General features: G+C 33.6%; 11 protein-coding genes and 3 pseudogenes across 26 annotated transcripts; 3 read left to right on the top strand and 11 right to left on the bottom strand.

Annotated features, from left to right (window-relative positions):
- The first annotated feature begins 3,632 nt into the window (after positions 1 to 3,632).
- Positions 3,633 to 4,587, top strand: LOC112726592 (uncharacterized). The gene has a single exon (XM_025776034.3). The coding sequence runs from the start codon at positions 3,845 to 3,847 to the stop codon at positions 4,460 to 4,462; it is 618 nt and encodes a 205-aa protein (XP_025631819.1). The 5' UTR covers positions 3,633 to 3,844; the 3' UTR covers positions 4,463 to 4,587.
- Positions 4,588 to 17,100: 12,513 nt separating this feature from the next.
- LOC112726591 (uncharacterized) lies at positions 17,101 to 25,686 on the bottom strand. 16 transcript variants are annotated; one of them, XM_025776027.3, is made up of 8 exons: positions 24,434 to 24,977; positions 22,487 to 23,324; positions 22,235 to 22,384; positions 19,983 to 20,000; positions 19,597 to 19,896; positions 17,995 to 18,100; positions 17,790 to 17,897; positions 17,101 to 17,720 (listed from the first exon to the last, which is right to left on the bottom strand). In XM_025776027.3, the coding sequence occupies exons 5-8, from the start codon at positions 19,740 to 19,742 to the stop codon at positions 17,211 to 17,213; spliced, it is 870 nt and encodes a 289-aa protein (XP_025631812.1). In that variant the 5' UTR covers positions 19,743 to 19,896; positions 19,983 to 20,000; positions 22,235 to 22,384; positions 22,487 to 23,324; positions 24,434 to 24,977; the 3' UTR covers positions 17,101 to 17,210. The 16 variants fall into 16 exon arrangements, 15 of the variants coding, with proteins under 15 accessions (XP_025631812.1, XP_025631815.1, XP_072064712.1 ...); XM_025776030.3 differs by having other exon boundaries at positions 19,597 to 19,784; XM_072208611.1 differs by adding an exon at positions 25,503 to 25,677 and having other exon boundaries at positions 19,597 to 22,384; positions 24,434 to 24,928.
- An 8,801-nt stretch (positions 25,687 to 34,487) lies between these two features.
- Positions 34,488 to 36,326, bottom strand: LOC112729574 (uncharacterized). Its single transcript, XM_025779746.2, has 3 exons — positions 35,262 to 36,326; positions 34,928 to 35,074; positions 34,488 to 34,718 (listed from the first exon to the last, which is right to left on the bottom strand). Exons 1-3 carry the CDS (start codon positions 36,120 to 36,122, stop codon positions 34,488 to 34,490), a joined length of 1,239 nt encoding a protein of 412 aa, XP_025635531.2. The 5' UTR covers positions 36,123 to 36,326.
- A 14,239-nt stretch (positions 36,327 to 50,565) lies between these two features.
- LOC140176592 (protein STRUBBELIG-like) lies at positions 50,566 to 51,337 on the bottom strand. The gene is made up of 3 exons (XM_072208115.1): positions 51,235 to 51,337; positions 50,817 to 50,946; positions 50,566 to 50,638 (listed from the first exon to the last, which is right to left on the bottom strand). The coding sequence occupies exons 1-3, from the start codon at positions 51,335 to 51,337 to the stop codon at positions 50,566 to 50,568; spliced, it is 306 nt and encodes a 101-aa protein (XP_072064216.1).
- Positions 51,338 to 53,119: 1,782 nt separating this feature from the next.
- LOC140176591 (uncharacterized) lies at positions 53,120 to 54,684 on the bottom strand (annotated as a pseudogene).
- Positions 54,685 to 55,153: 469 nt separating this feature from the next.
- On the bottom strand, positions 55,154 to 57,230 carry LOC112729573 (uncharacterized). Its single transcript, XM_025779745.2, has 3 exons — positions 55,932 to 57,230; positions 55,596 to 55,742; positions 55,154 to 55,384 (listed from the first exon to the last, which is right to left on the bottom strand). The coding sequence occupies exons 1-3, from the start codon at positions 56,790 to 56,792 to the stop codon at positions 55,154 to 55,156; spliced, it is 1,239 nt and encodes a 412-aa protein (XP_025635530.1). The 5' UTR covers positions 56,793 to 57,230.
- A 13,931-nt stretch (positions 57,231 to 71,161) lies between these two features.
- On the bottom strand, positions 71,162 to 72,007 carry LOC140177266 (protein STRUBBELIG-like). The gene is made up of 3 exons (XM_072210428.1): positions 71,908 to 72,007; positions 71,490 to 71,619; positions 71,162 to 71,311 (listed from the first exon to the last, which is right to left on the bottom strand). Exons 1-3 carry the CDS (start codon positions 71,960 to 71,962, stop codon positions 71,239 to 71,241), a joined length of 258 nt encoding a protein of 85 aa, XP_072066529.1. The 5' UTR covers positions 71,963 to 72,007; the 3' UTR covers positions 71,162 to 71,238.
- Positions 72,008 to 73,792: 1,785 nt separating this feature from the next.
- On the bottom strand, positions 73,793 to 75,355 carry LOC140176590 (uncharacterized; annotated as a pseudogene).
- A 469-nt stretch (positions 75,356 to 75,824) lies between these two features.
- Positions 75,825 to 77,666, bottom strand: LOC112729572 (uncharacterized). Its single transcript, XM_025779744.3, has 3 exons — positions 76,603 to 77,666; positions 76,267 to 76,413; positions 75,825 to 76,055 (listed from the first exon to the last, which is right to left on the bottom strand). Exons 1-3 carry the CDS (start codon positions 77,461 to 77,463, stop codon positions 75,825 to 75,827), a joined length of 1,239 nt encoding a protein of 412 aa, XP_025635529.3. The 5' UTR covers positions 77,464 to 77,666.
- Positions 77,667 to 84,314: 6,648 nt separating this feature from the next.
- LOC140177265 (protein STRUBBELIG-like) lies at positions 84,315 to 85,751 on the bottom strand. Its single transcript, XM_072210427.1, has 4 exons — positions 85,652 to 85,751; positions 85,234 to 85,363; positions 84,528 to 85,055; positions 84,315 to 84,435 (listed from the first exon to the last, which is right to left on the bottom strand). The coding sequence occupies exons 1-3, from the start codon at positions 85,704 to 85,706 to the stop codon at positions 84,983 to 84,985; spliced, it is 258 nt and encodes an 85-aa protein (XP_072066528.1). The 5' UTR covers positions 85,707 to 85,751; the 3' UTR covers positions 84,315 to 84,435; positions 84,528 to 84,982.
- A 1,784-nt stretch (positions 85,752 to 87,535) lies between these two features.
- On the bottom strand, positions 87,536 to 89,098 carry LOC140176589 (uncharacterized; annotated as a pseudogene).
- A 468-nt stretch (positions 89,099 to 89,566) lies between these two features.
- On the bottom strand, positions 89,567 to 91,205 carry LOC140177264 (uncharacterized). The gene is made up of 3 exons (XM_072210426.1): positions 90,345 to 91,205; positions 90,009 to 90,155; positions 89,567 to 89,797 (listed from the first exon to the last, which is right to left on the bottom strand). Exons 1-3 carry the CDS (start codon positions 91,203 to 91,205, stop codon positions 89,567 to 89,569), a joined length of 1,239 nt encoding a protein of 412 aa, XP_072066527.1.
- Positions 91,206 to 104,653: 13,448 nt separating this feature from the next.
- LOC114924884 (uncharacterized) lies at positions 104,654 to 105,436 on the top strand. The gene has a single exon (XM_029291011.1). The coding sequence runs from the start codon at positions 104,654 to 104,656 to the stop codon at positions 105,434 to 105,436; it is 783 nt and encodes a 260-aa protein (XP_029146844.1).
- A 3,824-nt stretch (positions 105,437 to 109,260) lies between these two features.
- Positions 109,261 to 113,496, top strand: LOC112726589 (subtilisin-like protease SBT3). The gene is made up of 3 exons (XM_025776023.2): positions 109,261 to 110,207; positions 111,046 to 112,081; positions 112,714 to 113,496. Exons 1-3 carry the CDS (start codon positions 109,562 to 109,564, stop codon positions 113,312 to 113,314), a joined length of 2,283 nt encoding a protein of 760 aa, XP_025631808.1. The 5' UTR covers positions 109,261 to 109,561; the 3' UTR covers positions 113,315 to 113,496.
- Positions 113,497 to 119,579: the final 6,083 nt, after the last annotated feature.

The raw sequence follows: 119,579 nt of genomic DNA, 5'->3' as shown, positions 1-119,579 counted from the left end.
ATTAGTATAGCATATGCCATTAATTATGCAATATCAATCAATCATTATCAATATATCCTTCATTCATAAAAATTTCGACATTCTGCACTTTCCCAATCAATCAACATTAGTTTTATCATCATTCATACTATATTCAACTTCATTTAAAATTCTCAATTTAAGTTCTTCTTTTCACAACCTTTTTCTATAGGTCCACTCTTCTCTCTATGCTTAGAAACTAGGAATTGGACTCCTTGAATATTCAATATTTAAATCCGATACTCCTGTAGTAAAGAGTCAACATCAATTTGAAGCTTAACCACTCATCTTATAGATTTAAGTTGTGATCTTATGCTCTAAATTCTAGTAGCAGCAGATGAGGTTGTGAAGTATTTGTTGATGATCTTTCAAACTTCATAAGATTTCAATTCCAACAATGCACAACTTATTTGTTCTTCAATGTTAAACCAGTATTGGTGTATGAACTATATGTGCATAGAAGAACAGAGTTTCTAGGTTCAGTAACTTGTGAAAGAAGAAAGCATAATTCCCATTAGAAGATTGAGAAGTACAGCACAATTTTTTGTGTAACAGAAAGTGGTTGCATAATAATAATAGAAAGTGTAACAGAAAGTAATAAAAAATAATTAATTCGAAAACTAACTATATCCAACCACCCTTAACCTACTTAACAATATTTTGTGTTAAACGGTGTAATTAAACACAAAAATGCTATTTGTACACTAAAATCAGCCACTAAAATCAACTACCAATGTATTTGTGTATAAATACATGTGTGATTTAATTTATTTTCAATATGTATTTTATACTGGTGGCTGACTTTGATAGCTGATTTTAGTATACATGTAACATTACTTAATTAAACATAGGCTAATTTCATCGTGAGAAAGTATAGAGAACAAATGTTTAGTTAGTCAAATATTAAGCAATTTTAGAGTTTATGTTTATAATTTAGAATATAAAATTAAGATTTTATAATTATAATCTAAAATTTAAGATAAATAAAATAATTTTTAAAAAATTAACCGATATTAACTAAACAAATTAACTCTCTAACATTACTCTTTTACCATTTATAATATATGACAATGCACAAATCATCATCACCGACATCGTTGCCTTGATTATTATTTGATAAAACAAATTAAATACTATTTCATGCACCATAAGATGCTTCTATTTTTTGACTTAATTACCGGAAACCAATATTATTGTTTTTATGTTCAACTCTCACCATCATTAGGATTCCATATCCCACCATACCTCCATGCATGACCCTACCCTCACCAACCTTCCTCTTTGCAAACCATGCACCATGAAATAATAATCAATAATGTATGTTTGTTGGATCAAATATATATAACTAGCAATCTTGTCCAATTATATGTTTTAGGTTATGTTTATGTTTTGTCTCTGACATCAAAATATCTGAGAAAATATAGGGAGCCAATGGAATATCTATACAATGTGTACAATTGAGGTTTAGGGATATCCGATTCAGTATTAGAGATATAACTATTAGTGTTACCTTTTTCTATCAGCTTAAATTTTTGGGATGAGTGGTTTCATGATATAGTATCAGAGCTTTAGATCCGAAAGGTTAAGAGTTCGATCCTTGGTGACATGAGATGTTTATTATCCCTGATATCGGATGGTTATTCTGGATAGTATGGGTGATGTTCATTTTTTAACTCATAACCCATTGTACACATTATACAAATATTCCATTGATTTCTTAGCGGAATTCAAAATATCTAAACAAAATATGAATAATTTTTTATTTCTATTTTCTAAAAGTATTTTTTTATTATAGAGAGTTATAGTAACATTTTATATTTACTGTCCTTATATTTTTATCTCGAAAACACAATATTGATCTTGACTAATTTAGGTGTTTGTACGTTTTAAAATTATTATAAACACTTTATTTTGTATATGATAAATTAAAAATATTATACTTGTACCTTTTAAAAATAATTAAAAAAATACTTTTTAAAGTTAACTTGTGCTTAGTAAAATAAAAAAATTTAATATAATTTTATATATTAATAAATATTCAAAATTATTATTATTTTCTATTATTGTTTATTTAAATTTTAAAAATTATTTTACTAAATATATTCATTATCGCTTATGTTTATTAGAAATTAGTTTTAATTTAATTTACCATTTATAAATTTTATAATTTTAAAAAATCATCTTGTAAAAATAAATTTTTATAAATTACTTGAAAAAAAATTAAATATTTAATCAAAGAATTTGGTTAAAACGAACAATGTTTACCAAATCAAAACCAAACTTTTCTTTTTCTTTTTTTTTTTTTAAATATTGAAACCTTTTACTTTTTGCAACACCTCACTCATCTTGTTTTTTTGTCTGTCGGTGAAAAGTGGGTCCTCTTTCTAAAGCAAAGGTAAACAATGGATACAAGTACCCCGCCCCATGAATGAATAGAAAACAAGTTCAGCATTATTAGCGTAATGAGACATGTTGACCGTGAATCATGATCCCCCTATATCATCGTTGACCAAAATCTAATTAATTTGTATCTTATAATTGCCATTTGCCTTCACAAAATAAAGGATGATCATAATGCATGCTATAAGACAAATGCTAAGATGCTCCCAATCAAGAAAAAAGGTGCTCTCAAATATTTTATTTATATCTTATTAGCACCTTAATATTAGATGCTAAGAATATAATAAAACAGAAGAAATATTTAAAAAATAATAAAATCAGCCTAAATTAATCTAAACTTGTCTATTTTATATTTATTAATTACTTCTAAAATAAATGTATAATATCAGATATAATAAATATATAAAATTATAGATATTAAATTTAATAAAATAATTTAGATTATTATCTCCTTAATATTACTGTAACAAAAATACAATAATAACTAAACAAAATAATTAATGACATGTTAGTTATAAATAACATACAATAACGCGTTTTCTCAGTCCAAAATCATTTAAAAAGATCTATAACTTATTAGGAGCTATTAATATTCAGAGTTAAGACATTATATTATTATTTAGAAAATATTGAGACATCATAAAGAATCACATATACATATGAATAGTTAAAAAATTATTTTATCATTAATAAAATTATTTAAAATTTTAAAAGTAATTATCTTAGTATTTAAACATAAAATTATTATAAGATATGAACAATGTAAACAACAGATTGTATTTCAGACGCATTAACCATTCAAAATAAAAATTATATCTAATTAATTCAAAATTTAATTTTTAAAATTAAAATTAATTTTTTTTAACCAATCATTTAAGTTATTCAAAAAAAAAATATTGTTCCCTATATTTTCTCTTATATCTAACAGATAAATGTAATGAAAATATATCATACTTTATCATACAATATCTAACAAAATTGCATCAAAAGCATATCTAAAAAATCTTAGTTATTTGACATCAATGATCTTCAAGCTAAGAATGTTTTTCTCATATATAATAATTAACTCCTAATATAAACAATGGTGCTAAAGAAACAATTGCCATAAATTACTTCCTTAATGATGCAAGTGGGGCCACCCCACTATAAAAGCCAACTTATTGTCACCATATACATCCAATTTCCTTCATATAAGTAATCTAGTTCTTGATCACAAACAAGAAAAGTATTTGATCCCTTTTTGTGTCGGTTAGTCAAACAAGAAAGAAACCCTCAAGAAACCTCCTTCAATAGTTCAATTCCTTCTCTCCCTCACCATTCCAAATCCTTTATTTAATCAAAACCTCATATTAAGATCACATCAACAAATATCCACCATCTCAAAAAAAAAAAAAAAATTGATCTTCTCCCAAAAAAAAAAAAGAAAATGGGGAATTGTGTGTTCAAAGGGTTGCAAAATGGTGTATTGGAGGACATGAAGGTGAAAGTAGTGACTTCAAATGGTGGAATCATGGAGCTATACTCTCCCATCACAGTTGAATGCATAACAAACGAGTTTCCGGGCCATGGCATTTTTCGCAGGTATCATAACATGATATCAGAGCCTCTATCAAACGGCGAAGAACTCCATGGCGGCCAAATCTACTACCTCCTACCTCTAAACCCAACATTATTATCTTCATCAAGCAAAAGGGTACCTATAACCGAAACCAATAATCCCAACATAACACCATATAGAATGTCCACGTGTGAAAAGAACACAAACCCTAACCCTAACAATAACAAGAACACATGGTGGGAACCTCATGAGGTTCTTCCTAGGTACAACAACACGGGTGTGTGGAAGGTGAAGCTTGTAATAAGCCCCGAGAAGCTGTCGGAGATTCTTGCACAAGATTCTAGGACCGAGGCGTTGATTGAGAGTGTGAGGACGGTGGCAAAGTGCGGCAGCGGCGTTGCGCCGTCGTCGTCGATGACTAACTCCGATCAATGGAGCGTGTGTAGTAGCAGTTGTAAAGGTTCTACGTTTGGTGTGGATAGTTAAAATTTAGCTTTACCTTTTTCAGTTTTTTTTTTTAATTATTGTTATTATTGTTTAATAACCCTAATTATTGTCTACTTTATTTGCTTCTGTAGATGATAAATATTAGCTTTTGATTTTTTTCTTCATTTCTTTTTTAGGTAAAAAAATTTTTGTTTGTAGTATCTAAATATGTAGTGGACTCTTATTATTAATTTGATTTTAAAAATATAAAAATATTTAATAACAAAAAATTAACCAAATTTATTTTATTTAATATTTATTAATTTAAAAATTAATAAATATTAAATAAAATAAATTTAGACTGTATTAATTGATTTTTTATGATTTTTTTAAATTAAAAATAATTCCCATTTCTTGTTCAATATAATCACTTGGTGTAAACAAAACAAACTATCGTGTATGTGCTCTGTTATTCACTTATTCGTATTTAATTCGAATATTATTGGTGAATCATAATTATATTTATCTAGTTATTTAATTTATTAGGTCTTATATATTCAATAAGGGAAATAATAATGTACAGATGCAAGTATTTAAAGATTTACAGATATTCTCATTAGAAGAAAGTAGTGGCAACACGTGTCTATGAGGCATGAGAGTGGGAGCAGCGTGAAATTATGCAAAACCTACCAGAGAGCCGAGAGCTTCTTAGCTGGAATGGTATATGGCTCCGTTTGGTTTTAAATTTTTTTTTGGACAATGCCCAAATAGATATTTGGACCACTGCATGCCATTACCTTTGCAATGAATGGGCCCGAGAATAAAAAAGTAATCAAATGAAGGCCTAGGGTGATGTATCCGGTTTTATGGACAGGAAAAAGGATGCTTTATGAAGAATATATAGTTGAAGAGCTTATGACCAAATGGACCAAAATATGTGGGTGGAAACTCGGATGACGTCGACTTTCACGTGAAGTTGATATTTGAGAATCATTAGATGATTTGATTAATTTGACTAAATTTTCATCCAACGGCTCTTAAGTATCAACTTCACATAAAGTCGACTTCACCTGAGTTTTCACCAAATATGTATATATATGAGGCAAAAAAAATATTATTAATTTAATATGATAAATGTGATTTAACAAATATTTAATATGTGATTAGACACGGTTTTATTAATAATAGAGGTATGACCAGTCTATATTGTCAAAAAATTGTAATGAAAAATTCTTTTAAAGGTAATATATTTTAGAGTTTAGAATTTAGAGTTTAGAGTTTGAATTTTGAGATTTAAGGTCTAAGAAATAGAAGTTAAGATTGGGAATTTAGGGTTTAGAAACATAAATTATTTTAATATTTTCATATACTACTTTTTATTTCGGAGTCTAAATTTTTCGGTGCCCATCACTGATTGACGCTATAATTACTGAATGCAAAACCTTTAGTCCAATGTGTTGTGTTTTGGTGACTTATTTTTTTTCTAAATTTTACTGTTAATTAAAAGAAGGCAAAAAGAAAAAGTTACCTTGGCTAGAGTGGATGTAGATACGCCTCTGATGTGAAAATAGAATTGTTGATGCGTAGAGTAAAATAAGAAAACAGTTGGTCTTCAATGTACTCTAAGTGGAAGTTATGAAACAGTGGAAGAAATAAGGATAAGGACGAGACAAAATGAAGATGAGATTCATGAATAATGTAAATGAGTTGTTAATTCGTAGTGTTGAAATTAAATTGTCACACTAAACCGTAACATTATAACCGTAAACACGAAAGCGTAAACGCTGAAACCTAAACTTGAGCCAAGAAACATGAACCATGAACCCTGAATCCCAAACCTGGAAGACCCAAAGAACGAAAATCATAACCCTAATTCACAAAACACAATTCGTATACTCGCGAAAGATTAAACGATATAGACAAATTTCTAGAAGACAAATCCTGAATCGTAAAAAGTCAGTTGATTTGGTTATTCCTTTTTGGGATAGTACACAGCAACATTAATTCTAGAACCTGAACCTTGCAAGCCGAACCCAGAAACTCGCAACCGTAAAAACGGTGAACCGTGGTCCAGGAGCTGGAGAACCAAATTTCGTAAACACTATACCCGAAATTGTAAATCGTAGTTGATGTGTTTATCTCTTTTGGTGGAAGGACATTGTAACAATGTACGCTGAACTGTGAACCTGAACCATGGAGGATGAGATGTGAATGTTAAATCCAAATATAAGAACGATAATAACTAAGATAATAACCAACTCAAACAATAGATTAAAATAATTTTTGTGTGATAAATTTTCTTTATCTTTCTCAATATAAGAACGAAACAATCTAATTATTTGTCAAAAGTATTATAAAATAAAATAAAATAATTTTATATTTTATAATTTACATATGTAACTAAAAATTATATTATAATTGATCTCAATAAAGAAAAAAATTATATTCTTATGTAGTAATATGATTTATCTTTATTTATTTCAAAAAAAAAGTTACACTTGTCTTTGTAAAATATTGTATATCAAAAGATATTTATTTATTTATATATTGATATCTTTTATATTTATTGAAGTCCATTAATACTTTTTTTATAGCATTCTTTGATTTTTATTTAATGAATCTAACGGTTTATTAAAAATGGTACATCTACACTCACAAGTTATTTGGATTTATTTTAGAGAATAAATTATATCACACTCTATAATAAGTTGTTTCTATTTAAGATTTTAAGATTTAGTGTTTATAGCACATGACTTAGGATTTAGTATTTAGTATTTAGTATTTAAAGTTTAAAATTTTGAGTTTATTAAATTTAAGGTTTAGAGTTTATGATTTAAAGTTTAAAATCTAGAATTTAGGTTTATTTAAGGTCAATTTTAATGTTGTGTTTGTAATTTAAAATTTGATTATGATGTTTTTGTAATTTGAAATTTGTTTGGGTTGTTACTCTAAATGTTGAATTTAGTTTTAGACAAACAAGATTTTTAGAATTTTTGAATATAAATATCGAAAAGATAATGCATGAAGCATTAAATTATGTATGTTTTGTTGCAATTATTTTTTAATTTATTTAAAAATAATTTTAAAAAATATTACATTTGAAAAATATCTAGTTGAAATGAAAAAATAATTTATTGAAAGCGGTTCTGGTATTCCGCCGTACAGAAGCAGAACTTTGTGCTTCCGTTCAATCTAACTATTAAGATTTATTATAAATTATTCATACGGTGGAGATATATGGAAATTTTCATTGAGTGAAAATAATGAGAAAGAAATTTACGGAGTTAAAAAAGAGTATTAGGGATTAGTAATTTTTGTATTTTTTAACTATTAATTGGTCATTAATAATATTTTTAATGGTGTGAGATTACATTCAATAGTGAGAGATTATTTACTTTTTTTTTTTTATGGTTAAGTGTTGATTATAAAATATAAAAATTACGGGCCCTAGATTTTCTCGTTAAAAAGTTAGTAAGTACACACAGATGAAAAATGACTTTTGTATCCAAATGTACAGGAAGTTGGCTCGCGCCTTTGTAGGCACAGTTGTTTACGGATATGTCTAAATTAAAAAAGCAAAACAATTTTATACTTATTAAATATGCTATATTTTTATAAATGATTTAATTTTATTAGATATAAATTAAAAATTATTATAAAAAAATATTGATAGACTATAATAAATATAAAATATAATAAACATCACTAATAATTGTGAAGGTTAATTGTGAGATTTTTTTCTAAATAAATTTAACCTATTTTGAGTAATTAATGAGTTAATTTTGTTATAATTACATTAGTTATGTGTTAATGTGTAGAAATATTTAGTCTATTTAAAATAATTAATATACATATTAGTTAGTCGTAGTGTTAATTAATAAATAAATGTTATTGTTGTTGAATATTATATAATTTTTAATTTTTGGATATATAATTAATTAGTTATTTAAGTCATTAATTATTATTATAAAAATAATATTACTATATTATTTATATTAGCCGTGCAGTGCATGTAAGAATAGCAGTTATTACTTATTAGTGTGTGAGTGTTAGGGACGGCCGTGACCTAGGAATTTCGTTCCCTGTTAGCACACTATCGAAGTGAAGAACCAAGTGATAGGTTCCATCCTTTTTTTTTTCGGCCCAAACAAGGTCTATGACGAGAGCCTCCAAACAACGGAACGCGTAACCTTTAGAATCCCGTTCAACTTCACCCCACCAGGCCGGTTCCGTCACACCTCCCATCAGCTCCCACCATCCCCTCTGAGCCAGCTGCAGCTGCAATATGGGACCAAAACGTGTCATTACGTGAAATAAAATAAAAAAAATCTGTATATCTGTACAACTTTGATCTGTACACTAGTGCGACCCATTCAATAATTATCTCATCAATTATAAAGTATAAAAAATTAAAAGACATAATCTTCACACGTTGCTGAATGATTGCGCAAAAGAAAAAAAAGTAATGGGTTTGCTCCGCAATCGTCTTGGCGCTTTTTAATTTACATATGGTGGCAAAAATGGAGGTGGACGCTGATATGGAAGAGGTGTGTGCTAAACATTTTTGTGGTGTCAGTGACAAAACTAATCGGACCATACGAGTTGGCTAGGAGGAGCTACTCGGACCCTGCGAGTAGGGGAGGAGCAGCTACTTGGACCCTGCGATATGCGACTCCCACACGGACCGTTCGATTTGCGTGTAACCAAACGCACGGTCCGATTTCTTCTCTTGTCTGGACACGCGTCGCGCAGGATTGGCTCGCAGAAGCGGTGCCCTGAAACCAAACGAAGTCAACTTACCTACTCTCACCATCCGAATTAACTCATTGTGACATTTCACTCTCAACTTCACTCCCAGCTCCTTCTTCTTCCTCTCCTTTCACCATAGTTCTGAAAGCAACTTGCTTGAAGAAAGAAGAACATGCCGAAAAAAAATAAATTTAAAGATGTTGATCGACCTGAGCTTCATATTATTCATTATCTTAGTTATTCTGATTATGTAAGTGTTATTTTTAAATTTTGTAAATTTTTTATATTTATAATTATTATTGTTAGAAATATAATTATTATGATTATTGTTAGAAATGCAAGTTAGAAATATAAATAGAATGATTATTAGGATATCTCCGTAATTGTTAGATATTTTTAAAAATTTGTCTGGAATTTTTTTTTCTAATTTTTTATTATAAATATTATTATTAGGAAATTTGTTTTTACTATTATGCTTGCTGGTTTGTTGGTTGTTATTACAAAAATTTAAATAGAACCGCGGTAGTTAATTTTTAAGAGAGAATGTAACATTTTTTGTAATTTTTTATTAAATTTTATTAATATCTGATTTTTTTTTAAATTTTATAAATTTTTTATATTTATAATTATTATAATTATTATGATTATTGTTAGAAATGCAAGTTAGAAATATAAATAGAATGATTATTAGGATATCTTCGTATTTGTTAGATATTTATAAAAATTTGTCTGAATTTTTTTTCTTATTTTTTATTATAAATATTATTATTAGGAAATTTGTTATTACTATTATGATGCTTGCTGGTTTGTTGTTATTACAAAAATGTAAACAGAACCGAACGGTAATATTGTGAGAAATTGTTAGTGCTTACTGAATGATTAGTGGAATTATTTTTATTAAAGCACGTTAGGTTTTATCATGAGGATATTTAAATTTTGTTAGTTCTAATCATCATTATTAGCAAGTTAATTGTTCTTATCGTTGTTAGAAAACTGAAGGATACCGGTTAGTAATATTTTTTGATAGTTGAGAAAATAATGTTTCAATGATAGTAAATTAGTAATTACTATAAGATATTATGGTAGATGTTGTAACTTCAGAATTTTGATTAGGAATTTTTGCATTGATAATTATTTTCATTAGTTGTTAGTTGTGAATAAAATTAAGGCTTAATAATTAATTTTTAGAAGTAAGAATAATTAGAGTTAAAAGGATTTAGTAAAATGATTCATGATAGTCATATAGTAATTGTTAATGAGCTGACTATGAATTTGTTATCTTTTTTGTAGAAATTAAGAATGTTGACTTGTAATCACCCAGTTCCTCCGGATCGGTACAACGATAGGGCGGAGGACCTTTTACGACTTACCGGTTTCTATCATGCATCGCAGATTGGGGTAGTGCAGTGTCAGAAAGCATTGGTGAATGCTCTGGTTGAACGTTGGCACCCGAAAACACATACGTTTCACCTTCCCATTGGTGAATGTGCCATGACTCTTGAAGATGTCACTCTAATTCTTGGTCTTCCCACGGATGGTCTTCCAGTCACAGGGATGACAATGAGCAGTTTTGAAGCGTTGGAGGCGGAGTGTTTGATTCAATTTGGAGTTGCACCGCGTAAGTCGGATTGTAGAGATAGTTGCATAAAACTTACCTGGCTGCGGGATCTAAAAGAAAATTTAGAGTTGACTGATGATATCAGTATACAGAGGTATGTCAGGTGCCATATTATGTTGCTGATCGGGACGATCTTGTTTGGGGATAAGTCTGGGGCAGGTGTGTATTAGAAATTTCTACCCTTGCTACATGATTTTGTTAGTATTGGTCAGTATAGTTGGGGAGCGGCATGCCTAGCACACCTCTACAGGACATTATGCCGGGCATCTCGTTTTAACTGCAAGGAAATAGATGGTCCACTAACACTTCTACTCTGTTGGGCTTGGATCAGGCTGCCATATCTATCGCCGCTACCTAGGGAACCCCGAAGTTTTCCGCTAGCAAACAGATAATAATTTGTTACAATGTGCCCGTATCTTGATATTTAAGATTCAGTTAATGCTAGTTGAGCTAATTGAATATATCATATTAGGTGGCGGAACTGGGAGCGTGGTGACCGACGATATAGATATATGAAGTTAGCTCACTTTAGGAAGGCATTTGACGAACTTCAGGAAGGGCAGGTGTGTTTTAATTAAAGAAGTATTAGTTTTCGGTTTAGGGTCTGAGACATAATTATAAAGCATTGTTATTGTAATTGGCATTGTGGATTGTGATCATGAGGTTCCTTTATTTTTTTCCAGTTTGTTTGGGTTGCTTATGCTGTGGATCGCGTGGATCCGAACATCATTCCTCCTGAAATCTACATGCAGTCGGTTGTCTGGAGTGCTACAGTTCCGTTGGTATCATTTGAATGTATCGAGTGGCATGCTACCGATAGGTTTAGGCGACAGTTTGGTTTTGTTCAGGGACTACCTACTCAGGAGCGGAATCTAGACAAAGCGCATGGAGAAGTCCTGACTGGTCCCAAGAATCTTAATTGGGCCACAGCACCAAGTCATTCAATTTGGGTGATGCATTGGTCAAACAGGTATAACTACGTTCTATCTGAGCTTCCCATGCCTTCACATCATCTACTAGATAGTTACATGCATTGGTACCGATCAAAATATGGGGACCACTTGAACTTGTCAAATCTTGTGGGTCAAGATAATGATGAAGGTGATCAGGATATGGATGAGGGTGATCAGGATACCGATGAGGGTAGTCAGGATATGGATGATGACAATGAAGGACAAGAGCCACATTCGCCGCATATATTACCTCCAAACCCGATTCCAGAAGAACAACCCCAGTCCTCAAGCCAGTATGTACCTCAGACACAGTTCCCCCCATCAGTTCCAATAAGTCAACAATATTGGGGAACCTCACAGTTTGAAACAGGAGAAGGAGGTTCTTTTAGCCAGTTGCTTGGATTGATGTCTACAGATCCTGGACTATCACAATATGGCCATCAGCCTGAGTTCATGGCAGGTAGGTATTCATTGGATGCGAGGTACCCGGGCCATACCTCATCTGTTGCTTCTGGGGGGTTTGTGTTGGTTGACTCTAGTAGGAGTGACGGTGGACGCGGAGCTTTTTTTAGTCAGAACCCTAACCGTGTTTCCATGGGACTCATTGAGGAAAATGCTAACACACTCGAGAAAGAGACCAATGCGTATCTAGTAGATGACCCGGATGAGGAGGACGATCATGAGGATGATGAAATAGAGGAGTTCGATGAGGATGAGGAATCTCGTAATGATGGTATTATGTTGTGTATTTTACTTTACATGTTCGATTACTTATTTATTTTTTGTTCATAATTGGCATCTCTGTTTGATTTTTACTAAATGATACGTGGTATATGTGTTGCTTTGATTACCTGATGTACTACATTTAATTGTTTTTTATAAATTGTTTACAGGTCAGGCACGCACTCCGGATGAAACCTCCAAAGGTTACAATCTGAGGATTGATCCACCACGTCGCAGCACTAGTCGCTACACTCCATCTGTCTTCAAAAAGGCGGCCAAGAAATGCAAGAATTTTGTCAAGGATGTGAAGTGGGCCATCAAAAAGTAGTTGTGGTGTAAATTATTTATTTAAGTATTAATCACGTGGACTATGTTTAGACTAATTTGTATCTGTTGGACATTATGAATTACTGAGCTGGACTATGCTAAGATTTCTACTGTATGTTTAGAGTATTTATGCATTAATGACACTATTCAGGTATTATTGATTTGGACTATGTATTAAGGTTTCATAAAATCTGAGTATATTGCTATAGATATCATGTCAATATACCTCAGTTGGACAATTGAGATCATATTATAACAAGCTACAGGTATCCTATATGTAGTGTTATAAAAATTGGACCGGACCGGCCGGTTCAATTAGAAAACCTATGAACCGGACCGGCCAGTTCAATCAGAAAACCTATTAACCGGACCGGCCGGTTCAATCATAAAACCTGTGAACCGGACCGGCCAGTTCAATCAGAAAACCTGTTAACCAGACTGGCCGGTTCAATTAGAAAACCTGTGAACCAGACCAGCCGGTTCTAATAGAAAACATGTGAACCGGACCGGCCGGTTCAATCATAAAACATGTTAATCGGACTGGCCGGTTCAATCGTAAAACCTGTTAACATGATTAGGTTAACATGATTAACCGGACCGGCCCTTCGACTAGGTTAACATGATTAAAATAATCTTAAGAAATGCAATCGGACCATGCGATTTGAGCTCGCAGTTCACCAAAACAATTTCGATATGCACTCAAAACGGAGGGTCCGAGTTTTTCTCAAAATTATAGCATGGAACTCGGACCATGCGGATTCTACTATACTGAGGGTCCGATTTAGTGCACCCAAAATTTTAATTCCCATTAGCATACAAATCGGACCATGAGATTTCGTATGCAAAATTCAGAAACAAAGAAAACCCACGGTCCAAGTTCTTCTCTGTGACACTGCCAAAAAGCTGTCCCACATATACGTCTAGTACGCCATGCTTCCATATCCAAGAAAAGCACACATATAGTTTCCATTTCGATAAAATTGAGCCTCGTCTTGGGTGCAACTTTTTTTTTCTTTCACAAAAGTGATAATAAGTTTAGTATCACAATATATATTATATCATGGCTGCTACACATTCATATAACCATATAATTAAGTTGGCCAAATCGTAAATTGAGTCACGCGCATTAATGAAAGTGAAAATACGCGCTCAAAAACGTACTTCTTCTTCTTCTTCTTCTTCTTGTTTACGCACGGAGCGTCTTCTTCTTCTTCTTTGCATTCCTCCTTCTCCTCCTTTTTCGCGTTCCTTTTTCTTCACGTGTTTTCTCCTTATCGTCATTCTTTTGTTGTTGTTGCTGCTGTATTTTTTTGTCTTTTTCTCCTTCTCTCTCTGGTGAAGAAGCAGTAGAAGGTGAGGAAGAAGAGTTTTGAATAATGTAGAATGAACCGAACACAGTACTCATCGTGAACCGAACACAATATAATTGTATAGTACTGAGTGAACGAAACATAAACCCTACACTCTAAAATCTAAATCCTAAACCCTAAACCCTAAACCCAAACCCTGAACTTTGAACCCGAACCCTAAACACTGAACCCTGAACCCTGAATGCTAAACCCTGAACCCTACCGTAAACCCTAAACCCCTAAAACCATGAACCCTGAACCCTAAACCCTAAACCCTCAACCATGAACACGGTGAATCGAAATTAATACACGGGGCGAATCAAAAGTTTGAAACACACTGAACCCTGTACACTTAACCCTGAACCCATAAACCCTAAACCCTAAACCTTGAAATCCTAAACCCTAAACTCTAAACTTTGAACCATGAACCAAAAAACAAATTCTAATTATTCAACTTAGAAATTAATATACTAGACGAATCGAAAAACTACATATATCAATATAGAATTTCACAAAAAAATTGACTATTCATTAAAGACTATCAACATTCAGAAATTAAACCTGCTATAACCATGGTGAACGAAACATAATCCATTATATAAAATTAAATTCAAACAGCTTTCTACAGAATGAACCGAACACAGTACTCATGGTGAACCGAACACAATACAATTGTATGTACTGAGTGAACGAAACATAATCCATTATATAAATTCAAATTCAAACAGGTTTTTGCAGAATGAACCAAACACAGTACTCATGATGAACCGAACACAGTACTCATGGTGAAACAATTGTATAGTACTGAATAGTGAACGAAACATAATCCATTATATAAAATCAAATTCAAATAACTCTGCCTATAGTTTACATATTATCAATTCAATTCAATTCAATTCAGTACACATCCGTCCATTTAATTCAATTCAAATTAGCAATTGCATTCCATTCAATTCGATTCAAAATTGAATAATCTAAACTTTGTCAGTTTGATTCGTTTCAGAAGAGTAATCCAAATCGCTCTCCTGATTTGAAGTTGAGTCATTTATTGTTTCGATTCAAAAGTGTAGATCGAAGAAGAAAACGAAGAAGAATAGGAAGAAGATAAATGCAACGTAACCAGATCGAAATAAGAAAACGAGAAGATGAACGCGACCAGAGGAGAACGACGAAGGCAATGCAGATCAATAAGGAAGAACGCGAGCAGAGAAGAACGCGAGCAGAGAAGAACGCGAAAAAGGTTTACGTTGATATGGAAAGGTTTACGTTGAGAAAGGTTGATCGCGCAAAATAAGAATTACGTTATATGAGGCACGTGTAAAACAAACGAACATGTGGGTGGGAGACACGCGTGGAGTGGATTCTACTTAGATACCATCCATGTAATTTTTATATGAATGTAGAGCTTTTCCCATATTATATATTATTATAAATTATTTAAACACGTATACTCATTTTTGAAAAGTAATAAATTCTTTTTTGTAATAAATAATTTTTATAAAAGTATATTCTTTTATTATATTTTTTAATATCTTATTAAATAAAACTTACATAAGTACAATATAATAAGTACCTCAATGCGTTATTTTTAATGACAAACAAGTTACTTAATTCTATCGATTAGATCCAATCAAGAAGTCTGTATAAGCTTTTCTTATATCTTTGTCTGAGATCTTTTGCTATTTTCTCAAATTGAAAAAAACAGAGGAAATAAACAAACATTAGTAGACAGGAAAAAACAAACAAACATTAGTAGTGTTTAATAATTTTAAAAGGATTTTAGCAAGTTTTATGCTAAATAAACATAAAAATTCCCCATAAATTCAGTGACGTATTTGTTTTCATAAATAAATTCTGCAGTTAAATTTTTCACCATCTTTATTTTTTAGAATGTGATTTTAAATAGCAACCAGACGTTCTAACAAAAAACTCTTTTTTATTTTCCGTCTCTTTTCCGTTTTATATATTGACTTGATTTCATCACATAATATTCTTTCATTCTAAATTAAAAATAAAAAACAATATATATATATATATATATATATATATATATATATATATATATATATATATATATATATATATCTTAATGGTAACAGTATTTTAAAAACTTAACTTCTCCTATGATGGTGATGAATCAGAAAATAATTTTATTGTTTTTAAGAAAAAAATTTGGGATACATGCATAGTTAAATAAATACATATAATTGTTTACTATTAATAATTAATTATAGATAATGTATGAGAGTGATGGTAAATATTGAACGTTTCTCTTCATATAATGTATGTTGTATTAACGATTTTTGAATGTATATGAGCTGTAGTATAGATGAGACTACCACTTTTTTCATTGGAATATTTTTTTTTTTTTAATATGGTAGTGTCCATCATCAGACTTTTCTAAAATTACAGAATACTCTACCTATAGTAAATTAAGAATTTTTTTTGAATATTTACTAGATATGTTGATAAATGAACCAGTTATCAATACTCAATTTATTTCACAAAAACTATTGCTTGACTAATTGAAATACATATCATACATTGCAATAAAAACGTTGTGTATTATCAAATTTATTAATAGAAAAACAAAAATAATCTACCATAAATTATTTATCATTAGATTTTTCATGGAATCTAATATGATAGTATAAATTTTATCAATAACTATTTATCGTCAGATTTTATTATCCGTTGATAACTTGCAGCAGATTTAACGGCAAAATTAGTTTTTTATGTTACGAATATTTAATGTTACTTACTAATGGATTTTTTTTAATAATAACTTTGAAGTCAAACTATTTTGTTCCCGCATTATTACTGTCAGATTTTTTTCTTGGAAAATCCGACAGCAAGTTCATCAACTTATTTTTTTTATGAAATTAGTGGTCAAATTCTAAATTTTTATTTAAATTTATTTTTTACATAATTAGTAGTCAAATTCTAAATAGTAGAAGCCAAATATATCAAATTATCAAGTGTACAAATAAAATAAAAAGTCAAATAATAGATGATATAATACAATCAAATAGTGTATAAAAATCCTGATAGTCATTGTCATAATCGTCGTCATCGTCCCACTGGTCCTACTACTGAGGCGGCGGCCAAGGCGGTAATATTTGTGTGCCTCCAGCAGCGTCGCTGCCACTAGCAGTGCCGCTACTACCATTGCGCATCTGATATTCGTATGGCGCCATGTGGTGTTCCATTCGCTGAAACTGCTCTATCTCCTGCCTCCACTCCAGCCTGAGGTCATTTGTGTTTGTCATGTGTGAGAGGATCGCCTGAAACCTCTCTTCAGACTCTCGCAGCTGCGGAGCCTGTTGGTGAAGGCTCTGGGTGAGGAGCAGCACCTGCTCCCTCAAATCGGCGATATACTCGTGATTGACAAGCCCACTGGTAGCAGAGGAGGATAAATGTCTCAATGTGGATGTGCTGAGGTTGTCAGCGAAGAATGATCCCAGTCCGTAAACGCGATTTTTGTACGGCACAGATGCAGCCTCGTTCCTAACCATGTCAGGATCGACGACTGATGCAGCGGAGTTATTACCATCGTCTCCAGTAGGCTGAGATTGATCCAATCTTTGCGTGTAGAGCTCCTGCATAACACATTTTATGATTAGGGTTGCAGTTAATTGAAAACTTTTTATCGCATGATGTTTACTCACATAATGATCCGTGGCCCGCTGATCAGCAAATCTCTCCATGTTCTCCTTCAGGGTATGAATATACTTGAAGGTCTCTGCCATCGTCGCATCATGATCCAACGACTTAGACTATACATTTTGAAACCACAAGTTAAGTTAAGTAAGAATAACATTATATTGAGACTAAACGAACTTAACTTAATTCTTAATGAAACAAGTCACATACCAGCCTGGCCTTTGTCTTCATGAAAGTCGCTGGCCTACCGATATATTTCGACGACCTGGCCGTTGTCCTGCTAGTTCTGTTTGTGAGACGGCAATGCTTGAACCCACTACAAGGGAACCAGGAAATAGAGGTGGTTTTTTGGGGAATTGCGGCAATTTAATCACTACAAGAAAAAGTAATATTTGTAACAAAAAATTTGTTACAGAAAACTGAAATTTTGAAACAAAAGGAATTTGTAACAAAAGAAGGGCCGTTGCAGTATGTCCCGTTACAAAAAGTTTTTGTAACAAAAAATGGAATTGTTACAATTCAAAGTAATATTTTGTAACAATTTTTTTATACAAAAATCGAAATTCGTTACAAAAGTGATAACAAATTTTGATCTTCAAAATATTTTTGGTAACAATATATTTTTTCTATCATAAAATTTTGTTATAAAATATAACTTGATTTTGCAACATTTTTTTCTTTAGTTACAAAAGCACAATATTATTTTGTAATATTTTTTTAATACAAATTGCATGCATAATTTACTAAATTAATTTTTTAATTAACTAATATATTAACTACTTTACTGAGCAAGTCAACATTTATATAATATGTAAAAACATAGATAATTCAAACATACTTCATTTAACTAAAATTGTTCTAAAACAAAATAACATTAGTGTCTACATTGATTAGTTCTATAAGTTATATTTCTTACACAAGTTCAACCAAAAGTTAAAAGTCTAACATAGATTAGTGTCTCTATGAATTAAAATATTCTTGAGTCCTTTAGGTAGCATGTTGTCACCATTTTAGCACTTCTGTAAACGAGAAAAATCGAAACAAAAAATTAGAAACAAGATATAACACCAATTATAATTTTTTCCATTAACTTTTATCCAAAATTTTTAGAAAAATTTTGACAAAACCTCCCCTAAAACTTGGATATTTTCACCGCCTACGGTTCCATCATAAACAACTAATTCATTACTTATTTCTTAGCAATTACACAACCAAATTTATCAAACCAAATAATAGGACATTTGTCATTTCTCAACCGTGACACAAGTAAAATGTAATAAATATATCTATATACAATTAAAACCATAAACAATTTTAGAGGTACCTTTAATTGTCTAGTTTCTTTCATTGTCAAAACGCGCTATGAAAGTGATAAGAAATAAGAAGGACGAAGAATGAAAAACACAACGGAAAATAAAAAGATAGTTTCCTACTAGACCTCTAATGAACCTGTATTAAAAAAAACACTCGAAAATTCCTTTTTTCTGTTAGTTACTATTAGTTCTATTTTTCGCTATTAATTTCTATCATTTCATTTTTGCTGTTCTATTTCTTATCAAAAAGTATATCTTCTTTTACAAATAAGTTAGCTAACAGTAATTTAAAAACCTTATTATGTGTGACATTCATGAAAAAGGTAAAGAAATGAAAAATAGATTCATATGCAAGCACAGGCACATACAAGCCCTACGTATTCTGATATATCAATAATACTTGTAAAGTACAAGCACATAATTGACGTTATATAATTTTAGCATGATAATATATCAATTCAAAATAACTGATAACTTGGTGAGTAAAACTGTAATGCACCTTTCCACGGCAAACACCAAGTAAAGCAGCTCCTCCTTTCTCAAAAACCTCTTGGGAATCAATCGGATGGAAGTGATTTGAATCAACTTCTTTAATCCTTCTTTTCCTTCGCAAACCAGGCTTTTTTCCATGATGAATTGAATCATAATACCCTTTTATGGTAGTCTCAAAATCATTTTGCCCTCCAACTCGTGGTTTTGCATGTCAAGTACCAATAAAATACAAATTATTCAAGCAACCAAAATAATTGGCAAGAGACAAGAAAATCAACTTCACATATAAATCATCTCAACTTCAATGCTGTGGAGAAAAATAAAATGAATCAACAAAAACTAACAAATCTAAAACATATTCTGAAAGCACTTGGAAGAAGATAGATAGCTCACCAACATAAAGGGAATTTCCTGCATTTAGTTAAGACCATTGACTTGTGTCAGACCAACGGTTGCATAATTTCTCCATGTTTGCAATATAAAAGTCCTTTCAGGTAAACAAATAATGTAAATTGTAACAACCCAACCTTCAATACGTTATGATCGTACCAAAAGTAAGGCGTTACTAACCTGTTTTCCTTACTAACCATTTAATATTGAGCCTTTAGTTCGAACTCGCATTTCAATCTTTAATAAAATGCTAGAAAGTTGTTTATAACTCATTAAAAATCATATATCATATATCACCAATTAACAATAATTACATAATTACTAATAATAATAAATCTTATACAAGTAAGTCAAAATAAAACTCAGGTACAATACCTATCCCTCTGTATAAAATAAAAATCTTAAGCAACAAGCGAGGGAACTCTATGATGGTAACACAACGCATAGATAAAGTCAATAATTGTCCGCAGCTTCAAACTGAGTCTTCGAACGTATCACTGAAAGGGTGGAAGATTTTGGGGTGAGAACAAAACCACACGTTCTCAGTAGGGGAAGGAATACCATCAAAACATAGAAATACTTGCAAATAGAATTAGTTTCATCATAAAGCAGTTTATCCTTGAAATAACCTTTTAGAAAAGTTTGGTACAAAGCTTATTTTTGAAAGGTGTTTAAAGAAATCCCTTTAATTTACAAATCAGTAAGATGAATAGTTTAAAGAAGCAAAAGGATCAAAGACGTGCCTAGTGACTTCCTACCTAACTTACCTTGCTCACTCCTATCCATATAATACATACATTAGAATACTCAGGAAACACCTAGTCCACCTGCTTCAACTTTCATTACCACAAACAAAAGAAACCACCCTCATCACATCTCCTCCAAAAAGGGTCTCTCAGATGAACATACACATACAGGACAAACAAGAAAATCACAGATAAGATTCAAGTACAGCAAGTAAGACAAGTAGCATATAAACATGGCTAAGCAGTTAGACAAACCAAAACAACTATACATTCAATCAAAACATACAAATGCATATGATGCATGCTTGTCCTATGGCTGATGAGTCTGATCTGTCGGTTATCCAGTCAACCCGACAAGTCTGAATTGTCTTTAGACTGTCCCCCGACGTGCATCCCCAAGAGTCTATGCATAGCTTTTTCTCAAATAATCAATATTGCTCAATGGGGGTAACATTCCTGGGAATTTATATAGTGCCCGGTTATACTTACGTCGTAGGGTCAACAGAGTATCAAATCTCAACTTGGTACACGTGGTGGCAAGCCACGGTACTTTACCCAGAGAAACTCGTATCTCAGATAATTCAAATAAATAAGCCATATGAATATTTCAATCATAATTCATCAAGATCCACATCATTCTCAATCATGTTTCATTCATCACAAATCTTGTCATCAATATCATAACCAACGTCATCAACCTCAATCATCACCCCACAACACTATAATTAACCAGAATCATCATCAGATCTCAAACAACCTAATTGTCACTAAATTCCACCTTAATAATTTCAAGGACAACCCTCAAACAACTCACTAAATTCACCTCCAACTCAATACCACACATTCTCCATCATATTTCTTAAATTAACTTTCTTCCTCTTAACCGTTATGATCAGTTTCATTAAAAAAACTATAAACTTACTCTCTTATTCCCAATCCCTTAATCTTATACTCAGTTTACTATATTAAAGCATTCTACTAGTTAATCAAATCTCATTTCATCGCTAAAAGAAATCAAATAAATTTAAAACCACAAATTAACAAAATTATAAGAATTCAATTCTCTTTAATTATCTTTAAAAATATTCAAAACATACTTCTTTTATTAAAATTACTTAAATCAGAATCATTTACCAAGTCAAAACTAGAACTTCTTCAAATTTCTTAGAAAATTTCCGGCAGCACCTCCCCTAAAAACCGGAATATGCCACCCATTACGGGTCCCCTCTTTTCAATCCTCAACACAATAAAAAGCAGCTTTTCAGTTTAACAATTTCAAATCCATTATTCAAGACCATTTATTATCAATTTCTATTTAGAATCCAAAATCAGCGCGTTCAATCAATTTTACCATACATTTAGAAAAATCAACCAATAACCAACAAACCTAACCTTTCAGTTACAACAGAAAATCATTTTCAACACAGACATCCATCTATTTGCATTAACTTACTAAGCTTGTCAGGTATTCAAAGCCTAGGATATTTTTAATTTAAAATAAACCCCTACCTCAATTTAGTTGAACCCGCGTAGATTAAACGTGACAACTCCCTTCCCTTTTTGTTTCATGGCAGCAGCGGCAACAATTCCACGACGATAATGGTAGTTACAGCAGAATAGAGAATCCAAATTAAATAGGTATCGAAAGTGAACACAGCCCTGAGAATTTCAAAACAGGGCATATACTAGAATTAAATCAAAACAAGCATGGGAATGACAATAAAATGTGCAAATGGAACGTAATCAAGGAGAAGAGCAAACCAGAATTGAAGTAGCAATATCAAACTTATCAACAGCAGCTCTAACAGTTTCCTGATGGCCTCAACACCACCATAATGGTCCTAACAACAAACAGGAAAACAGAGTAGCAGTACTAAACAAAGACATAGGTTTCCTTAGCTAGAACAGGAGAAAGACAGAGGAACATGATGGAACCAAGACAATGATTAAAGCTTACAGTCTCAACAATTGAGGGAATTGGGACCGAATCAGCCACTTCCATGATAGCTTTGGGAACACAGCAACAATTTTGATCCTAATTGACGGCAGTGGCGTCTTCGACGGCGATGGCTAGGGTTTCGATCGGCGGCAGGATTGGCGGCGGCTCGGCAGGAGCGGCGCGTGGAGCTGCCACGAAGCCCCCTGCTCTCTCTCCTATACGCGTTTCCATTCCCTCAGCTCAAACCGGCGGCGGATTCAACCCCATCGACGATGGTAAGGGCTCGCGCCGAGGATGACAACGGCGAGGCTCGAGGCACAATGGTGGCTTCGCACAGCACGGCGACGGAACGTAGCTCCGACACCCTCGCGAGTGCTCTCTCTCTTTCTCCACCGCGGTCCTTCTCTTCCTCCGACGCATCTCTCCTCATCCGTGGCGGCACAGCCGTGCTGACGCGACGGTGCTAGCTCGGCGACCCTTCCCTTTCTCAACACTAGCTTTCTCTCCCCTCTGTTCGACCTTCTCAGCAACGATCGGTAGGGCGCGGCAACGGCGACGGCGGAGTTGACCAACGCTGGCACACCCCCTTCCTCTTTTCCCTCTCCTATGCCTCCTGTTCTTTCTTCCTTTCTCTCTTTTTTCTTTTTCCTATTGCCGCCGCTGTGTTTAGTAACAAGGAAAACAAGGCGGCTAGGGTTGAGTTAGAAGGGGTTAGGATTAGTGTGCTTGATTTTAGGATTATGGTTTAATTTGGGGCAAATGTGAAATCAGGGATTTTTAGATAAATTAGAATTTGGTAATTTTAATTAAATTAGAGTATAGAGTATCATTTAAAAATCTAATTTAATCCATTAAAATTACATTGAAAAATATTATTTGATTATCAACTTACTGATTAGCATTTAATCATGTATTCTAATTTAAATTAAAAATAATATAATTAATTTTCTTTGTTTATAAAAATTAAAGTATGAAATTCCAAAATCTCAATTATTTAACTAAATCGTATAAAATTCTTATTCTTTTACAACTGTTAAGCTGTATAATTTAAATATAAAAAATTATTCAATAATTGTAAAATTAAGTAAAGTTTTTAATTTAATTATCAAAACTTAATTTAATTACTTTTAATAAAAAATAAAGTCTTTAATAAATAAATAAATTGAAATTAACTCATAATAAGGCTTTTCAAAAGTTTTGGGTCTTACATAAATCATCCCCCTCCCTCAAACAAAAACTCTTTATCACTTGGTGCAAAGCTAATATCAGATCATCTATCTTCAGAATTAGGACAGAAGAAAAAGAAAAACTCTGACAACAAGATAATAGCTCACTTTCTACACGTACAGATGCACTAGGCCATATCAGATCAAGCTAAACACAACACTGAATAATTAAATAAACACAATACTAAATAAACACAACAAGAACAGTTCCATAATAAAATAAAAGAATACAACATCTGAACAACAAGAACAATTTCATAATTACTGTACAACCAAATAATCTAAATTACTCATAACAGAGAAATCTAAGAAAATTATTACTCAGAATAATAACATTTCAATAATCTTTAATAATGTTCACTACTCATAATCAGTAATAAACTAATTCTTCAGAATGACATGAATTAGAGCTTGCAGCCAAAAAGTTTAGTAGAAATCAAAGTTAGGATCTTTAAATCACAAAAAAAAAAAATTGTCCCCAAAAATTAAAAACAATGAGAAACTTGATATTAAAATGGGAAAGGAAGGGTTATCGGGGTTTACACACTGAAAGGATGCTTCCTCCTGCTGGCGCAGAGACGACATCATGGCTTCGGCAACAGCGACTGGGCGGCGGCGGAGCCTCGGTGACAACGGTCTCATCCTTCACGGTGTGGTTTCTCTGTCACGGTGTCTCCTCTCTCAACGGCGCTCTCTCCCCTGGCGCAACAAGAAGGCGGCGAAAAGGGAAGCTCCTTGCATGCAGCAGTCCGGCGGCTTAAGCAGCGATGATGGTGGCTGGGCACGACGACGACTCCTCCGACAACAGGCTCATGGTAGGCGTGACACGCTCTCTCTCCTTAGCCCTTGCCCGACGGCGCCCTCTCTCCTCTGGGTGTGACACGACAGCGCGGCGGCAGTGATGCCTGCCGGCGTCGTACTCCCCTCCTCCCCCTCTCATTCTCTTCTTCCTCTTTCTCCTATTTCTGTTTGCTTTCTCTTACTTTCTTTCTTTTCTTTCCACTGGCCAAGTGTTTTGGGAAAGGGGAGGGCTGGCGGCTAGGTTTAGGGGGTGGGGTGAGTATGAGTTGTATTAGGATTAAGGTTTGGATAATTTAAATATTTTTAATAAAAATAATGGTAGTATAGTAATTAAAAATTAATTTTAATCTAATAATAATTATATAAAGATATTATTTAACTATAAATTTTTAAAGTATTTTTAAATAAATACACTAATTTTAAGAATTAGATAAAATTAAATTAATTATTTTTAAAATATTATTTTTTATTAATTTATAAATTATTTTTAAATAAACACTAATTAAGATAAAATTAGAGATAATCAAATTAATTTTTTTATTTATAAAAGTTAAAGTATTGAATTCAAAAGTTAAATGTAAATACAGAGAGAAAACAAAATTAGAAACACAGACACAAAACTCAAAGCATAGAACTCAGATAAATCTCAAAGAAAATAATGATTTTGGTTACTTGGTTAAATTCCACACTCTAAGAGGCACCAACTAACAAGTGAGATTTCATAGTACCGGTTTCCTTCAACTTTTCTCGAGAAACAAATGAAGAAATAAAATAAAATTTGAAAATGGAGGAAGAAGAAAACTGATAGTACCAAAGAGTGAAAGCAGTGTCATCGATGAATCAGCAACGACGGTGGTAACCGACTGTGGCGGTGCATGGAATCGACGGCTGAACTCATTGAACAAATGGCTTCTAAAGTTACTCCTGCTATTAAATCACCAACACTCACGCAAATACCAGTTTAACTCTTTAATCACTTCCTAATATATGTATATAGCTCATCTAGCAGTGTTATTGGTCCAGGATATACCTCTAGTATAGTTTGACTCTAAAATTCTCATATTCCAAATCCTAGAAATCAAATTTAGCAACCCAAACCTATACCATTATCAACCAAGAAAACAAATTTTAACGTTCAAGAATACTCAATCTCTTATCATCATTTATTATCCTCAAAAGCATATTACAGAATCAAAATTCAATCAGTAACAATAAACCTCGTTCTAGCTCAAGCATTCCTCTAATAATCAAAGAATTACTTTTTTTTACTACTCTACTGATTATCAAACATTGTTGAAACTAAATCAATCAAAGACCCAACAAAGATAAACAAACCATCAAATAATCATTAACTATTTGTATTTATTTACTCAAACTAAAAACTCAATACAAATCACATAATAAATCAAAATAGTAGTACCTTCAAATTCTTTAACTCTAAACAACCATAATTAACTTGAATTAATAGAAGATATAGAAAAAATCTAAATCAAATTAACCTGAAAGCATAATCTGAACCAACAAAATATAGAAAATTTTGATGAAAATATGATTCAAATTTTGATGGAAGAACGAACCAGTGACAGGAGGAGGCCACAATAGCTCAGATCGCGCACGGTAGTGGAGGGAGTAAGGGTTTCACACACAATGGAGGAGAGGGGAATGGACGATGACGGTGAGAGGAGGATGTATGGGCAGCCACACGACTTCACGATGACACAAAGGCCCACGGTGGAACAGAGAATAGGAGATGGGTTTCGCAAACCGTGAAGGAGGGATTAGGGGTTCCACGCAGTGTGGAGTAGAGGGGAAAGGTCGACGTCGGTGAAAAAAGGATGAGTCGGTAGCCACACGACTCCATGGTGACACAGTAGCACGTGGTAGAGCAGAGAATAGGGGTTTAAGCGCTTCCACTCTCCTTTTGCGGGTTTTTTGCTTTTCCTTGATTTTGGGTTCTCTAATGTTAGTAACACAACCATCAAGTATATGATAAAGGATTGGGGTCAGTGGTGATGCTTCATGGATCGACGCCAATCCGTTCGATTCTGCATCACATTGAAGAGCTCGAATGACAATCACAGCTATCTTGGCAAATTATAGCAGATGGAGAAATAGCAGGCAATTTACCGCCGTTAATATCTGTGTGTCTTGTAGTGACCCATCATCAGTCTCCTAATGGGCGTACACTACTTTCTTAATGTCCGGACAGGGCCAAATGATGAGATGGTTGCGGTGCTCACGTACGTCCTCCAGCATCTGCTAAAGCCATGTAGCCATTCGATGGTCGAAGATCTTCCCGATCATGAGATCGTAAGTCTTGTCCTATATAAATTTCTCCTGAAGAAATAATATTAAGCATGAGTTAATCAAAATTAAATACATAATTAAACAAAATAGAAGATATAAACTAACTAAGGCTTGAATATGTTGAGTTTTTACCACCCACTTCTGAAACCATTGCTCTCTAGTCTCAGTTAGGATCTTCTTGAAGCTCGACCATAGTGGTCGTATATAAGCTTGATGACATTAGTACACTCATGTGTACATGCATTGTTTTTTAGCGCAAACCTATCAATGGAAAATATAAGATTAGTAGTTTACTAAAAAGTTATTTGAAGTAATCTATAAACTTCAATTATATTTATATTTTTTAGAAATTTTGGTAGAGATTCATCTATGACCAGAATGCGCCAAAAACTCTATCCATCAACAATTTACTTAAACAACAACATCTATGAACAATCAACAAATAATAATCAAGAATCAAGCAGTAACATCCGTCAATCAACAATAAGCAATTCAATTAATTAAGATTTGTAGTTTCATTTATATCGCGTTATATGACTTAAGCAGCAACATCCATCAATAATCAAGAATTCTCAAACACTTTCAACAGTTCAAAGATACTAACCTAAAACGAACCTATCTTAATAACCTAAATCCATTAAAACCAGAAAATTGACTGTAACTAAATTAATCAAACTAACTAAAATGGTTGCATGTAAAATACTTAAAATAGTACTCACGCCGTCAAACCATCAAGTCAAATCATCATCCGTACGATGGAAGGTGGTGGAGAGGCATCTGGCTTGGATCCGTGAGAGGATTCCGGCACTGCAGTGTCTGTCACTGGAGTCATCATCGTCGAGATAGTGTGCTACTGAGCAGTGGAGGTGGTGGAGGATTCCACTTTAATGAAGCAGACGGATGACTTCTTGGTTGTGGGGATGGCGCAGTAGTAGGAGCCACGTAGTTGGGGTTAGGGACCATGATGAACGGCTATACCCATTTCTTGTGACGTCACAGTGGTAGTTAGAGTAGAGGAGGAGGACGACTGAGAAGTCCCAAGGGTACCACTAGAACCCCTCCCTTTACCACAACCACGAGATCGATCTATGACACGTCTACCTCTCGTCATGTCTGCAAAGAACATATTAATTAACACTAATCACAAAAACAATGTAATAGCAAAGATAAAATTCATAGACACTTTAAATCACATAAATTAACAAATACAACACAAATCTTGTGTACATTTATATTATTTTAAAAAATTTTGGCATAACTTCTCCTAAAGTTGGACATATATCCACCTTTACTATTTTCACAAATTCAACCAACCTCAGTCATAAATTAAAACTTAAAAATAGCCACAACATATCAAAAATAACTTAATCAGTTAACTAATTAGTTGAGTTCCTAACTACTTAGGTGTTTTAATTTGTTCATCATCAAACCAATAACTTAATCAACAATACCTCAAAACATATTTTAATTAGAATCAGAACCAAATAACAAACACAAAATTATAATAATAAATCAGAACCAAAATAATGAACACAAAATTATAATAACAAATTAGAACTAAAATTATAATAACAAATCAGACCTTATTTCTATTTTAAAAAAGGGAAGTTCAGCAGCATTACTTGAAGAAGAGCGCCAGCACCGAGAAGAAGGGTGCGGCAGAAGCGGCGACAGCAACAATGGCAAAGGTAATGACATCAGCAACGGTGACGATAAAAATGACGAACAACGTCGAAGAAGGAAGGGCTGTCGGCATCAGAGGGGGCTTCCAGAAAGGAGAGGGCTGCCGGAGAGATGAGAGGGGTAGAGAGAAAGTGGGAGGCGAGAGGGTTAGAGAGATAGAGATAAATTCAAATGAGGGAGAAGAGGGTACGCGGTTCGAATTTTGAGTATAATTACCGTCGAATTTATCGGCTGATAAATCCGAGATAATATATTGCGGGTTACCAAAACACATCATTCTACTAAGTGGGTTTATTGTCAAATTTTTCTACCAGTAAATCCGACCCTAAATGTCGCGCCTTTTTTCTGTTTTTCTCCAATTATTTTCGGTGAATTTACCGTCGAAAATAAAAATCCATTGTTAATATTTTGACATAACGACTTTGATGCCTAAATTAACTACTAGTAAATTCACCGGTAAAGATGCCGTTATTCTGCAACGCTAAATTCACGGTAAATCCGATGGTATTCAACACAAAATTCCATCAATGCTTGTTGCATTTCTCAAATCTTCACTTTTGACGTTGTAAAGGTCATGTTTGCATTGGGAGCAATCTTTCTCATCTTTTGCACCACGTATGGTAATGACTAAAATATTAATGAACAAAAATCTCTTCATCGTACTCTTTTGGAACATCTTCAGGATGCATACCTACTTCCACTTTAAATGGATTTGGTAGTTCTGTGCTAGTTCTTTGTGCGTCAATTCCAAGTCCCCAAGAAAATGAATTAACATAAGCCTGATATACACCATCATTTCTCTTAAAATTCTTACCGTACAAGTTGACTTTTATTAGCATGCTGTGACATGTAGATATTTTCAAAATATCTTAAAACAAAATAATGATGCAAGTAAACCTCATATAGTGGCATAAAGTTTCTATGTTAATAAACTAATTTGGCTTGTAAATTCTTGATTCTAATGTGGCTTCTTAGAAATTTAACATCGTAAAAAGACCTTTTGCTAATCTTTCCTGGTTTCACTACGATCTTTTTAGTATAAAAAGTAGATGTCTTGATATGATTTGGACTCCCAAGTTATCCTGAGAATGTGATGCCCGATTGTGTTATTATAATTGTAGATAAAAAATATTAGCTTTTAATTACTTTTTTTATGGTAACTTAACATGTTGTCTCTTATTTTAATAATCAATGGAGTTAAAGTTTAGAAAACATAGTTATACAGAAACTAGAGGTGGCAAATGAACCGAAATCCGCTGGGCTGGCCCGCGTAACTCGCCAAAAAAGACGGGTCAGGCTAAAAATTTGAGACCGCCATAATAAAAAATCCGCTTAACCTGCACTGCCTAATTCGTGGGCTTTGACAAGTTTCGGCAGGGCGGAGCAGGCTTGCCTGTCAGGCCCATCATGTTTTTATTTAACTTTCTACAAGAAGATGAAGATGATAATTGAATTTAAAATATTCTTTTTTATTTAAGTTATAGTTTCAATTTTGTTCTATATTTGATTGATTAGAGACTTGTCGATATTTAATTATATATTTTTGATACTGTTGGTTTCATTATTTTGTTTTAAAAGATTTGGTTGACGATTATGTTTATTAGATATTTAGAATCATAAATATTTAAATATTTGTGAATTTAGAAATTATAATTTTTTTATGTCTTTAGAAATTATAAATTTATTGAAATGGTTGTGAAATTATATATATTGTTTAAATATTTAATGGTTTAAAAAAAAAGAATAGGTGGGCTTTGGCTGCCAACCTGCCGTTAGGTAGACGGGGTAGAATTTCAGGACCGCCTCATTAAACGGGGTAGGGGCTTTTGGTAAGACAAAATAGGTTAGCCCATTTGCCACCTCTAACAAAAACTATTTTAGGAAAAGATAACCCGTAGCTAGCATCATCAAAAAATCAAAAGAGAAATCATACTAGGAAGTGAATCATAAACAAATAAGTAAGGAATTAAAAAAGCATTACCTTCCTTGAGCACATGAATAAAGCATGTAGTTGCCTCTTTTTCTTAATTGAATTTTAAAAATAGTTTTATGTATCTTACTCAATATAATCATTTGATGTAAATGTAGGCTAAAACAATTTACTACCGGATTTATCATTCACTTATATGTATTTAATTTGAATATTGGTGAATAAAAATTACATTTATCTAGTTATTTGTATGGTCATATTTGGGGTGTAACACCCTACCACACAAAACCTTATGCTGCAGTCGTAAGTCAAAGATAGTGAGACATTACGACCTCTAAAAATAAAGTACATATGTATAAATTGAAGAAATATAATATAGCTAGGAGCATGTGAAGAAAGATGACAGAATAATAATTGCATCGCACTTGAAATGCCAACGATATACAGAACGACAGAAATATATATATGATTCAAAAGGAAATACATAACAATTACTAGTCACAACTTGCAAAGACAAGACCGGCTAGAAAGTATAATACAAACTAAAATTAAACGAAATACAACCTGTTTTCTCCATAAATTAACCTCTAAGAGGGATATACATATACATATACAAAAGTGAAAAAATAACAACATCTAATGCAATAATGAAAACCCGAAAGGCAGTCTTCGTTTTCGAGAGAAAACCAGCACGCTCAACGAGGTGCACCACGTCCTGCATCTAAAAATAAAATCTGACAACGGGTGAGAACCCGAAGGTTCCCAGTAGGGTAATAATTCCAAATAGAGATAATATAAAAAGCCATGACAATCTTAATTCTTAAACTCCAATCATTCAAGGTTCAAGCCTAGTGTCCTTTTTAATCCAAAAAGGGTAAACAGACTAAGTCTTAGCCCTTGGTAACTATGTCTAATCTCGATTCTTTCTAACTCTAAGCTATTAACTCTCTCAATATCACTATTATTCATTTTAGTATTAAACCCTTCCAGTTTTATAGTCTCTAACAATTATTATTAACGACATTCAGCCTCAACATAAGTTATCAATTTTACTAGTACTCTTAATTTCTCAACCCAAAGTAAGTGGGGCAAACCACGACCCTTGCATCTACCCAGGAAGTTTCAATCTCGACTAATTCTCAATTCCATCATCCAATCATTCAATTTTTATTATCTCATAAAAAACAGCCCTCAGCGTCACCATCGCCAGCATAAGGGACCTCTCAGTTGTTCAAACACATATAAAGCAATACAAAAAATACATAAGTAGAGAGAATAGATAAAGAAATTAGATCAAATAGCATATAAATACAATTAATCAAATAAGGCAATCCAGATACAAGATGCACACCCAATCAAGTCACACAAATGCAAATGATGCATGCCTGTCCTATTGGCCATGAGCTCACTTGTTAGGTATAATGCCAAATCTGACACATATTCGATAGCTAACCCGGATATGGAACACCACAACACAAAGCAGGTATTACTCATCTACCCATGCCGGTGTTTTCACCACAATCCGGATAGGAATTACTTATCCACCCAGGCAGGTGCCTCAAACCATAACCCGGATTGGAATTACTCATCTACCCTCAAACCATAACTCGGATAGGAATTACTCATCTACCCAAGAAGGACTTCTCCACAATCTGGAGTAGGTATTACTCGTCTACTCAAACATGTGCTTCTCCACCACAACTCGAAGTAGGCATTACTCATCCACCCAGGCGGGTGTCATACCAATTCACGCAAGCGGGATATCACCCATACCTTGCCATATCCAGCCAATTTGGCCATATTTAGTCATTATCAGTGTCTTTTAGTAATTTTATACTTCATTAAACTCATTAACCCCATCTCTTTATCAATTTATAAAATAATCGACTCATTAATCTCAATTTTTTTATCAAGAAATCAATTATGTTTTCTCGTGAGTGGGATAACACCATCGTCCTCATTGTGGGCAGGACGAAGCCACCATCTCCACTTAACCTGGAGCAAGTGAGACAAGCTCAATCCTTGCATCTTACCCAAGCAGATATTCGTTAATCAGTAATTGATTTCTAATTAGAATAACCATAATCACAATCAAAACTCACGTTAGTCATGACCACAGTCTCAAACAGTATCATGATTCATCATAATCCCAAAACTCCACTTTGTTATTAAGATAGTTTAACCTCAATTCGTTATTAATCCATCAAGCCTGTGTTCATTAACCCCAGTCTTTTATCAATTTCTCACTCTAATTAACCCGTGAGCGGGATGACACCACCGTCCTCACCGCGGGTAGGACGAAACACCATCTCTGCAATAATGTCATCCAGTTTAACCAATCGTTATTTGAGAATATTTTAATTCAATCCATTTCATACACTCATACTCATTTCAGAGTCCAAAAACTAGGTATCAGACCTTAATTAGGGGTACAAAAGTTTACAAGCTTGTTGAAAAAACCAAACAGTTGAAAACAGAGTTTAAGTGTGAAAACAGGACTTGTGCATATGCATCACCCTTGTGCGTACGCATGCACCCAAAGTAATTCCCAGCTTTTGCGTGCGCACAGTATCGTGCGTATGCACAACTTGTAAAACTCCTTTGTTGTGCGTACGCACGAATACTTCCCTTGCTTTTGTTCCGTGTGTGGGTACGCATATCAGAAATTCTAGGTTTTTGCATAATCTCATAATTCAGTTTTTTATATCGATTTTCAATCGTCCATATCTTTCTCTATAAAATTTGATTTTCCATCATTCTTAAATAATTTTAAAGATCTTTTAACAAACTTTGATTTAAGAAAAATTTCGAACGAATCCAAACTCCAAACGCCAAGTTAAAGTGCATCAAAGTTGGTCAAATTTAGTTTTTACCAATTTTATCAATTTGCCAACTTTTACCAAAATTCCATTCAATCCAATTTCAAACCATTCTACACTTATTTAAACCAACCACTCCAATATAATCCATCCAAATTCCCAAGTTTACCTCAACAAATCAAACTATCAAGCCATTCATATAATCAATTCCTCATTAATTCAATAATAATCCATTCATAGTACATTCATCACTTACCGTGACTTACCATTCATTTGAATTTATTATTTTATTAATTTTGTATACTTTATTTACAACATCATCTTCCACCATTTTAGAACAATACTAATCATTGGATATTGCTACCGATTTGCCAGGTTGTTGTGCTGCCATACCTCCACCACCTATTCACCTCTCGAAATCCTTCTCTTTTATATTAATTTCTAAAAGATGAAAATGACTTCTGTATTTTTTATACACCAAATTATTTCAGCTACAACAAAATCCTCTAGACAAAAAAAGGATAAAATAAATTCTCATTTTGCATATATTTCAAAGAAAGAATTTTATTTAAAAATCAAATCAGTTTCAATTTTATTATATTCCATATACTCTCACTCATTTTTTGGACATTTTTCCAATGTTTTGATTGTGTTTTCAAAGTTTGAAAAAGAATTAACTTTTATCCAAATGTTTTCAAAGAGTTATAATTTTATCTCTATCCTGAAGTCATTACGATCAATAAATAATCAACATTTTATTTTTAACTTTTTTTGACCTATTTATGCATATACCTTCTTCCAACCACCATGGGTAATGACGGGATTGCAGTTATGGCCTCATATTGAAAAACAATAAACACTTTTTTGTAACAACATACTCCTTGATCATACTTTTTCATACCTTATTGAATGAAAATTACATATGTACAATAACTACGTCAATGTGTTTTATTGCGATAATTTTTTATGACAAACAAGCTACTTAGATTTTTTTTGCTTTTTTATTAAATTATAAAACATAAAGGGGATAAACTAACATTAGTAGTGCTCAATAATTTTAGAAAGATTTTGGTAAGTCTTCTGCCAAATAGACATAGAAATGCCCCATAAGTCCAGTGGTATATTTGTTTTCATGTATAAATTCTGCAGTTAAATTTTCACCATCTTTAATCTTCATAGAGCCCGGTTTTGGATAGCAACCAGACGCTCCAACAGCATAACCTTCTTCATTGCCTGCCTCTTTTCCCGTTCCATATATTGGCTTAATTTCACATAATCTTCTTCCATCCTGAATTAAAAATAAAAAGGCATATATATCTTAATGGTGACGGTATTTTGAAAATTTAACTTCCTACGATGATGATGATGAATCAGAAAATAATCTTATTGTTTTTAAGAAACAAATTTAGGTACATAGTTAAATAAATGTAACTGTTTACGATTAGTAATTAATAGTAAATACTATGCATGAGAATTATGGTAAATATTGAACGTTACCTCTCCATATAATGTTGCATTAACAATTCCTGAATGTACATGAGCAGTAATATAGATGAGACTACCACCTTTTTTCATTGGAATATTTGTTTTCTTAATATGGTAATGTCCTTCATCAGTCTTTTCTGGATTTATAGAATACTCTACCTACAGCAAATTAATTTTTTTTAGATATTTACTAGATAAGTAGATAAATGAACCAATTATTAATACTCATTTTATTTCAAAATAAATATTGCTTGACTAATCGAATACATATCATAATATATCGCTATAGGAAATATATGAAGTATAAGTCTTAGCATTTAGTTAAAACAAAATAATTGTCACTTACCGCGCAATGATGAATTGGTTCGGATCCATTATATGTGACTTGATCAGTAACATCAAGAATATAAAACTTAAGAGGCACTTGCTGTTGATCCCATTCAACCCATGATATTGTATATTTAATAGCAACTTTTCTCTTTTGTTTTTCATTGTATCCCTTTTGTAATTTGCATTGAGACTTCTTCTCGCAACAAAAGATTCCTCCTTTGTAATCACTAGACAATGGTGTTCCATCAACGCCTGTTGTGTTTCTCAAATCTTCACTTTTGACGTTTAAAAGGTCACATCTGCATTGGGAGCAACCTTTCTTGTCTTCTGCACCACGTGTGTCAATGACCAAAATATTGATTAACCATTTCTCTTCATCATACTCCTTTGGAACATCCTCAGGATGCGTACCTACTTCTACTCTAAATGGATCTGGTAGTTCTGTGTTAGTTCTTCGTGCGTCAACTCCAAGACCCCAAGAAATTGAATTAACGAAAGTTTGACATGCACCATCATTTCTCTTAAAATACTTACCGTAATTAGGTTGACTTTCATTAGCATGTTGTGACATGGTGATATTTTCAAAATATCTTAAAACAAAATAATGGTGCAGGTAAGCCTCATATAGTGGTATAGAGTTTCCGTGTTCATCAACTAGTTCGGCTTGTAAATTCTTGATTCCAATGTGGCCTCTTGGAAACTCAACATCGAAAAAAGTTTTTCTACTAACCTTTCCTGGTTCTAGTACGAACGTTTTGGTATAAAAAGTAGTTGTCTTGATATGATTTGGACCTTCAAGTTCTCGTGAGAATGTGATGCTCGATTGTATTACTATAATTGAAAATGATAATATCACCACTTCGCAAATAAACTTCATGTTGACCTGGAAATAATTATGCTTATATGATTAGTAGTGAACAATAATGTTTGTAATGAGATTTATATTATATATGTTTAACATATTCATAAAAACTACGTAAACACATATAGCTTTGAGGAACTCAAATTAAACATTCAAGAAATAAAACATGAATTCAAGAAAAAAACGGAAAAAAAATAATATAACATGCCAGCAAGAGAAAAGGGAAACTACCATATTAGAAAAGGGTCTTTGATATTCAAAAAAATAGAAGATAAATATTTATGGATATAAAGTTCTTGCATTGCCTGCTGCTTTTATAGTAGAGTAATGATCTAAGTTGTACATCAAACTGAATACCAACTCTGATGAATTTTTGCTGTTGAATGCTATTTTTGGTGGAATTTTCAACCATTAGAGCATATTCAACTAATCAAAAACTGTGTTGGTTTTACAAAAAAAAAAAATTGTGTCAATCCAATCTTAATTAGGAATTTATCTTATGAAAAAAGAAAAAAGTTTAGTTAACATTTTCGTTATTGTAATCTAGTTTGTTATGTATTCTTTTTTTTTTATTGTTAGCTAGATACTTTTAACTAAAATCACAAAACACAAATAAATATAAGTAATATTTTTAACTACAATGAGGATAATACCTAAATAGGGTTTACAATATTATACAATACCAAACTTTTTATGATAATTTTTGCTTAATTTATTATTATTATTTTTTTGCATGTTTTCTTGAATAGCTAAAATTATATATGTGTGTCCAGAGAATTTGTTTTTGTAGATCATATATTTTAGCTTTTAATTATTTTTCTTTATTTCTATTTTAGGTAAAATAATTTTTGTTTATGTTATCTTAGAATGTTGTCTATTTTTTTATAATCAATAGAGTTAAAGCTTAGAAAACAAAGCTATACAGAAAACTATTCTAGGGAAAGATAACCCCTAGCTACCATCAGCAGAAAATTAAAGAGAAATCACACTAGAAAGTGAATTATAAACAATTAAGTAAGGGATTTGAGTGTATTTTTAATTTAGCTATAACTCATCCGCATAACCATTTCCTTCTTTGAGCACATGAATAAAGTATGTAGTTGTCTCTTTTTTTTAATTGGATTTTAAAAACAATTCCATATATCTTATTCAATATAACCACTTGATGTAAGTGGAAGCTAGCTAAAATAATTTACTGCGGGCTTTATTATTCACTTATATGTGTTTAATCCGAATATTGACGAATAATAATTATATTTATCTAATTTGTTTGGTCATATTTGGTGATTATTTTATCAATAATGAAATATTAAAAAAAGTAAAAAAGACAAAAAATTTCACAAGTTGGTGAATGATTATGCGCCCCTTTAGGAAAAAAAGCTTTGAGTTTACTCAACACACATTTTGTTGTAAATTTTTTATAAATATAGAAAAATTAAATTTTAATAATCAAATTCATTTGCCTTTTAACCCATTAGGCTTTTAATTTGATTTTTCTTAACAACATGGATAAGGATGAAATGAAAAAATATTTATGTTTTTTTTTTGTTTAATTACTCTGTTGGTCCTATAATTTGACCAAATTTACAATTAGGTTCCTATACTTGTTTTCCTTTTAATTAGGTTCCTATACTAAAATTTTTATTTTAATTTAGTCTCTACGATGACAAAAACATTTAGTTCAACAGAACATTCTGTTTTCAAATTGAATATACTATAGTTAAAATATTTGGGTTATTATTCACTCTAATTTTTTTTATATTGACAAAATAACCCTTATCCCCTCTCCTTCCTCTTTCCCTCGGGCAAAAAATCCTTTCTCTTCCTCCCTACTCCATTTGGCATTATGTGGTGCCATTAACGCATCTCAATCCATCATTGTGTGATCCAAGCCCGCTCTTTTCTATCATGACCTTCGCCATTGAAGGAGCTCCAGTATCAATTCAACAAGCCATTATCAATTCATCATTAAGAATCAGTATCAAATTATCATCAAGTAGTAAGCCAATAACAAAGTTAATCATCAATCAAGAGTCCAAAAACAAGCAAGAACAAATACTGAGCACTGACTAGGCATTGGAGGCATTACCTTCGGCGAGGGCAGTGTGCAAAGATTTGAGGGAGAGCGACAGACAACGAGAAGCTAGTGATAAACACTAGCAAGCTGGCAACGAACATGATGGATGGACGACGGGCAAAGAGCTGCTGAGCATGACCTAGCTAGAGACGCTGATGTTGGGCGAACAAGGAAAGGCCTTCGAGCACGATGAACCATGAGGATTGGTGAATGACCATGACGAACCAAGTGGTGCTATAGATGCTAGGGTTTTCAAGGAAGAGTTGAGATGGAAGAGACTGGTTTCTACTTCTGTCATTCTATGTGAGTGAAAGGGGAGAGAGAGAGAGAGTAGTTTGACTGGTTTTTGCATTCCTCAATTCAGAAACCCTTTTTTCTTTTTTTTTTAATGAAACACAAAAATGGCGTCATTTGGAGTAAACCGACCAACTTCTGGTTCGGTCCATGGCTGGTCCAGTCTAGTTTTCAGAACCATGCGATTATGTAGAGTTAGAGACATGGGTACTTTAGTAAATTCAACACATGTGAATGTTTTTTTTAATGTCTATTGTGACTAGAGACCAAATTAAAATAAAAAAATTAGCATAGAGACCTAATTAAAAAGAAAAACGTATAAGAACCTAATTAAAAATTTGGTAAAATTATAGGGACTAATAGAGTAATTAAACTTTTTTTTGCTCGGTATTAAATTCTTAATATAGGTGTTTCTGGTCAACATCTTAGTGTAATTATTTTGTGTCAGAATTTTAGTGGGATTTAAATAGAGTTTAGAAGCTATATTACACGAAAAATTTAAATTACCCTTGTAGCCCCTAACTAAATGAGAAACATGGTTTATAGAGCTCCACAAAATTAACAGGTCTCCATTGTGAAGGTGATTCTTATGTTAATAAAAAGAAAAATATATATACTAAATTTGTGTTTAAAACTAAATATCTTTTAAATTAAGTTAATGAAATTGAAATGAACTGAACTAGATATTAAAAAAATATGTTTGGAATCCTTTAAATAAAATAGAAATTAAATTCATTTACAGATCAATATTTATATTTGAAATGAACTTTAATGAGAATTAATTTAATTAACTTGAATTGATTATTTTATTAATTAATTTTGGATACTTTATTTACAACATCAACTTCCACCATTTCAAACAATACTAATAGTTGGATATTCTTACCGATTGCCAGATTGTTATACTGCCGCACTTGAACCACTTATTCACCTCTCGAAATCCTTCTCTTTTATATTAATTTCTAAAAGATAAAAATGACATTTATATTTTTGATGCACCAAATTATTTCAGCTACAATAAAATCCTCTAAATAAATAAAGGATCACATAAAAATTCTCATTTTCCATACATTTCAAAGAACGAATTTTGTTTAAAAATAAAATCAATTTCAATTTTATTATATTCCAAATACTCTCACCCATTTTTTTCTTTGACGTTTCTTCAAAGTTTTGATTGTGCTTTCAAAGTTTGAAAAAAATTAACTTTGACCCAAATGTCTATAGAGAATTATAATTTTACCTTTGTATTAAAGTTATTTACGATCAATAAATGATCAACATTTTGTTTTTAATTTTTTCTAACTTTTTTATGCATACCCCTTCTTCCAACCCATCACCGGTAGCGATGGGATTCCGGTGGCACTACAAAAAATTCTGGTTAAAACGGCGGTTTTTTTTTGTATTTATGGCGGTTTGAACCGTCATTATTACCAAGAACGGCGGTTTTAGAAAACGACGTAATTCTGGGCGCCATTATGATTATTACGGCGGTTTTCAAAAAACCGCCACAATTTCCTGGGTTAAAACGGCGGTTTTTTGATAGGTTAAAACGTCGGGTTTTTGGTTGGTTAAAACAGCGGTTCAAACCGCCATTATTTCTAGGATAAAACAGCGTTTTTTGTTGGTTAAAATGGCGGTTTGAACCGCCATTTTTACCTTGAATGAGTGGCATTTTTCGTTGGTTAAAATGGCATTTGAAACCGCCGTTTTTACCGGGTTAAAACGGCATTTTTAGTTGGTTAATACGGCATTTTGAACCGCTGTTTTTACCCTGATAGTGGCATTTTTATTGGTTAAAACGGCGTTTAAAACCGCCATTTTTACCGAGTTAAAATGGTGTTTCACTTTTAAAATGGCAGTTACAAGCCGCCATTTTTACCGACTAAAAGTGATATTTTATCGTTTAAAAAAGTAGTTTTAACCGTCGTTTTTACCATGTTAAACATAATTTTTTTGTTTAAAAGTTCACAATAACAAGAAATCATAACCCAAAAACAAAATATTACGTAATTCATAAATAAAGTATTACACATAATATATAATTTTTTAGTATTGAAAATAAAAAATAATAACTCCAATACAAATAAAGTATTCAATATAATATTTTTTATTTCTAAATAAAGTATTAAATAGAAATAAAGTATTAAATATCAAGACACTCCTTGTCTTCAAACCATTCCTTCCTCAAGAGTTCCAAACGTGGATCTTCTTTAGGACCCTCTTCATTCTGAAATCATCAAAAACAAATGGGCATTGCCAAGTCAGAACACTTCTACTTTTGATGTATTGCTACTAAATATATGGTAAAATAATTTAAAAAAATTAATTAATATTAACCGAAAAAACTGCTTCTTTAACATTACTTAGCAAGAATTTATGGGCTTAATTACCTTCATCTTGTGACAAAGCCTGTCCAAAAGCCGAAGAGTAAAAGCAAAAGGCAGATAAGAGTAATAGGAAGAAGAAAATGTATAGTGGAGCTTTCTTCATGTTTGCTTGCTGATTTAGTTTGATCGATGACTAAATAAACTAATCTCCAGAGATAATTGAATTGAAAGCAACTAATATTAATAAAATATGAAAATATAGCTTGGCACAGAAAGCGCAGAGAAGAGGAAATTAGTTAAGTTAAAATGTTAAAATCTAAATTACTAGAAACATGTGAACTTACATAAATTCTTCGTTCGTTGGTTCCATCATTGATAGGAATTAGGGAACACTGATGGTATTGAGAAATTGTTGATATTCTTGATTGTGAGAAACCATGGCATGGTTTAGATAAAAATAGATACATAAATAAAGTATCAAAAGTAAAATGTAAGTTATGCAATTGATATATTTCTATGTAAAATCAAGGTTAAACAAATCTATGTAAGTTATGCAATTGATATATTTCTATGTAAAAGTGGTATCCAATTGAGAAATGTTTATAATTTTACAGTTTTACCTTTGGCAGATTCTGCTATTGCACACAGACCGGAGTAATTTTTTACCATGGTCCTATTTAGATTCAGCTTCCACATTTGTTAATAGAATCTATATATATCAATCAACTTGTGAATTTGTAATGTATCATCAAATCTAAAGTAAGAATACTTCCATAATATTATAATATCCATATAAATTTATTAACCCAAATGCACATTTATCACTTTACTTTGCCAGTCACAAACGCTCACTATGTGCAACTCATCAACAAAGCTATCCTCTCTTTCAAAGCTATCTCAATCTATTTCATTTCATTAGATGGTCTATTGAACAAATTGTCAAGTACAAATTGTAAGGCCCACATCGGTTGGGGAGAGGAACGAAGCATGCCTTATAAGGGTGTGGATACCTCTCCCTAGCATGACGCGTTTTGACGAGTGAGTGTGGGGGGCTTTGGCCATCATCCCTATCGTCAAAGGCAAAACCGTGAGGCCTTGTGTGCCAAAGCGGACAATATCGTGCTAGCGGGTGGTCTGGGCTGTTACAGATGGTATCAGAGCTAGAACCCGGATCGATGTGCCAGCGAGGGCGCTGGACTCCCTTAGGGGGTGGATTGTAAAGCCCACATCGGTTGGAGAGGGGAACGAAGCATGCCTTATAAGGGTGTGGATACCTCTCCCTAGCATGACGCGTTTTGACGAGTGAGTGTGGGGGGCTTCGGCTAGCATCCCTATCGTCAAAGGCAAAACCGTGAGGCCTTGTGTGCTAAAGCGGACAATATCGTGCTAGCGGGTGGTCTGGGCTGTTACAGATGGTATCAGAGCCAGAACCCGGATCGATGTGCCAGCGAGGGCGCTGAACTCCCTTAGGGGGGTAGATTGTAAGGTCCCACATCGGTTGGGGAGGGGAACGAAGCATGCCTTATAAGGGTGTGGATACCTCTCCCTAGCATGACGCGTTTTGACGAGTGAGTGTGGGGGGCTTCGGCTAGCATCCCTATCGTCAAAGGCAAAACCGTGAGGCCTTGTGTGCTAAAGCGGACAATATCGTGCTAGCGGGTGGTCTGGGCTGTTACAGATGGTATCAGAGCCAGAACCCGGATCGATGTGCCAGCGAGGGCGCTGGGCTCCCTTAGGGGAGTGGATTGTAAGGCCCACATCGGTTGGAGAGGGGAACGAAGCATGCCTTATAAGGGTGTGGATACCTCTCCCTAGCATGACGCGTTTTGACGAGTGAGTGTGGGGGGCTTCGGCTAGCATCCCTATCGTCAAAGGCAAAACCGTGAGGCCTTGTGTGCTAAAGCGGACAATATCGTGCTAGCGGGTGGTCTGGGCTGTTACAGATGGTATCAGAGCCAGAGCCCGGATCGATGTGCCAGCGAGGGCGCTGGACTCCCTTAGGGGGTGGATTGTAAGACCCACATCGGTTGGGGAGGGGAACGAAGCATGCCTTATAAGGGTGTGGATACCTCTCCCTAGCATGACGCGTTTTGACGAGTGAGTGTGGGGGGTTTCGGCTATCATCCCTATCGTCAAAGGCAAAACCGTGAGGCCTTGTGTGCCAAAGCGGACAATATCGTGCTAGCGGGTGGTCTGGGCTGTTACAGATGGTATCAGAGCCAGAACCCGGATCGATGTGCCAGCGAGGGCGCTGGACTCCCTTAGGGGGGTAGATTGTAAGGTCCCACATCGGTTGGGGAGGGGAACGAAGCATGCCTTATAAGGGTGTGGATACCTCTCCCTAGCATGACGCGTTTTGACGAGTGAGTGTGGGGGGGCTTCGGCTAGCATCCCTATCGTCAAAGGCAAAACCGTGAGGCCTTGTGTGCCAAAGCGGACAATATCGTGCTAGCGGGTGGTCTGCGCTGTTACAGATGGTATCAGAGCCAGAGCCCGGATCGATGTGCCAGCGAGGGCGCTGATGTTGGCACTTTGAGGCAAGATATCTTAAAGGAGGCACACAAAAGTGGATTCTCCATTCACCCGGGAAGTACTAAGATGTACCATGATTTAAAGGCGATGTTTTGGTGGCCGGGTATGAAGAATGATGTGGCGGAATATGTTTCAAAGTACTTAACTTGTCAAAAGGTAAAGATTGAACATCAAAGACCTTCCGGGATGTTGCAACCTTTAGAGGTTCCGCAATGGAAGTGGGAAAGTATTGCAATGGACTTTGTGTCGGGATTGCCAAGGATTAGGACTGGTTTTGATGCTATCTGGGTGATTGTGGACCGACTGACGAAGTCAGCTCACTTTTTGCCCATTCGAATGACTTACACCCTTGAGGATCTAGCTCGGTTATACATAAAGGAGATTGTAAGACTCCATGGTGTACTTGCTACTATAATCTCTGATAGAGATCCTCGTTTCACTTCGAGGTTCTGGGGTGCATTTCAGAAAGCTTTTGGAACCCGATTAAGCTTGAGTACAGCTTACCATCCTCAAACAGATGGTCAATCCGAGAGGACGATCCAAACACTAGAGGATATGTTGAGAGCTTGTGTTTTGGACCAACCGGCGAGTTGGGATCGGTATATGCGTTAGTGGAGTTTGCATACAATAATAGTTACCATGCGAACATCGGAATGGCTCCGTATGAGGCATTGTATGGGAGGAAATGTCAATCTCCGCTATGTTGGTATGAAGTTGGAGAGAAAGGCTTGTTGGGGCCGGAAATGATAGCTGAGACCACTGAACAAGTCAAGAAAATCCGAGATAGGATGCTTACGGCGCAGAGTCGTTAGAAGAGTTACGCCGATCAGAGGCGGAAGCCCTTGGAATTTGAGGCAGGAGATCATGTTTTCCTTAAGGTTACTCCGACCACAGGAGTAGGTAGAGCGATTAAAGCAAAGAAGTTGAATCCTCGATACATTGGTCCATTTCAGATCCTGGAGAGGATTGGGCCGGTGGCGTATCGGGTGGCTCTACCACCTCATCTTTCGAACCTGCACGACGTATTTCACGTGTCGCAGCTTTGGAAGTACACTCCTGATGCTAGCCATGTGTTAGAACCCGAATCGGTTCAGTTAAGGGAAGATATGACGCTTCCAGTGGCTCCAGTCAGAATCGATGATACTAGTATCAAACGGTTGCGTGGAAAAGAGGTTTCATTAGTCAAAGTGGCATGGAGTCGAGGCGGTGTTGAGGAACACACTTGGGAACTTGAGTCGGAGATGCGTACGGATTATCCGCACTTATTCTCAGGTAATTTGATTTGAATTTTGTGGGCAAAATTCCCAATTAGGTGGGTAGAATGTAAGACCCGGTTAATTAACGGCTAATTAACCCATAAATGAGAATTTATTCTAGAAAGCCAAAAATGTTATTTTTATGGCTAAATGTGATAGAGGAGATTGAGACGAGAATTTCGGTACCAATTTTATAGAAATCGGACCAAGATTGGACCGAACGGGCCAAACCGGGCCAACCGGACCCAAAGTGGGCCCTTGGCCCAACATAACTAAACCAAAACCCTAGTTTTCAACATTCTCTCTCCTCATTAAACACACACACACGCTGAAATGGAGTGAGGGAGGAGAAGAACACTCTCTCAAGTTCTATCTCTCACTTGATCTTCAAACCACCATAACTTTTGATCTAGAGCTCCGATTGTCGCTCCGTTTGCGGCCACGCGTTCACCGCGGAGAGCTCTACAAAACCCATACAATTAATCTTGAGGTAAGCCACGTTTTACTGTTCGAAATTCCAGCCCTTGATTTCGAGTTTCATGAGCAAAAATGTTGAGATTTTGGGTTCTTTGATGTTATAGGACCCAACTCTCTTGAAGGAGAAGGTTAATCTTGTCTCCTTGGACCTTGGGTGTGGTAAGATTCTCAACCCTAGTGTAAATTGTTGTTCTATGATGTTTGGGTATTGAGATGTTGTGTATGGATATAATGATTATGGCTTAGGTTGTGTATATGTGAATATTGGAGCTTGATTGGTGATTTTGGAAAGCTTGGAAGAGGGTTTTGTGTGATAAAATCTGTTCTTGGAAGTGTTGATACCTTGAGAGCTTGTGGACAAGTGGTTTGGAAGTGCTCCGGTTGAGCTTGAGAAATCGGCTAAGGTATGGTTTCGGTTTCCTGTATCTAATATGTAATGTGGTAGGAAATACTTAGGCTAGAGGCCCCAAGATAGGCATTGAATTGTTGGTGTTGTTGAATGGTTGAGATATATGATGTGTTCATATATGTGATTATGAATATTGATGCCTTGATTGTGTGATATATGAGAAATGCATGTTGTGATATATGCTTGATGGATGATTGAGGTTGAATTGATGGGTGGTATCATGTTGATGGTGAGTATGATGTTGATCATGTATAATGATGGTTGATTTGGAAATTGATATTATTGGAAATTGGGATGAGAAGGATGTATGACATGAGATTGTGTTTGTCCTTTAGCCATTGATTGAGAAGTGTTAAAATGGTTGGAGGTAGTTTTGGAAATTTTGGTAAAATGTCAATGTGTGAGTTGAGGATGGCTTGTTGTTGATTTTGGTACATTTTGAATGATTTCAAAGAGAAGGGTTGAAATTGGCATGTTTTGAAAATGGCACTTTGTGGTTTTGAATGAAAATATGGTTTTTGGGCATACTTTGATGGGACATAACTTGGACTACGGATCTTTGATTTGTGCCAAATCTGTTTAGAAATGAAATTGGATCCGGGATGTCCATGCCGTTCGAAGAACGGGTGAAAAATGATTTAAAATGAGAGAGTTATGACCGTCGGAAGATTGGGGGTTGAATCTGTGAATTCTGCAGCTTTTAACTTAGAAAAATTTTAGCAGAATGACCCCTCGCGCGTAGGCGCACTTGGCGCGTACGCGCCGTTCTTCGAGAAAGCATCATCCACGCGTGCGCGTGGTATGCGCGGGCGCGTTGATGCGCTGCATCAAATGCCCAGCCATTTTCCAGAGAGTTGTGCCAGAGTTGTGCCAGTTTTGTGCCTGGGGCACAATGTATTCGCGCGTATGCGTGGCGGACGCGTGCGCGTCGTTTGGCTAATTTTCAACTCACGCGTTTGCGCGTATGACGCTTGCGCGTCGATGAGTTTTAAGGCCATCCACACGTGCGCGTGGAGTGCGCGTACGCGTGGCCCTGATTTCATCCCAAAGTTGATTTTTGAGTTTTAAAAGCCAAATTTCATACTTCTAAGCCTCCGATCTCACCACTTATGTCTTAAATCATTATGATATGCCTAGCATGAGAAAGAGGGCTAGTGAATGTGGTAACTTGCGAGTGAAGCAAGGGGAAAAATGAATGATCATTGATGATCAAAGATGATTATGTGAGATGCGGAGAATGGCGGTGGAAGTGCTTGTTATGCCATGGGCTGAAGGGCCATAATTGTTAATGAATTGGCTGGTTATGGATTTAACTGTAAGCCGGATGGCTGGATTATGCCGTGTGACGGCGGAGCCATGTTTATGGCTAAGTATAAATGCATATATGCTGTTGAATGAATTGTGAATGTTTGCACTTCCACCATCGGAGATGAGGGTTTCCCTGGGTAGTAGCAGTGGCTAGCCACCACGTGCTCCAGGTTGAGACTTGAAGCTCTTTTGACCCTATGTCGTAAGTGTGGCCGGGCACTGTGAAAGGCCCGGATGAGCTCGCCCCCGTAAATATTCACCAGTGATGGTGATGGATAAATATTCACCAGTGAGGGTGATGGATATGGATCATGATTATGATCAAGTTTATGATGAGTATAACTCGAGTTGGGGATGCACGACAGAGGGACAGTCCAATGGTTAGCTACCAGGACTTGTCGGGTTGGCTCTATAACCGACAGATGATATCATCAGCCACTAGGGACAGGCATGCATCATAAGCATACTACATGAATTGTTTGAGATTGCCTATTTGACTGCATATTACTTGCTATTTGTCTAAATGCCTTAATTGTTCTTATTTGTATATCTCCTGTCTGATATAACTGTGTTTGCTATATTATACTCTTGCTGGTGGTTGGGAGGTCTGAAGGAATTGGAAAGGGAAGTATTAGTTAGACTGAAGAATCTTTAGTCAGTTGCCACTTACGGTTTAGCTTGTTTATAAGCTTTGATATTATCTGGAGGAAGTTCTAGGATTGCCTTCGGCTTTCCTCTATTATTATGTATTATATATGTGGAAGCTGTTACCGTGCTGGGGACCTCTGGTTCTCACCCATGCGGATTTTGTGGTTTTCAGATGCAGGGCGTGAGGTTTCTCGTTGAGGCATGCTGGAGACTTCTGGATTAGCGAAGATCCTTTGTTCTCGGGACTCTGTTTTGGTTCATATATCTTGTTTAGATACTTTTATCTCCATTAAATAATACAAACTGTGATGACTCCTTCTAGAGGAGATTTTTGGAGGATAGGTTTTCTGTATTTGTGTCCCTTTGGGTTTCCTTTGGGGTTTCCCTTATTTTATCATATGTATATATTGCTATGCTCGGACCGGTTCTCTTCGCAGCCGGATTTTGAGTCTTGATATTCCTGTTTTTGACACTCCTTTATATATATGATCTCGCGTTCGCTTATCCTTTACTCGTTACGTTATCGATCGGAGTGTTGCGCTTTCGAGTTACGGTTTTTGTTTACCCCTTTTTCTACAAAGGCTCCTAGTTATAATCAATTATTCATACTACTATACGTACTAAATTTTTGTTTTAGAGGTCGTAATACCTTGCCATCTCTGAATTATGACTTAAGCATAAGACTCTGTATGGTAGGGTGTTACATTATGGTATCAGAGCCAGAACCCGGATCGATGTGCCAGCGAGGGCGCTGGGCTCCCTTAGGGGGGTGGATTGTAAGGCCCACATCGGTTGGGGAGAGGAACGAAGCATGCCTTATAAGGGTGTGGATACCTCTCCCTAGCATGACGCGTTTTGACGAGTGAGTGTGGGGGCTTCGGCTAGCATCCCTATCGTCAAAGGCAAAACCGTGAGGCCTTGTGTGCCAAAGTGGACAATATCGTGCTAGCGGGTGGTCTGGGCTGTTACAGATGGTATCAGAGCCAGAACCCGGATCGATGTGCCAGCGAGGGCGCTGGGCTCCCTTAAGGGGGTGGATTGTAAGGCCCACATCGGTTGGAGAGGGGAACGAAGCATGCCTTATAAGGGTGTGGATACCTCTCCCTAGCATGACGCGTTTTGACGAGTGAGTGTGGGGGGCTTTGGCCATCATCCCTATCGTCAAAGGCAAAACCGTGAGGCCTTGTGTGCCAAAGCGGACAATATCGTGCTAGCGGGTGGTCTGGGCTGTTACACAAATAATGTTCCACTAAACCCATTAAAGTGTCAGCGAATCAGCACTATCCACTAAGTTGAAGCTTCAGTATGGTAAAAAAAATATGCAAAAAATAGAATACAACGACTTAAAAGTGGGAAAAAAACATACATCGGTTCCTTCTTAGTCTTTTCTATCAAATCTCCATCGATTAAGAAGAGAACGCCAATATAAACCAAATGGACAGTCACCAAGACCAACTTCACCCACAGCGCAGACCTCCGAGCTGAAATTCAGTGACAAAATTCCAAAATGCATAAATAAATAAAAAAATTCGCATAATTTTGGTTAGGAAGACACGTAAATAAACGAAAGTCAGAACAGTTCAGCAATAGCATTCACCATTCAGCACACAAATTCAGATAAAACAAAAACTAAGCTAATTTAAACAAAAAAAAAAGGAATTGCAGCAAACGCACCAGGGTCAATGAGGCATGGAAAGAATCTGAGGCAGCGATCCATGGGTTGATCCCAAGGGGAACGCATAGGGCGGCATATACCAATGATCGGCATATTGTTAATGATGAAAAACAAATAATAGAATAAGTAATATATATAACAGAGAAGGATAAAGTGTGATTATAATCTGAACTGAAATTCTCTCTCGTGTACACAGTAAGGAGGCTGAAGCTGGTTTGCAGACCAAGCTTATTCCTGGAACATACTTCAGCCAAACAGGAAATCATCTATATACAACTAAAAAATGATAAATTAAATTGTAGAGATCAACTTTCTGTATTATCTTCATGAATCTGACCAGATCATATCTTCCTTCAAAATTGTACTGAGTTGAGTAGAAGGCAGAAAACATAATAAACAAAGATCAAATGAGAGAAAGAAACACAGAAGAAAAAATAGAACATGATAATAATTCAGAAGAGAGTGGTGAGGTACAGTAAAAAACTCAGGGCATGGCACTCGACAGTAACTGATTGCAGCTTAACCACGTATACAAAATTAGACACAAGAGAATGATTTTTTTTCAACCTTTTAACATCAAACAATGTGATTTTCTTTAATACCAACATTTTTTTCTCTCGATATATTGTTAACTATGACAAATTTTTGCAGCTAATAAATCCAAAGAGAGTAAGATACATACCTGAACCTGATTTATATAAACTAAGCATGCCATTACTTTGTCCTTTCGCCTACCTTCCGTGGTAAAAATAAATCATTGAATAAGAACCAAAAAAAATAAGTACACTAGTAGTTCTTGTCTAACTAAGGCCTTACACAAAATCACAACTTACCATCATTTGGCTCTAAGACCAGTGCATTTTTAAAGCTTTCAACTGCAGCATCTATGTTATGGAGTGCCATATGTGCCTAGTAAGTCCAAAGCCACACAGTTATCATAAAGGAAAGTGGGATAGATTTAATAAATACAGTAAAAAAACCTCCTCAATTCAGATATCAACCTTTCCTTGCCGGAATAATGCTTTGACATTGTTATAAGGTTTCCTGATAATTGAGTTAGTAATGATAAAGCATCTGGAATGCTTCCATTTAACCGATTTCATGAGAGAGACCTAAAATATCAGAACAAAAGAAAAACTTCTTTAAGTACATTTGTAGTTATGCATATGGAAAAAAGATGACTAATTACTATGTCCATGATAAAAAAAAAAAAACAAATTCAGATGTGAAAAAGATAACATACAAGCTCGTAATAGTAGGGGGCAAAGTGAATGGAATGGGCCTCCAATGTGGTTGTGGCTAAGATCATTGCACAAGAAACAGAAAGCTTCATTTCTAGTTCAAACAATTACACAATTGGTGCTTAAGAGGTACTAAACTCTCTCGATTAATCAAACAGAACCACGTTTAACATGTCACTCATCAGTAAACACAATATTGAAATTGAAACAACACTTACATTTCTAAGATGGATGGAAAATTCAAATTACTACCAAGCTCTCCACCCAAATTCAGGCCATCAAGTCTTCTGTCAACCCAAAATACAAGTTTTACTTAGTCTTATTGCACGTAATTAAACTCTATCAATCAAACAACTAATGAAACATTGAAAATAATAACATTATCATTTCCAACCAATTATATAGAGCATGCAAACAATAACACAATATTAACCAAAAATAGTTTAAAAAGAGAACTTCACATACATGGAAGTGATGTTGGAAAATACACAGCCAACACCTTGCCACATTTCAAAACATGGATCTCCTCCAACAGGCTTCCACCCTAGAAGAGGTGGTGAGCCAAGAGCAACATATAGACTACTGATTGCTGCAACTGTGACCATAGCACATATTGAGTTTAGACAAATTCTGCACTTATATGGTACTTGTTACTTAATTAGGTGAGCTTCCCAATTAAATTTATAACCATCATCTTTCAAATTGCAAACAAGTTATCATCAACTCTTTGATGATAATATAGTGCAATGAAGCAAAACAATAACACTTGAAAGCTAAATGAGTTTTGTCGTCTTCCTTTTTTTTTCAAAGGGAAACAACAGATTATTCTGCTATTTCTTATTTCAAAAATAGAAATAAAACTATGGAAAGGGAAAGTATCTACCATCAACTATGTCAGTGTCACCAACTGCACAGAAAGTTCCAGCAAGAATCACCATCAGAGTAACAAAGAGTTGAACATGCAACACCAAATTCGTACATCCCATTTCCTCAAAAGTAAAAGCAAAAAGAGAGCATTTAACGACAATAAGGTTCTAAGTTCTAAGTCTATATATTATTCATTAGAATGAGAGAAAGTTCTTATAACAGATTGGATTGATCCATGGAACAGATGAACTGTATTTACCAAATGACCCCCACCAACTCAATCAATGAATGAATTAACACGAATTGGTTCCCTCATGGACCATATAATGCATAGTTTTTATTTTGGTAATAATCGACTCATCTTTCTAAACAAGATAAACAAAGAGAAAAGAAAAATGAAGATGATGTCAACAAAAAGAATGGAACAATAACACAAACCTGAAGTATTTCACTCAGAGCCTCTTCAGGTGTCATTCTAAGACCCCCTTTTCCTAAACCAAGCCGCTGAGATAGCACTGCTCAGCTTTAAAGCAACAAGTAACTCATGAATACACATCAAAGTAAGGCAAAAGCAAAGCAAGTGAACCATTTCCTCTCAAATTTATAAAGTCATATATACCTTTAAGATCTACCTTGGTATCAGCTAAAGCAGAAACGATATAAAATCTGTTTTTCTTGTCCTGTTTGATAAGTATACTAGTTAGGAGAGTGCAATCAAATTGTAAATAAATTAATTGTTTGCTCATGTAGGTTCACAAAAACCACAAATAAATTAATTCATATTATGCAATAAATATGCATAATAACAAGTTATCCATGTTTGCTTCAACCATTTTTGCCTCTTTAGGCCACTAACAAAATTACCACAACTTCATTCTCTGCAGCATCGAGCACTTCATCATCATCATTGTGAAATGTTTCAACGATTCTTTCCTCAGAAACCCTAGCTCCTGCAGTTTTAGTAGTTGTAGTTGCCATTTCACAAAATCTATCATGTATTCTGAAATTTTGGATCAATAATTAAGAGATCGAAGAAATTAGAGTAAAATATTTTCAAGGGAACAAAGGAAAAGAGGGAGAAGAACCTACCTCGCGAGCTTGTGGGAGGAGAATCTCACAGGACAGTAGCTTGATGGACGAGATTGCCGGCGTAGGAAAATGCCACCGGAGGAGATCATCTTAGTAGGAGATGTCGCTGGAGTAGACCGTCGCAGCAGGAGATTGTAATTGGAGGAGAGATCACCAGGGAAGATCGCTGTTGAGGAAGACATCGCCGAATGAGGTTGTCGTGGGAGGAGGTCATCGCCGGAGGAGATCGGTCAGAGAAGATCGTCGCCGGAGGAGATCGGTCAGAGAAGATCGTCACAGAGAAGATCACTGTGGCAGCGATTCAACCTTTGCGTTTCAACGGAAAATGAGAATTGGATTAGGGTTAGGCTTTTTTATATAGCAGTGATAATGGTATTTTAAAACCTCCAGAATCAACAAAAACCGCCATTGAATGCAACTCAATTGTGGCAACAAGAGAAAACGCCATAGCAACCTGATATTACGGCAGTCTTACAAAACCGCCGTAATATTAATGCCATTTTATGTCTCTTTTTTTGTAGTGTGGAGGCCTCATCCTTGAAAAACAATAAACATTTATTTGTAATGACATACTTCTCGATCATATTTTTTAATATCTTATTGAATAAAAATTATATATGCACAATAACTATGTCAATATGTTTTAATGCGATAAGTTTTTATGACAAACAAGCTACTTAATTACATAGATCAGATCCAATCATGCACTCTATAAGCTTCTCTTATATCTTTGTTTGAGATTTTTTTCCCTACTTTTATTAAATTGTAAAAACATGGAGGGAATAAACTAATATTAATAGTGCTCAATAATTTTAAAAAGATTGTAGTAAGTGTTCTGCCAAATAGATATAGAAATGCCCCATAAATCCAGTGGTATATTTGTTTTCATGTATAAATTCTACGGTTAAATTTTCACCGTCTTTAATCTTCATAGAGCTCGATTTTGGAAAGCAACTAGACACTCCAACAGCATAACCTTCTTCGTTTCCTGCCTCTTTTTCCGTTCCAAATATCGGCTTAATTTCACATAATATTCTTCCATCCTAAATTAAAAATAAAAAGGCATATATATTAATGGTGACAATATTTTGAAAATTAACTTCCTACGATTATGATGAATCAGAAAATAATCTTATTATTTTTTAAAAAACAAATTTAGGATACATAGTTAAATAAATGTAATTGTTTACGATTAGTAATTAATTGTAAATACTATGTATGAGAGTGATGGTAAATATTGAACGTTACCTCTCTATATAATGTTGCATTAACAGTTCCTGAATGTACATGAGCACTAATATAGATGAGATTACTACCTTTTTTATTGGAATATTTATTTTCTTAATAAGGTAATGTCCTTTATCAGTATTTTCTGAATTGATAGAATCCTCTATCTACAGTAAATATAAGATTTTTTTTTAGATATTTATTAAGTAAGTAGATAAATGAACCAGTTATTAATACTCAATTGATTTCATAGAAAATATTGCTTGACTAATCAAAATAGATATCATAATATATATCACTATAAGAAATATATGAAGTGTATGTCTTAGTATTCAAATAAAACAAAATATTTGTCACTGGATCAGTAACATCAAGAATATAAAACTTAAGAGTTATTTGGTGTTGATCCCATTCAACCCATGATATTGATATTTGATAGCAACTTTTCTCTTTTGTTTTTTATTGTATTCCTTTTGTAATTTGCATTGAGATTTCTTCTCGCAATAAAAAATTCCTCCTTTGTAATCACTAGATAATGGGTTTCTATCGATGCTTTTTGTGTTTCTCAAATCTTTACTTTTGATGTTGTAAAGATCACATCTGCATTGGGAGCAATCTTTCTTATCTTTTGCATGTTGTGTGGTAATGACCAAAATATTAATAAATTATTTCTCTTCATGGTATTCCTTTGGAACATCCACAGGATGCATACCTACTTCCACTTTAAATGGATCTGGTAGTTTTGTGCTAGTTCTTCGTACGTCAACTCTAAAATCCCAAGAAAATGAATTAACGTAAGTCTGATATGCACCATCATTACTCTTAAAATGCCTATTGTACATAATTTGACTTTTATTATCATGCTGTGTGACATGGTGTTATTTTTAAAATATCTTAAAACAAAATAATGATGCAAGTAAACCTCATATAGTGGCATAAAGTTTCTGTGTTAATCAATTAGTTCAGCTTGTAAATTCTTGATTCCAATGTGGCCTCTTGAAAACTTAACATCATAAAAAGACTTTTTGCTAAACTTCCCTGGTTTCAGCACGATCTTTTTAGTATAAAAAATAAATGTCTTGATATGATTTGAACTCCTAAGTTCTCCTAAGAATGTGATGTCCAATTGTATACTATAATTGTAGATCATAAATATTAGCTTTTAATTACTTTTTTCTTTATTTCAAATTTAAATAAAAGAAATTTTGTTTATGGTATCTTAGCATGTTGTTGTCTTTTTTTTTTGTTAATCAATGAAGTTAAAGTTTAGAAAACAAAGTTATACAGTAACTACTACCGGTAAAGACGGGATTGGAGTTGCATTGTGGCCTCATATTGAACAACAATGAACACGTCAATAAACCCCTTTGCAGTTGTAATAACATACTTCTTGATCATACTTTTTAATATCTTATTGAATAAAAACTACATATGTACAATAACTACGTCAATGTGTTTTATTGTGATACTTTTTTATGACAAACAAGCTACTTAATTACCTAGATAAATCATGCACTCTATAAACTTCTCCTATATCTTTGTTTGAGAATTTTTTTGCTTTTTTTACTAAATTATAAAACATAGAGGGGATAAACTAACATTAGTAGTTCTCAATAATTTTACAAAGATTTTGGTAAGTCTTCTGCCAAATAGACATAGAAATGCCCCATAAGTCCAGTGGTATATTTGTTTTCATGTATAAATTCTGCAGTTAAATTTTCACCATCTTTAATCTTCATAGAATCCGGTTTTGGATAGCAACCAGACGCTCCAACAGCATAACCTTCTTCATTGCCTGCCTCTTTTCCCGTTCCATATATTGGCTTAATTTCACATAATCTTCTTCCATCCTAAATTAAAAATAAAAGGCATATATATCTTAATGGTGACGGTATTTTAAAAATTTAACTTCCTACGATGATGATGATGATGAATCAGAAAATAATCTTATTGTTTTAAAGAAACAAATTTAGGTACATAGTTAAATAAATGTAACTGTTTACGATTAGTAATTAATGGTAAATACTATGCATAAGAATTATGGTAAATATTGAACGTTACCTCTCCATATAATGTTGCATTAACAATTCCTGAATGTACATGAGCAGTAATATAGATGAGACTACCACCTTTTTTCATTGGAATATTTGTTTTCTTAATATGGTAATGTCCTTCATCAGTCTTTTCTGGATTTATAGAATACTCTACCTACAGCAAATTAAATTTTTTTTTAGATATTTACTAAATAAGTAGATAAATGAACAAATTATTAATACTCATTTTATTTCAAAATAGATATTGCTTGACTAATAGAATACATATCATAATATATCGCTATAGGAAATATATGAAGTATAAGTCTTAGCATTTAGTTAAAACAAAATAATTGTCACTTACCGCGCAATGATGAATTGGTTCGGATCCATTATATGTGACTTGATCAGTAACATCAAGAATATAAAACTTAAGAGGCACTTGCTGTTGATCCCATTCAACCCATGATATTGTATATTTAATAGCAACTTTTCTCTTTTGTTTTTCATTGTATCCCTGTTGTAATTTGCATTGAGACTTCTTCTCGCAACAAAAAATTCCTCCTTTATAATCACTAGATAATGGTGTTCCATCAACGCCTGTTGTGTTTCTCAAATCTTCACTTTTGACGTTTAAAAGGTCACATCTGCATTGGGAGCAACCTTTCTTGTCTTCTGCACCACGTGTGTCAATGACCAAAATATTGATTAACCATTTCTCTTCATCATACTCCTTTGGAACATCCTCAGGATGCGTACCTACTTCTACTCTAAATGGATCTGGTAGTTCTGTGCTAGTTCTTCGTGCGTCAACTCCAAGACCCCAAGAAATTGAATTAACGAAAGTTTGACATGCACCATCATTTCTCTTAAAATACTTACCGTAATTAGGTTGATTTTCATTAGCATGTTGTGACATGGTGATATTTTCAAAATATCTTAAAACAAAATAATGGTGCAGGTAAGCCTCATACAGTGGTATCGAGTTTCCGTGTTCATCAACTAGTTCGGCTTGTAAATTCTTGATTCCAATGTGGCCTCTTGGAAACTCAACATCGAAAAAAGTTTTTCTGCTAACCTTTCCTGGTTCTAGTACGAACGTTTTGGTATAAAAAGTAGTTGTCTTGATATGATTTGGACCTTCAAGTTCTCGTGAGAATGTGATGCTCGATTGTATTACTATAATTGAAAATGATAATATCACCACTTCGCAAATAAACTTCATGTTGACCTGGAAATAATTATGCTTATATGATTAGTAGTGAACAATAATGTTTGTAATGAGATTTATATTATATATGTTTAACATATTCATAAAAACTACGTAAACACATATAGCTTTGAGGAACTCAAATTAAACATTCAAGAAATAAAACATGAATTCAAGAAAAAAACGGAAAAAAAATAATATAACATGCCAGCAAGAGAAAAGGGAAACTACCATATTAGAAAAGGGTCTTTGATATTCAAAAAAATAGAAGATAAATATTTATGGATATAAAGTTCTTGCATTGCCTGCTGCTTTTATAGTAGAGTAATGATCTAAGTTGTACATCAAACTGAATACCAACTCTGATGAATTTTTGCTGTTGAATGCTATTTTTGGTGGAATTTTCAACCATTAGAGCATATTCAACTAATCAAAAACTGTGTTGGTTTTACAAAAAAAAAAAAATTGTGTCAATCCAATCTTAATTAGGAATTTATCTTATGAAAAAAGAAAAAAGTTTAGTTAACATTTTCGTTATTGTAATCTAGTTTGTTATGTATTCTTTTTTTTTTATTGTTAGCTAGATACTTTTAACTAAAATCACAAAACACAAATAAATATAAGTAATATTTTTAACTACAATGAGGATAATACCTAAATAGGGTTTACAATATTATACAATACCAAACTTTTTATGATAATTTTTGCTTAATTTATTATTATTATTTTTTTGCATGTTTTCTTGAATAGCTAAAATTATATATGTGTGTCCAGAGAATTTGTTTTTGTAGATCATATATTTTAGCTTTTAATTATTTTTCTTTATTTCTATTTTAGGTAAAATAATTTTTGTTTATGTTATCTTAGAATGTTGTCTATTTTTTTATAATCAATAGAGTTAAAGCTTAGAAAACAAAGCTATACAGAAAACTATTCTAGGGAAAGATAACCCCTAGCTACCATCAGCAGAAAATTAAAGAGAAATCACACTAGAAAGTGAATTATAAACAATTAAGTAAGGGATTTGAGTGTATTTTTAATTTAGCTATAACTCATCCGCATAACCATTTCCTTCTTTGAGCACATGAATAAAGTATGTAGTTGTCTCTTTTTTTTAATTGGATTTTAAAAACAATTCCATATATCTTATTCAATATAACCACTTGATGTAAGTGGAAGCTAGCTAAAATAATTTACTGCGGGCTTTATTATTCACTTATATGTGTTTAATCCGAATATTGACGAATAATAATTATATTTATCTAATTTGTTTGGTCATATTTGGTGATTATTTTATCAATAATGAAATATTAAAAAAAGTAAAAAAGACAAAAAATTTCACAAGTTGGTGAATGATTATGCGCCCCTTTAGGAAAAAAAGCTTTGAGTTTACTCAACACACATTTTGTTGTAAATTTTTTATAAATATAGAAAAATTAAATTTTAATAATCAAATTCATTTGCCTTTTAACCCATTAGGCTTTTAATTTGATTTTTCTTAACAACATGGATAAGGATGAAATGAAAAAATATTTATGTTTTTTTTTTGTTTAATTACTCTGTTGGTCCTATAATTTGACCAAATTTACAATTAGGTTCCTATACTTGTTTTCCTTTTAATTAGGTTCCTATACTAAAATTTTTATTTTAATTTAGTCTCTACGATGACAAAAACATTTAGTTCAACAGAACATTCTGTTTTCAAATTGAATATACTATAGTTAAAATATTTGGGTTATTATTCACTCTAATTTTTTTTATATTGACAAAATAACCCTTATCCCCTCTCCTTCCTCTTTCCCTCGGGCAAAAAATCCTTTCTCTTCCTCCCTACTCCATTTGGCATTATGTGGTGCCATTAACGCATCTCAATCCATCATTGTGTGATCCAAGCCCGCTCTTTTCTATCATGACCTTCGCCATTGAAGGAGCTCCAGTATCAATTCAACAAGCCATTATCAATTCATCATTAAGAATCAGTATCAAATTATCATCAAGTAGTAAGCCAATAACAAAGTTAATCATCAATCAAGAGTCCAAAAACAAGCAAGAACAAATACTGAGCACTGACTAGGCATTGGAGGCATTACCTTCGGCGAGGGCAGTGTGCAAAGATTTGAGGGAGAGCGACAGACAACGAGAAGCTAGTGATAAACACTAGCAAGCTGGCAACGAACATGATGGATGGACGACGGGCAAAGAGCTGCTGAGCATGACCTAGCTAGAGACGCTGATGTTGGGCGAACAAGGAAAGGCCTTCGAGCACGATGAACCATGAGGATTGGTGAATGACCATGACGAACCAAGTGGTGCTATAGATGCTAGGGTTTTCAAGGAAGAGTTGAGATGGAAGAGACTGGTTTCTACTTCTGTCATTCTATGTGAGTGAAAGGGGAGAGAGAGAGAGAGTAGTTTGACTGGTTTTTGCATTCCTCAATTCAGAAACCCTTTTTTCTTTTTTTTTTAATGAAACACAAAAATGGCGTCATTTGGAGTAAACCGACCAACTTCTGGTTCGGTCCATGGCTGGTCCAGTCTAGTTTTCAGAACCATGCGATTATGTAGAGTTAGAGACATGGGTACTTTAGTAAATTCAACACATGTGAATGTTTTTTTTAATGTCTATTGTGACTAGAGACCAAATTAAAATAAAAAAATTAGCATAGAGACCTAATTAAAAAGAAAAACGTATAAGAACCTAATTAAAAATTTGGTAAAATTATAGGGACTAATAGAGTAATTAAACTTTTTTTTGCTCGGTATTAAATTCTTAATATAGGTGTTTCTGGTCAACATCTTAGTGTAATTATTTTGTGTCAGAATTTTAGTGGGATTTAAATAGAGTTTAGAAGCTATATTACACGAAAAATTTAAATTACCCTTGTAGCCCCTAACTAAATGAGAAACATGGTTTATAGAGCTCCACAAAATTAACAGGTCTCCATTGTGAAGGTGATTCTTATGTTAATAAAAAGAAAAATATATATACTAAATTTGTGTTTAAAACTAAATATCTTTTAAATTAAGTTAATGAAATTGAAATGAACTGAACTAGATATTAAAAAAATATGTTTGGAATCCTTTAAATAAAATAGAAATTAAATTCATTTACAGATCAATATTTATATTTGAAATGAACTTTAATGAGAATTAATTTAATTAACTTGAATTGATTATTTTATTAATTAATTTTGGATACTTTATTTACAACATCAACTTCCACCATTTCAAACAATACTAATAGTTGGATATTCTTACCGATTGCCAGATTGTTATACTGCCGCACTTGAACCACTTATTCACCTCTCGAAATCCTTCTCTTTTATATTAATTTCTAAAAGATAAAAATGACATTTATATTTTTGATGCACCAAATTATTTCAGCTACAATAAAATCCTCTAAATAAATAAAGGATCACATAAAAATTCTCATTTTCCATACATTTCAAAGAACGAATTTTGTTTAAAAATAAAATCAATTTCAATTTTATTATATTCCAAATACTCTCACCCATTTTTTTCTTTGACGTTTCTTCAAAGTTTTGATTGTGCTTTCAAAGTTTGAAAAAAATTAACTTTGACCCAAATGTCTATAGAGAATTATAATTTTACCTTTGTATTAAAGTTATTTACGATCAATAAATGATCAACATTTTGTTTTTAATTTTTTCTAACTTTTTTATGCATACCCCTTCTTCCAACCCATCACCGGTAGCGATGGGATTCCGGTGGCACTACAAAAAATTCTGGTTAAAACGGCGGTTTTTTTTTGTATTTATGGCGGTTTGAACCGTCATTATTACCAAGAACGGCGGTTTTAGAAAACGACGTAATTCTGGGCGCCATTATGATTATTACGGCGGTTTTCAAAAAACCGCCACAATTTCCTGGGTTAAAACGGCGGTTTTTTGATAGGTTAAAACGTCGGGTTTTTGGTTGGTTAAAACAGCGGTTCAAACCGCCATTATTTCTAGGATAAAACAGCGTTTTTTGTTGGTTAAAATGGCGGTTTGAACCGCCATTTTTACCTTGAATGAGTGGCATTTTTCGTTGGTTAAAATGGCATTTGAAACCGCCGTTTTTACCGGGTTAAAACGGCATTTTTAGTTGGTTAATACGGCATTTTGAACCGCTGTTTTTACCCTGATAGTGGCATTTTTATTGGTTAAAACGGCGTTTAAAACCGCCATTTTTACCGAGTTAAAATGGTGTTTCACTTTTAAAATGGCAGTTACAAGCCGCCATTTTTACCGACTAAAAGTGATATTTTATCGTTTAAAAAAGTAGTTTTAACCGTCGTTTTTACCATGTTAAACATAATTTTTTTGTTTAAAAGTTCACAATAACAAGAAATCATAACCCAAAAACAAAATATTACGTAATTCATAAATAAAGTATTACACATAATATATAATTTTTTAGTATTGAAAATAAAAAATAATAACTCCAATACAAATAAAGTATTCAATATAATATTTTTTATTTCTAAATAAAGTATTAAATAGAAATAAAGTATTAAATATCAAGACACTCCTTGTCTTCAAACCATTCCTTCCTCAAGAGTTCCAAACGTGGATCTTCTTTAGGACCCTCTTCATTCTGAAATCATCAAAAACAAATGGGCATTGCCAAGTCAGAACACTTCTACTTTTGATGTATTGCTACTAAATATATGGTAAAATAATTTAAAAAAATTAATTAATATTAACCGAAAAAACTGCTTCTTTAACATTACTTAGCAAGAATTTATGGGCTTAATTACCTTCATCTTGTGACAAAGCCTGTCCAAAAGCCGAAGAGTAAAAGCAAAAGGCAGATAAGAGTAATAGGAAGAAGAAAATGTATAGTGGAGCTTTCTTCATGTTTGCTTGCTGATTTAGTTTGATCGATGACTAAATAAACTAATCTCCAGAGATAATTGAATTGAAAGCAACTAATATTAATAAAATATGAAAATATAGCTTGGCACAGAAAGCGCAGAGAAGAGGAAATTAGTTAAGTTAAAATGTTAAAATCTAAATTACTAGAAACATGTGAACTTACATAAATTCTTCGTTCGTTGGTTCCATCATTGATAGGAATTAGGGAACACTGATGGTATTGAGAAATTGTTGATATTCTTGATTGTGAGAAACCATGGCATGGTTTAGATAAAAATAGATACATAAATAAAGTATCAAAAGTAAAATGTAAGTTATGCAATTGATATATTTCTATGTAAAATCAAGGTTAAACAAATCTATGTAAGTTATGCAATTGATATATTTCTATGTAAAAGTGGTATCCAATTGAGAAATGTTTATAATTTTACAGTTTTACCTTTGGCAGATTCTGCTATTGCACACAGACCGGAGTAATTTTTTACCATGGTCCTATTTAGATTCAGCTTCCACATTTGTTAATAGAATCTATATATATCAATCAACTTGTGAATTTGTAATGTATCATCAAATCTAAAGTAAGAATACTTCCATAATATTATAATATCCATATAAATTTATTAACCCAAATGCACATTTATCACTTTACTTTGCCAGTCACAAACGCTCACTATGTGCAACTCATCAACAAAGCTATCCTCTCTTTCAAAGCTATCTCAATCTATTTCATTTCATTAGATGGTCTATTGAACAAATTGTCAAGTACAAATTGTAAGGCCCACATCGGTTGGGGAGAGGAACGAAGCATGCCTTATAAGGGTGTGGATACCTCTCCCTAGCATGACGCGTTTTGACGAGTGAGTGTGGGGGGCTTTGGCCATCATCCCTATCGTCAAAGGCAAAACCGTGAGGCCTTGTGTGCCAAAGCGGACAATATCGTGCTAGCGGGTGGTCTGGGCTGTTACAGATGGTATCAGAGCTAGAACCCGGATCGATGTGCCAGCGAGGGCGCTGGACTCCCTTAGGGGGTGGATTGTAAAGCCCACATCGGTTGGAGAGGGGAACGAAGCATGCCTTATAAGGGTGTGGATACCTCTCCCTAGCATGACGCGTTTTGACGAGTGAGTGTGGGGGGCTTCGGCTAGCATCCCTATCGTCAAAGGCAAAACCGTGAGGCCTTGTGTGCTAAAGCGGACAATATCGTGCTAGCGGGTGGTCTGGGCTGTTACAGATGGTATCAGAGCCAGAACCCGGATCGATGTGCCAGCGAGGGCGCTGAACTCCCTTAGGGGGGTAGATTGTAAGGTCCCACATCGGTTGGGGAGGGGAACGAAGCATGCCTTATAAGGGTGTGGATACCTCTCCCTAGCATGACGCGTTTTGACGAGTGAGTGTGGGGGGCTTCGGCTAGCATCCCTATCGTCAAAGGCAAAACCGTGAGGCCTTGTGTGCTAAAGCGGACAATATCGTGCTAGCGGGTGGTCTGGGCTGTTACAGATGGTATCAGAGCCAGAACCCGGATCGATGTGCCAGCGAGGGCGCTGGGCTCCCTTAGGGGAGTGGATTGTAAGGCCCACATCGGTTGGAGAGGGGAACGAAGCATGCCTTATAAGGGTGTGGATACCTCTCCCTAGCATGACGCGTTTTGACGAGTGAGTGTGGGGGGCTTCGGCTAGCATCCCTATCGTCAAAGGCAAAACCGTGAGGCCTTGTGTGCTAAAGCGGACAATATCGTGCTAGCGGGTGGTCTGGGCTGTTACAGATGGTATCAGAGCCAGAGCCCGGATCGATGTGCCAGCGAGGGCGCTGGACTCCCTTAGGGGGTGGATTGTAAGACCCACATCGGTTGGGGAGGGGAACGAAGCATGCCTTATAAGGGTGTGGATACCTCTCCCTAGCATGACGCGTTTTGACGAGTGAGTGTGGGGGGTTTCGGCTATCATCCCTATCGTCAAAGGCAAAACCGTGAGGCCTTGTGTGCCAAAGCGGACAATATCGTGCTAGCGGGTGGTCTGGGCTGTTACAGATGGTATCAGAGCCAGAACCCGGATCGATGTGCCAGCGAGGGCGCTGGACTCCCTTAGGGGGGTAGATTGTAAGGTCCCACATCGGTTGGGGAGGGGAACGAAGCATGCCTTATAAGGGTGTGGATACCTCTCCCTAGCATGACGCGTTTTGACGAGTGAGTGTGGGGGGGCTTCGGCTAGCATCCCTATCGTCAAAGGCAAAACCGTGAGGCCTTGTGTGCCAAAGCGGACAATATCGTGCTAGCGGGTGGTCTGCGCTGTTACAGATGGTATCAGAGCCAGAGCCCGGATCGATGTGCCAGCGAGGGCGCTGATGTTGGCACTTTGAGGCAAGATATCTTAAAGGAGGCACACAAAAGTGGATTCTCCATTCACCCGGGAAGTACTAAGATGTACCATGATTTAAAGGCGATGTTTTGGTGGCCGGGTATGAAGAATGATGTGGCGGAATATGTTTCAAAGTACTTAACTTGTCAAAAGGTAAAGATTGAACATCAAAGACCTTCCGGGATGTTGCAACCTTTAGAGGTTCCGCAATGGAAGTGGGAAAGTATTGCAATGGACTTTGTGTCGGGATTGCCAAGGATTAGGACTGGTTTTGATGCTATCTGGGTGATTGTGGACCGACTGACGAAGTCAGCTCACTTTTTGCCCATTCGAATGACTTACACCCTTGAGGATCTAGCTCGGTTATACATAAAGGAGATTGTAAGACTCCATGGTGTACTTGCTACTATAATCTCTGATAGAGATCCTCGTTTCACTTCGAGGTTCTGGGGTGCATTTCAGAAAGCTTTTGGAACCCGATTAAGCTTGAGTACAGCTTACCATCCTCAAACAGATGGTCAATCCGAGAGGACGATCCAAACACTAGAGGATATGTTGAGAGCTTGTGTTTTGGACCAACCGGCGAGTTGGGATCGGTATATGCGTTAGTGGAGTTTGCATACAATAATAGTTACCATGCGAACATCGGAATGGCTCCGTATGAGGCATTGTATGGGAGGAAATGTCAATCTCCGCTATGTTGGTATGAAGTTGGAGAGAAAGGCTTGTTGGGGCCGGAAATGATAGCTGAGACCACTGAACAAGTCAAGAAAATCCGAGATAGGATGCTTACGGCGCAGAGTCGTTAGAAGAGTTACGCCGATCAGAGGCGGAAGCCCTTGGAATTTGAGGCAGGAGATCATGTTTTCCTTAAGGTTACTCCGACCACAGGAGTAGGTAGAGCGATTAAAGCAAAGAAGTTGAATCCTCGATACATTGGTCCATTTCAGATCCTGGAGAGGATTGGGCCGGTGGCGTATCGGGTGGCTCTACCACCTCATCTTTCGAACCTGCACGACGTATTTCACGTGTCGCAGCTTTGGAAGTACACTCCTGATGCTAGCCATGTGTTAGAACCCGAATCGGTTCAGTTAAGGGAAGATATGACGCTTCCAGTGGCTCCAGTCAGAATCGATGATACTAGTATCAAACGGTTGCGTGGAAAAGAGGTTTCATTAGTCAAAGTGGCATGGAGTCGAGGCGGTATTGAGGAACACACTTGGGAACTTGAGTCGGAGATGCGTACGGATTATCCGCACTTATTCTCAGGTAATTTGATTTGAATTTTGTGGGCAAAATTCCCAATTAGGTGGGTAGAATGTAAGACCCGGTTAATTAACGGCTAATTAACCCATAAATGAGAATTTATTCTAGAAAGCCAAAAATGTTATTTTTATGGCTAAATGTGATAGAGGAGATTGAGACGAGAATTTCGGTACCAATTTTATAGAAATCGGACCAAGATTGGACCGAACGGGCCAAACCGGGCCAACCGGACCCAAAGTGGGCCCTTGGCCCAACATAACTAAACCAAAACCCTAGTTTTCAACATTCTCTCTCCTCATTAAACACACACACACGCTGAAATGGAGTGAGGGAGGAGAAGAACACTCTCTCAAGTTCTATCTCTCACTTGATCTTCAAACCACCATAACTTTTGATCTAGAGCTCCGATTGTCGCTCCGTTTGCGGCCACGCGTTCACCGCGGAGAGCTCTACAAAACCCATACAATTAATCTTGAGGTAAGCCACGTTTTACTGTTCGAAATTCCAGCCCTTGATTTCGAGTTTCATGAGCAAAAATGTTGAGATTTTGGGTTCTTTGATGTTATAGGACCCAACTCTCTTGAAGGAGAAGGTTAATCTTGTCTCCTTGGACCTTGGGTGTGGTAAGATTCTCAACCCTAGTGTAAATTGTTGTTCTATGATGTTTGGGTATTGAGATGTTGTGTATGGATATAATGATTGTGGCTTAGGTTGTGTATATGTGAATATTGGAGCTTGATTGGTGATTTTGGAAAGCTTGGAAGAGGGTTTTGTGTGATAAAATCTGTTCTTGGAAGTGTTGATACCTTGAGAGCTTGTGGACAAGTGGTTTGGAAGTGCTCCGGTTGAGCTTGAGAAATCGGCTAAGGTATGGTTTCGGTTTCCTGTATCTAATATGTAATGTGGTAGGAAATACTTAGGCTAGAGGCCCCAAGATAGGCATTGAATTGTTGGTGTTGTTGAATGGTTGAGATATATGATGTGTTCATATATGTGATTATGAATATTGATGCCTTGATTGTGTGATATATGAGAAATGCATGTTGTGATATATGCTTGATGGATGATTGAGGTTGAATTGATGGGTGGTATCATGTTGATGGTGAGTATGATGTTGATCATGTATAATGATGGTTGATTTGGAAATTGATATTATTGGAAATTGGGATGAGAAGGATGTATGACATGAGATTGTGTTTGTCCTTTAGCCATTGATTGAGAAGTGTTAAAATGGTTGGAGGTAGTTTTGGAAATTTTGGTAAAATGTCAATGTGTGAGTTGAGGATGGCTTGTTGTTGATTTTGGTACATTTTGAATGATTTCAAAGAGAAGGGTTGAAATTGGCATGTTTTGAAAATGGCACTTTGTGGTTTTGAATGAAAATATGGTTTTTGGGCATACTTTGATGGGACATAACTTGGACTACGGATCTTTGATTTGTGCCAAATCTGTTTAGAAATGAAATTGGATCCGGGATGTCCATGCCGTTCGAAGAACGGGTGAAAAATGATTTAAAATGAGAGAGTTATGACCGTCGGAAGATTGGGGGTTGAATCTGTGAATTCTGCAGCTTTTAACTTAGAAAAATTTTAGCAGAATGACCCCTCGCGCGTAGGCGCACTTGGCGCGTACGCGCCGTTCTTCGAGAAAGCATCATCCACGCGTGCGCGTGGTATGCGCGGGCGCGTTGATGCGCTGCATCAAATGCCCAGCCATTTTCCAGAGAGTTGTGCCAGAGTTGTGCCAGTTTTGTGCCTGGGGCACAATGTATTCGCGCGTATGCGTGGCGGACGCGTGCGCGTCGTTTGGCTAATTTTCAACTCACGCGTTTGCGCGTATGACGCTTGCGCGTCGATGAGTTTTAAGGCCATCCACACGTGCGCGTGGAGTGCGCGTACGCGTGGCCCTGATTTCATCCCAAAGTTGATTTTTGAGTTTTAAAAGCCAAATTTCATACTTCTAAGCCTCCGATCTCACCACTTATGTCTTAAATCATTATGATATGCCTAGCATGAGAAAGAGGGCTAGTGAATGTGGTAACTTGCGAGTGAAGCAAGGGGAAAAATGAATGATCATTGATGATCAAAGATGATTATGTGAGATGCGGAGAATGGCGGTGGAAGTGCTTGTTATGCCATGGGCTGAAGGGCCATAATTGTTAATGAATTGGCTGGTTATGGATTTAACTGTAAGCCGGATGGCTGGATTATGCCGTGTGACGGCGGAGCCATGTTTATGGCTAAGTATAAATGCATATATGCTGTTGAATGAATTGTGAATGTTTGCACTTCCACCATCGGAGATGAGGGTTTCCCTGGGTAGTAGCAGTGGCTAGCCACCACGTGCTCCAGGTTGAGACTTGAAGCTCTTTTGACCCTATGTCGTAAGTGTGGCCGGGCACTGTGAAAGGCCCGGATGAGCTCGCCCCCGTAAATATTCACCAGTGATGGTGATGGATAAATATTCACCAGTGAGGGTGATGGATATGGATCATGATTATGATCAAGTTTATGATGAGTATAACTCGAGTTGGGGATGCACGACAGAGGGACAGTCCAATGGTTAGCTACCAGGACTTGTCGGGTTGGCTCTATAACCGACAGATGATATCATCAGCCACTAGGGACAGGCATGCATCATAAGCATACTACATGAATTGTTTGAGATTGCCTATTTGACTGCATATTACTTGCTATTTGTCTAAATGCCTTAATTGTTCTTATTTGTATATCTCCTGTCTGATATAACTGTGTTTGCTATATTATACTCTTGCTGGTGGTTGGGAGGTCTGAAGGAATTGGAAAGGGAAGTATTAGTTAGACTGAAGAATCTTTAGTCAGTTGCCACTTACGGTTTAGCTTGTTTATAAGCTTTGATATTATCTGGAGGAAGTTCTAGGATTGCCTTCGGCTTTCCTCTATTATTATGTATTATATATGTGGAAGCTGTTACCGTGCTGGGGACCTCTGGTTCTCACCCATGCGGATTTTGTGGTTTTCAGATGCAGGGCGTGAGGTTTCTCGTTGAGGCATGCTGGAGACTTCTGGATTAGCGAAGATCCTTTGTTCTCGGGACTCTGTTTTGGTTCATATATCTTGTTTAGATACTTTTATCTCCATTAAATAATACAAACTGTGATGACTCCTTCTAGAGGAGATTTTTGGAGGATAGGTTTTCTGTATTTGTGTCCCTTTGGGTTTCCTTTGGGGTTTCCCTTATTTTATCATATGTATATATTGCTATGCTCGGACCGGTTCTCTTCGCAGCCGGATTTTGAGTCTTGATATTCCTGTTTTTGACACTCCTTTATATATATGATCTCGCGTTCGCTTATCCTTTACTCGTTACGTTATCGATCGGAGTGTTGCGCTTTCGAGTTACGGTTTTTGTTTACCCCTTTTTCTACAAAGGCTCCTAGTTATAATCAATTATTCATACTACTATACGTACTAAATTTTTGTTTTAGAGGTCGTAATACCTTGCCATCTCTGAATTATGACTTAAGCATAAGACTCTGTATGGTAGGGTGTTACATTATGGTATCAGAGCCAGAACCCGGATCGATGTGCCAGCGAGGGCGCTGGGCTCCCTTAGGGGGGTGGATTGTAAGGCCCACATCGGTTGGGGAGAGGAACGAAGCATGCCTTATAAGGGTGTGGATACCTCTCCCTAGCATGACGCGTTTTGACGAGTGAGTGTGGGGGCTTCGGCTAGCATCCCTATCGTCAAAGGCAAAACCGTGAGGCCTTGTGTGCCAAAGTGGACAATATCGTGCTAGCGGGTGGTCTGGGCTGTTACAGATGGTATCAGAGCCAGAACCCGGATCGATGTGCCAGCGAGGGCGCTGGGCTCCCTTAAGGGGGTGGATTGTAAGGCCCACATCGGTTGGAGAGGGGAACGAAGCATGCCTTATAAGGGTGTGGATACCTCTCCCTAGCATGACGCGTTTTGACGAGTGAGTGTGGGGGGCTTTGGCCATCATCCCTATCGTCAAAGGCAAAACCGTGAGGCCTTGTGTGCCAAAGCGGACAATATCGTGCTAGCGGGTGGTCTGGGCTGTTACACAAATAATGTTCCACTAAACCCATTAAAGTGTCAGCGAATCAGCACTATCCACTAAGTTGAAGCTTCAGTATGGTAAAAAAAATATGCAAAAAATAGAATACAACGACTTAAAAGTGGGAAAAAAACATACATCGGTTCCTTCTTAGTCTTTTCTATCAAATCTCCATCGATTAAGAAGAGAACGCCAATATAAACCAAATGGACAGTCACCAAGACCAACTTCACCCACAGCGCAGACCTCCGAGCTGAAATTCAGTGACAAAATTCCAAAATGCATAAATAAATAAAAAAATTCGCATAATTTTGGTTAGGAAGACACGTAAATAAACGAAAGTCAGAACAGTTCAGCAATAGCATTCACCATTCAGCACACAAATTCAGATAAAACAAAAACTAAGCTAATTTAAACAAAAAAAAAAGGAATTGCAGCAAACGCACCAGGGTCAATGAGGCATGGAAAGAATCTGAGGCAGCGATCCATGGGTTGATCCCAAGGGGAACGCATAGGGCGGCATATACCAATGATCGGCATATTGTTAATGATGAAAAACAAATAATAGAATAAGTAATATATATAACAGAGAAGGATAAAGTGTGATTATAATCTGAACTGAAATTCTCTCTCGTGTACACAGTAAGGAGGCTGAAGCTGGTTTGCAGACCAAGCTTATTCCTGGAACATACTTCAGCCAAACAGGAAATCATCTATATACAACTAAAAAATGATAAATTAAATTGTAGAGATCAACTTTCTGTATTATCTTCATGAATCTGACCAGATCATATCTTCCTTCAAAATTGTACTGAGTTGAGTAGAAGGCAGAAAACATAATAAACAAAGATCAAATGAGAGAAAGAAACACAGAAGAAAAAATAGAACATGATAATAATTCAGAAGAGAGTGGTGAGGTACAGTAAAAAACTCAGGGCATGGCACTCGACAGTAACTGATTGCAGCTTAACCACGTATACAAAATTAGACACAAGAGAATGATTTTTTTTCAACCTTTTAACATCAAACAATGTGATTTTCTTTAATACCAACATTTTTTTCTCTCGATATATTGTTAACTATGACAAATTTTTGCAGCTAATAAATCCAAAGAGAGTAAGATACATACCTGAACCTGATTTATATAAACTAAGCATGCCATTACTTTGTCCTTTCGCCTACCTTCCGTGGTAAAAATAAATCATTGAATAAGAACCAAAAAAAATAAGTACACTAGTAGTTCTTGTCTAACTAAGGCCTTACACAAAATCACAACTTACCATCATTTGGCTCTAAGACCAGTGCATTTTTAAAGCTTTCAACTGCAGCATCTATGTTATGGAGTGCCATATGTGCCTAGTAAGTCCAAAGCCACACAGTTATCATAAAGGAAAGTGGGATAGATTTAATAAATACAGTAAAAAAACCTCCTCAATTCAGATATCAACCTTTCCTTGCCGGAATAATGCTTTGACATTGTTATAAGGTTTCCTGATAATTGAGTTAGTAATGATAAAGCATCTGGAATGCTTCCATTTAACCGATTTCCTGAGAGAGACCTAAAATATCAGAACAAAAGAAAAACTTCTTTAAGTACATTTGTAGTTATGCATATGGAAAAAAGATGACTAATTACTATGTCCATGATAAAAAAAAAAAAAAACAAATTCAGATGTGAAAAAGATAACATACAAGCTCGTAATAGTAGGGGGCAAAGTGAATGGAATGGGCCTCCAATGTGGTTGTGGCTAAGATCATTGCACAAGAAACAGAAAGCTTCATTTCTAGTTCAAACAATTACACAATTGGTGCTTAAGAGGTACTAAACTCTCTCGATTAATCAAACAGAACCACGTTTAACATGTCACTCATCAGTAAACACAATATTGAAATTGAAACAACACTTACATTTCTAAGATGGATGGAAAATTCAAATTACTACCAAGCTCTCCACCCAAATTCAGGCCATCAAGTCTTCTGTCAACCCAAAATACAAGTTTTACTTAGTCTTATTGCACGTAATTAAACTCTATCAATCAAACAACTAATGAAACATTGAAAATAATAACATTATCATTTCCAACCAATTATATAGAGCATGCAAACAATAACACAATATTAACCAAAAATAGTTTAAAAAGAGAACTTCACATACATGGAAGTGATGTTGGAAAATACACAGCCAACACCTTGCCACATTTCAAAACATGGATCTCCTCCAACAGGCTTCCACCCTAGAAGAGGTGGTGAGCCAAGAGCAACATATAGACTACTGATTGCTGCAACTGTGACCATAGCACATATTGAGTTTAGACAAATTCTGCACTTATATGGTACTTGTTACTTAATTAGGTGAGCTTCCCAATTAAATTTATAACCATCATCTTTCAAATTGCAAACAAGTTATCATCAACTCTTTGATGATAATATAGTGCAATGAAGCAAAACAATAACACTTGAAAGCTAAATGAGTTTTGTCGTCTTCCTTTTTTTTTCAAAGGGAAACAACAGATTATTCTGCTATTTCTTATTTCAAAAATAGAAATAAAACTATGGAAAGGGAAAGTATCTACCATCAACTATGTCAGTGTCACCAACTGCACAGAAAGTTCCAGCAAGAATCACCATCAGAGTAACAAAGAGTTGAACATGCAACACCAAATTCGTACATCCCATTTCCTCAAAAGTAAAAGCAAAAAGAGAGCATTTAACGACAATAAGGTTCTAAGTTCTAAGTCTATATATTATTCATTAGAATGAGAGAAAGTTCTTATAACAGATTGGATTGATCCATGGAACAGATGAACTGTATTTACCAAATGACCCCCACCAACTCAATCAATGAATGAATTAACACGAATTGGTTCCCTCATGGACCATATAATGCATAGTTTTTATTTTGGTAATAATCGACTCATCTTTCTAAACAAGATAAACAAAGAGAAAAGAAAAATGAAGATGATGTCAACAAAAAGAATGGAACAATAACACAAACCTGAAGTATTTCACTCAGAGCCTCTTCAGGTGTCATTCTAAGACCCCCTTTTCCTAAACCAAGCCGCTGAGATAGCACTGCTCAGCTTTAAAGCAACAAGTAACTCATGAATACACATCAAAGTAAGGCAAAAGCAAAGCAAGTGAACCATTTCCTCTCAAATTTATAAAGTCATATATACCTTTAAGATCTACCTTGGTATCAGCTAAAGCAGAAACGATATAAAATCTGTTTTTCTTGTCCTGTTTGATAAGTATACTAGTTAGGAGAGTGCAATCAAATTGTAAATAAATTAATTGTTTGCTCATGTAGGTTCACAAAAACCACAAATAAATTAATTCATATTATGCAATAAATATGCATAATAACAAGTTATCCATGTTTGCTTCAACCATTTTTGCCTCTTTAGGCCACTAACAAAATTACCACAACTTCATTCTCTGCAGCATCGAGCACTTCATCATCATCATTGTGAAATGTTTCAACGATTCTTTCCTCAGAAACCCTAGCTCCTGCAGTTTTAGTAGTTGTAGTTGCCATTTCACAAAATCTATCATGTATTCTGAAATTTTGGATCAATAATTAAGAGATCGAAGAAATTAGAGTAAAATATTTTCAAGGGAACAAAGGAAAAGAGGGAGAAGAACCTACCTCGCGAGCTTGTGGGAGGAGAATCTCACAGGACAGTAGCTTGATGGACGAGATTGCCGGCGTAGGAAAATGCCACCGGAGGAGATCATCTTAGTAGGAGATGTCGCTGGAGTAGACCGTCGCAGCAGGAGATTGTAATTGGAGGAGAGATCACCAGGGAAGATCGCTGTTGAGGAAGACATCGCCGAATGAGGTTGTCGTGGGAGGAGGTCATCGCCGGAGGAGATCGGTCAGAGAAGATCGTCGCCGGAGGAGATCGGTCAGAGAAGATCGTCACAGAGAAGATCACTGTGGCAGCGATTCAACCTTTGCGTTTCAACGGAAAATGAGAATTGGATTAGGGTTAGGCTTTTTTATATAGCAGTGATAATGGTATTTTAAAACCTCCAGAATCAACAAAAACCGCCATTGAATGCAACTCAATTGTGGCAACAAGAGAAAACGCCATAGCAACCTGATATTACGGCAGTCTTACAAAACCGCCGTAATATTAATGCCATTTTATGTCTCTTTTTTTGTAGTGTGGAGGCCTCATCCTTGAAAAACAATAAACATTTATTTGTAATGACATACTTCTCGATCATATTTTTTAATATCTTATTGAATAAAAATTATATATGCACAATAACTATGTCAATATGTTTTAATGCGATAAGTTTTTATGACAAACAAGCTACTTAATTACATAGATCAGATCCAATCATGCACTCTATAAGCTTCTCTTATATCTTTGTTTGAGATTTTTTTCCCTACTTTTATTAAATTGTAAAAACATGGAGGGAATAAACTAATATTAATAGTGCTCAATAATTTTAAAAAGATTGTAGTAAGTGTTCTGCCAAATAGATATAGAAATGCCCCATAAATCCAGTGGTATATTTGTTTTCATGTATAAATTCTACGGTTAAATTTTCACCGTCTTTAATCTTCATAGAGCTCGATTTTGGAAAGCAACTAGACACTCCAACAGCATAACCTTCTTCGTTTCCTGCCTCTTTTTCCGTTCCAAATATCGGCTTAATTTCACATAATATTCTTCCATCCTAAATTAAAAATAAAAAGGCATATATATTAATGGTGACAATATTTTGAAAATTAACTTCCTACGATTATGATGAATCAGAAAATAATCTTATTATTTTTAAAAAACAAATTTAGGATACATAGTTAAATAAATGTAATTGTTTACGATTAGTAATTAATTGTAAATACTATGTATGAGAGTGATGGTAAATATTGAACGTTACCTCTCTATATAATGTTGCATTAACAGTTCCTGAATGTACATGAGCACTAATATAGATGAGATTACTACCTTTTTTATTGGAATATTTATTTTCTTAATAAGGTAATGTCCTTTATCAGTATTTTCTGAATTGATAGAATCCTCTATCTACAGTAAATATAAGATTTTTTTTTAGATATTTATTAAGTAAGTAGATAAATGAACCAGTTATTAATACTCAATTGATTTCATAGAAAATATTGCTTGACTAATCAAAATAGATATCATAATATATATCACTATAAGAAATATATGAAGTGTATGTCTTAGTATTCAAATAAAACAAAATATTTGTCACTGGATCAGTAACATCAAGAATATAAAACTTAAGAGTTATTTGGTGTTGATCCCATTCAACCCATGATATTGATATTTGATAGCAACTTTTCTCTTTTGTTTTTTATTGTATTCCTTTTGTAATTTGCATTGAGATTTCTTCTCGCAATAAAAAATTCCTCCTTTGTAATCACTAGATAATGGGTTTCTATCGATGCTTTTTGTGTTTCTCAAATCTTTACTTTTGATGTTGTAAAGATCACATCTGCATTGGGAGCAATCTTTCTTATCTTTTGCATGTTGTGTGGTAATGACCAAAATATTAATAAATTATTTCTCTTCATGGTATTCCTTTGGAACATCCACAGGATGCATACCTACTTCCACTTTAAATGGATCTGGTAGTTTTGTGCTAGTTCTCGTACGTCAACTCTAAAATCCCAAGAAAATGAATTAACGTAAGTCTGATATGCACCATCATTACTCTTAAAATGCCTATTGTACATAATTTGACTTTTATTATCATGCTGTGTGACATGGTGTTATTTTTAAAATATCTTAAAACAAAATAATGATGCAAGTAAACCTCATATAGTGGCATAAAGTTTCTGTGTTAATCAATTAGTTCAGCTTGTAAATTCTTGATTCCAATGTGGCCTCTTGAAAACTTAACATCATAAAAAGACTTTTTGCTAAACTTCCCTGGTTTCAGCACGATCTTTTTAGTATAAAAAATAAATGTCTTGATATGATTTGAACTCCTAAGTTCTCCTAAGAATGTGATGTCCAATTGTATACTATAATTGTAGATCATAAATATTAGCTTTTAATTACTTTTTTCTTTATTTCAAATTTAAATAAAAGAAATTTTGTTTATGGTATCTTAGCATGTTGTTGTCTTTTTTTTTTGTTAATCAATGAAGTTAAAGTTTAGAAAACAAAGTTATACAGTAACTACTACCGGTAAAGACGAGATTGGAGTTGCATTGTGGCCTCATATTGAACAACAATGAACACGTCAATAAACCCCTTTGCAGTTGTAATAACATACTTCTTGATCATACTTTTTAATATCTTATTGAATAAAAACTACATATGTACAATAACTACGTCAATGTGTTTTATTGTGATACTTTTTTATGACAAACAAGCTACTTAATTACCTAGATAAATCATGCACTCTATAAACTTCTCCTATATCTTTGTTTGAGAATTTTTTTGCTTTTTTTACTAAATTATAAAACATAGAGGGGATAAACTAACATTAGTAGTTCTCAATAATTTTACAAAGATTTTGGTAAGTCTTCTGCCAAATAGACATAGAAATGCCCCATAAGTCCAGTGGTATATTTGTTTTCATGTATAAATTCTGCAGTTAAATTTTCACCATCTTTAATCTTCATAGAATCCGGTTTTGGATAGCAACCAGACGCTCCAACAGCATAACCTTCTTCATTGCCTGCCTCTTTTCCCGTTCCATATATTGGCTTAATTTCACATAATCTTCTTCCATCCTAAATTAAAAATAAAAGGCATATATATCTTAATGGTGACGGTATTTTAAAAATTTAACTTCCTACGATGATGATGATGATGAATCAGAAAATAATCTTATTGTTTTAAAGAAACAAATTTAGGTACATAGTTAAATAAATGTAACTGTTTACGATTAGTAATTAATGGTAAATACTATGCATAAGAATTATGGTAAATATTGAACGTTACCTCTCCATATAATGTTGCATTAACAATTCCTGAATGTACATGAGCAGTAATATAGATGAGACTACCACCTTTTTTCATTGGAATATTTGTTTTCTTAATATGGTAATGTCCTTCATCAGTCTTTTCTGGATTTATAGAATACTCTACCTACAGCAAATTAAATTTTTTTTTAGATATTTACTAAATAAGTAGATAAATGAACAAATTATTAATACTCATTTTATTTCAAAATAGATATTGCTTGACTAATAGAATACATATCATAATATATCGCTATAGGAAATATATGAAGTATAAGTCTTAGCATTTAGTTAAAACAAAATAATTGTCACTTACCGCGCAATGATGAATTGGTTCGGATCCATTATATGTGACTTGATCAGTAACATCAAGAATATAAAACTTAAGAGGCACTTGCTGTTGATCCCATTCAACCCATGATATTGTATATTTAATAGCAACTTTTCTCTTTTGTTTTTCATTGTATCCCTGTTGTAATTTGCATTGAGACTTCTTCTCGCAACAAAAAATTCCTCCTTTATAATCACTAGATAATGGTGTTCCATCAACGCCTGTTGTGTTTCTCAAATCTTCACTTTTGACGTTTAAAAGGTCACATCTGCATTGGGAGCAACCTTTCTTGTCTTCTGCACCACGTGTGTCAATGACCAAAATATTGATTAACCATTTCTCTTCATCATACTCCTTTGGAACATCCTCAGGATGCGTACCTACTTCTACTCTAAATGGATCTGGTAGTTCTGTGCTAGTTCTTCGTGCGTCAACTCCAAGACCCCAAGAAATTGAATTAACGAAAGTTTGACATGCACCATCATTTCTCTTAAAATACTTACCGTAATTAGGTTGATTTTCATTAGCATGTTGTGACATGGTGATATTTTCAAAATATCTTAAAACAAAATAATGGTGCAGGTAAGCCTCATACAGTGGTATCGAGTTTCCGTGTTCATCAACTAGTTCGGCTTGTAAATTCTTGATTCCAATGTGGCCTCTTGGAAACTCAACATCGAAAAAAGTTTTTCTGCTAACCTTTCCTGGTTCTAGTACGAACGTTTTGGTATAAAAAGTAGTTGTCTTGATATGATTTGGACCTTCAAGTTCTCGTGAGAATGTGATGCTCGATTGTATTACTATAATTGAAAATGATAATATCACCACTTCGCAAATAAACTTCATGTTGACCTGGAAATAATTATGCTTATATGATTAGTAGTGAACAATAATGTTTGTAATGAGATTTATATTATATATGTTTAACATATTCATAAAAACTACGTAAACACATAGCTTTGAGGAACTCAAATTAAACATTCAAGAAATAAAACATGAATTCAAGAAAAAAACGGAAAAAAAATAATATAACATGCCAGCAAGAGAAAAGGGAAACTACCATATTAGAAAAGGGTCTTTGATATTCAAAAAAATAGAAGATAAATATTTATGGATATAAAGTTCTTGCATTGCCTGCTGCTTTTATAGTAGAGTAATGATCTAAGTTGTACATCAAACTGAATACCAACTCTGATGAATTTTTGCTGTTGAATGCTATTTTTGGTGGAATTTTCAACCATTAGAGCATATTCAACTAATCAAAAACTGTGTTGGTTTTACAAAAAAAAAAAATTGTGTCAATCCAATCTTAATTAGGAATTTATCTTATGAAAAAAGAAAAAAGTTTAGTTAACATTTTCGTTATTGTAATCTAGTTTGTTATGTATTCTTTTTTTTTTATTGTTAGCTAGATACTTTTAACTAAAATCACAAAACACAAATAAATATAAGTAATATTTTTAACTACAATGAGGATAATACCTAAATAGGGTTTACAATATTATACAATACCAAACTTTTTATGATAATTTTTGCTTAATTTATTATTATTATTTTTTTGCATGTTTTCTTGAATAGCTAAAATTATATATGTGTGTCCAGAGAATTTGTTTTTGTAGATCATATATTTTAGCTTTTAATTATTTTTCTTTATTTCTATTTTAGGTAAAATAATTTTTGTTTATGTTATCTTAGAATGTTGTCTATTTTTTTATAATCAATAGAGTTAAAGCTTAGAAAACAAAGCTATACAGAAAACTATTCTAGGGAAAGATAACCCCTAGCTACCATCAGCAGAAAATTAAAGAGAAATCACACTAGAAAGTGAATTATAAACAATTAAGTAAGGGATTTGAGTGTATTTTTAATTTAGCTATAACTCATCCGCATAACCATTTCCTTCTTTGAGCACATGAATAAAGTATGTAGTTGTCTCTTTTTTTTAATTGGATTTTAAAAACAATTCCATATATCTTATTCAATATAACCACTTGATGTAAGTGGAAGCTAGCTAAAATAATTTACTGCGGGCTTTATTATTCACTTATATGTGTTTAATCCGAATATTGACGAATAATAATTATATTTATCTAATTTGTTTGGTCATATTTGGTGATTATTTTATCAATAATGAAATATTAAAAAAAGTAAAAAAGACAAAAAATTTCACAAGTTGGTGAATGATTATGCGCCCCTTTAGGAAAAAAAGCTTTGAGTTTACTCAACACACATTTTGTTGTAAATTTTTTATAAATATAGAAAAATTAAATTTTAATAATCAAATTCATTTGCCTTTTAACCCATTAGGCTTTTAATTTGATTTTTCTTAACAACATGGATAAGGATGAAATGAAAAAATATTTATGTTTTTTTTTGTTTAATTACTCTGTTGGTCCTATAATTTGACCAAATTTACAATTAGGTTCCTATACTTGTTTTCCTTTTAATTAGGTTCCTATACTAAAATTTTTATTTTAATTTAGTCTCTACGATGACAAAAACATTTAGTTCAACAGAACATTCTGTTTTCAAATTGAATATACTATAGTTAAAATATTTGGGTTATTATTCACTCTAATTTTTTTTATATTGACAAAATAACCCTTATCCCCTCTCCTTCCTCTTTCCCTCGGGCAAAAAATCCTTTCTCTTCCTCCCTACTCCATTTGGCATTATGTGGTGCCATTAACGCATCTCAATCCATCATTGTGTGATCCAAGCCCGCTCTTTTCTATCATGACCTTCGCCATTGAAGGAGCTCCAGTATCAATTCAACAAGCCATTATCAATTCATCATTAAGAATCAGTATCAAATTATCATCAAGTAGTAAGCCAATAACAAAGTTAATCATCAATCAAGAGTCCAAAAACAAGCAAGAACAAATACTGAGCACTGACTAGGCATTGGAGGCATTACCTTCGGCGAGGGCAGTGTGCAAAGATTTGAGGGAGAGCGACAGACAACGAGAAGCTAGTGATAAACACTAGCAAGCTGGCAACGAACATGATGGATGGACGACGGGCAAAGAGCTGCTGAGCATGACCTAGCTAGAGACGCTGATGTTGGGCGAACAAGGAAAGGCCTTCGAGCACGATGAACCATGAGGATTGGTGAATGACCATGACGAACCAAGTGGTGCTATAGATGCTAGGGTTTTCAAGGAAGAGTTGAGATGGAAGAGACTGGTTTCTACTTCTGTCATTCTATGTGAGTGAAAGGGGAGAGAGAGAGAGAGTAGTTTGACTGGTTTTTGCATTCCTCAATTCAGAAACCCTTTTTTCTTTTTTTTTAATGAAACACAAAAATGGCGTCATTTGGAGTAAACCGACCAACTTCTGGTTCGGTCCATGGCTGGTCCAGTCTAGTTTTCAGAACCATGCGATTATGTAGAGTTAGAGACATGGGTACTTTAGTAAATTCAACACATGTGAATGTTTTTTTTAATGTCTATTGTGACTAGAGACCAAATTAAAATAAAAAAATTAGCATAGAGACCTAATTAAAAAGAAAAACGTATAAGAACCTAATTAAAAATTTGGTAAAATTATAGGGACTAATAGAGTAATTAAACTTTTTTTTGCTCGGTATTAAATTCTTAATATAGGTGTTTCTGGTCAACATCTTAGTGTAATTATTTTGTGTCAGAATTTTAGTGGGATTTAAATAGAGTTTAGAAGCTATATTACACGAAAAATTTAAATTACCCTTGTAGCCCCTAACTAAATGAGAAACATGGTTTATAGAGCTCCACAAAATTAACAGGTCTCCATTGTGAAGGTGATTCTTATGTTAATAAAAAGAAAAATATATATACTAAATTTGTGTTTAAAACTAAATATCTTTTAAATTAAGTTAATGAAATTGAAATGAACTGAACTAGATATTAAAAAAATATGTTTGGAATCCTTTAAATAAAATAGAAATTAAATTCATTTACAGATCAATATTTATATTTGAAATGAACTTTAATGAGAATTAATTTAATTAACTTGAATTGATTATTTTATTAATTAATTTTGGATACTTTATTTACAACATCAACTTCCACCATTTCAAACAATACTAATAGTTGGATATTCTTACCGATTGCCAGATTGTTATACTGCCGCACTTGAACCACTTATTCACCTCTCGAAATCCTTCTCTTTTATATTAATTTCTAAAAGATAAAAATGACATTTATATTTTTGATGCACCAAATTATTTCAGCTACAATAAAATCCTCTAAATAAATAAAGGATCACATAAAAATTCTCATTTTCCATACATTTCAAAGAACGAATTTTGTTTAAAAATAAAATCAATTTCAATTTTATTATATTCCAAATACTCTCACCCATTTTTTTCTTTGACGTTTCTTCAAAGTTTTGATTGTGCTTTCAAAGTTTGAAAAAAATTAACTTTGACCCAAATGTCTATAGAGAATTATAATTTTACCTTTGTATTAAAGTTATTTACGATCAATAAATGATCAACATTTTGTTTTTAATTTTTTCTAACTTTTTTATGCATACCCCTTCTTCCAACCCATCACCGGTAGCGATGGGATTCCGGTGGCACTACAAAAAATTCTGGTTAAAACGGCGGTTTTTTTTTGTATTTATGGCGGTTTGAACCGTCATTATTACCAAGAACGGCGGTTTTAGAAAACGACGTAATTCTGGGCGCCATTATGATTATTACGGCGGTTTTCAAAAAACCGCCACAATTTCCTGGGTTAAAACGGCGGTTTTTTGATAGGTTAAAACGTCGGGTTTTTGGTTGGTTAAAACAGCGGTTCAAACCGCCATTATTTCTAGGATAAAACAGCGTTTTTTGTTGGTTAAAATGGCGGTTTGAACCGCCATTTTTACCTTGAATGAGTGGCATTTTTCGTTGGTTAAAATGGCATTTGAAACCGCCGTTTTTACCGGGTTAAAACGGCATTTTTAGTTGGTTAATACGGCATTTTGAACCGCTGTTTTTACCCTGATAGTGGCATTTTTATTGGTTAAAACGGCGTTTAAAACCGCCATTTTTACCGAGTTAAAATGGTGTTTCACTTTTAAAATGGCAGTTACAAGCCGCCATTTTTACCGACTAAAAGTGATATTTTATCGTTTAAAAAAGTAGTTTTAACCGTCGTTTTTACCATGTTAAACATAATTTTTTTGTTTAAAAGTTCACAATAACAAGAAATCATAACCCAAAAACAAAATATTACGTAATTCATAAATAAAGTATTACACATAATATATAATTTTTTAGTATTGAAAATAAAAAATAATAACTCCAATACAAATAAAGTATTCAATATAATATTTTTTATTTCTAAATAAAGTATTAAATAGAAATAAAGTATTAAATATCAAGACACTCCTTGTCTTCAAACCATTCCTTCCTCAAGAGTTCCAAACGTGGATCTTCTTTAGGACCCTCTTCATTCTGAAATCATCAAAAACAAATGGGCATTGCCAAGTCAGAACACTTCTACTTTTGATGTATTGCTACTAAATATATGGTAAAATAATTTAAAAAAATTAATTAATATTAACCGAAAAAACTGCTTCTTTAACATTACTTAGCAAGAATTTATGGGCTTAATTACCTTCATCTTGTGACAAAGCCTGTCCAAAAGCCGAAGAGTAAAAGCAAAAGGCAGATAAGAGTAATAGGAAGAAGAAAATGTATAGTGGAGCTTTCTTCATGTTTGCTTGCTGATTTAGTTTGATCGATGACTAAATAAACTAATCTCCAGAGATAATTGAATTGAAAGCAACTAATATTAATAAAATATGAAAATATAGCTTGGCACAGAAAGCGCAGAGAAGAGGAAATTAGTTAAGTTAAAATGTTAAAATCTAAATTACTAGAAACATGTGAACTTACATAAATTCTTCGTTCGTTGGTTCCATCATTGATAGGAATTAGGGAACACTGATGGTATTGAGAAATTGTTGATATTCTTGATTGTGAGAAACCATGGCATGGTTTAGATAAAAATAGATACATAAATAAAGTATCAAAAGTAAAATGTAAGTTATGCAATTGATATATTTCTATGTAAAATCAAGGTTAAACAAATCTATGTAAGTTATGCAATTGATATATTTCTATGTAAAAGTGGTATCCAATTGAGAAATGTTTATAATTTTACAGTTTTACCTTTGGCAGATTCTGCTATTGCACACAGACCGGAGTAATTTTTTACCATGGTCCTATTTAGATTCAGCTTCCACATTTGTTAATAGAATCTATATATATCAATCAACTTGTGAATTTGTAATGTATCATCAAATCTAAAGTAAGAATACTTCCATAATATTATAATATCCATATAAATTTATTAACCCAAATGCACATTTATCACTTTACTTTGCCAGTCACAAACGCTCACTATGTGCAACTCATCAACAAAGCTATCCTCTCTTTCAAAGCTATCTCAATCTATTTCATTTCATTAGATGGTCTATTGAACAAATTGTCAAGTACAAATAATGTTCCACTAAACCCATTAAAGTGTCAGCGAATCAGCACTATCCACTAAGTTGAAGCTTCAGTATGGTAAAAAAAATATGCAAAAAATAGAATACAACGACTTAAAAGTGGGAAAAAAACATACATCGGTTCCTTCTTAGTCTTTTCTATCAAATCTCCATCGATTAAGAAGAGAACGCCAATATAAACCAAATGGACAGTCACCAAGACCAACTTCACCCACAGCGCAGACCTCCGAGCTGAAATTCAGTGACAAAATTCCAAAATGCATAAATAAATAAAAAAATTCGCATAATTTTGGTTAGGAAGACACGTAAATAAACGAAAGTCAGAACAGTTCAGCAATAGCATTCACCATTCAGCACACAAATTCAGATAAAACAAAAACTAAGCTAATTTAAACAAAAAAAAAGGAATTGCAGCAAACGCACCAGGGTCAATGAGGCATGGAAAGAATCTGAGGCAGCGATCCATGGGTTGATCCTAAGGGGAACGCATAGGGCGGCATATACCAATGATCGGCATATTGTTAATGATGAAAAACAAATAATAGAATAAGTAATATATATAACAGAGAAGGATAAAGTGTGATTATAATCTGAACTGAAATTCTCTCTCGTGTACACAGTAAGGAGGCTGAAGCTGGTTTGCAGACCAAGCTTATTCCTGGAACATACTTCAGCCAAACAGGAAATCATCTATATACAACTAAAAAATGATAAATTAAATTGTAGAGATCAACTTTCTGTATTATCTTCATGAATCTGACCAGATCATATCTTCCTTCAAAATTGTACTGAGTTGAGTAGAAGGCAGAAAACATAATAAACAAAGATCAAATGAGAGAAAGAAACACAGAAGAAAAAATAGAACATGATAATAATTCAGAAGAGAGTGGTGAGGTACAGTAAAAAACTCAGGGCATGGCACTCGACAGTAACTGATTGCAGCTTAACCACGTATACAAAATTAGACACAAGAGAATGATTTTTTTTCAACCTTTTAACATCAAACAATGTGATTTTCTTTAATACCAACATTTTTTTCTCTCGATATATTGTTAACTATGACAAATTTTTGCAGCTAATAAATCCAAAGAGAGTAAGATACATACCTGAACCTGATTTATATAAACTAAGCATGCCATTACTTTGTCCTTTCGCCTACCTTCCGTGGTAAAAATAAATCATTGAATAAGAACAAAAAAAATAAGTACACTAGTAGTTCTTGTCTAACTAAGGCCTTACACAAAATCACAACTTACCATCATTTGGCTCTAAGACCAGTGCATTTTTAAAGCTTTCAACTGCAGCATCTATGTTATGGAGTGCCATATGTGCCTAGTAAGTCCAAAGCCACACAGTTATCATAAAGGAAAGTGGGATAGATTTAATAAATACAGTAAAAAAACCTCCTCAATTCAGATATCAACCTTTCCTTGCCGGAATAATGCTTTGACATTGTTATAAGGTTTCCTGATAATTGAGTTAGTAATGATAAAGCATCTGGAATGCTTCCATTTAACCGATTTCCTGAGAGAGACCTAAAATATCAGAACAAAAGAAAAACTTCTTTAAGTACATTTGTAGTTATGCATATGGAAAAAAGATGACTAATTACTATGTCCATGATAAAAAAAAAAAAAACAAATTCAGATGTGAAAAAGATAACATACAAGCTCGTAATAGTAGGGGGCAAAGTGAATGGAATGGGCCTCCAATGTGGTTGTGGCTAAGATCATTGCACAAGAAACAGAAAGCTTCATTTCTAGTTCAAACAATTACACAATTGGTGCTTAAGAGGTACTAAACTCTCTCGATTAATCAAACAGAACCACGTTTAACGTGTCACTCATCAGTAAACACAATATTGAAATTGAAACAACACTTACATTTCTAAGATGGATGGAAAATTCAAATTACTACCAAGCTCTCCACCCAAATTCAGGCCATCAAGTCTTCTGTCAACCCAAAATACAAGTTTTACTTAGTCTTATTGCACGTAATTAAACTCTATCAATCAAACAACTAATGAAACATTGAAAATAATAACATTATCATTTCCAACCAATTATATAGAGCATGCAAACAATAACACAATATTAACCAAAAATAGTTTAAAAAGAGAACTTCACATACATGGAAGTGATGTTGGAAAATACACAGCCAACACCTTGCCACATTTCAAAACATGGATCTCCTCCAACAGGCTTCCACCCTAGAAGAGGTGGTGAGCCAAGAGCAACATATAGACTACTGATTGCTGCAACTGTGACCATAGCACATATTGAGTTTAGACAAATTCTGCACTTATATGGTACTTGTTACTTAATTAGGTGAGCTTCCCAATTAAATTTATAACCATCATCTTTCAAATTGCAAACAAGTTATCATCAACTCTTTGATGATAATATAGTGCAATGAAGCAAAACAATAACACTTGAAAGCTAAATGAGTTTTGTCGTCTTCCTTTTTTTTTCAAAGGGAAACAACAGATTATTCTGCTATTTCTTATTTCAAAAATAGAAATAAAACTATGGAAAGGGAAAGTATCTACCATCAACTATGTCAGTGTCACCAACTGCACAGAAAGTTCCAGCAAGAATCACCATCAGAGTAACAAAGAGTTGAACATGCAACACCAAATTCGTACATCCCATTTCCTCAAAAGTAAAAGCAAAAAGAGAGCATTTAACGACAATAAGGTTCTAAGTTCTAAGTCTATATATTATTCATTAGAATGAGAGAAAGTTCTTATAACAGATTGGATTGATCCATGGAACAGATGAACTGTATTTACCAAATGACCCCCACCAACTCAATCAATGAATGAATTAACACGAATTGGTTCCCTCATGGACCATATAATGCATAGTTTTTATTTTGGTAATAATCGACTCATCTTTCTAAACAAGATAAACAAAGAGAAAAGAAAAATGAAGATGATGTCAACAAAAAGAATGGAACAATAACACAAACCTGAAGTATTTCACTCAGAGCCTCTTCAGGTGTCATTCTAAGACCCCCTTTTCCTAAACCAAGCCGCTGAGATAGCACTGCTCAGCTTTAAAGCAACAAGTAACTCATGAATACACATCAAAGTAAGGCAAAAGCAAAGCAAGTGAACCATTTCCTCTCAAATTTATAAAGTCATATATACCTTTAAGATCTACCTTGGTATCAGCTAAAGCAGAAACGATATAAAATCTGTTTTTCTTGTCCTGTTTGATAAGTATACTAGTTAGGAGAGTGCAATCAAATTGTAAATAAATTAATTGTTTGCTCATGTAGGTTCACAAAAACCACAAATAAATTAATTCATATTATGCAATAAATATGCATAATAACAAGTTATCCATGTTTGCTTCAACCATTTTTGCCTCTTTAGGCCACTAACAAAATTACCACAACTTCATTCTCTGCAGCATCGAGCACTTCATCATCATCATTGTGAAATGTTTCAACGATTCTTTCCTCAGAAACCCTAGCTCCTGCAGTTTTAGTAGTTGTAGTTGCCATTTCACAAAATCTATCATGTATTCTGAAATTTTGGATCAATAATTAAGAGATCGAAGAAATTAGAGTAAAATATTTTCAAGGGAACAAAGGAAAAGAGGGAGAAGAACCTACCTCGCGAGCTTGTGGGAGGAGAATCTCACAGGACAGTAGCTTGATGGACGAGATTGCCGGCGTAGGAAAATGCCACCGGAGGAGATCATCTTAGTAGGAGATGTCGCTGGAGTAGACCGTCGCAGCAGGAGATTGTAATTGGAGGAGAGATCACCAGGGAAGATCGCTGTTGAGGAAGACATCGCCGAATGAGGTTGTCGTGGGAGGAGGTCATCGCCGGAGGAGATCGGTCAGAGAAGATCGTCGCCGGAGGAGATCGGTCAGAGAAGATCGTCACAGAGAAGATCACTGTGGCAGCGATTCAACCTTTGCGTTTCAACGGAAAATGAGAATTGGATTAGGGTTAGGCTTTTTTATATAGCAATGATAATGGTATTTTAAAACCTCCAGAATCAACAAAAACCGCCATTGAATGCAACTCAATTGTGGCAACAAGAGAAAACGCCATAGCAACCTGATATTACGGCAGTCTTACAAAACCGCCGTAATATTAATGCCATTTTATGTCTCTTTTTTTGTAGTGTGGAGGCCTCATCCTTGAAAAATAATAAACATTTATTTGTAATGACATACTTCTCGATCATATTTTTAATATCTTATTGAATAAAAATTATATATGCACAATAACTATGTCAATATGTTTTAATGCGATAAGTTTTTATGACAAACAAGCTACTTAATTACATAGATCAGATCCAATCATGCACTCTATAAGCTTCTCTTATATCTTTGTTTGAGATTTTTTTCCCTACTTTTATTAAATTGTAAAAACATGGAGGGAATAAACTAATATTAATAGTGCTCAATAATTTTAAAAAGATTGTAGTAAGTGTTCTGCCAAATAGATATAGAAATGCCCCATAAATCCAGTGGTATATTTGTTTTCATGTATAAATTCTACGGTTAAATTTTCACCGTCTTTAATCTTCATAGAGCTCGATTTTGGAAAGCAACTAGACACTCCAACAGCATAACCTTCTTCGTTTCCTGCCTCTTTTTCCGTTCCAAATATCGGCTTAATTTCACATAATATTCTTCCATCCTAAATTAAAAATAAAAAGGCATATATATTAATGGTGACAATATTTTGAAAATTAACTTCCTACGATTATGATGAATCAGAAAATAATCTTATTATTTTTAAAAAACAAATTTAGGATACATAGTTAAATAAATGTAATTGTTTACGATTAGTAATTAATTGTAAATACTATGTATGAGAGTGATGGTAAATATTGAACGTTACCTCTCTATATAATGTTGCATTAACAGTTCCTGAATGTACATGAGCACTAATATAGATGAGATTACTACCTTTTTTATTGGAATATTTATTTTCTTAATAAGGTAATGTCCTTTATCAGTATTTTCTGAATTGATAGAATCCTCTATCTACAGTAAATATAAGATTTTTTTTAGATATTTATTAAGTAAGTAGATAAATGAACCAGTTATTAATACTCAATTGATTTCATAGAAAATATTGCTTGACTAATCAAAATAGATATCATAATATATATCACTATAAGAAATATATGAAGTGTATGTCTTAGTATTCAAATAAAACAAAATATTTGTCACTGGATCAGTAACATCAAGAATATAAAACTTAAGAGTTATTTGGTGTTGATCCCATTCAACCCATGATATTGATATTTGATAGCAACTTTTCTCTTTTGTTTTTTATTGTATTCCTTTTGTAATTTGCATTGAGATTTCTTCTCGCAATAAAAAATTCCTCCTTTGTAATCACTAGATAATGGGTTTCTATCGATGCTTTTTGTGTTTCTCAAATCTTTACTTTTGATGTTGTAAAGATCACATCTGCATTGGGAGCAATCTTTCTTATCTTTTGCATGTTGTGTGGTAATGACCAAAATATTAATAAATTATTTCTCTTCATGGTATTCCTTTGGAACATCCACAGGATGCATACCTACTTCCACTTTAAATGGATCTGGTAGTTTTGTGCTAGTTCTTCGTACGTCAACTCTAAAATCCCAAGAAAATGAATTAACGTAAGTCTGATATGCACCATCATTACTCTTAAAATGCCTATTGTACATAATTTGACTTTTATTATCATGCTGTGTGACATGGTGTTATTTTTAAAATATCTTAAAACAAAATAATGATGCAAGTAAACCTCATATAGTGGCATAAAGTTTCTGTGTTAATCAATTAGTTCAGCTTGTAAATTCTTGATTCCAATGTGGCCTCTTGAAAACTTAACATCATAAAAAGACTTTTTGCTAAACTTCCCTGGTTTCAGCACGATCTTTTTAGTATAAAAAATAAATGTCTTGATATGATTTGAACTCCTAAGTTCTCCTAAGAATGTGATGTCCAATTGTATACTATAATTGTAGATCATAAATATTAGCTTTTAATTACTTTTTTCTTTATTTCAAATTTAAATAAAAGAAATTTTGTTTATGGTATCTTAGCATGTTGTTGTCTTTTTTTTTGTTAATCAATGAAGTTAAAGTTTAGAAAACAAAGTTATACAGTAACTACTACCGGTAAAGACGGGATTGGAGTTGCATTGTGGCCTCATATTGAACAACAATGAACACGTCAATAAACCCCTTTGCAGTTGTAATAACATACTTCTTGATCATACTTTTTAATATCTTATTGAATAAAAACTACATATGTACAATAACTACGTCAATGTGTTTTATTGTGATACTTTTTTATGACAAACAAGCTACTTAATTACCTAGATAAATCATGCACTCTATAAACTTCTCCTATATCTTTGTTTGAGAATTTTTTTGCTTTTTTTACTAAATTATAAAACATAGAGGGGATAAACTAACATTAGTAGTTCTCAATAATTTTACAAAGATTTTGGTAAGTCTTCTGCCAAATAGACATAGAAATGCCCCATAAGTCCAGTGGTATATTTGTTTTCATGTATAAATTCTGCAGTTAAATTTTCACCATCTTTAATCTTCATAGAATCCGGTTTTGGATAGCAACCAGACGCTCCAACAGCATAACCTTCTTCATTGCCTGCCTCTTTTCCCGTTCCATATATTGGCTTAATTTCACATAATCTTCTTCCATCCTAAATTAAAAATAAAAGGCATATATATCTTAATGGTGACGGTATTTTAAAAATTTAACTTCCTACGATGATGATGATGATGAATCAGAAAATAATCTTATTGTTTTAAAGAAACAAATTTAGGTACATAGTTAAATAAATGTAACTGTTTACGATTAGTAATTAATGGTAAATACTATGCATAAGAATTATGGTAAATATTGAACGTTACCTCTCCATATAATGTTGCATTAACAATTCCTGAATGTACATGAGCAGTAATATAGATGAGACTACCACCTTTTTTCATTGGAATATTTGTTTTCTTAATATGGTAATGTCCTTCATCAGTCTTTTCTGGATTTATAGAATACTCTACCTACAGCAAATTAAATTTTTTTTTAGATATTTACTAAATAAGTAGATAAATGAACCAATTATTAATACTCATTTTATTTCAAAATAGATATTGCTTGACTAATAGAATACATATCATAATATATCGCTATAGGAAATATATGAAGTATAAGTCTTAGCATTTAGTTAAAACAAAATAATTGTCACTTACCGCGCAATGATGAATTGGTTCGGATCCATTATATGTGACTTGATCAGTAACATCAAGAATATAAAACTTAAGAGGCACTTGCTGTTGATCCCATTCAACCCATGATATTGTATATTTAATAGCAACTTTTCTCTTTTGTTTTTCATTGTATCCCTGTTGTAATTTGCATTGAGACTTCTTCTCGCAACAAAAAATTCCTCCTTTATAATCACTAGATAATGGTGTTCCATCAACGCCTGTTGTGTTTCTCAAATCTTCACTTTTGACGTTTAAAAGGTCACATCTGCATTGGGAGCAACCTTTCTTGTCTTCTGCACCACGTGTGTCAATGACCAAAATATTGATTAACCATTTCTCTTCATCATACTCCTTTGGAACATCCTCAGGATGCGTACCTACTTCTACTCTAAATGGATCTGGTAGTTCTGTGCTAGTTCTTCGTGCGTCAACTCCAAGACCCCAAGAAATTGAATTAACGAAAGTTTGACATGCACCATCATTTCTCTTAAAATACTTACCGTAATTAGGTTGATTTTCATTAGCATGTTGTGACATGGTGATATTTTCAAAATATCTTAAAACAAAATAATGGTGCAGGTAAGCCTCATACAGTGGTATCGAGTTTCCGTGTTCATCAACTAGTTCGGCTTGTAAATTCTTGATTCCAATGTGGCCTCTTGGAAACTCAACATCGAAAAAAGTTTTTCTGCTAACCTTTCCTGGTTCTAGTACGAACGTTTTGGTATAAAAAGTAGTTGTCTTGATATGATTTGGACCTTCAAGTTCTCGTGAGAATGTGATGCTCGATTGTATTACTATAATTGAAAATGATAATATCACCACTTCGCAAATAAACTTCATGTTGACCTGGAAATAATTATGCTTATATGATTAGTAGTGAACAATAATGTTTGTAATGCGATTTATATTATATATGTTTAACATATTCATAAAAACTACGTAAACACATATCGTTTTGAGGAACTCAAATTAAACATTCAAGAAATAAAACATGAATTCAAGAAAAAACGGAAAAAAAAATAATATAACATGACAGCAAGAGAAAAGGGAAACTACCATATTAGAAAAGGGTCTTTGATATTCAAAAAAATAGAAGATAAATATTTATGGATATGAGTTCTTGCATTGCCTGCTGCTTTTATAGTAGAGCAATGATCTAGTTTGTACATCAAATTGAATACCAACTCTTAATGAATTTTTACTGTTAAATGCTATTTTTGGTGGAATTTTCAACCATGAGAGCATATTCAACTAATCAAAAACTGTGTTGGTTTTACAAAATTTTTTTTTGTATCAATCCAATCCTAATTAAGAATTTATCTTATGGAAAAAAAAGTTTAGGTAACATTTTTTGTTATTGTAATCTAATTTGTTACGTATTGTTGTTTTTTCATTGTTAGATTTTTTCTTTTGCTAAAATCCACATTGATATAAGTTATATTTTAAACTACACTGAGGTTACAGCACCTAAATTTTAGCTTTAGATTTTACACAATGACAAACTTTGTTGTGTTTTCTTGCTTAACTTATTAAATTTGTTTTGGATGTTCTTTAAAAATCTGAAACTTTCGATATATGTATGTATAAGAAGAGGCAGAAAAACATCAATCAAACGTAACACTTGTTAGAAAACGACATTAGAGATTATTAATGAGATCATTTCACATGATTAATAACTGTTAAAAATTAGATATTATTTGTCTTAAAATCTTAAGTTGATAAGAAGAGACATATAAATATTTATATTTTTAATTTTTTAATTTATGCAATAACCTCTTTTTATTTTGTGTAAATTTTTTTATAGATTTTCTTTCTCTTTTTATTGACGTTATATTAAAATGGGTTTTTTTGGGGTCAATAAACTTTGAACTTTAGATCTTTAGGTCATAGAATCAAAATTTTGATATTATATCAAAAAACTATTTCTTTTAAAAATTTAAACTAATAAAAAAAGACACATAAATAATTATATCCAAAACAATTCAAACCAAGAATGGATGATTCTATGGCTGTGGCTGGCCTACCAAGTTTAAGGCTTAATCCATAGATTTTATTGCTTACCCAACCCATATATCTTGGATATTATTGTTCTAATCGGTTTAATAATAATATGTTCTAATTGGATATTTTGGCCGGAGATGACATTCTTGAGATCAACAAAATCAAAAGTGTTTTGGATGATCGGTTCAAAATCAAGGGTATTGGAGACTTGAAATTCTTCTTTGGATTAGAAGTAGCACGTTCAGATAAAGAGATCACGTTGTACCAGAGGAAGTATATTGTGGATATGCTTACTGACTATGGCTTTGTCGATTGCAAACTAATCTCTATACCTATGGATTATAGTGTGAAGTTGAGCAAGGATAGTGGATCTCCGCCCGATTCAACTGAATATCGAAAGATAGTTGGCAAATTGTTATATTTTACCAACACACGACCAGACATTAGCTATGTCATTAGTCGTCTCAGCCAGTACCTTTTAGACAAACCGACAAGCTTGCATCTACACGCTGCTCATCTTGCGATACCTGAAATCTACACCTGCTCATGGATTGTTCTTTCCCACTTCTACTGATTTATGCATCACATGCTTCTCTGATTTTGACTGGGCAGTTTTCCAGACACACGACGTTCAACTTCTACCTATTGTTTTTACCTTGAACCAACTTTGATCTTTTGGAAAAGCAAGAAGCAGAATACTGCTTCATGTAGCTTCTCTGAGGTTGAATATAGAGCCTTAGCTACAGCCACCAATTCAAAGAGGCTATCTGGCTGGGATACTTGATGAAGGGCCTTGGTGGAGTGCCTCTAACTAAGGCTTAGTTTGGTAAAGCTTTTACTTTTCAAAAGTAGCTTATAAAAGCTAACTTTTAAAAGATGGCTTCTTAAAAGTTGTAGCATTTATGTTTGGTAAATGAAATTAAAAATTATTTTTAATAATCACAAGCAATAACAATTGCATTTGGTAAAATAGCTTTTAAAATTTAAAAATACTATAATAGACATAAATACAAGTATTAAATTTGAAAATTAGTTAACATATGAGGTTATATTAGACTTTTAAATTTTGAAAAGCACAAGCCAACTTTGAAAAGTTTTATCTTAGGTGCTTTCAAAAGTACCCCGATCTTTTAAAAGCTGCAAGCACAAGCACATGATCTTTTTTATTTACCAAACACAAAATGAGGAGCTTGAGCTTTTAAAAAGCACAAGCACCTCTTCGAAAAGCTTTACCAAACCAAGCCTAAACCCATAAGCATCTTTTGTGATAGCCAATCAACCATTCACATTGCATCCAACCCAGTTTTTCACGAGAGAACCAAGCATATTGAGGTGGATTGCCATGTGGTACGTGACAAGTTCATGGAAGGATTTATTCATTTGCTGCCTTTCTCGACTAAAGAACAAGTGCCTGACTTGTTGACAAAGCCATTGTCCGATCCCCTGCTGTTTTCTCAACACTTCACTGCAAGTTGGGACTACTGTTGGACATCTACACTCCTAACTTGAGAGAGAATGTTACTTGATAGAGAACCTTATGCAAACTCACATACATATAATATAGCAACACAATAAAATATAACTTAAGTAGATTAGTTACTGAGTTTGTTATTATTATTGCCATTTAGAAGTAGTTTGTTAGAATTGAATTAGCACTATATAAGCTTGTTGTCATAGTGATAGTTAGTTGAGTTCTTTCACTGTAGATTGAGTTTATGTCAATTCCGTTTCTTCTCTCAATTCTCTCTGTTCGTGTGTGTTCTCTCTCTTTGTTTCGCTCACCCTTTTCACAATAAGGACTCATTAGAATTAGAACTATTTCATACTTGGGTACTTTCTTGTCTTCTCTTTACATAATTGAGTACTAAAACCAACTTGTCATGATATTATCTTTTTCAAAGTTTAAACTAATAAAAAAATAATATAAATAGTTATATCTTTAACATTCATTTTCAAACAAATTTTTTTTTTGAATTTGCTTGATTTTTTGCATATACTTTCTTTTTTTCTTTTATTTATCTTATGCTAATTTTTTTTCTTTTGAGATTTACTAAGGATTGAACTTTAGATTTTTCGGATAAAGAGCTCTAATCAGATACTATTTCTCTTAAAAATTTAAACTAATAATAAAAAGTAACATAAATAATTATATCTCTAATAAAAAAATAATAATTCTATTACGCTACTACTATTTGAGGATTGTTTTAAGATATATACTAAATATGAAGATGTTAACATAGGAAAATTTATCTCCGTATTTATTTTGAATGATCAAAAAATTAAATATAAATAAAGTCATAACTTTATGTAGAAGGAAAAAATGGTGAATGTAAAAATAATAGTTTCATAAAAAAAAAAGCGAGAATTTCTATAGAAATGTATTTTTCTTTTAAGATTCTCATGCTCTATGAATTCTTAATGTATACTTTAAGTCTCACGCGTGGTGTCGACCTCTTCAAAACCTTTTTCATGTTATCTCCGAACAATGTATATATCTTTGCGATAGTGGGCACATGCATATAATGCATTGTTATATTGCCTTTCCTTTGTGTGTGCGTATAATTAATTAATTTTATTATGTGAAATTTTGGTTTATGTATATTTTTATTTATATTAATTTATGTGTTTTGTTTATGGTAAAAATTTAGTTACAGTCGACTTCACGTGAAGTTGATAGTTGAGAGTCATTTATCAACTTCACGTGAAGTTAATTACACCTGAGTTTTCACCTTTTGTTTATAGATGGATTAACTCTATATATATGATTTGTAATCAATGACATTATTTAATGTATATCACGTGTGTTTGAATGCCATTAAATAATAAAAAAATTATTTTTAATAATTTGTTAATATTAGTATATTTGACAATTTTTTTAAATAAAAATAAAGGTAATGAAAAATTAAAAAACATATATTTTTTAAAAAGCTATAAGTTTCGGCTTGTACTTTTTTTTAAGAAAGTTTTAGATAAAGATATTTTAATATAATAGATAAATAAATTATTTTTATATTATGTATTCAAATGTAGTTAATAAATTAAAAATATTTTTACATAAAATATTCAAAAGTTGAATTATTTTTACATTTTAAAAAATTCTTAAAAAATCATTTAAATTCTTTTTAAAGAAACTTATCCAACGTTCATATATAATCAACTCTATTTAGTGGTGAAATTTGATTGGTGTCTATACTTTTAGAACTAATTAGTTAAATATCATATATGATGACCAAATTGTATAAAACTATTTGCATGAGATAATCAACCATTGAGGTGTATATAAAAATCAGAATAAAATATATTTTTATAAAATTTGTTAAAAATTTGTGAAATATTTATAAATTATAATTTTATTTTAAAATTTTTAATTTATTTTAATTATATTTTTAATAATTAAATTTTTTAAAAATTTAAGATGAATTCAAATCAGAATTGACGACATCTTGGAGAGGAGAGAGGGCACTTTTATATAAACATTATGGATTGAATGAGTAGATAAGAGGATAGGAGAGGGAGAGAGGACACTGGTCATTGGAGAAAAGGGACCAAGAAAAAGCCAGGATAAGAGAGGCAAACATAGCAAACGGTCAATTTCATAGAGAAATGCGTGCATTTTTTAGTATGTTATATAAACTATAAAGTATATTACATATTGACAAACAATTTTAGAAAGAATGGACAAAAGTATACATAAATTTTTATACGATAAATAGATATATATTTTATTTTTTTAATGAATTATATATATATATATATATATATATTATTAATATTAAGTTTGTTAATTATTTCTATTGTTTTGTTGTGTGAAGAATGTTTTAGCAGTAATTATTATTATTAGGTGGTACCTTATTTATCATAATGGCACTATATATTATGTGTGATGTGGTCCTTTTAATAACACAGTAGAAAATAATTGTCAAATTATTAAATTTATTAAATTAGAATAAAAAATTTTATCGTTTTTTATTATCTTCCCTTCCCTCTCAAAAAATCTTTCTTTCTCTTCATTCTTTTCTTTTGTGGTTTTCGTTCTATGAAATTAAAACGAACTCCACTCTCTAAACTTTTTTTGCGTTTATCATGATAGGGATTTGTAAATCCTAAAGTACTAAAATATTACAATCTCAATGAAGGAAGAACATACCTTATGCTTGTGCGAGTGGTTGTGGTGGTTTCTTTTTTGCGCCGAAAAATAGAAAGAAGAAGTTCGACTACAACAATGACAAGTGTCTACATGACTATATGGACTACTTGACACAGTGATGCTTGAGTCTGTGACAGAGTGAAACTCAAGGAGATTATTTTTTCATTGTCCGTTATGTGGGGTATGTGTTTTTTTTGTTATGTTTATAATGATAAATGCTATGCATCTTATGTGAAAAGATTGAAATTGTCTTCGAATTTATAAATGCATAAGGTTGAATTAAGGTGTGAATATTTTGTTTGGGCTGATAAAGCTATTATATTGATGTCGAAAAAGATTAGAAAATCCTGGAACAGAGGAAAAAAAGCAAATTAAAGGTGAGAGAAGAGATGAAAAAGATATTGTAGATAATTGATGGGATTAATCAAGAATTGAAGAGTATTAAAAGTTGGGTTTAGTGTGTATAAGATTGAGAGGAAAGAAAAGAGAATGAACAGATGTGGTAACTTGTAATTTTTTATTTTATTTTAATAATTATTATTTGCTATGCCATCAAAGGAGTCACGTCACAAAATGGACAGTGCCACCATAACAAATAAGGTATCACCTGGCAACGATTATTGCCAGAAAAATTATTCAGGCAACAAAAAGATAGAAATGATCAGCAGATTTGATATTGATGTATATACATGATTTATTAAAAAAATAAAATATACATTTATTCATTATGTAAAAATTATGTATACTTTTATCCATTCTTCCACAATTTTATATTTACATATTATTATATTTTACATATCTCAAAAACTAGCGCTAAAACACTCTTAAAACTCCTGCAAAGGATGTTGTTTAACAAGAAGAAGAATAAGTGATCACAAATGTTTAGGTCTACAAAGTTTTTACTCTTATTTGTTAAACGACCTCCTTTTAGAAGTATTTTAGCACAAAAAACCATATAACACCGTTCCGTAGTATACAGTGTGACACTCATTTGTCATGTCAGTGCCATATTATTTTCGACAAAAAGCTAACTGACTAAAAATAAAATAAAAAACTAATTAAATGCATTTTTTCTAAATATTGTAAGGTCCCACATCGGTTGGGGAGGGGAACGAAGCATGCCTTATAAGGGTCTGGATACCTCTCCCTAGCATGACGCGTTTTGACGAGTGAGTGTGGGGAGCTTTGGCTATCATCCCTATCATCAAAGGCAAAACCGTGAGACCTTGTGTGCCAAAGCGGACAATATCATGCTAGCGGGTGGTCTGGGCTGTTACAGATGGTATCAGAGCTGGAGCCCGGATCGATGTGCCAGCGAGGGTGCTGGGCTCCCTTAAGGGGGTGGATTGTAAGGTCCCACATCGGTTGGAGAGGTGGATACCTCTCCCTAGCATGACGCGTTTTGACGAGTGAGTGTGAGGGGCTTTGGCTATCATCAAAGGCAAAACTGTGAGGCCTTGTGTGTCAAAGCAGACAATATCGTGCTAGCGGGTGATCTGAACTTTTACAAATATCAAAGACCTAAGCAGTATAATTAATAAATTAGGTATTAAATCAGTATATTTTATAAATTTTTAGAATTATTTTAAAATTTAACTCCAATAACGCATGTTAATAAGAGGCAACAATTTCTTTAGTTAAACATTTTTTCCTTCTGACAAGATAAGAGGACCTAGGAAACTATTTTCTTTTTCTCAAAATAAAAAATAAAAGAAAAAAATAACACTACAACAAATAAGGATTTTCGCAACAGTTAAAAACCGTTGCCATAGATAAAAAAACCGTTCCTAAAACCTTTGGCAACGGTTTGGCAACGGTTTTTGATCTGTGGTATATGCGGCCGTTGCCAATACTCATAGGCAACGGTTTTTTACCTAAGGCAACGACAACCAAAAAAACCGTTGCCATAGTGACTGGCATAGGCAACGGTTTTGACAACCATTTTTAAACAACGGTTTAGCACCGTTACTAGATAGACAACGGTTTAGAACCGTTCTCTTCCATGACAAAAAGGTTTAAAATCATAACTAGATAGGCAACGGTTTTAAGCTGTTGTAATTTTGTTATTTACAAAGCCAACGGTTTAAAAGCGTTGCCTTCAATTTTTTTTGCAACGGTTTAAATACCATTGCCATTTTATAGTTGCCGTTGGCAACGGTTTTAACACCATCGCCCTTTGTAACTTTTGACAACGGTTTTTTGTAATTATATAATTCTTTATTGACAATAATTTTTTCATATTGCATTGAAATTAGTTCCAACTATTTTTTTAATTTATTGTCAATAAATAACCTTAACTATTTGAATCAAATTACTAAAGAAAACTAATTGAACATATACCATCAAATTTGATTTATAAAGTATTATGTAAGATCTACAATTACATTATATCATCATTGCAAAATACCATAATACTAGTCTAAGTCATAACTACTTCTAATTATATCATCATCATTTTTCAAAATACCATAATACTAATCTAAACAACCTTGAACTACATCATCTAATTTTACAAAAAATACAATAACAAAAGAGAATTGAAATAGCTAAGTAACAAGTTTATCATCATCATGTCCACAAGTACATGACTTTTACTCTCTAACATTTACTCTTCAAAATTTGTGACTTTAATTAAGTTCGTTTTCCCCTGAAACATGGTTTTCCTGTAAACAAAACAAAAAATAGTAAATCAAATATAAAACTACACATTTCTAATACTAATAATGTTTAGACTAACAATAAGTGATTTTTCTCATCAAGAGCTTATTAATTCTAAAGAATTCCTAGAAGTCAACCACTGATAATCAAAAGAAACATCTCAAGCAATTATGAAACTAACAATTCGTATCTAACAAAGTATGCAAAGAAGTATCTAATAAAGATAAAAAGATTAAGATAAAAGTGAAAAAAAAGTATAATTGGAAAAGGAGAAAAATCACAAACAACATTTTTAGTTTGCACTTTCCAATTTCTATAGATATATAAATTAAACTTGTCCGGAAGGAGTGGATCTAAAGATAGAAATATAAGTCCTTATCTTATTATTCATTTTATATGTATAAATATCATACAAATTAAAGGATCTAAAGATAGAAATATAAGTCCTTATCTTATTATTCATTTTATATGTATAAATATCATACAAATTAAAGGATATATGCAAACACTTCCTGCTTTCAATCTTCTAATTTTGTGAATTAATTTTGTCACTATTTGATTGCAATACTCTTATTTTAAAAAGACAAACTACAACAACAGCCAAAAAATGGAAGGTTTCCTTGGTAGCTATTTGTGCCATGTTTTGAAAACCAAAAGAGAAAAAGTACACTAATATAAGAAAACATCAAATTAGAAAACTAATTGTGCCATGTTTTGAAAACCAAATCTAGTTTGGCATTAAGAATACGTATGCTCCTAATTCGGTTGTACCAGTGCCAATGTCATTAGGGAAGGTTTCCTTAGTAGCTCCATAAAGTTATACATATATCCATAAAGTAAAATTTTATAGCCTTTAAAGCTAAATTCTTTAAACTTCATAATCATCTCCCTACCATTAAATCAAGCTAGTTAGTATTCAGATTTGATATTCCTTAGTTTTATTCCACCAAAGCAACTAAAAATTGTGCTAACTTCCTAACAACATGATGAAGCTTTGCAACTACTGGATATATGTTATTTATAAAAATATAATTAACTTTCAAGTTGAACTATATATTATGCATACTTATACCAATTCCAAAACCGCATTTGTTTAAGGAGAATAATAAAAGAGAGGTCCTTCTGAAAGATCTCACAACATGAGAGTGAATGGATAACTTTGACCATGCTATGCAACAACAATACCTAATACTAACCATACTTATCAGTTACCGAAACTAGTTAGCTAGATTGCAATTTCATGCAAACCTCATATATTTAAACCCTCCAATCGTTATTTTAAAAGTTTTCGTCTAACTAACAATTTCATGTCTAAATGATCAATATTAGTGATTAGTGAATGTTAACATTTTCTCATTGGAAACTTTTCAAACAAGCTATTAGAAAATCAATACAAATTTTGTAATAGTCAACCATATTAAAAAGTCAATACCATTTTTAATGAAAAAGTTACATAGCTTGGAAGTTAGGTAGAAATAAGTCAAAACCTGTTTTAAAAATCAGCAAGCTTAGTATCTTTCAACTTGCACAACTTTTACTACAAAATTTCAATTAAGCTAAATTTTGGTTTGGAGACTCCTAACTTATCTAGCAACAAGTGTGTCTTGGTTGCAACCCAATTGCTATTCAATTCTAAGAGTTACAAGCAGTGACGGATCCAAAAAATTTTGATAGTGGGGGCGAAATATATATAACATGATAATAATTTTTATAATAAAAATATTACGTTTACATAAAAAATTAGCTATCAAATTATCTACTATAAATTTGTGTATAAATACATACATCATCTAACTTATTTTTAATGTGTATTTTGTATTTCAAAATTTGTATTTTAAGATTTATTCTGTACAAGTGATTATTTTATGTATATGTAGCATAATTATTGTTATAATTATATTTTGTTATTGTAAAATATGATTAGATTTTAAAATATCTAATTATAAATTAAAATACTAAAATAGTAATTTAAATAATAACATATAATTTAAAATTTAATTTTTTATATTTCATATTTTAAAACCTTGACAATATAATTAAAATGTCTTTTTTTTTTGTATATGTCGTTAAACAATCATTTAAAATTTAACTTTCATACAATTAGCTCTTGATAATAATGTTCATAGTTGAAAAAGTTCATTTAAGTAGTGTAGTTATTATGAAAAAAAAAACTAAAGCTAATTTTAAAAGAAGAAATACAAATGGATAGATAATATTCTTTCGAATCGATTTCTAAGAAAGAACATCAATCTTATTTAAATTTGAAACTTGATCATTATAATGGACATCTAATATGAAATTCTCAAATTGGCTATCAAGTGTCGAAAGTTGAATAAAAAATTATTGTGGGGTCAAATTTAATAATTTAGTGGGGGCAAATAAATATTATTATTATATACTACTCAATAAAATTTCAAATTGTAGTGGGGGTGCTTGCCCCCACACCCTAAGGAGTGGATCCGTCCCTGGTTACAAGCATTGGAAGTTGATGCATAACTTGCTGAAAACTGATTCTTTTCAGCTTTGACCACCAATTTTCAAAAATTCACAACTCCCAATCCTTAACTCCTAAACTTCTGAATTTTTAGAGAAATAAACCAAGTTGATTAAATTTTAAAATAAAATTAGTTTCGCTCCATAACTATGCTCGTAGGAGTCGTAGCAAGACAATCAAGTTGCTGCCCTATTCTAATTTTTCTGCAGCAGGACAGATTTAACAACTTGACTTTAAAAATTCGTCATAAATTGTATATTTAACGAAAAGACCTCAAATTTTTCAGTCCAGTTCCATATATTCCCAAGTTTAACCCAGACTTAGTTTCATGCAATTTTGATCATTACAGAATTAGTTATAGCTTTTCAAAGTTTCTAACTTCGTTTAAAAGTAATGCAGAATATCAAATTTCATAATTTAACTTAGAAAAATCATAACTAATTCTTCAATTAATACGAATCTTTCAAAATTGAATCTTAATAACTATACTTGTTGTAGTTCACTTAGCTTTTAGTCTCATGTCATTCCAATCACTATTAAGTTACTGGTTCACTTTCAAAGTTGCTGTTTAACTTCAAAACTCATATTTTTAACAAATAGTTCAACATTTCAAGATTCAATCCTTCAAATTTTCTCTAAACCCAAGTCCAATCAATCACTAACTAAGTTCACCACCATTACAATAATCAAATAACCAGCTCAATAGCAACAAATTCAATATAAACTATCAAAATTCAGAATTCACAACAATCTCTCATCAAACAATTTCATAACCCACACATAATCAATCAATATCACAGAATCCACAAATTCAATCAATTCACAGCCACAATTCAACATCCATATATAATCAATCAATTACTCACAACAATTAAACCTATTTGCAATTATTCAATAAACTCTGTGGGCATTCTTAAATTAAAACCGTTTAAATTAAGCCCTTTACCTCGATGTCGAAATTAAGAAAAACCGAACTGAAGGCAGAGTTGCAGCGTGAACACTTGCTGAACCGCAACCAACAACGCAATAGCTTTATTCCTTCAAACAGAACCAGCAGCAGCTCCGGCAGCTACCTCCAGTGGCGGTGACAGCGTCAGTTAACATAAACACACTAACAATGACCCTCACAGCAACAACAGGATAACTTAGGCAAGCAAAGAAAAATCAGAAATAGGGTAAAGCTCACCAAGACAGTGGCGAGTTGCAGCAGAAACAGAGTGGTGATCATGGTGGCAACTTCAAGGTGGAAAACCCATAATAGAAACAGGGCAAACCTTAATGGAACAGAGGTGAAGTTGGAGGAGTAGCAGCGGCGCTGGTGACTCAGAGCGACAAGGACGTGGCGCCGGATCACCCCCACTGACTGCGGCAGCAGCAGGACACGGTGGAACCTTCTTCCTTCCCCTCGTCGATATCGTCTTCTCTCTCGCGCGCCTCTGGTTCTCGCGGCGTCGTTCTCTCTCCATCTCTCCTCTCCGCGACGGTGACGGCGACGGTGACAGTGACACCCACCGTCGTTGCCTCCTTTTTTTTTCCCTCTCCTCTCCGTTTCGTTCTTCCTCCTTGGTTCCTTTATTCTATGATTTTCCGTTTTCCCCCTCTCCATTACCCTTTCTCTCTTTTTTCCTCGTTCTTCTGTGTGTGCGTGTTTAAGTTAGGGTAAGAAAATAGGAAATTTGTTATATTAGGTGAAAATTTGGTTGTAATTTGGGAATTTAGAGTTAGGATAAAATATATACCAGTGATATAATAATTTTACAAAATATTTGAGATAAAATAATAATTTAGAATTTAAATATAATATTATAAAAATTAATTTCAGAACATATATAATTTATTTATTAATTTATCAGAAATAATTATTTTTAATTTAAATTATAAAATGAACGTATTAATCATATTTTATAAAATATAGTTTAAATCCGAAAATATCAATTATTCAAATTATTGATATAATTTTTTATTATTTTTCTATTACTAAAATTTTAATTTCAATTTATATAAAATAACTAATTATAATAAAAATTGTACATAAACATTAATTAACTTAAACTTAAAGTATTTATAAAAAAAATTAATTTAATCATTCCTAATAAATTAATCTCTAAGAGCTTAAAATAAACTATAATTGATTTATAATAAAATTATTTTTTAATAAAAAATATTAAAAAAATTGATGTCATAGTTATAAAATCGTTCTTTAAAATAGTCAAAGAGAACGGTTTTATTTTGTTGCTATAACATAGTGAAAAATTGAACTTGAACAGCAACGTCATAAAAATCGTTCTATAAAACTATCTAATAGAACGGTTTTAAAGTGTTACCATTTTGGAAACGATTTTTATGCGTATCCTTTGTACAAATATTTAAACAACAATAAAAAACTGTTGCCTAAAAACAAATTATTGTAACGGTAATAAAACCGTTCTTTAAAATAATCAAAGAGAACGGTTTTATTTTGTTGCTATAAAGTAGTGTAAAATTGAACTTTAACGATAACACTTTAAAAAACCGTTGTCTAAAATCATCTAAGAGAACGGTTTTAAGGCGTTACAAATTTTGGCATTGCTAAAGCCCATATTTGTGGTAGTGCAACTTTACAAAACCATTCAATTTAAATTTCTTTTAATTGTTTGCTAAAAATAAAATAAAAATTTAATTATATTAGAAGTCAATTTTTTAATCAATATCAATAAAAATTTTATAAATTATTTTTTATCTTAAATTTAAAATTTTTAATTCTAAAAAATTCTAAATTTTATTCATAAACCTTAATTCTAAAATCTCAATCTCTAAAAATAAGAATTAAATTAATAATTTTATAATAAATATTGGCTAATATTAATTAATTAAAAATTAATTTCCTATACTTATTCTAAAAAATAAACGATGCGACAACACTTAAAAATATTTTCAAGCACCCTCATACAACTGGCTAATGCCGCTTATGCGAAGACGGAAGTTTAATTTGACTATTGGTTTGACATCATGAGGACAGAGAACCCGGCCATGTGTGATTGGGCAAACAGGATGGAGTATGAGAGGTGGACACAGCATAAGGATGGAGGGAGACGATATGGTTGCTTGACGACCAACATATCGGAGTGCGTCAACTCTGTTTTGAAGGGCACAAGAAATCTAGCGGTGACGTCGTTGGCGAAGTCGACCTATCTATGGCTAGCTGAGTTGTTTGTTGTCCAGGGGCAGATGGCAGAGGCACAGTTAGGGTCCAGACACCGGTTTTCTCAGGCACTTGTTAAGGCCATTGAGCGGAACTTGAGGGATTCAAGGTGCTTCACGGTGACCCTATTCGACAGGCATCAAGCTGAGTTTACCGTGGCAGAGACTACCCCTACAGGTAAATTCTCGTTGGGTACCTACCGGGTTTTCCTAAGGGATCGCACCTACGACTGTGGTTACTTCCAGGCACTGCACTACCCGTGTTGCCATGCCATCGCATGCTGTGCGCAGTCACGACTAGATTGGACCACTTACGTCGATGAAGTTTCCAGCATGTCTGAGGTATTCAAGGTCTACCAGATGTCCTTTGCACCGTGTATTCCAGAGGGGCTTTGGCCGCCATATGACGGTTCGACTATCATCCCTGACCCCAACATGAGACGGGCAAGAGAAGGACGCCCACGGTCCACCCACATCCGCAACAACATGGACGAAGCAGACACTAGTTTACCGAAGCGGTGTGGCCTGTGCAGGCAGCCTGGTCACACTCGTAGGGGTTGCCCACAACGAGGTTCAACCAGCGGCACATAGGTTTAGATGGTTTAGTGACTGTGTATTAGGTTACGGTCCAATTTAATAGTTATCAGTCATTTGTTGGTACTTATTATCTTGTAATTGTTACGTTTAAGTCAAGTAGTTCTTTGTGACTTTGTTATTTTGTATTAATGTACAAAAAACTAAAGCAAGTCGATGAATTAACATAAAATCAACTTCCATTATACAAAATTTCATATAGTCATCAATATGTAGTTAACATTAGCCATATGGATGATAAATGAAGATATCATCGTACAATTATCGATAATATGTAAACATAAATCCACTACGAAGTTCTAATATCACAAACGAAAAAAAAATACAACACAACAAACTAATCATTACCATAATCCTGTGCGGCGGCATCAAAAGGACCAAGCAGATGAGATCCCGTCCCACATCGAGGAGGACGCCTCACCCTAGTCAGTCGGCCCGCCTCCTGTGCAGCGTCATCAACCGGAGGGTCTAACCCAAATGCAGAGTGGGGCGTCCCCCCCATGGTGAACCAAGTATCCAATGGACTACCTGCAGGATCGTTAAGGTCCACCACGTACTGTCCCTGGTAGTCCGGTGGCTGGAACTCTGGTGCCTGGGCCTGCATCTCTGTCATATGTGAGTGGTAAGCCGGGGTATTAAACTGCACATCCGGCATCTGCGGGTGGTAATGCAGGGCATCAAAATGCACCTGGGACGGGCCAGCATCCTCTCGGATAATCGCAGCGAAGTCTGCATAAAACTGTGAACTACCCATCTGATAATCAAAATCCATCGTCGTCATCGCCACCATCTCTGGCATCCCCACCTGCATCATCCTCCTGCATCATATCATCTAGCCATCGCCACTCTCGACCTGTGTCCCGGGTACCAACACGACGGCGTCTCTCAACACGCCGATTGTCCAGCATGTCAGGTAGCTGTGATCTGCGTGGCACCTAAGATGACCCTCTATGAAAGGCCTCTGCCGGTATCTTGGTGCCCTTAAGATCCGCGAATGCTGCCCCTGAGGAAAGGAACCTATGCGCTGCGCAGTGCCACCAATCTAAGTAATCAGAGGAGGGACCAGGATCTGCCACTCGATCGATAGCAATGACTGCATCAAGTCTGTTCCCCCAGTATAAATGCCAGACCTGATAGTAATGTGGGAACCACCTACCTCCTCCCCTCCCATCCTTAGCATGCAGCCAGTCTATGTTCAAAGCCGCCTCAGGGAGATGCTGCACGCCCCCAAGCTGTGGGACAACCCTATCAACCTGGTGCCACTCGATGACTGCAAAGTATATCAAGCTAGTGACCACTCGCCATAATTGACAATGCTCCTCTGTAAGTATCTCCGAATAGACCACAGCATGTACGTCAAGGGCGGAGTAGGGCTCCCATACAATCTGAAAATTCAAAACCAATCAAACATTACCACAACAATTATATACATAGGCATGACCCTAAAGCATACAACAAATGAAACAAACACACTCATCAGACTTACATCGCGAGCGGTCAACCGATCCAACGCAAGGCGATAATTTATGACCCTCTGTTTCTTGCCATCGTTCGGAGGTAAGTAAGCAGACCACCTAAACGGAAAAAATATGTAGAACAAAGTAGTAATAACACGACATATCACATTTTTAAAATGTCAAAACATAAGGAATACCTGGATGCCAGCGGAAACGAGAAAACCTCAAACCCAGACGGCCTAAGTGACAGAAACTTCCAGAATATTCAACTCTGTAGCAAATGGAGAGGACCCGCAAGGTTGGTCACATTTCTGTTCGCAACCCGACACATGCATCGATACAACCATGCCAAAGCGGCCGACCCCCAGCTATACCTCCCCATCTCATCAAGATTCACCACAAATGGCAACCACCGTATATGTACTCGGTTCGCACTCTTTTCTCCAAATAACTGAGTGGATAACAGCATCATGATGTAGGCACATGCGTAAATGCGAACAGTGTTCTCGGTCGCATCTGCTGGTAATACCCTAAACCTCTCGTGGAACCATGTAAAGTGGACTGTCATCTGCTTCACCTTATTCGATGGTGGCAGCTCACTGAAAAGATCCTGAAACTACTCCCAAGCTGGTCAGCCACCCTCCATGAATTTCTCAAACTCACCAAGGCAACCACTCATGGCCTCCCCATCGACCGGCAACTCAAGCTGAAACGCCACATCTTGTAACGTTATTGTGCACTCTCCGAAGGGCATATGGAACATGTGCGTCTCAGGACGCCACCTCTCAATGAACGCACTGACCAAGGACTCATCCAACCAGAACCAGTGGGTGTTTAACCTGGCCAAGTGGTACAATCCAGCCCTCTCTAAATACGGGATGATCCTGTCATGCATGGGCATATTTTGTTGTCACCTCACACTATAGATACACCTAGTTGGCTGCACAAAACATGAAACATATACCCAAAACAATTACATTCTAATATCTACAACAATCACCCTATCTAATAATAACAAATCGCTTATACGATCGCAAAACAAGGAAACAAATTAAACAACGAAACAATTAAACTATTAGTCAATCATCAAATCAAAATGCATTTAAAACGATAATAAATTTTTTTTCTTACAAAATAACGCATTCGGAAATTAACTGAACAAAAATCGCAACCTCAATATAGTCTATATCCTAACATGCAAGGCCTAATTACAAACTATAACAGTTAGATTATAAATTATAATTCCTCTACCTTACATCCCATTTTTCTAATTAATAAATGCTAATGCTAAAAAAAATTAAAATATAACTGACCTCATCAGCAATGGCACCGCCAACATGGGCAACACCGTTCAGTCGGTACAAGGTCTGCTCTTCTGCCATGATACCCAGCTAGAGGTCGCACTCAGATACCTCGGACCTGCTCTCCAGATGCTCTGACCTCTCTCTAGAATTTTCTCTCTCTAACTTGCCCAACACCCACTCCAAATGAGGAATCCTTAGCTGCCTACCACGGTTTATATAGACAACCAAACTCAACGTAAACCGCTACTGCCTATAGCGGTTTACACACGCCACCCAATACACATAAACCGCTCGCTACTGCCAGTAGCGGTTTATGCCCAACCAAACCTCAACAGAAACCGCGACAGCCACTAGCAGTTTCTGTGTTGCCTTTTCTTCATGTAATCCGCGGCTGCCAGTAGCAGATTCTGTGCATCTGTAAACCTCTACTGCCAGTAATGGTTTCTATAGAAATGTTTAAAAATGTAAATATGTATCAGAGTTTAAAAAGTTGTAAATGGATAATTTTGAACTCCAAATAATTTAATTGTGAAAATTGCCCTTATTTTTACTAATGTAATGTTACGTAATTAGATATACGTATAAAATTACTTATATTACATTAAAATTAATTTTTTTTACTAAGGTAAGTCACAAAAGTGTGAATAGTATTATAATGATGTTGTTGATTCCAAAAATTTAAGCAGATATTAAAAGATATATGAATACAAATAGTATCCTCACATAAGAGCCTTATGTTTTGGTTTGTGTAAATTTTATATATCGATAATTTTTTTATTTGACCTATGTTAATTTTTTTTTAAATTAACAAATATCAAATTCTCAATCCTTAATTAACCAATAAAACTATACTATTACATATCATGATGAAATTATTTATCTAAAAAAATATATGTGAATGATTATATATTTTTGTCAAATATCATCAATAATTTAGGTTTCTATTCTTCGCCTAAATTCAAGAATCATACGTTTATCAACAAATGCATACTCTTTTTTTTTTTTTGGACAGGGACCCGAGCCAATTTATATATAATTACTCGATGGCGATGGACCAATCAAGCAATAACGTCAACATTTATATTTCTTGATGAAGAAGCCTACTTTCAAACCAAAAAATTAAAGGTGTCCCAAAATGCAAAGAAAAATCATGGTCATATATATATGGACGCATACCTCATTTAATCATATGGGGTCCCCTAATAAGAACTAGGAAGATTCCTTTGGGATAACTTGCAAAATATTTTTATTGGAGGAGTTATTTTTGGAATATCCCTAGCAAAAACTCCTCTATATAATTGTCCTCACTTTACTCTATTCATAGGCATACACACTAATATTTAAAAATAAAAAATTTAACCATGGCTACACAAGTTTTTCTCCCTTTGTGGTTCTTCTCTATGATCACATATTTCCTTTCAACAAAGGCTACTATTGATAACTACATCATCCATATGGATTTATTAGCCATGCCTAAAGCCTTCTCTAGCCACCATAATTGGTACAAAGCTACCCTTTCACTGGCAATGAAAAATGACCATAATACCCCTCTTCCCTCTAATAAGCTAATCTATTCCTACAAAAATGTCATGAATGGTTTTAGTGCAAGTTTGACACCTCAAGAGCATGAACTCATCAAAGCCTCACCAGGTTACATTTCTTCAATTCTTGATGCCCAAGTCAAACTCCACACAACACACACTCCAAAATTCCTTGGCCTTAATCCAAGTTTTGGTGCATGGCCTAATTCACAATATGGCAAAGATGTAATTATTGGTTTGGTGGACACTGGGGTTTGGCCAGAAAGTGAGAGCTTCAAAGATAATGGTGGATTCACCAATGTCCCTTCAAGATGGAAAGGTCAATGTGAGAATAGCATCCATTTCAACTCATCAAATTGCAACAAGAAACTCATTGGTGCTAAGTTCTTTAACAAAGGGTTGATTGCAAAGAACCCTAAGATCAAGAAGATATCCATGAACTCTACCCGTGACATTGAAGGCCATGGTACTCATCTATGATGCATAAATAATTTAATTATTTCACTTATACATATTGAAATACTATTATCCTAGGATACATTTTATCCAATTTTCCGTCCAACAATAATAACTGAAATAAATTTATATTTTTATCATGTAATATCTTTGTATTTTCTAATTTTAAATAATTACTGAATAATCTCTCTTTACAAAATAACTATTAAGAAAAGTATACTTTAAAAAATATTAAAATTATTATAAATGTTTAATATTATTTAAATAAACATTTTATATATATAGCCACATTCATCATTTTTACATTTGTTTATCTTAAGTACTTAAGATATTTAATACTTATATTCATTTTTGTTCATGAAACTTTTTTATTTTTATTTGTCTTATACTATAAATTTTTCTTTTAAAATTAATAAAGATTGAATTCTAAATTTTTAAGTCATAAAAATTTTTATACCATATTATAAAGTTATTTCTAAAAATTTTTAATTTGAAAAAAAAATATATCTCTAGAATAATACTAAAATATTATAGTAAGTTGCTAAATAAGTTCGGTACAAAACCCATTAAACGTAAACTTTTGTCTTGTTTGAATTTTAAATGTTTTTTTCAATTGAGTTTCGAATATTTCAGTTTGAATAATGTTATACATCTAAATTATTTTATTAATCAAGTCTAATCAAATTAGTTTAATATAACAAAAATTAATTATAATTAATATTATTTTAAATTTTATTATTTAACTTGATTCAACTTAATTCATAAAAATACTTTCTATATATCATTATTTGTAGAATCTTTGAGTCGAAGACTTTTCCATATTTCTAACACGTATTTGTGCCACGTAGGTACTCATACCGCATCGACTGCTGCCGGTAGCAGAGTTTATAATGCATCATACTTTGGGTATGCAACTGGAACAGCCACAGGAACAGCACCAATGGCACGTTTGGCTGTGTACAAGGCCTTATGGGAAGAAGGTGCTGTCTCTTCAGACATAATTGCAGCCATTGATAGTGCAATTGAAGATGGTGTTGATGTTCTTTCACTCTCATTTGGTTTTGATCGTACGCCTTTGTACACTGACCCTGTTGCAATAGCCACGTTTGCAGCCGTGGAGAAAGGCATATTTGTTACCACTTCTTCAGGGAACGATGGACCTTTCCTTGGAACACTTCACAATGGAACACCTTGGGTTATAACCGTTGCTGCTAGCACTGTGGACCGTGAGTTTCACGGAACAATAACATTAGGCAACGGTGTTGAAATTACCGGATTGTCCCTCTATCCGGGTCCTGATGTAATTAGCCACACTTCAATAGTGTACGACATGGCGTTTTGCAACGACACTAATGAGCTACACAAAGTTAAGGACAAGATTGTTGTGTGTGAGGAAAATGGATTAGTCTCTCTTGATGATCAATTTTTCAAGGTTGAAAATTCGAAAGTGTTTGGTGCTGTGTTCATAACAAATAGTAGTGACATCTTGTTCTACTTACAAAGCAGTTTCCCAACACTTTTTGTTAATCCCATGAATGGTAAGATTATTAAGGATTACATTAAGGTTGGTGGCAATGGTTCAAAAGCTAGCATGTCTTTTAAGGAAACAATTTATGGTACAAAACCAAACCCTAGTGTTGATAGTTATAGTTCTAGAGGGCCATCGTATAGTTGTCCAAATGTTCTGAAACCGGACATAGCGGCTCCCGGAACGTTGATCTTGGCGGCGTGGCCGTATGCGACTCCGGTTGCGCAATTGGGATCCAAAAACCTTCTGAGCAATTTTAATCTGTTAACTGGAACATCAATGGCATGTCCTCATGTTGCCGGCATAGCTGCCCTTCTTAAGGGTGCATACCCTCAATGGGACCATTCAGCAATAAGGTTAGCTAAAATTATTTCATATTTTTTATTTATAATTATATTTTAATTAATTACATCATAAAATTACTTATCTCAAAAATTTAAACTATTAATTATTTTAGTTAAAGATGTATGAATAACATATAAATCTTACATAGATTTTTTTTTTCCTCTTAGGTTGAGTTTCTTTCTTTCTAAGAGTAATAAAAATCAATGAAAAATTTTTGGGTCAGCCATTTTTAATATATTTGACCATTATTTAACTAACATAAATACTAAATTATTTTTATTAAATAAATTTTATTAATTTATATGTGTAAATTTTAAAAAATATGAATATAAATTGTATTATAATTTATGTATACGAATTCTGGTAAATATAGATACAAATTATATGTTTTTTATATGAAAAATTCTGTAAATTTGAGTGCAAATTAATGTTGACAAAAAATAATGTTATTTACAGATCATATAGCATTGCTCAAAATAAATATCTACATTTTTAGTTATAAAAACTTTGATATTATATTATAATAATTATCTTAAAAATTTAAATTATTAAAAAATATATATATAAAAATAATTATATATCTAATTTTATTATGTTTTGTTCGGTTGTCTGTTTTGTATTTATATTTGTGCAACATATATAGGTCGGCAATAATGACAACTTCGGATATATTGGACAACACAATGAAACACATCAAAGACCTTGGCAATGGTAAGAAAGCAACTCCTCTAGCCTTAGGAGCTGGTCATGTCAACCCAAATAAAGCACTTGACCCTGGCCTAGTTTACAATCTTGAGGTGCAAGATTATGTGAACCTTCTTTGTGCAATGAAGATGACACAAAAAGAGATCAAAGCAATCACAAGAAGATCTTCATACAATTGCCCTAAAAACCCTAAATTGGATCTTAATTACCCTTCTTTCATTGCTTTCTATAATGGAAAGAAACCTTCTTCTAATAATGAGTCAAAGACATTAGTTCATGAATTTCATAGAACAGTTACCAATGTTGGGGAGGGACATGCTATCTATGTTGCTAGTGTTACACCAATAAAAGGGTTCCACGTCAGCGTGGTCCCAGAAAAGTTGGTGTTCAAGATGAAGAATGAGAAGCAAAGTTACAAGTTGAGGATTGAAGGTCCAAAATTGATGAAGAAGCAAATTGATTTTGGGTATCTAAGTTGGACCGATTTGAAGCATGTTGTGAGAAGTCCTATTGTGGTCACAAGCCTGCCCTCCACTTAGATCATCAACATATTTAAGTTTTACCAAAGAAAGTAGTGGTTATTACTATCTATGAATCAATTGCAATTAGTATTTATATATATTACTATTATGCATAAAATTGATAAATAATAACCACTTCCCAATTCTTGTTATCTGATGACTAATTCGGTAATTAATAATTATGAATGTATTTTTGTTCAGTAGTATTGATTTTAATTGCCGTAATATCAGTTTTTCAGAAAATCTTTATTTTAAAGAGTTCAACTAGAAAATTAGCTATTTTTCAGCTAATATTAGTTAATTTTTAAATTTTTTTAAACTTAAATTTTAAAATCTAAATCTTTTATAAATCCTAAATAATAATAAAAAGTTGACTAATTAAAACTTGGTTTCTTATACTTGTGTTGTTATTATTATTAGGCCCTATTTTTAAATATATGATTTGTCTTAATCAATTTAATTTATTGCAATCCACACTTAAACTAATTTAGAAGATGAAAGCTTATTTCTAAAAATTAATCTACGTACAAGTCATTAATCAAACAAGCCCAATAAGGTTATTTACAGTTACACTCACGCACGTACATTATTTTTTGCGCTCTTGCTACACGTTTTTTTTCTTTTTTTTCGTTATTTTTTTATTATTATTGTTGTTACCATCACCACCTCCTACTCCTCTTCCTCTTCTTTCTCCTTCTTTTCTCATTAAAATTTCTTCTTCTCTTTCCTTTTCCTCCTTCTCCTCCATCATCTTCATCATCACGATCATCATCGTTGTAGTCATAGTCATTTTTTTCTTATACGTATCATCGTTATTGTTATCATTATCGTAGAATTTTTGCCATATTGATGACGTTGCCTGATTCAAAATTGATTTGAATGTGTTTTTGTTGATAATTTAGTCATTTTTGTGTGTTATTTTTAAACTGAGTTTGTATATCGCAATCATTAAGTCATTCTGGTGTATTTCTGAGTTAATTGCGGTTTGTAGCTAAATTTCAGAGTGAAAACTAAGAAATTTATGTGTTATTATTAAGAAATTTTGGTGTATTTTTATTCTGATAAGTTCTGCATAATTAAAAATTTTTCCTCTTCCTCCTCCTCCTCATCTTTTACTGTTTCTTCTTTTTTTTCATCATCACCATCATCTTTTTTTTTCTTATTCATCTTTTCCTTCTTATTTTACCTTCTCAAGTTTCTTTTTGTTTTACTCTCTTAATAATAATGAAAACAAAAAAATTAAACAAAGAAGAAGAAACACATAACGTTGCAAAATTACTTGGAAGAAGATGAACTTACACTTATTCAACTAAAAGAAAGAAAGAAATAAGGAAAAGAAGAAGAAAAAAAATACAGCATTAAAGAAAATATTTTTTGTATTTGTAGCAAAATTTCGGTGTAAAAACTAAGAAATTTATGTGTTATTGTTAAGAAATTTTGGTATATTTTTATTCTAATTTCAGAGTTAATTGAGGTTCATTCTGAAAACAAACTCAAACAAAAAATACACCTTATTTAAATCCAGAATGCACCAAAATTAAATCTAAAATGCACCAAAATTACTTAATGATACCCTCAATGCACCGAAATTAATTATGATAACCCTCTTAAAAACTTGTGTCACAATTAACAAATTTTGGCGTCAAAATTGAAAAATTTATGTGTTCATCGTTGTCGTCGTCTTCTTCTTGTTCATCTTCTTCTTCTTATTTTACTCTCTTAATAAGAATAAAAAAAATCAAACAAAACATAAGAGAAAATACATAATGCTGTAAAATTACTACTTTACTAGGAAGAGGATGAACCTACATTCATTCAACTAAAAGAAAGAAAGAAATAAGGAAAAAAAAGAAGAAAAAATTTATAGCATTAAAAAAAATATTTTTGTGTATTTGTACGAAATTTCGGTATAAAAACTAAGACATTTATATGTTATTGTTAAAAAAAATTGATGTATTTGTATTTTGATAAGTTCTGCATAATTTAAAAGTCTTCATCTTCCTTCTCCTTATCTTTTGCTGTTTCTTCTTCTTCTTTTTCATCATCATCATCTTCTTCTTCTTCTTTTTTTTATTCATCTTTTTCTTCTTGTTTTACATTCTCAAGTTTTTTCTTATTTTACTATCTTAACAAGAATAAAAAAAATCAAACAAAGAAGAAGAAGAACAAACACATATAATGCTACAAAATTACTTGAAAGAGGATGAACTTACGTTATTCATTCAATTAAACAAAAAAGAAATAAAAAAAAAAGAAAAGATTTTATGTATGTTTCATTAAGTTGCATGTCTTTTTAAACTCACATTGTATGATGCAATCAAAAAATAATAGCGATATATTTTGGTTTGTATTTCAGTATATTTTGTTTGTCTTTCGGTATATTTCGTGAGAATTGAGGTGTACTTAGTACTGTTGTCTTTTTTATACTGTAATTGGATAACAGACTATTGTTATTATTCTTTTGATATTATTTTGTACATATTTGAGTGATTTATAACTGTTTTTGTTCATTTATCAGGAATTTTGTTCATCGATTTCTTGTAACATACCATAGAATTTTGTTGTTGAGTGCTTCTGCTATCTAGGAGTGGCAATGCGGCGGGTAGGAACGGATTTTTACTCTATCCGACCCTGCCCCGCCCTATAATAACTCGCATAGAATTCATCCCACTTCTACCCACAGGTAGTAAAAAGTTGAACCGTAACCTGCCCCGCAGGTACCCGCCCCGCCCGTCTCCTATCCTTCCCTATAATTATTAAAATCTAACAAATAAAATTAAAAATTTTAAAATTTATATAACCATCATCAAATACATAACATAAATTAAGGTAAAAATTTAAATATGATACAATATTATTAATTATTTTACATATATTACATATATTATATATTAAAATGAGTTATATTATATATATCAGGGCCGAGGCGGGTAGGAGCGGGTATTACCTAAACCCGACCCTAGCCCACCCTGCAGAAAACCCGCCCTGCACCGGAGCAAGTAATTACCCGCCCCAAGCGGGTAGGGGTGGAGTGGGTATTCGTGAGTTCGGGTAGTGTTGCCACCCCTACTGGTATCATTTTATGCATGTCTTTTTTAACTCACATTGTTTTGCTCTCTTAACAAGAATAAAAATAAAAAAATTAAACAAAGAAGAAGAAGAAACACATAATGCTGAAAAATTACTTGGAAGAGGATGAACCTACATTCATTCAACTAAAAGAAAGAAAGAAATAAGAAAAAAAAAAGGAAAAAATGCATTAAAAAATATTTTTGTGCATTTAATTTGTAGCAAAATTTCGGTGTAAAAACTAAAAAATTTATGTGTTATTGTTAAAAAATTTCGGTGTATTTTTATTCTGATAAGTTTTGCATAATTCAAAACTCTTCCTCTTTCTCCTTCTCATCTTCTACTGTTGCTTCTTCTTCTTTTTCTTCATCTTCTTATTTTATTTTCTCATAATTCTTTTTGGAAAAAAAATTCAAACAAAGAAGAAAAAAATACATAATGTTGCAAAACCAATAGAAAGAGGATGAGTAAAAAAATGCAGCAACAACAGCAGCAATAAAAAAACGACGAAGAGGATAAAACACGTGAAGAAGAAGAAGGAACGCGAAGAAAAAAGGAGGAGAAACGCAAAGAAGAAGGGGAAGAAGGAAGAGGAGGAGGAACATGGGAAACAAACATTGGAGGAGGAACGCAAAGAAAAAAAGAAGAAGAAACATGAAGAAGTACGACGTGATTTCAGGTGCGCGTTATGTAAGTGGGTTTTGTTGGGTTAGGGTTAACTTGTTTGGACTTGTTTGTCAAAAAAACTTGTATGTCTAGCAGGTAGGGTTGGAAGTGAGTCAAGTTAGCTCATGAGGCAGCTCAAGCTCGACTCGTTAATAACTCAATAAGCTAAACTCGTGAGTTGGTGAGCCAAGCTTGAGTATCGAATTGAACTCATAAATTAAATGAGTCGAGCTTGAGCTTGGATAAGCTCATCTCATTATCTCGTGAGCTGACTCGATTATATATATATATTAATCATCTTAATTATTTAAAATTTTATATTTATTTTTTACATATAATTTTGATGTAGGACATATAAAAAATTTATAATTTATTGATAGATAAATAATATATAAAATTGATCTTTTTAAATATTTTTTAAAATACATAAGTTATAATTTATTGATATAGAATTATAGATTATGTTCCTATTATTTGAGCCAACTCGTGAGCTCGAGCCAGTTTGTAAACTTTCGGTGAACCGAGCTTGAGGTTAAAAAATAGACCCGATTGTTAATAAGTCAAGCTGTGAGCCAAGCTCAATTTTTGTGAGCCAAACTTGAGCTTGGTCTAGCTCGACTAAGCTCGACTCACTTCTAACCCTACTAGCAAGACTGTATTTCTAAATTATTAATAAAGAGTATCATCATTACCACTTATCCAAATAATGTAAAACTTTTAACAAATTTTTTTAGGAAATGGATCCTCTCCAGTTTTTTTAACATTTGACAAGATACAGTGTGATTTCTCACCTTTGATTTTATAAGTGGGATCAGAAATAAATAAGAGAGAGAGTATTGAATGGTTAGATTAAACACTGGATACCATCCAGATTTTTTTCCATTGAAGAAGATCTACTCCCATTTTTTTATCATTATCACTGTATGTTAGTACAAAATAATTTTATATGTACATTTAATTACATAACGTCACATCAACAAAAATAACTATTTTTTATAAATCATATAAAATTATTATATAAAATATTTTACATCATGTTTGCATCAAAATTAATTTCTTATTATAAACATTTGAATAATGTTATATTAGAATCATATAAAATTTAATGACAATAATAAAGTGATATCTTTATATCGATACAGTTATATAAGAACTTGGGCTTTCAATATACTTTTCACTACTTTAGGGTAAGACAATGATAGCGGATTTGTGGATGAAATTTGGTGAGGGTCTAGTTGCCAAATAATGCACATGCAGAGGCTAGTTGGTAGTTGGCTAGTTGCCAAATAATTATGTTAGACAGTCCAAAAGATTTTCATTGAAGGATGTGTTGATGAGGGTATATCCATATATCTATCTATAACCGTTATTAGATCAGTTAATTAACGGTTGATCCATACATTTAGATTTTCTGTGGACCAAACTGTTTACCTGCTATGGCTTTTAGTATCCTCTTGATATGGTGGGATATAGTATGATATATTATTATAGAATAATACTATACATTGTAGTAACTTCAAAATTGAAGAGATTCAAGGATGAGATCGTACAGTTGAAGAGTGAAGAGAATTGTGAAAATAAAAACTGAAAATGTAATTGTGTATTATTGTTGTGATTTTGGAATATTAGCCCAGCCCTCTCATAACCAACTTAAGCACTATATATATATATATATAGTATGAGAAGGTAATAGAAAATAGAAAAAGAAAAGTGGTTAATCTGAATCCTAATCATCTATCATCTACATACATCTGAACTCTAGTCAAATTTGCAAAATCAAACAATTTTAAATCAGTACTAAAATGAAAATTAGCTCCTAAATTGATGTACCAGCCAAATACCTTAGAATCCTTTTAACACACGGTCAATAAGTAGTTAATGGATTCTACAATTTGAAGTTATTGTTGTTTTGGACCGACTCATGGCTTGAATTTTACCATCTTCTTCACTAGGGTTCGGCCCGTTTTAATTACAAATTTTATTCTCATATACTACAAGTTATTTATTATTTATTATAATTATTTGTTTGAAAACTTATTTATATTAATTGTACACCATAATAATCAATTTTTTAAATTATATATTATTTATTTAAAATATTATTGTTACTAAATAATTGTTATGCTATACATATTTGTAATATAATTCAACTATTATTTAAATAAATAATTTATTTAAATTAATTGTTTAATATATGTTTTGTTAATATTTATTGAAAACAAGGTGTCTAATTAGTCATTTACTATATCTTTGTATTTTAATATGGTGTTTGCTACGGTACGATGATAAATTTATACGTACCGATACGTTTAAAATATGGACAAGTAGTAACAAGTCACGTGGAATTTATTTTTCACATCAGCATTTAATTTTTTTCTTTTTTAAATATATGTTATATCACCACTTTTACTAATACACCTCTTTAATTAAATAAAAATAAAAATATATTTTTTATTTAATTTTATAAAAAGTCTTAAACATCCTTACTTTATTTGATTAGACAAAAATATCCTTTTAGATTAATCAAATTTTAGAATTCAATTAATCT

The sequence above is a fragment of the Arachis hypogaea genome, chromosome 12 (genome assembly GCF_003086295.3).
Source record: "Arachis hypogaea cultivar Tifrunner chromosome 12, arahy.Tifrunner.gnm2.J5K5, whole genome shotgun sequence".
NCBI classification, from domain to species: domain Eukaryota; kingdom Viridiplantae; phylum Streptophyta; class Magnoliopsida; order Fabales; family Fabaceae; genus Arachis; species Arachis hypogaea.
The sequence above is the reverse complement of the archived record's forward strand: the minus strand, read 5'-3'. Positions and strand labels throughout refer to the sequence as shown.

Coding starts and splice junctions, on each gene's coding strand:
- LOC112726589 (XM_025776023.2), top strand. CDS start 109,562: ATGGCTACACAAGTTTTTCTCCCTTTGTGGTTCTTCTCTATGATCACA. Junction 110,208..111,045: donor CCGTGACATTGAAGGCCATG/GTACTCATCTAT, acceptor TGTGCCACGTAG/GTACTCATACCGCATCGACT. Junction 112,082..112,713: donor TGGGACCATTCAGCAATAAG/GTTAGCTAAAAT, acceptor CAACATATATAG/GTCGGCAATAATGACAACTT.
- LOC112726591 (XM_072208616.1), bottom strand. CDS start 19,742: ATGATTCAATTCATCATGGAAAAAAGCCTGGTTTGCGAAGGAAAAGAA. Junction 18,101..19,596: donor TTGGTGTTTGCCGTGGAAAG/GTGCATTACAGT, acceptor GTTCCCTTGTAG/TGGGTTCAAGCATTGCCGTC. Junction 17,898..17,994: donor TGAAGACAAAGGCCAGGCTG/GTATGTGACTTG, acceptor CAAAATGTATAG/TCTAAGTCGTTGGATCATGA.
- LOC140177264 (XM_072210426.1), bottom strand. CDS start 91,205: ATGAAGTTTATTTGCGAAGTGGTGATATTATCATTTTCAATTATAGTA. Junction 90,156..90,344: donor AACCAATTCATCATTGCGCG/GTAAGTGACAAT, acceptor AATTTGCTGTAG/GTAGAGTATTCTATAAATCC. Junction 89,798..90,008: donor ATGCAACATTATATGGAGAG/GTAACGTTCAAT, acceptor TTTTTAATTTAG/GATGGAAGAAGATTATGTGA.
- LOC140176592 (XM_072208115.1), bottom strand. CDS start 51,337: ATGGGATGTACGAATTTGGTGTTGCATGTTCAACTCTTTGTTACTCTG. Junction 50,947..51,234: donor TGACACTGACATAGTTGATG/GTAGATACTTTC, acceptor CTATGGTCACAG/TTGCAGCAATCAGTAGTCTA. Junction 50,639..50,816: donor TTTTCCAACATCACTTCCAT/GTATGTGAAGTT, acceptor TTGGGTTGACAG/AAGACTTGATGGCCTGAATT.
- LOC140177266 (XM_072210428.1), bottom strand. CDS start 71,962: ATGGTGATTCTTGCTGGAACTTTCTGTGCAGTTGGTGACACTGACATA. Junction 71,620..71,907: donor TGACACTGACATAGTTGATG/GTAGATACTTTC, acceptor CTATGGTCACAG/TTGCAGCAATCAGTAGTCTA. Junction 71,312..71,489: donor TTTTCCAACATCACTTCCAT/GTATGTGAAGTT, acceptor TTGGGTTGACAG/AAGACTTGATGGCCTGAATT.
- LOC112729573 (XM_025779745.2), bottom strand. CDS start 56,792: ATGAAGTTTATTTGCGAAGTGGTGATATTATCATTTTCAATTATAGTA. Junction 55,743..55,931: donor AACCAATTCATCATTGCGCG/GTAAGTGACAAT, acceptor AATTTGCTGTAG/GTAGAGTATTCTATAAATCC. Junction 55,385..55,595: donor ATGCAACATTATATGGAGAG/GTAACGTTCAAT, acceptor TTTTTAATTTAG/GATGGAAGAAGATTATGTGA.
- LOC112726592 (XM_025776034.3), top strand. CDS start 3,845: ATGGGGAATTGTGTGTTCAAAGGGTTGCAAAATGGTGTATTGGAGGAC.
- LOC112729574 (XM_025779746.2), bottom strand. CDS start 36,122: ATGAAGTTTATTTGCGAAGTGGTGATATTATCATTTTCAATTATAGTA. Junction 35,075..35,261: donor AACCAATTCATCATTGCGCG/GTAAGTGACAAT, acceptor AATTTGCTGTAG/GTAGAGTATTCTATAAATCC. Junction 34,719..34,927: donor ATGCAACATTATATGGAGAG/GTAACGTTCAAT, acceptor TTTTTAATTCAG/GATGGAAGAAGATTATGTGA.
- LOC140177265 (XM_072210427.1), bottom strand. CDS start 85,706: ATGGTGATTCTTGCTGGAACTTTCTGTGCAGTTGGTGACACTGACATA. Junction 85,364..85,651: donor TGACACTGACATAGTTGATG/GTAGATACTTTC, acceptor CTATGGTCACAG/TTGCAGCAATCAGTAGTCTA. Junction 85,056..85,233: donor TTTTCCAACATCACTTCCAT/GTATGTGAAGTT, acceptor TTGGGTTGACAG/AAGACTTGATGGCCTGAATT.
- LOC114924884 (XM_029291011.1), top strand. CDS start 104,654: ATGAGGACAGAGAACCCGGCCATGTGTGATTGGGCAAACAGGATGGAG.
- LOC112729572 (XM_025779744.3), bottom strand. CDS start 77,463: ATGAAGTTTATTTGCGAAGTGGTGATATTATCATTTTCAATTATAGTA. Junction 76,414..76,602: donor AACCAATTCATCATTGCGCG/GTAAGTGACAAT, acceptor AATTTGCTGTAG/GTAGAGTATTCTATAAATCC. Junction 76,056..76,266: donor ATGCAACATTATATGGAGAG/GTAACGTTCAAT, acceptor TTTTTAATTTAG/GATGGAAGAAGATTATGTGA.